A 127,621-nucleotide genomic window follows, 5' to 3' on the forward strand; every position below is an offset into this window, starting at 1 on the left:
TCACCTCGATATTGGACTTTTTCCAGAAAAATCCGTTTTGGTTGACGCTAGGAATAGCCACCAGAAAAATACTCAGCTCGTCAGAGAACACATGCTGTTCTGCTGCAAATGAGAATGTGTTGTCTCCTGACCTCCTCGGTCTGTCTCTTCTTTGCATTAGTCAGTGTCAGTAATTTCCTTGAGAAATAGGTGAGTCCCAAACCTGCTTCCTCAAAAATTCCATCTCTATACGGCTCATTGGAGTCCAGTGTCTCAGTATTAGGAGGCTGACATTGAACTCTTCAGGCCCTGAACTTAACAAATAAAGCAAAAATTATACAGTGATGAGCTCAGGAGAAGGTGCTGTGCGTGGTCAGGCCTTTTTCCCACAGCCTCAAAGGTCCTCAGCAGCACACGAGGCATTGACAGGGCAGCTTTCTCTGGTGAATGACTTTGGAACATGACGGCTTAGCAGCCACAGGACCTAACTTCTGTTTAAAGAATAAAACGTGCTCCTCAATGTATGTCTGTCATGCATGCTGATCCACTGTCCCTTCAAAGTCGAAGGCAGGGATGCTAGAGAGTGCTCAGAGGAGGTAGAGCACACAACTGCTCCTATACTGGCACCGAAGCAGCCATAGCCTAGGAGATCGGGGAGGAGGGCTGTCAGTGGCATGCTACGGTGGCGGCCCGCGGCTGCTTTGGGGAGCAGACTGGGATATGCCGTCACTTTCCCAGCGTCCGAACCGAGTTGTGTCGGGCTAAAGGTGGAGCTGCGCCAGGGCTCGGGCGGGGCTATGGTGGGCTGCGGGAAGAGTTGTGCCAGGGTCTGGGCTGTGCCTAGGTGTGGGAAGGACTTTGCCACAGGCTGGGCGGGGCTGTCTGCCCACAGGCTGCTGTCGCACCTGCCGCCTATAGGGGGTGCAGCCGCGCCGCCCGCGGCTCCGAGTTGTTCCCCTCCTCCGCCCCTGCTGGGATCGGGGACCGCGTCTCGGCCGTCATGGAGGTCAGCACGGACTCCGGTCAGTGTGCTGTCCCTCGCCAACCCTCTTCTTGGGACCCACCGGGATTCACGGGCGAGGGGTGCATGAGTGATGGTAGAAATCCCGAGAGGCACCGGCTGGCCGGCGCATGTGCGTGGTGGGGGCGGGCTGGCGGCGGCGACGATGGCTCAGCTCTTTCTAAATATAAAACGGCGGTGACGGGAGGGCGGGCGCCGCTGGGTTTTGCCGTCCCTCACGGCGGTTTGCGTTGGGGGAGAGCTGCAGAGAGGAGGAGGTGGAGGTGGCGGTGGCGGCGTCCGGCCTGGTGCCTCTGTCTGTGCAGAGCCGCTGGCGGCGGAGGGGGGGCGGGAGGCGGGGAGCGGGGAGCGGCTGGGGCCGGGCGGCTGCGGCGCGTCTCTCACCGCCTCCCCTCACTTCCTCAGCTGACAACATGGCTGCGGCCGCCGCGGCTGCTCAGGACGAGCTCAGTAAGTGGCTGCGGCGCTGGGGGCTCCCGATCGGGCGTTGTCCTAACCCGGGGTGGGCGGGCAGGCACGAGGGGGCGGCGGGTCTTGTTGGGGTCTATCCTTAGCGGCTTCTCCGCTGCAATGGGGTCCGGCTTCTGGCCCAGGAAGGCGGTAACGACGGCGAGACTGGGCCCAGCCCTGGGTAGTCATGTCGGGAAGCGGAAACTGAAGGCAAGGGCGGCCTCCTCGGCCCCGGCCCCACTGCGGGCAGGGCAGGCTGGCCGTGGCCTGCCCTGGGCCTGCGCCCTCTCCCGCCGCTAGCCGGCTGCGTGACCTTGCGGAGCCGCTCCGCGGGCAGTAGGCTGTAGCGGCGGCTCCTTGCTAAAGGGGAGCCCGTGGGGACGGCCACAGGCGCGGCCGAGGGCAGTGAGGTGTAGAGACAGCGAACCCCCTGCTGCCGCTGCAGGCATGCTGCCGTTAAAGGGCGAGCGGCGGCAGTTCTTGCCTTCCGGCGCTCGCTCTGCTTTGTCTCGTCACCGGGGTTTAACCTACAGAACCGGTGTGAAAATAAGACGTGCTGAAACAGCAGTGGGTTCGTGCAGGCTGCTCACGTACGGTAAAGCGCAGTGCTGAGCCTCGCAGTAGGTGTGCAGGCACGTCCCCAGCCTCTGCAGCTTTCGGCACATGATTATAGCAGCCGGAATCGCAGGTGCGGCGAGCTTATGCCGGGAAGCCCAGCGTTATGTTCCTGTCCACAGCAATTCCCTTTTGCAGTCTAGTGCCGTAAACGAGCAGCTTCTCTTTGGAGAAGCCTACGAAACTTTGAGGAACGGGTTTCTTTTCCTTGCTTTTCCAGTCTTGGAACTGAGGTAGTTCTGAGATGACTGTGAAGAGTTAATAGCAAGATTATGTATGACTCAGCCAAGTGAGAGGGCCTTTGGTTGCCCTGAAATAGTACTTGGCAACAACCAGAGAGGAAGGGCAGAAGAAATACTTTAAGCATATTTATGCTATTGGCTTTCAGTTCTAAGGCATTTCTATGCGATGTGTCACTTGGATTTTTTTGTTATTCTCCGTGTGCTGCTCTGTAGAGGACATTCTTGTTCTGCTCTTTGTCAAATATTACTGGAACTAGACTGAGTGGAGTAAGGCATATATGTGATAATGGTGGGAATATTTTTTATGTAGCCAAAGAGCCAGGATCTCGTGGCAAAGCAAGAAGAACTTCAGTTACCCTGATCCTTAAATTGAAAGACACAAATGCCAAGCTATTTATTTCATTGACAACTGGGATAAATTGTAATGATGACTCTGCAAGCCCTCACTGCTGCTGTCATCCAAAAAATTCTGTTGTCCATTTTACAATGCTAACATGATTCCCACACCAGTCAGTGTGAGAACTCTTGCTTGTAACTCCTTGTCATTTATCTTTGTGTAATCAAGCTTCCCAGCTCCTAAATCCTATCCAGCAAAAATTTGTTCTTCAGCCATGTGTTGGTTGCTACACAGTGTTAAGCTGCACTGAAGGGACAAATATCCTCAAACTGGGATTCGTGATTGTAATTACATGATGTTATTCAGTTTATTCAACCACTGCATCCTTCAGAATTGAGGGATTTTATTGCTTTGTTGATTTTTTTTTTTTTTTTAGACATGGAGGAAAGAGTAGGTGTTCTGGTTTGGTTTCTCATTTTAGTGATATGTCACATTGAATAGAAAGTACTGTAAACTTAAACAAAGATTAACAGTAATGGAGAAGGAGTAGTTTCATGCAGAGAAAGAAAGAGAAGCTAAACAGTTTCCATGTAGTCTTTTAATACATTGAAGTATTCTTTTAATACATTCAAGTAGTTAACTTTTCAGCATATTTGGAAAGAAATCTGTTCCTTTTTAGGATGATGAGTCTAGTTTTAGATAGGAAAACCTGTTCTGCTTGCTTTATATACACATGGCTGTAGGAAACTTTGATCTATGGCTCCAATAAAACACATAACTCTTATTGGTTGCTTAAACTCTGTGTATGAGTGCTTACCCTTTTAGAGTACAAATTGCTTGGCAGCCTAAGCATTGAGATCTGGAAGTTTAAAAAATAATGCAGAATCAGTAAATTGGCCCAAAAGCTTCGAAAGCTCAGATGCAAGAGAAAAGAAAAACTTGGGAAACAATAGTCAGCCACTTGAATGGAGAACCTAAACCTGGCTTATTGCAAATAATTGAATGTTAGTATGCTGTTCAAACTTTTATATGAGCTTTTCCATAAAGTGGAAGAAAAGAGTGAAGAAACATAATATATCCCCTCTCCCTCAGACCTTCCCAGCCACTTTCAGTCAGATCTATAAAATAACCTGGTAGCTGACCCACTCTTACAAATGCCCACTTAAATTATTTGGCTGTAGACATACAGTGGGTTACTGATAGAGTCAGGAATAGCAGCAGCAAATCCTGAGTCACTCTTTGCTACTGTAATCATGCTAGATATATTTTTTCTCAGAGTTTAATGCCATCTGAACAAGAATGTGACTCCTATTTTAGTAGTTGCACAACAGACAAGAACTTGAATCTTTCTTTTGTGTACAGAGTAGTGGAGAAGGAGCTGCTTAGGTCTGGAGGGACTGAAGGGTGCATTTGAGCTTTTGCTCAAACCCTTGCCATTCAAGCAGTGAAGTTGGGATACCTGTGCATCCAGTATTTTTTGTTTGGCATAGGGCTTTTTAGTGAAAATGGGCATACTAACGTAATCGTGCTGCAGAGGTCAGGTGATGGAGGGGGAGTTTGTTTTCTTTTTCGTTTGATTTGCTGAAACTGTTCTAGAAATGCCTTTATGTATCAGCCACGCTGACTTGTCCAACATACTCTTTTCAGGAAAGGTACATCTTTATGTGCAGAATTTTGCTGTCCCACTCTGCTCTGTTTTGCAGGGGACTTGGGTTGTCTTTGTGGTTCGTGGGATGCTTTTGTGGTGATTGGTTAAATTATGAAGTACAGTTAACGTGACATATCTTAGCCCCAGTAGCTTGGTCAGTCTGTTTTCATGAAAAGTAGGAGATGTGTTTTACTTGATGCTCACCTACATGAACACATATTGCTGAGAGATTTGGCCAGGATAGTTGATGTGCTTCTAATATCCATGTATGCCAGAGGGACCTAATTATTTTTTCTGGTGTAAGGGAAGGAGGAGAGCCTGGGCAGATGGAATGGAACTGCACTTACCTAGAACCAGGAGGAGATTTCTTTGCTTAAAAAAATAGGTAAACAGTAACCTTCAGTAAGGCCATTTGGAGTTCACTTCAATGACTTTAATAAAAAATATATATATAAAAAACCCACCTCTGTTAATAGAAGGACAACATCAGTCTATTTATTTCCTTACTTCATCTTTTCTGTTTTTCTCTCATACCTTTGGCAAACTACCCTACAGTAAAACAGGAATAAGGGGCATGCTGTTTCAGTGAGCAGGATGAGGGTTTGCTGTTGGCTTGGGAGACTGCAAGATCAGTTCTGAAGTAGCAAGACTCTGAGCTTTTTATGGCCAGCATTACAAAATTTGGAAGTTTTTAAAACACAGATTAGAACCTTGTTAATGTGACTTTCTTGTAATATTTGCATTAATTATTTGTGTTTTGAATTGTTTGCTTTTGTGCTTTTTATGAGGTGTGGTTGTAAGTGCTGAAACCTGTATTTCTCCTGTAGTCTTACACAGAGAGCAGAAAGAACCAGAAGTGAAATCTGCCTTTTCTCACAGATAGGTAACTGTATTGCTATGGTAACTTGGGGATTTCAAATTGCAAATACACCATGTCTGTTAACTCAAATTGGACACTGCCACTGGAAACAGGGATACAAAGATACCTTTTGCTTTCATGTTGCTTTGGTTCTTTTATCTCTCTTCATATGCAGTCTCTGTTGCTAAATTCTTCGTATTTATGTTCATCATCTTACAAACACATATTTTTTTTTTTTTTTAATTTCAAGAAAAGACCACAAACAATGAAATACTGTGTGAAAACACAGCAGAATGGGAAGAAGTTGTTGTTGTGCCAAATTACATGAATATCTGTTACAGATTTGCATGGACTTAGCTGTATGTATACACAAATAAAAAAATATCTGGTATTATTTTTTAATATGTATGCAGTTTTATTTTTGATTGTGTGTTTTTGGTTGTTTTGTTTTCTGATCTGTAGTAAAAATGTTGATTGTCATATCTGTGGCACATGTGCTGTTTCTTTGACTTTTTATTAAACAGGACATAATTTCTTAGGTGCTTTCGAAGGTAGAGAGCAAGTCTGACGGAGACTGTGGTTGGCACATAGCTCACAAGCAGGTTCTGGGTGCCATAGCAATCGTATTTTTCAAGAAGTTACTTCCCATTTCATGTTTATAAAGGGAAATTTACAAGAGTATCCCAAAAATACTGACTCCAGCGATGCACTGAAGGACTGCAGTGCCAAAACTGACATAACCCAATCTTATTTGGGTTATTCCTTCCACTGTTCCTTGGTGAAGCAAGAGGCTCTCACCAGTGGGATGAATCTGGAAGGCTCACAGTGATGTTTATGCACCCTATACTTTTCTATTGCTTTCAGCATGCAAGTTTGTTCTCGGAGCAGCTTTTAGGGGCCTGTGAATCTGAACCCTTTCCTCCTTTCTCCCTTTTACTTTGACTTTCTCACTGGTGTAAATAAGTAATGAAAATCTTTTGGATTGTTGGTGTTTGTTTTAATGGAATCTCTGGATCTGGATTTAACTGCATTATTCAACTTTCAAAAGGAAAAATCATAGGTGTGTCCTTGTGTGTACTGCATTTTCAGTTCAGTGTTGGCTGGCAAAAGTGCATAAAGCTTTCTAAAGAGAATTAATTTGTCTTACTGTCAAGTTGTAGTAAGATTGCTGTAGTAGTTATTTCAGTTGCTAAGGCTTATTCAAAACAGTTTGTGTAATCTTTTTTTTTATGGTATGTATCAAAGCAAAGTTTAACATCTTGCTTTACTTACTATCATGTAGTTTAGTGGTCTCTCCCTTAAATTACAACTGTGCAATTTTACAGCCCAACCGTATGGACTGTATAATCAGCTGGAGAAAGTTTTTACTTTGTTCTTAACAATCTGTGAGGTGCACCATTTGGGAATGTGAGATATGCTGGGAGCAAACCCTTCGTATTGTGCTGCATTCGATGATGCACAGTGGTCTGCTTGCTGGCACAAGCTGGACAGGGAGGCAAGGTGAAGGCTGTGAGGAAACATAAGGCAGAAAGAGAGTGGAGCTTGGTCACCCCATGCTGGCCAGCAGATCTGCAGCACACACAAAGGTAAGACACACTGGTCCCAGAAACTGTGTCCCTAGCTCCTCTTCTGGACTGTTGTGTGTGGTATTTTAAGTCTCCAGGGTTTATGCTTTCCTGTAATGAATGCTGTCAGCTTGAGAGATGATCTTAATTGTTAGTAGAATAAAAACTAGGGAGAAAATGGTTGATGTGCAGTCCTCAGGAGGGTTTATGGCTCTGTTTTCCTGCCCTGCTGCCATGGGTGCAGCCTGCATTGGCAGCACAGGAGACTTCTCTGACAAACGCCTGACCAGTTTCTTAACTAAAGCCGGCAGACTAGTCTCGTTTGCTGGGTTGTCGTGTCACACGGCTAGCCGAAGGATACCCGACAACAGTACTGGGGCTTAGCTGACTAGGCAGCAGAGATTAAGGGAGAAGCAATAAATGTTACAGGCAATGTAAACAACAGGGTAGCTTTTTTCCTTTTGATCTTTATCACTATAATTCTAGTTGCGGATTCTAACAACAGAATAATGGAGGAAGCTGCAAATGGAGTAGATGCATACACTAGCATTGCTGTGCATGAAGTGGTTTGGGGGCTTTTTGGCATGTATGTAGTTCAGTGGCTATAAAAAACAGCTTTAGAAATAACCAGTCATGTTCCCTTAGACTTGAATCTGATCTGTTGCCACATGAAGGACTGTGTTGGTGAGGTTTCTCAGTTGGCTTGCTTTGGCATGTGGTGCCTGCAGAGATCTCCTGGAGTGCGAGGTCTGAGGTCATAGATTTGATTGAGTTATTTTAGCTGCTTAGTGTGACACTTAGTACTGGGGGGAGTAAAACGCTATGGGAGTCTTGGAGCAGGAGATCCTTGCTGGAATGGGTTCAGTAAGACACAAAAAGAGAAAGTGAAGAGGAAAATTAATCATTATCAATTTTTTAATTGGAATATGAGATAATTGTCATGAAGTCATTGACTAGCTGACAGCCTGATTGTTCTGTGAAATTTGTCTGAAAAAGAATAGATTGACTCGAAAGTCAGTTTGCATTTTAGGTAGTGTAGAGTTTTGGCTTGTAATTTCCCTGACAGTAAAATCTCATAGTGCTTTGTCTTTTCAGATACCTGTCATATTCACTCAGCAGAAAATAAAACATTGGAAGTGATATGCAGAGGTGGAATAGTGCTGTGACAACTCTTAGTACAGGAATAGCAAAGATTTGAAAAATAGCACAATATAGGTTTCTGCAGCTATGTCATGATAGGTTTTCTGCCTGTAGCTATATTTGCATTTTAACATCATTTTTGTTTACTTAAATTCCAGCCTTAACCAATTCACCACAGCCTCCCCTTCTGTCCTCTACCAGTGCTTGCTTGCTTTTTTAGCCTCTGTGGTCCTTTACAGCCAGGTCATTGGTTCTCCTTGGTTTCTATCTTATGTCGGTTCACAGCAGGTCACTTAAGGTGAGTCTCGGGAGGAGTGATTTCTTCCCTGTAAGGTATCTGAAGAGCTGTATTTCCTTCAAAAGCTTTGGCTCTTATTGCCTGTGGATTTGGCCTGCAGTGTGGAAGAGAGATCCTAATGATAATGTGCACAAGGACTCTTGGTCAGGCCAGCAGGAATGCAGTTGTGCTGGTGAGGCTTTGCTTTGGCTTTGGTTTAGCTATCAGGGCAGCTGCATACTAGCATTTAAAATAGGGACTCTTCCACTGTTTTTACAAAGACAGATGGTTGTCAACTCTTGTGCTTGAGCTGCTGACAGAAGATAGAGGTGTCTTCTGTTTTTTTGAGATGATCTGCTGGCTTACTAAGAAGCAGATGTTAGTGCTTCTCTCCTTTTCCTCCATTCTTTTGTTTCCTTAGAGTTGCAGTTGTTTCCTTAGAGTTGCAATTTTCACTTTTGTGCAGATGTTAAAGAAAAACCCTTTGTGTTCTTTCCTGGGTATGGGAAAGCACGCTGGGTAAAGGAAGGTGAACTCGTTGCAGCACTCCACTCTTTTTGTAGAGTGCTAATAGGAACTTTATGTTTCAAGTTGAAGCAGTATATCTGGAACTTAACATTTGCTGTCTTGTTCCTGTTGATGGTAATGCTGTCTTTTGGGAAAAAAGATCCAAAAATTGTAACAAATGAGTAACTGGTTCAGTCAACATTTGTACAGCTTTGTAAAGGTATTTCTGAAAGACCTAAGTGGTTTAACAAAGTCATGGGCAGAGCAGGTCAAGATGTCCTATTACTACTCCAGTGAGTATCAAATGTATCCTGGAATAGTAGTTTCAAGCCGTCAAAGAACTTGATTTTTACTTTGTAGCTTGTTTCTTGTGCTCTCAGGTGTGTGGCCTGAATTTTATCTGTATGCTGCTACCATGGTGTGGCTTGCCCCAGGCTTTTAAGTTGTGCTTTGCCTATACTCTTTCATCTCTGCCATACTAACTGTCTTGGGATCTGTTGTGTGTGTGATTTTTGTTCTCTTGACACAACAGCTGCTGCAACAGGGTTCTTGTGTATGACTGGAACCCTAGGTTTAACAAGAACTGGCCAGATCTTTTTGCCCACCGATTCACTGGTGGAGGCACAGGACATTATGGTCTGCATATGGATTACAGCAGGCATATTTCCAAAAAATTAGCAACCTCGAAGCTGCACACCTTTGATGTTAAAGAGGAAAGGACAAAGAATGACTAGGAGATCTTAACCCTCCATTTCACCTTTGGAGATGTTCTAGCCTCTATTTGAAACACAGCATGAGGCGAAGGATATCTTTATTTTTTCTGTCTTTGTTAGGAGTGATCTCCCCATCATTGTGGAGACAACTACTGGAAGGTGTCAGGCTCATTTCTGCCTTCAGCAGTTTACTCAGTGTTAGAAATATAAGATGCATCTGTTCTGAGCACCTTATAAGTGAGGTAGAAGGTACTTCAAGAGTTGTGTGCAACATTTTTTACAAGTTCATTAGGGGATGCTTAGGAAAAGCTCTTTCTTGCTATGGTAATTTTGAATTACAATCAGTTTCTCCCTGTTCCTCTTTGGTTTTTTTTTCCCCCAACTGCAGATCAACTTGAACGCGTGTTCTTGCGTCTTGGCCATGCGGAAACAGATGAGCAGTTACAGAACATTATTTCCAAATTCCTACCCCCTGTTCTTCTCAAGCTGTCCAGCACACAGGAAGGAGTTCGTAAAAAGGTAAGGGTGCAATTTACCATGATGGTATGTTGTCCCCAGTGAGGGAGAAGGAAATGCTCCTGGTGTATCATGAGTTACTATACTTTGATGTCCCCTCCGTAGAAATTTACTCTTTGAGGAAAAGTTGTCATGGACGTGATGGGCTTATTACAGCTGTTAGGGCTTAACAAAAACAGTAGTTGTGTCAGCAAGGTCTTTGCGCATGTGTGGAGGCTGCATTTGTTTCCACTTGAGACTAGCTAGCTATGAGTTGGTCTGAGACCAAGACTTACTGCTGTAGAAGCAGTTGCCATGACTTCCATGTTAGGGCTGTTGTGCATCCACCTAATTTACAGCACATGTGGAGCAAGTTTACTGTGCTCAAGAGACTACGAAGGCATATTCATTGATGCCGTTTACTTGTCTCACAACATAAATAGGGACAAGGGCCTAGACAGTTTTGAAGATAGAGTTTGATGCTTACCTGAAGGAATTCAATTTCCTTGCACAGAAGGCAGCTTTATCATGGAATTGATTCAGGTACATATTAAATTCCACCTCCAAAACAGCTTGGTCCTGACCCAGTTACAGGTGTGGGAGCAAGTACCAAGCTGTACTGGAGGTGGAATTTAGTGTGTACTTGAGGAATTCAATATCCTGCATTAGATTGAAGGATAGAAGCTCATCCTGATGAGATGCAAAAGAGAACAGAGACACAATAGCAAGTGCAGGAATCTGTGTTACACCCTTCTTTAGTTACTTCCAGACCCATTGTAGGAGCTGTCAGGCGGTCAAAAGGCTGTCACCACAAGGGTAAAACAGAGGAATCGTGGCAAGCAGAAACACAAGAACTCAGAGGAAGGGGCAGTCTCAGAGCTGTCTCAGATGCATTGTCTTTTTTTTTGAGTATTGGGTGATGCAGGAAGGGGAGAGGACTACTCCTCTGAAAACTGAATTTTAAGAGACCTCTCAAAAATCACACAGCAGTCTTATAATGTATTGTATTTATGTTAGAATGAAGATTGAAATCAGTCTAATTTCTTCTTTCTTCTATGTGTTTAAATTATGGAGTTTTATCTATACAAGATAACGATAAGCAATTATTACACTTCCTATACTTAGCATTTGTCAAATCCACCGCAGTCAAGGAAATTGCTGTCAGTTTTTTGCTCTAAAGAACATGAGTGAAGGTTTACTGTGAGGTATATAACTTACAGTTAAATCTGTTCTATGTGCATATTGCCTTTTTGTTTTACACCAGAACTTAGGTTTTTAATCTTCTCCTTGCTCTTGTGGTGGAAAATGATCTGAACAAATCTGATGCACTTTTGAATGCTAATGACGTTTGAACACAAGCACTCTAGCATTCCAATGTTTTTTTTTCCTGATGGACAACAAATAAGATACCTGTTGGTCAACTACAGCCTCAAAACATGCTAAGACAATCTAATTAAAATAAAAGGACATTTTTTTCTTGTAACATGAGCACTCAGATGTTCAGAAAACTGATCTAATAAGGGCTGATAAAGTGAAACAGGATGAAAAGAGAAGACAGTCTTTGTTCACTCACTGACTGACCATAGGCAGTGATAAAACTACCATTCCATGTCATGTTTTCCTACCAAAACTATTGTATTAGTCAAAAAACCTCCACAACAGGAACAACAAAAAAAGCATGCCAACACAGTTAATCATGATTTGAAAACTGACACCATTTTAGTTTAATTGACTTTTGATAGTATAGGCATATGAGGAAGAAAAAAGAATATCTGTGTGTTGCTAGTTTGTTGCTGAAGTGTAGGTCAATACAATTGTTCAGCTTCCTTACACTGCAGTTCTAAAGCTGGGTGAAGCTCGTTCAGTACACCAGATCTGACTACACTCAAATTTTACTCTGACCTCCAAAACATTCTTCTCAGGGTTTTCTACTGTTAGATTGAAAAGGGGAAATTAAAATTCCATTTTTTTCCTACCGCCTTAACATTGCTTTGCTGGTCTTCTTCCTGACCTTAATTTTGTGACGTCAGGGCAATGTTATGCTGCATTCAATAATTTGAACTCCATATCCTCATGCATGTTCAAATGTAGAATGCAGTATAACTATGTGGATAAGCTTGTGATGTCTATACCTTCTTAATCCACTTACTCTTAAAAGGTAATCCCCGTCTAACCATGGTTTAACATGTTAAATTCAACTTGAGGATGTCTTCTGCCAAATCAAGTACCCTTAGCAGTGTCACACAAAGAACTAATTCAAGGCAAATTCACTCTGCTGGGTCAGAAGTGCTTAAACAAATGTTGTTGCATTGGCAGTGCTTGTGCCAGGCTGTGCACTGCATCACTTTATGCAGCTCACTTGAAGCCAGCAAAAAATAAGTAGTTGTACTTGGAAGTGTAGCCATATGCCTCATTAAAGTCAGGTGAGTACTGCTAGATGACAACTCAAGTACACTGATGTTATATTGATCATTAGAGAAGCAGGGTGTGCACTAAAGCCCTCACACATGGCCAAATCCTGCCATGTCTTCGACCACCGTGGGTAATTTGAACAGCCTCCTCCAGTGCTCTTGTAGTCCTGTGTTTCTCTATCTTCACAGAGGAAGTGTTCACACAGGTTGGTTTAATAGGAATTTTGGACTTCTTTTACAGTAATTATGCAGCAGCAAAACTTGATACCTGTCAGCATTGCTTATTTGTCATCTCATTGATATTCTCAGGCACATGGTTGTAGTCAGTTGTGCAGTTTCTCTGTATTGTAGCTGGATGTTACTTGATCTTTGCATCCACTCCATGGAGAGTGTGTGGATGGAGAGAATGTAAAGATGACATTATAGCTCATATATAACTCAGCAGTTATGTGGTTCTGCGGTTTCCATGATGGACTTCAGCAACTGCAGTTTTTCACCATACTGTGACCAAGGTAATGAGCCATCAAAAGCACAGGACAGTGTGTCTACCCTGGTCTTTCTGGCCTAGATTGCTTGAAGCCAACATGAAGCTAGGACTGTTTCTGACTTTACTGGAACTGACCTGACTCTACTTAATGTCATTTAGATTTCTTCACCATCTTGTTTGACAGTCTGATAGAGTTTGTTAGTAGTTGTTCAGATGTTTCAGAACCTCTAGTTTCAGTGTGGAGATTGTAGCTTTCCAAGTTCCTCCATTCAGTTATGGTGTCCCATTTACTGGATTTGGAAATTACACTTTGCGGATGCTATGCTAAGTATCTACTTCATGTGACTGTGGAATCATGGGATAATTCATCTTGGAAGGGACCTTGTAAGGTCCTCAGCCCAACCTCCTGCTTAAAACAGTCCAGTGGAAGTTCAGACCAGGTTGCTGAATGTTTTACTGGCATGGAGCTTTTAAACCCTCTGATCAGAGACTGTGCAAACTTTAGAAATCCTCACTTCACTACTTGAGGAGTCCTCATGAGAAGGTACCACTCTGCGCTTCTCTGATTTCAGTACACTGTGGCATATGCTCTGTTGGCTGTCCAGCAGAGCCCAAGACCATGCCCCTTGTGCAAGGACTCCACCTGTCCAGGGCAGGGCTGCATATTGGTCCTGCCTGACATTCATAGGACTCCTGCTACCTTCTTTTGTCTGAAGGGTATCAGTTCTATATTGTTCCACTCCAAACATAGATTTGATACTCTTACTTGAAAAGCTTATTAGAGGTGAGGATTTTTTGCATTGTGGGGTTTTTTTGTTTGTTTATTTGTTGTGTGTTATGAATTGGGAGTTAACTTGGCAGCCACATAGATTTGATACTCTTACTTGAAAAGCTTATTAGAGGTGAGGATTTTTTGCATTGTGGGGTTTTTTTGTTTGTTTATTTGTTGTGTGTTATGAATTGGGAGTTAACTTGGCAGCCACAAGATAGGGCAACAATGTAGACTTCCAAGCCAGGCTCATTTTTGAGGGACAGCAAACAACTGTGTGCAAACAGCTGGTCATCCTCAGTAATTGTTTCTTCCGGTTGAGATTTCTTCAGTTGATGTAGGTTATCAGTTGTGGCATGGTTGGGACTTTCTATGTAATTATCTTAACGTGGCTTAAGACATGTCAGAACAGTTTCAAGATACTATAAGAAATGATGGGCACTGTCTCCTTAGAAGTTAAATAATAAGGAAACTCAGGCCTGATTTGTTTGTAATAGGTCATCCTGGTGGACTGAGGTGCATGTGTGAAGTCCAAAGTAGTAAAATTAGCAGTTTTTCACGTTGTTATTTGTTTCCATCCTGTCAGGTCATGGAGCTGCTGGTTCATCTGAATAAACGCATCAAAAGTCGTCCAAAAATTCAGCTTCCGGTAGAGACGTTGCTTGTTCAGTATCAAGATCCTTCTGCAGTATCTTTTGTCACTGTAAGTGTCTGTTCTTCCAAGAATAGTTGCTGATTTACTTGTAACAAGCAAAATATTCTTTAAAGTTCCCATATTTAGCTTTGTCAGTTTGCCTAGTAAGTAGGTTATTGTCAAGATGTTGGTGTTATGAGATACTTCAAAACTAATAATTAGTCTGTTATGGGTGAAACTTAGTTTCATAGAGCAGCTACAGTGTTGATTCTGTTCAAATGACCAGTATTTATTCATTGTTACTGCTTGTATTGTAGAGGGTCTGTTCATTGTGGGAAGCTCCATTTTGCAAGCAACTGCCAATTTTTATCTAGAAATGTGCTGAATCGGACTCTTAAAGCATCTCTTATTTCTCTGTGATATATGAGAAGCTGTATTTTTATGTGGTTTTGGGGTCAGGATCTTAGTTAAGCAAGAAAAGGTGAAACAGCTTTGTTTGGTATATACAAACTAATAAATGTTTTAATTCACTGAGGTCTGAAAAGTGAAAATAGTTCAAAAATGTTCTTGTGAAACTATGAAGAAAATTTTCATTCACCTGTGGTAGATCTGTTGCCAATAGCCATGCTTTAAGAAAGTGATAAAGTCAAAGGGAAACTTTCTCTCCTTCTCATGTAATTATTCAGTCACGTGTGGCATATATACACCATTGTAGAAACTAATACAAATATTTAGATGTCAAATAGCAGTAATATAGAAATAACCTCAAATGGTCTTTAAGCAAGTGGGATTATCCGGAGTTCACCTTTTAGAAGCAGCCAGGAGCTTGTAGAGTTACATATGTTCTGCAAAGCAGTCATCTTGTTTGACATCAACTGTGCTTTTGGCTGAATACATCGAAACCTCGTGTATCTAAGTGATGCATGTTGTTTTGTGCTGTGAAACTTCATAAAATTTTAATGAATACCATCTGGAAAAGTGTAATGCTTCTCACTTCAACACTTCTTTCAACCAGGTCATTGAACACATAACTCGTACAGCTACAGTTCTTGGCTGGATTTGATACACAGCAGCAGTTAAGCCAGCATTTGGTGTTACTCTGGTGTTCTGTCCTGTCATTGGAGTCCTGATTTCATTTGCAGCTTTTAATCATGATGATTAAGAAACTTGTTTTCAGAAGAGACCTTACTTATGATGCTGACTTTGTATTTGTGTTGCTTTCTATTTTATTTCAGCAATAGGTAAGAGAGAACATGACATTTGCTTTCCTTGAGGCTACTGCTCAGGTAAAGCTGCTTTTGGTGAAATTGGCATCAAACGAGAGAATCTAGAGAGGGTTTTTTCCCCCTCTTTTTAGGATGCAGGCTCTGCAAAACCTACTCAGAAAGGATTTTAATAGTTCCCTTTTAGTAGCTGTCAGTCCAGGTAGCCTTAGAATTAAAACATCAGTCTTCTAAAACTTACGTTGTTTCTGGCACCCAATTACATATCACATCACTCTGGAAAAGTCTATAGAACAGGTCTTTCTTTTGCAGTGTGCAATACTGTGTGTTTTTTCTACTCCTTTAGAATTTTACCATAATTTATGTTAAGATGGGATACCCCCGTCTGCCTGTGGAAAAACAATGTGAACTGGCTCCAACTCTTCTCACTGCAATGGAAGGGAAACCTCAACCACAGCAGGACAGGTATAACTACTTACTCTTGGGGAGAATTCTGTTGGTATTGTTATAGTCAAATTATTTTTATTGGTTGCTCAAAGATCTTTGTTTTTCCTTGAGAAATCTTCATTGCTTAGGATGTTCTTGGCTTATACAATTTGGATTAGCAATTCAACTATATTGGGTGATACAAAGAATTTGTGTGGTCTGATGCTTAAATTATATGGAGGATCTGTAGCGGCAGACTCTCTGTATTATGAGAAGCCTGTGTTGTAATGGATATACCTATCCATATGCCCCATCCATCTTCATCAAATTCTGGTTTCCTGACCTTCAGCCAATATCCTCTGTCCAGCAGGAGCAGCAGAAGTAAATGAGAAGTAAATGTCTTAGATTTGTCACTGTAAATGGTGAAATCAAATTGTAGTAAATAAAAAAAAAAAAACCAAGAAACAAACTGAAGTTGGGAACTGCTGTTTACTAAGAATTTCTAGAAAGCTCTTAATAATGGACTTGCTTCTTATTTAAATTGAAATGGATTTCTACCATGCTGGCACTGGAAAATTGCTTTGAAATTATGTCTTTATTCACTTCACATCACTGTGACAGTTCAAAGCTATTTTAAAAATGCCCTTGAAAGTGTTGTAGCAAAGACTTGCTTCAGTTCATGAGGTCAGTGTGAAAATACTTGATTCTCTTCTCTGGGACCATGGTTTTGTCCTGTCCAAAAAGTACATGAAAAAAAGTGAGCTTTGGGAAGTCTGTCTTTACTGATACGGATTATATAAATTTGTTTGTGTACTCTTTTTGGCAAAGGTGAACAATGTTGATTGGCTTCTGCTGTAGGCATACTCAGATTTAAAACTTGAAATTTCTTACGGATAAGAGTCTGGGCAAAGGCAGTGACTTTATCTTTCTAGGTATGTGTGTGTACATGGACACTGGCATTTATTTATAAGTACAAATCCTAATTTAGCTTCTGTTTTTACAAGTGCCTCAGGGCAAACAGAGGTTCAATGGATTGTAATCCAGTTTAACTTTTGAATTTTTTTTTCTGTTAATAATCACATTTGTTAAAGGTTTTTTTTTGTCTTGAATGTTAAGGATAAACAAGTGTGTTGTTTTTTTTTTTAATGGTTGCAGTAAATATAATTGTTTTTCAGCCTAATGCATCTTCTAATACCAACCCTTTTTCACATGAAATACCCTGCTGAACCGCTGAAAGCAGCAGCTTCTCCATTTAATCTTGCTGAAAAACCAAAGACTGTACAGCTGCTCTTGGACTTTATGTTGGATGTTCTTCTAATGCCTTATGGGTAAGTAGGAGTTAATACCAGTTTTCTCTAGTACTTTACAAACTGTATTCTTGAAACTCCTTTAAAATAATCTGTTATTTCCTAGTTCGAGTGAATCCAATCACAGGTATAAAGCAAGGTTCTAGTTTTAAGAAGGATTACCATCTTCCTTGTTTTAAAAAAAAATCTTTTTCTTTTTTTCTGCTTAGTTAGATGTTATGTTATTCTGTCCTTAACCTCTTTCAGGATCAAAGTGAAGCTAGGAGACATGTGAGCTATTTGTTAAATAGCCAAACCTTGAAAATAGGAGCCAGACCAAAATGCAAGCTCATCTTCCTGCAGTTAGGTTTTAAGGTTTATTCCTCAAAGGTCATAAGCAAGCATAAGGCCTGAAAACTTATACTTTCCAGGACCAAATCACCAATAACAGGTTTTGTCTTTCATCTGTCTTCTGATGAAAAATGTTCTCACTGTGATGACATGTCTTGGTGTAAGCACTGTTTCTGAGACCAAGAATGATTTACCGATTACTGCTTGTTAGGAGTTTTCTAGCATTTAAAATCAATACTTTCTTAAAATCTGTTTTCCACTATCCTTCCCTTTTTTTAGTGGCCTTGTATTGCTAGGGGAGCTTTTGCTTTAAGAGAAAATAGAAGTAACTTTAACAGTAAAATACATTTCTTTTTTCTGACTGTTCATTGATTCTTGTGTTTTTTTTTCTGAGCATCTAACTCTTGCTCACTCAAGTGAATTATTAACCTAAAGGAATGACTTTTGAAATAGCCAGTGTGTAATGTTTCTCTTTGGAGCTTTGCTGGAGGCCATGCTCCCATCAGATGTTTTGAGCACCACTTCCTTACCATTCGAGTGTGCAGAGTCTTGCAGCTTATTGTTTGAAGTGCCTTGCCTGCTCCCCTATTCACAGCTCACACACTTTAGCTCACCCAGGTTTATGCTCTTAGCTTCACCCCCACACTGCTTTAGATGTAGCTTCAGCAAATTAATTCCTTGCACTTTGCAATGAGACTTCACTTTCTTCCATTCTTCTGTACTCTGGCCAAACATCACAGCTTTCAAATGCTCAGACAGCAAAGATAGGGGTGAAGCTTTAATTTTGTTAAAGGATACTTCTGAGAGAGGGTCTTGAGCTAGCCTGTGGGTCTGCGTGTCTGTTTCTTTAAGTTTTGATCCCTGAGGTGAGACCATTTGCAGTTCATAGCTAATTTATGCCTGGTAGAACTTGCACTGTAGTCACACAGTTGTGAATTAGCCTTGCCACTCTGCATGCAGTAAATCACCCAGAAAGCCTAACTGTAGGACTTAAAGCTTTTAATTGAGTTCAAATGTTTACAGTTTTAACTAATGAGACTTGAGATGAACATTTATCCTTCCTGTTGAGAGTGATTACTTCCTCTCTTGCTTGTGCACTCAGTGGAGAACAGATGTGGTTGTCTGGAGCAAAGATAATTATTGGTCTCAGCATTACAGTTTTTTAATGCCTTCATGTGCTGGTCTTTCTCCAGAAAGACTAAGATCTGTAAAGTTAATCTGGGTGATTTTTGCTTTCTTTCTGTGCCCAGCACTAAAACTGACATTTTCTGAGACATTATCTTACTAATTTGTCACATAATTCGTTGTTGCATGCACTTGATTATCTTCCTTGATAGGTTTGCATTTTTCATAGAAATAATACAAATGTTGTTAAAGCTTCTAGAAAGTACAAGTTTCTTGAATGTAGTGTTGTCTGAGTTTTCACTTCTGGTACGTAAGAGGCCGTTCTTTCTGGATCCTTCCTTCCCTTTCCTGAAGTTTGTTTTCAAACAGGTATAAGGAGATGGCTGTGGCTCTAGCAGAATATGCTGGGATAACTGGTACCTGAGTCTCAACTGAGTAAAATTTTGTTTTAAGTCACCCTGATGGGATTAATTAAAGAACAATATGGGAAGTTGGACAGGTTATTGCTGCATTCCAGCATCTGATTCAGCTGGCAAAGTGGATTGGTAAAGCCTCTAATGAAACTTCTTTCCCACCTGCTTAGGTTTGTATTGAATGAGTCTCAAAGTCGACAAAACATGCCAACAGCCCAGGGCTCTTCATCGAGTAATGTGGGAGGTCCTGGCATCCCTCAGCCACCTCCAGGGATGAGCTTTTATGCAGCCAAAAGAGTAATTGGAGATAGCCCATGGACACCAGAGCTACTAGAACAGGTACTTGAAGCTACAGGGCTGGGCCTCAGTGAACTGGGTGTCGTAACAGACACAACTAGGAACAGAGGAATAGAAGGCTGGAGAGAAAATATGTAACTAATTCTGACCAAGTCAGTGGTTGCTCTGAGTGAGTTTGCAATATTTAAGGAGCTTGGCAGTGGTGAGATGGTGTGGGAGGTGCCAGCAGTTCTCAGAGATGGTTAGGAAGCAGCCATGACTGCAGCTTATTCTTGCATTCCCTTCTGAAAATAGTAATGTTGCAAAACTTCTAAGTTGATGAGGCATCCCTCTTAAGTAGAGTATCCCGAAGTGTAGTGCTGGTAAATTGGTGCCAGTCACTGACCAAAAGCAAGAGGATGGTGCTGCTGAAGAGATGGAGAGTGTGTGAACTCCTTAGCATTCATTTCAGACAGCCCAACTGCTACAATTATTGTACCTTAGGATTTCTCATCATTAACACTTGTGTTACTTTCCCCACTGTTCAACAGTGTAAGCTGGGGATAGTGAAATTCATTGAAGCTGAGCAAGTGCCAGAATTTGAAGCTGTTATACACCTGGTTGTAGCCTCCAGTGATACAAGACACAGTGTTGCCACTGCAGCAGACCTTGAACTGAAGAGTAAACAAAGGTAAAATTTTGGGTGTTTGGAAACGGTGGTGCTAGTGTTCCTAACAATGCTAGCTGCAGTTAATGTGTTGTTCCAGATTGTGCTCTGAAAGGAGGTGAGTTGCAGCCCCCGTGGACCTGTGAAGCTGCTGTATATTCACATGGAGCTGGGGATTGTCTGGCTCACTGTCTCATAGCTGGGAACATCATTTGGCTCCAGAGCTGGCAGCTTTGCTGTCTGTTTTCAACCATCTTTAGTATTGCTTTTGAGATGTTTTCTTACTCCTTGGTTTTTCAATTGCCCTGTGTGGATTATTGGTGCTCAGTAAGATCCTAGTTAGTCAATTACAGCTGGTTAACTTACCTAAGTTGTCTTTCCCAGAAAAGTGTATTTTCATTTGACCCATTAATGTTCATAAATAAGTGAAGGGTGAATGTCAGGAGGATGGAGCCAGACTCTTTTCAGAGATGCCCAATGATAGGATAAGGGGCAGTGGGTGCAAGCTGGAGCAGAGGAGGTTCTTTGTGAGCATAAGGATTTTTCTTTTCCACTGTGAGGTTGACAGAATGCTGGAACAGACTGCTCAGAATGGTTGTGGTTCTCTAGAGATACTCAAAACCCACTTGGATACATTCCGGTGTGACATACTCTTGGTGATCTGCTCCGACAGGGCAGTTGGACTAGATCTTTTGAAGTCACTTCCAACCCCTAACCTGTGGTTCTGTGATTTAATTTATTTAGGGAGTAAAGACACAATAATTGTGGACCATAGTCTAAGAAGTATGGAAGCCACCATTTTTTGCATTATTAAAGCTTTTGCTCATCTGAAGTCCAGCTTTCATGATCTACAGACAATGCTTCTGTCCTTGTCCTGTTAACAGGCCAGAGTAATAGCTGTTGGGACTATTTGATGAGTCGTTGATCATGATAAATTTGCTAGTTCATGTAGGAGATTTGATGCAAGAGAGTCCTACCTCTGAACTGTGTTGGTGGCTTCTGTTTTACTAGAAATACATCTACCTTGGAGTCAAACATGTGATGTGAAACCTCCATTTGGGTCTCTTCATGTGCCTCAGTTGTGGCATGGGAGGTGATTCTAGCAAGTGATGACAGCCTGGTTAAGGAAAGCAGGCCCTCCTTGGCTGCTTTACTTTGTGTTGGTATTCTTTGCCGGGAGAGCAGAATTTTGTGTGAACAAAATGCATGTTGATATGTGTTATTGAATGTCTGCTATAAGAGAAGTATATATATATATATATATATATATATGTATGTATTTTACACCTCACTTGTTTGGAAAGCAGTTGCTTTACTGAAAGAAAGAGGTGTTTCAGTGTCTCACTTTTCTGAAGCATGAATGCTTAACTTCTTAGTTCTGTGTAGTGGTTTTTCAGCAGAGATGTTTTGGGTATGTGTTCCAAACAGTCCCATCAACAGCTAGCGTTGTTATTGTGGGCAGACAGGTTTGTCTGAGAGACCAAGATGAAATAGTCCTAGAATTAAAAATACCCTTTTCTTTAGTGAAATGCCACAGCACCAGGGTTGAATAATGTGGAGAAGTTTGCTAACGGATAACCGTTGTGTGTTCGGTTGGCAGACCACCATGGTTTGTATTGTCTTGTTTCCACGTAGGTTTCTCACAAATTATTTGCGATTTCATTGTCAGAATTTGTAGGTGAAATTTGTAATCACTTCATGTTCTCCATGGTTACACATTATGTGATTGTGGAAAGGAGTCAAACCAGATGTGTTAGTGCTCTGGGAAGAATGATGCAAAATGCTGTGAAACATATATTGAAAAAAAAAAATTAAAGGTTGGAATTGTAATGTGTTGGTTTTCACTGTGTTTTTTTCTTCAGTTTAATTGACTGGAACAATCCTGCTATTGTCAACAAAATGTATAAAGTGTATCTTGGGGATATACCTCTGAAAACCAAGGAGGTAAGATTCGTCATCAGAGTTGCATACCTGCTGAGTTTGTGGAACTGTAATTGTAGTTGCAGAATTTTATTATTGACATAAAATATTTTATTTTTAATTAAAAATAATTTAAAAAAAATTATTTTACTACTTTATTTTATTTGCAGAAGATACACATATCTATTTTTATTAAATATATCCCTGCATTCGCTGAACATTTTTGCTATTGAATAGTTTTTTTTTTTCCTCTGTCCCAGTGTGTTCTGCTTTGGAGTAGAAGGTAATTTAGCTAACTTTGAAGTACTGCTGTCCAAAGATGCATTGTATTATTTGAGCTCTGTTTCTGACAGGGATCTGTTCTGAAACCGGAAATGAAACGAGAGTCAGTCAGCACTCGTGTTAAACTAAAGATAGTTCCTCATCTTCTACGATCCAGGCAAGCTGCAGAAACCTTTCCAGCTAACATTCAGGTAATCACAGGATATTAGGGGTTGGAAAGGTCACTGAATCCAACCCCTCTGCCAGAGCAGGACCACACCGTCTAGCACAGATCACAGAGGAATGCATCCAGATGGGCCTTGAGAGTCTCCAGGGACGGGGATTCCACAGCCTCTCTAGGGAGCCTGTTCCAGTGTTCTGTGACCCTTACAGTAAAAAAGTTCCCCGTTTGTTGAGGTGGAACCTCCTGTGCTGCGTCTTATAGCCATTGCTCCTTGTCCTGTCGCAGGGAGCAACTGAGAAGAGCCTGACCCCCCATCTCTTGACCAGCTCTCAGACGTTTGTAAACATTTATTAAATCCCCTCTAAGTCTTCTCTAGACTAAAACATCCGAGGTCACTCAGCCTCTCATAAGGCGTGCCCTCCAATCCCTTAATCATCCTTGTAGCCATCCACAGTACCCTCTACAGCAGATCCCTGTCCCTCTTAAACTGGGGAGCCCAAAACTGAACACAGTATTCAAGATGAGGTCTCACCAGGGCAGAGTAGAGGGGAAGGAGAACCTGCCTTGACCTGCTGGACACGCTCTTCTTAATACACCCCAGCATCCCATTGACCTTCTTGGCCACAAGGGCACATTGCTGTGTCATGGTTAACTTGGTATCCATCAGGACTCCCAGGTCCCGCTCTTACAGGGCTGCTCTCCAGCAGATCACCTCCCAGCCTGTACTGGTGCAGTTTATTATTCCTCCCCAGAGGCAGGACTCTGCACTTGTCCTAGTTGAACCTAATCTGGTTCCTCTGTGCCCAGCTCTCCAGTCTGTCCAGGTCTCTCTGGATGCTGCATAGCCTTCAGCTGTATCAGCCAAGCCTCCCAGATGGTGTCATTGGCAAACTTGCAGAGCAGACTCTCTGTCCCCTCATCAGTGTCATTGATGAAGATGTTGAACAAGACTGGAGCCAGCACTGATCCCTGGGGGACTCCACTGGTTACAGCTCTCCACCTGGACCTAGCACCACTCTTTGAACTCTATCTTGTAACCAGTTCCTAATCCACCTCACTGTCTGCTCTTTCATCCCACACTTCCTGAGCTTGCTCACTAAGATGTCGTGGGAGATGGTGTCAAAGGCCTTGCTAAGGTCAAGGTAGACTACATCCACTGGTCTCCCTGGTAATGTTTGTGTTCCGAATCTGCCTTTCCTACTGAGCTTGATAACACCATTCCTTTAGGGAAAGGAGAGCACTGTTGCTGATGACAGTGTTTAAAGAAGAAAGGAAATTGAAAGACCTTTTAAGGATAAAGACACACACTCTCTGATCTGCTTTCTATTCCTTTTGGTCAGGTGGTTTATGATGGACTTTTTGGTGCCAACACAAATGCAAAACTGAGAAGTCTATCCCTGCAGTTTGTGCATCATATTTGTATCATGTAAGTAATTCATGGTGAGCACACTGGATTTTAGCTATTTGCCTAGAAGCCACTGAACAGAGGGCAAAGAGTAAAACTCATAGAAAGCAGCTTGGCTTTTCTTTAATCCTGGAATCTGTGTGCGTGTGTGCTTGCACACACGGAGCTGTACTTTCTCATCTTAATAAAAATTGGAAATACTACTGTGAGAAGGTACTTTTAAGGGATGCAGAAGATAATGTTTTGGTTTTTGGTGTCTCTTACTGCAGTTGTCCAGAAAATAAAATAAAGCCGTTAGGCCCCATGCTTTTAAATGGACTTACAAAGCTGATCAATGAATACAAAGAGGTAAGCTGAAAGTTTCTTTTTTATAGAGCTATAATTCTTCATGTGAATACATGCAAAAGGAAAATGCCTTTATGATAGTAAAGTGATACTAAAACTGGTAAATCTCTTTTTTGTAGTTGTCTGAGATGGCTATAAAGTGGTACTTTCAAATAAATTTTGTTGAAAGAAACGAATACTTAAAAGGCTACATAGGAAAATTGGTTTATTTGTTAAACAAAATGCAATTGGGTGAGACCAGAAAATGTAGATTTTGTCACCATTCCTTATTTTGTTTCTGGTAGAAGAGCATGTTCCCTCTGGTCCTACACAATATATTCTAGGATATGATTATGTTGCATGATTCTTTATCCATGAAAGCCTGTGTGAATGCTCTGGAGACAAGATTTAAAGTCAATGTTTACTGTAAAAGATGTGCCTTTGTGTATTTCTGTTTGCTGAATTTTATTTGTTTTTTTTATCATTCAAGGATTCGAAACTGCTGTCAATGGCATATTCAGCAGTTGGAAAACTCTCCAGGTAACTGAAGTGCTGTTTCAGCAGTGGGGCACTGACTAATTTTTCTAGTGTAATCTGTTAATTTATCAGCAGCAAGTATTATGCTGCCTGACAATTTTGCAATTGATTGTGCATTCTTGTGATCTTTCTGGAGGTGTAAAAAAGAAATATGTTTTTAGCTGATAGCTTGTTTAGCAGTGATTAATGTCTGCTCATGAATTATGCACAGAATTGGAGGTGCACTTTCTGGGTTGCCAGAAACATGAATTTAAGGAATGTATGGCAAAGACCAGAGGACACAAAGCTAGGCAAGTGATATGTTCAGTGGTATGTTGGTGATCTAAGTGATTTTCCAAAATGTGTGAGGAGTGGCCTGCTGCTCTGTGGCAGAAATGGATAAGGCAGAGCAAACTTTCTGTGCTGACTCTGTTTTGTTTGACAGTTAAAATGTGAGATGAGGGGAAAAGCAATGACATGTGAAGCATTTTGATTTAATACCACACCTTCCCCCAAAAAAACTTTGAGTTGAAATATTTCATTTTAGCCGAATGCCTCAGCTCTTTACCAAGGATATTGCATTGGTCCAGCAGTTTTTTGAAGCATTGTGCAAGGTGAGTGCTGATGGAGCCTTGGGAATTTGTATATTGGTTTTCCTTAATTCTTGTCAGTGCCCATTGTAAAGTGAAAACTCTTGGTTTTGTACTGTAGGAAGATGCTGATACTAGACTTGCCATTCAGGAGGCCTTGTCTATGATGGTTGGAGCATACAGTAACTTGGAAGGAGCTCAGCGTACCCTGATGGAAGCTCTTGTGGCTTCTTATTTAATAAAGGTATTTTCAGTGGAATAAGGAGAAAAAAAGTATTTTCTGTTTTCTGGCACTCCCTGTTCTATATTTTTGAAACAGGTTTCCCTTTTTTTACTGACTGAGCTGGTCTGTTTGGAAAAGAGGGGAGCATATGCTCAGACTAAATATTTTTAATACAATACAGTTGCTGCACAAAGAGTGATAAAACAATTTTCTGTTTGTGTTTTGTTTTGTGAAGAAGGAAATCTGTTGTAGCTGTGCTGCATTTTTCTCCTCGTTTCCTCCTAAGAAAACTCAAGAGGAGTAGGTGCTTCCATGACAATGTCTTGTGAAGAGCTTTCTGAAGGCAAGAGTTTTGTAGGAAGGATCACTCACTGCTAAGTGGGGATTTCAGTGTGCTGTATGATTTCTAAAATTACAAGTCATCTGAGAACTTCCTTAGGAACACATCCCCAAGACACAAATCCAGAGGAAACCACAGTTCACTCTCTACTGAATATCTTGTGTTCAGAATTCTCTAGAGGTCTAGATTTTCAGAATGAATGGCTTTTATTTACTCTGTATTTGCCATAGGTACTCAGAGTGGCTGTGGAGGTGTGTGGAGGTGGTTGCACTAGTAACTGAGTAGGAAACTATTTTTATGCTGATGAGACTTCTCAAGAGATCTAGGTCTCTAGGGAATAGCATTCTGAGACTATTTGAGCCCAGCAGAGAGAATGACCAGCTAATGTTTCTTTTCTACCTGTGGCTGTGCTTTTCCTAATCACAGCTCTGTTTTGTGTGTGGGTAGGTGCTGTGTGTTGTTCTTCATTTCACATATGTGTGGGCAGTTAAGATATTGCAGAATTAGTGATATCTCTGATTTATGATTCTCCAAAATGTACATTTCATTAATTAAACATTTAATTCTCTATTTGTGTATGCATGAGAAGCCAGCTTTTTCCCATGTCCCACCATGTGAAGAGCTAGCAAGAACTATGTCTCAAAATGTCTGAAACCCTTTAAGTCAGAAGATAAAACTGATGATTTACAGGTGGTGAGTGCAGGTCACTAGTGTGTTCATTTAAAACTCAGACGTATGTTTGTGTCTCTTCTCTTTTAGCCTGAAGTGCAAGTACGTCAAGTGGCTGTGAAATTTGCTAGCACAGTATTCCCTCCAGATCATATCCCTTCCAGATACTTACTCCTCTTAGCTGCAGGAGACCCGTAAGTTGTTTTCCTTTGAAAGTTATTTTTATATACACACACACGCATACGTGTTTGCATCCCATATATATTTGAGGAAATAAAAATACATCTCTGTGTGCATATGTATGTATGTACATACATAAAAACTGACTGAAAATCAAGTATGATAATTTGGAAGTTTACATAGGGGCATGCTTGACAGTTCTGTGGAGAGCTGTTAACTGTGTCTTACAGTCACTTTTGGCTTGGATTCTTTTTGTTTCAGATCAGCTAAAGCCCTTCATGTTAATGGTTCGGTTACAATTGCACAGTAAAAATACATTGACTGAAATTGCCTTTACGGTGGCTGGAAGTTATGTTTTCCTAGTAAATTACCTCAGTGTTTTTAATTTAGCTTGTGTTTATAAAGAGGAGCATGCACTTGTGAGATCTACAACTTTCTGCTGAGGGTTGGTTGACTCATTAAATCGTAGCAATCATGTCACTTGAGGTTTTCTCTTACCGCACTTTAAGTGGTGAGCTTTTTTACAGCTTTGAGTGCTTGATTCTTGGTGTAAGTAGACATTACAATAACCAAGAAAATCAAAACACATCAGTTGCAACAAAAAGCTATTGTTACTGCAGCTTCAGTACTGTTTTGGGCTTGATTTTCTGTTAAGTATATAGCAATAAATGTGGTAGGTGTCAGCTGAATCTTCAATATAGGAAGCGATGAGGAGGAGGAGCAGATGGGAAAACAAAAATGTGGGAAACCAGGAACTGGTGAAAACTATCAGGATGTGGGAGTAGAAGCGGGCTGATCCAGACAGTGTGGCAGAGGCCACTCATCGCTATCCCTTTTCTTCTCCTCTTTTAAAATAAATTATTAAAGTTTCCAATGTAAGCTTTTTCCCCCTTCCTTTCAAAAAGAACCCACTTCTCATTTAAAAACTATTCACTTCCCTCCAGCTTCCTGAGATGTGTTATTGCTCATTAAACGTTGTTTGTTCCGTGCAAGTGATGTCTGTTTCTCATCTTTCCTCTGAAAGGCGAGAGGAGGTACATGGAGAAGCCCAGCGGGTACTAAGAACATTTCCTGGTAAAAATGAAAAGGAGAGCTCTGGGAAGCAAATGCCTTCCTTCCCTGAAATGGTCCATTACATCCAAGACAAGGTACAGCACTTTTGTCCCAGTAAATGACAAATGCACCCCTGGTGCTCAGTCATGTAATAAGTGTGGTCTTCCTTCCCTGTGTCCCCTATCTTCTCCAAGATGTAAAACTAGGTAAAATCATAGTGTAGTCCACAGGTACTGTTGCATTGTCACGATGAGCACTGATCATCACCTTCTGCTGGAAGTGGAGATCAGACTGTTAAGTTACAAGGAGGCAGATGCTCTGGAAAGGGCTTGTTGTGCAGAAGGTGTGGGGATTGAAGAATCCAGTGTTCAAGGATGATATTCTATCAAGATTAAGAAACATGGTTCTCTCAGAAATGTCTTCTTGTAAGGACCAGAAGATCATTGTCTGGCTGGGCTGGTGAAAATCTTATGTGTAAAACAGACAAAAGATTGCAGGTTAAAAAGGAGATAGTGAACAAGGGAAGAGGTCTGAATTGTTGATTTGAGGGTTTGACTTTTTTCATCTTCCTTGCAATCTGTAATAAATAACTTGTCACAAGTTTTGGGCATATCACACCTTGACAGTACCACTGCATTCATCTTCACTGTTTGCACCAAGAGATCATCTAGTCAGTGTACACGTTTGTACTTATAATCTATGGAGATTATGGGAAGGCAATACTTTAGTTTTGTTTTCTTTTTTTTCTCTGTTAGTCTGCTTTAAAAGAGAAATGTCAGAAGTATATTATGCTGGAGCACATCTGGTTTTGCAGGACATCTGTGATAGCAGAACCCTTGCATCTGAGAGGTTCCTTGTGGAGTCTGTATTCTGCTGGGGCTGTGCTCTGCTGGGGTACAAAGCATTTGAAGCTTTATGAAAAAACTTACATTGTAAAAGCTGCTGATTGTTCATGTAGATGTAAAAAAATAAGAAACTTTGTGAGTTTTAGATACCACTGTTAAATGTGTTAGTACTACTTGTAGTAAATGTAAAAAAAAATCTCCTTCACTTCTGAGAAAAACTAGATTCCCTTACTCCTGGATGAGTTTGAGCACTTTTCAGGTCGTTCTTGCATGTCCTGAAGGACACGGAGGTACATTTCTGTAGTTAGTTATATCAAATTGTGAATTCTCACCTGTCATCAATAATCTGAGTGCTGGAGATCATATGCATTGCTTGGCACAGCAGGCTGAGATGCAGAATGGTTTTCTATCGCAAGTTAGTACAATCCTTCTCTCTCAGTAAGAAAGTATATGTGAAAGAGCAGGACCTAATCTGCTGGGTGTGGATGAGAACCCGTTGTTCAAGGGAGTCATCTGATGCACTAGTTCAGGTTTTCACTAGTAGTTCTGAACATTGAGTTACAGTAAGTGCAGCAAAATATCTAGGTCTGAGCATATTAATATATATGGTAATTTGTTGGCTTCTATGCAACTGCCTTGTGTGTTTAGGTACAAGGCTGCCTTGATGGGTCCAGATCTAGCACTGATGTGCTTGCCTCCTGTGGACATGCTTACTGTAGTCTTTGCAGAGGGCATTACCAGAAACTTCCTGTTGGGATGTTTTACTGCAGGAGTGTCCCTGCTTTACAGAACTAACATTTTCGTAGAAAGGTGTTGCTCACTTGCTGCAGCAGCCTGCTACCCACCAGTCTGCAGGGTCTGAGAGACATCTTGGTTTGGTTGGTGCAGCACAGACTGCCTACTTCCTGGTGCTAGGGAGGCTTAGCTACTCTGCAGCCTCTCCAGGCACAGCTGCCATCTCTAATCTTCCGGGCTGCCTGTCAGCTGGAGTGCCTGTGAGTTTAAAAGTTTATGAGGTATTTTGTGTTTAAGTTCTAAATCACCTCTCTGTTCCTGAGGGGGAAGAAAGGATGTTGTCCTCCTCCAGCCTCCCCTGCAGTTCCCTCCTGTGAATTCAGTTTTCACTTCGAGTTGATAGAGTCATAAAGTTGATGGATCTAAACAGTACTATTAACAAGTGCACAGTGCCCTTCTTGTTATAGAACTGTTGTACATTTTCAGTTGCTAAGTGGAGGATAAACATAGTTGCATCAGCAAAATTTCGTTGACCTTTCCAGCATCTCTGCTCTTCATGTATCTGAATGTTCCACTCTTAATATACTCTGTTGTTTAGGCCTCTCACAGAATGAAAACCCCAGCTAAATATATGACTGGAACTTCTGCGTTGCCTTTCAATCCTGCTACATTTGGAGAGGTAATTGTCTGGATTTAGTTCCCTGGATATGTATACCATTGCTTATTTAAAGGACACTATAAGAAGCTAATAGTTAAAATAAGTCACCCTAGATTCTAGAATACCTCTTCCAAATACATATTTGGATTAACTGTTCATCCTTTGTCTGTCCTTAAAGAGCAATCTGAACAGGATTTTCATGGTGGGAGGGCTTGGGAGGTATTTTCCTGAGAGGGCTGTTCCACTGCTTTCGGCAGCATACTTAAGGTGACTGTCAGTGGGAGAAACTAGCAATCTATGCAAGAGTTCACTGTGCTCCTTGAGGCTGTTCTTTTTGTAGCAGGTCCCCTGGCTTCAGTCATCTGTAGAAAAACTTGGATGTGATGCATGGTCTGCAGTAGCAATTCATTGAGTTACATTTGTATTTGTGTCAAATTAGTATAGGATACAGGCTAAACTGCCTGCAAGGAGGTTGCAATAGCTGATGGTAAACCAGAAGTTTGTGAAGAATTTGATCTTTTGAGTGAAGCAGGTACTGGAGGGTTTTCTGCTTACACAGACACTTTGCAGAAAGTGTTTGTTAAGGCTTGTTACACTTTCTGTTCGTTCCTGTCTTCATGCTGACTTCTTTGTCTAGATGTCATTAAAGAGGAAACTGCCTTGTTTTGTTTACATTAAGTGCAGTATATTCCTTGCTTTTTTGTCTCCTCCGTGGCTTTCCAAGTGCTCATGCACTCAGTATCCTACATTTTTTTCTCTCCTTAGATAGTTCTGTATCTGCGGATGTGTCTTGCTCACAGTGCAGGCGTGGTGCCAACCTCACAGAGCTTGGCAGATATGCAAGATCATGCTCCAGCCATTGGACGTTACATAAGAAATCTTATGTCTGGCAACCACATATCTTTCTCTTCCTCCTCCTCTTCAAAAAGTGCAGAAACCAACCCCGTACATGTATATATTGGCCTTCTTCAGCAGCTGTTAGCTGGTGTTGGAGGTAAGAAGCTTGAAGAAACCAAGTCTCCTCTTACTAGAGATGGGTTGCCTCTCACAGTGCTTTGAACTTGGTTCCATTAAAGAGAGTTGCAAGACGGACTATATACTCTTCAGTTCAGATTTGTTCTTTTCTGTGCTATGGTGTAGGTCGGAGAAAGTAGGACAGAAAAATTGAATCATCAGTTGACACTTACTGCTTTAAAATTTTGAGGCTATTGTCTTTATCACTTTGATCACCAATGAATGCTGTATCTTCCATACTCTAATAAATTGTGTAGCTGTGGTGTGTAGTGCTAAAGCACTCGAAGGTCTTTAGAACAAATAGCTACCAGAATGCTTGATTCTATTCTCTGATATTTCTGAGAAATACTGTGCCCTGTTGCTCTGTATTGTTTGTTATCCCTATGAATTGTAAATGAATGCTTTGAAATGCCTGATATTTACTAGCCTCTTCTTATCACTGATTGTTAGAATGTTGTAAATACTGCAGTTTTTAAATAACTTGATTCTTTAATTATTCCTTAGGTTTGCCAGTTATGTATTGTCTTCTGGAAGTTGTATCCGTATATCCAGAAAAACTGGCTACCAGATTTGTGGACAAAATGGATTGGATAAAGGTATGTTAAAACCCTTTCCTTTGGTTTATTTTTTATTTTTTGGCATTTGCAAAATCTGGCCTTTTCCTGTAGTGAAATGGTGTACTATTTCTGGGTATGCACTTGATTTAAAATCTAGTGTTTCTACCTAGAGTAAACATCTGATGAGATATATCTAGCAGAATTGGGAAAAACGTTTTTTTGATTCTTTGGTGTTAACTAATTTTTGGCAATTGACCTGCATGTCCTGGTTAACGTCTGTCATTGATCCTATTGGTATGGTCAATGAGAAGAGCTGTTAGACAGCAGAAGAAAATTGAGAACAAAAGTCTGTGTATTTTTAAGGACTTGTTTAACAATGGTGATATTCTGTCAGGAAGTGATGAGTGGCTTCTCGTGGAACAGAATTAATTTAGTTTCCTAATTGTTTTGTTTTAGAGTCCTTTTTTTTTTCCTCCCCTCTATAAGCCTTAAATGTAAAAACAAACCATTTAAAATGGAGCCTGCTTTGGAGTAAGCCAAAGAGAATTCTGTTCCTCAGGCAACTTTCTTCTTTTTCAATATTTGCTTCAAGCACCCAAGATTTTTTAAGCTCTTACAAGTTGCTTACCCTTTCACTAAGGAATCTGTCAAAATAAAACAACTTGGTGAAGTTACAGAAAAACTGTATTAATTTCTTCTGCTGATAATCTGTGGTGCATTGCACTGTATACAGTTCACTGCGTGTCATTTAAGTGCAGGTATGTACCTCAAAGGAGAGGGTTTCAAAACATTATTTTTTCCAGTACTGCTTATCTGCAGAAAAACCTTTGGCCTGATGTGCATTTGCAAAATTAAGCTTCTAGGCATGGTATAGGTGATCCTGCTCTGGCAGGAGGGTTGGGCTGGATGATCTTTCAAGCTCCCTTCCAACCCCTAACGTTCTGTGATTCTGTGTAACTGATACTACCTAGTTCCAGAAATACTGTTGTAATTTACCCTTTGTGTGATTTTTTGCTTTGCCAGGTGGAAGGAACAGGTCTAGGGGCTTGTTAGAAGTCAGCTATGTGATCTGATGAAAGTTCTAAGTTGAAGTTAGGGTTATGTTTCATGACGCTGACAGATTTCATTTCTTGTTTACTTGGCTCATTTTTGTTGCCTTTGCTGTTGACCAAGCCTTTGAAAGATGTGGCTATAGAATTTTAATGTGTTGCATTACATGTCAAATTAATGGCAGAGATAATATTATATCTTAACAGATGATCTGAGACTTCCCAAATTGAACTTCTAATGATTTAAATGATAGAATGTTTCTGATATGAAGTGGATAAATTTGCACTGAGAGTTGTGATTTCCTGGACACCTTTGTCCCAACTGGATTTAACTTCTTGAGATTTTTGTCTCTTTGATAAAAAAGAAATACAAGCCTCCAGTAGCTCAAGAAAAAAAGTGTCTTTAGGGTTTTTTTAACTTCAGAATGGATATGAAGTACAGCAGCACTTCTCTGAAGACAAAATTTGACCAAGTATTCAATGATCAGGTTTAATGGAGAACCAATCACTACCCTCCTTGTGAACGATGGTAATTCTACTTTGCTGAATTGAGTGCTTTGGTTCTTCATCAGTGATAATGGTGTTGAGGAGTGGTTTCTGAGTTAAGTACTACTTAGCTGCATGACAGTTGTGGTTGTGTATTGAAGCTCTGTGTGAACAGACTGCGGAGACTGTATGAGAAGCTGCTTCATATTTTATGTTTCTTTTTCAAACATCTCTCAGAGCCTGATGAACACAAACAAAGAAGAAATGCGTGAGCTCGCAGCCCTGTTTTATTCTGTAGTGCTGTCTACCATGTCTGGAGATGAGCTCAAGGCCTCCTTGGAGCAGCTGATCAAGATGACAAAAGACAACCATGTAACTATCCTCCTTTGCTGCTGCTTGGTTTTTTTTTTCTCATGTGTTACTTAACTGATAGTAAGTCCAGATCTTACAGTGTGCCCAGGATGTGTTATCCTTAATCTGAATGCAAAATTAGCTCACTCACTCCCAGTTGAATAGTCAAAAGGGACTTTTTCGTGTAGGTGAGTGAGACAGATCTCTAAATCAATCCCCAAAGCAGTTAAGGTCAGTAGGATGGTTTCCTGGAAGTACTTCCCAAGCAAAGCCAGCATGGTCATGCCAGCACAGGTTTTAGCCAGCTAGATTTTCCTTGTCCTGTTGAGTGAAAATGTGCTACACTACCTACCCTAAGTGTATTAATGAACAGCTGTGGATACCTGCAAAACTATGAAAATGTTCAGCTTATTACATAATAGAATCAGAGCATTAGTTCAGTTGGGAAAGACTTCTGAGACTGAGTCCAAACTGATCAACCTGACACTATCATGGCCATTAAACCATGTCCTGAAATGCCATACCTATATGTCTTTTGAACACCTTCAGGACTGGTGATTCCACTGCCTCCCTTGGCAGCCTATTCCTATTACTCTTTCAGTAAAGAAATTTTTCCTAATATCCAATCTGAGCCTACCTTGGCAAAATTTCAGTCCATTTCCTCTCATTCTTGATACTAGGGAGAAGAGGCCAACACACACCTCTCTACAACCTCCCTTCGCCACACTAAACAATCACAGTTTCCTCATTGGATTTGTTCTCCCAGTCCTTCACTGGCTTTGCCCTTCTCTGGACATTCTCCACCACCTTGATGTCCTCTTTGTAGTGAGTGACTCAAAAGTGAACACAGCATTCTGGGTGTGGCCTCACTAGTGCCAAATATGTGGGCACAGTCACTTCCTTGGTCCTGCCAGCCGTGCTATTGCTGATACAAGCCAGGATGCTGTTGGCCTTCTTGGCCACATGAACACACTCATGTTCAGTCACCTGGCAACCAGTACCTTCTGGACCATAGCACCTGGCTCTTCATCGTTGTCTGACCATTAGGGCTTTCTTCCATCTCACATCAGCAGCTCTCAGCTGTTGGGTCACTGTTGTGTTCCGTCCTGCCATTATCCTTACCTCTGTACTTGCCACTAATAGTGTGGAGGAGTCCCGAAATCAAATCGGATAGGTTTCTGGGCTGTTGAATCTTGCAAGGGAGGGAAAGTAGTATTTTTAGATTGTATTTCCCAATATGTTTTTTATATCAGTCTTTCTGAAGGACTGAGTAGGTCACCACACTACGTTGCAGGTAGCAGGCTCGTACTGATTCCTTCATGTTGAATTGAAAGATGTGATTTTTTTTGAATCTGTGAAGGCTGTGTCTGTGAGCTAAGGACTTGCTATTGCTCAGTTTTATGTAGGGTGCACCTTCTGCAGTCACAAAGCCATCATAGACAGGTTCCAGCTCTGCACTGCTGCTTTTGCTCCCAGTCACTGCTGAAGTTATGATGGACCTTTGGCAGAATCTGGCCGAGAATAAAGAGTGATATGAAACCATGATTAGCATTGGAGAAATCAGTGTCCCTGACATTTAATTATAGTGGCATCATAGAACTCACTGGGTTGGAAGGAAGCTTTAAAAGTTACCTAGTCCAACCCCCTTTAGGAGCAGGCACATTCTCAACTAGATCAGGCTGCTCAGAGCCCTATCACGCCTGAGCTTGAGTGTCTTCAGAGTTGGGGCCTCCGCCACCTCTTTGGGTGATGTGTACCAGTGTTTCACCACTGTCTGTGGCCTTCTAAATTGTGTAGAGGCATTGTTTACAGTGTTTATAGGCTAAGTGTGGTCCCTTTCTTAGCAGTGCAAATCTAGAGTAATTCCCCTTTACTGCTCTTTACCAGAAAGCACAATTTGTCCCCTTAATTTGAATACATCCAATTTTCAAGTAGAGACAGCATAGCATTGTCTTAGTTCACCTTCATAAATCTGTACTTACAAATCAGATGAGTTGGAGGGTGACTGTTTAGAAAGGCCTGTAGTTACAGGACAAGGATCAATGGCTTCTAACTAGAGAACAGCATATTTAGGCTGGATGTCAGGAACAAATTCTTTATCATGAGGGTGGTGGAACGCTGGAACAAGTTGCCTAGAGTGGGAATTGAAACCCCATCCCTGCAGATAGTTCAGGATGTGGCTCAACAGGGCTCTGGACAAGCTGCTCTAGTTGAGGATGTCTCTGCTTACTGCAGAGACAGTTGGACTAGATGACCTTAGGAGGTCCCTTCTGATTCAGACCGTTTTATGATTCTGTGATTTTTTAAAATAGAATTCTTTAGACTAGCAACTAAGAGGTAGACTTGAATGTGAGTGCTGGTGTTGAATTCTTAATCTGTCTTCCTAAGCCACTTCTCAGTTCTGTTAATTGATCTTAAAGGATTGTTCTCTATTGTGAGATTACGTGTTAGAACTCTGTGTATGTCAGAATGTCTTCTTATCTGGCCTGTCCATGTGTGTTTCTAAGTCAGTCCTTTGTGCATAGTGTTACTCTGAAAATGAGATTTTCTGCACTGTTGGTGTTGTCTGTAGAGCCCGGAGGTCCAACATGGATCCTTGTTGGCTTTGGGATTTACAGTAGGAAGGTACTTGGCCAAAAGGAAGATCAGAACAGTGGAGCTACATGGCATAGAGCAGGCAAACACTGCAGTCATGCCGGAACAGGAACAGCTCATAAAGTCAACAACGGAGACAATAGGTAATTTCCTGCCTAAGATTTTGATGCATGTTACGGTTTTTTTTTTTTTTCAACCACTTCAGGCTGGCTTTTCTAAGGTACTCAATGCATAGATACTGTAATCTTAACTTCACTTTAAGTAGAAATGCCATTTGATTGGATGTGTGGATGTAACCTTTTCAACAAGATTGAGGTGGACTTTTAGGTCCTAGACCAACAGAGCACTGCCACTGCCTAGACCTCTCTCAGGGTCTGCTTTGACTTTGATTCTGTTCCAGCCTAACTCTTCCTACTAGCTGCAGAGAAGATAAATGCTTTGTATGGGTATTGTATTAGCCTGCCTACTGCTAAATAATAACACAAAATCTGACTTTGCTTTTCCTGGTAGGTTCTTTTCTGGATAGCACCTCTCCCTTCCTCGTGGTGGCTGCTAGTACTGCTCTTGGTGAGATTGGCAGGAATGGCCCCTTGCCGATCCCCAGTGAAGGAACAGGATTTACAAAGCTGCAACTTGTTGAAAGCTTATTGGCCCGAATCCCTTCTAGCAAGGAAACAAATAAGGCAAGATTTTATGCTGTTACTATAATTCTTGTTCACTTTTTGAATGCTCCATCTGCAGGTTTATATATTGCCTGCCAAACTCCATGTGCTTTTTAAAAGGAATTAGGCTTGTTATTTGCTTTAATGAGGCAAAATAGGGCTAAAGATTTTCAGGATTAGGCTAGGAGTTTTTCCAGTGTTGTGTAGCAGTTGATCTCTTGTTCTTCTGTAGTCAGAAGTATAAGTGTAATGGATGAAAAATATAAACAATCATAACTCTTTTACCTGGAAATAATCCTCAAAGGCAACAGGACATTTATTTCAGCTGTCTTTTGGAAGAGGTGCACTGATTGGTTTAGTAAGTCACTTGCATGTTTGAATAGAATAGAATAGAATCAACCAGGTTGGAAGACACCTCCAAGATCATCCAGTCCAACCTATCACCCAGCCCTATCCAGTCAACTAGACCATGGCACTAAGTGCCTCATCCAGGGATGGTGCCTCCATCACCTCCATGGGTGGCCCATTCCAATGGGAAATCACTCTCTCTGTGTAGAACTTCCACCTAACATCCAGCTTATACTTCCCCTGGCACAGCTTGAGACTGTGTCCCCTTCTTCTATTGCTGGTTGCCTGGGAGAGGAGACCAACCCCCACCTGGCTACAATGTCCCTTCAGGTAGTTTGACTTCTGGTACTTTAACCGTAACTTCTAAGAGTGAGAAAGAGTGGTTTTGAAGTGTATCATCTGGATTTACAGGAAGGTTATGTGATGGTGTTGGTTTTCTGTTTATGTTTAAGATGAAGGAGCGAGCAATACAAACGCTAGGTTATTTCCCAGTGGGAGATGAAGATTTTCCCCACCAGAAGTTACTGCTGCAGGGTTTGATGGATTCTGTAGAGGTGAGACATTATCAATTTATTATTCTTTATACCGTAGTAGGTGTTTCTACGTGAATGCTTTTTATAAACTCCAGGGACAGGTTTAAAGAGGCAGATGTCTTCTTCTGATGGTGCTTCTGGGGTTTTTAAAACTCCCTGGAAACTGAGAGAAAGATGGGTTTGGGGCTTGTAAAATGTTTCATGCCACATTTAAAAAACTTGCCATTGGAGGTCTTTCCCCCAGTTCCTGAGATACCTAAAAGTAGATAATATAAATGCTTTTTTATTATCTACCCTAAACGTAGATAATGTAAATGCTTTTTTATTTTCTATCCTAAAAGTAGATAATATAAATGCTTTTTTATTATCTACCCTAAAAGCAGATAATATAAATGCTTTTTTTTTTTTTCATCCAAGCTCTACCAACTGATGCAACTCACTTGGAAGTAGAAGCTTTATAATAATACATGTGTCTGTCAGTCTAAATGCATCATTGTAGTGCATTAAATTGTTCAGGGTTGGTAAAGAGACTGATTTTTGTGGAGTAAGTGCCAAAACATTTGGTGTGTGTTTGATTAGTGCTGTTAATGGTGCTCTGATCTGTTTTCCAGGCCAAACAAATAGAACTGCAGTTCACTGTTGGTGAAGCTATTACCAGTGCTGCTGTAGGAACCAGCTCGGTGGCTGCGCGTGATGCATGGACAGTCACAGAGGAGGAATATATCCCTCCTTCAGGTAAGACTTTCTGATACAAGGACTGGGATGAGGAACATAAAGTCTCAGAGTTCTGGACTAACACTGTGCTCCACGACTTTACTTGTGTAATGTTTAATTTACAGTAGTAGAAGCAAGAGATATTTTGTGTTTGTTAATGCACTGCTCAGTGTTCTGCAGTGCTGATTGAATACAGGTCATTTCACATCTTCAAGGCTGTCTACTTATAGGGCAGAAGGCTTTGTTTCATGTGCTGTTTAAATAACTTGTTGGTGAAATCTAACTCGTTGCCACCTGGTGCTGTATTTGATTTATTTTTTCATGTTGGTTAGTTTCAGGTTTAACATGCACAAACCTTTGAAAATAGCTTTGGAAGGCTGCAATGAAATAAAAGGTCATAAAATTAAATTGTATGTCTTTTATCCAGCAATTTGGACTGGTATGATTAAGTGACGTTTACATGCAGTAAATGCACAAATTTTATTTAAGGACTGGGATTCTGTACTGACTGAAACACATGCATGGCAAAATGCTATCTTCAGAACAGGCGGCTGTAAATAGCAGCCTCAGAACTGCAGGCAGATGTTTTTGCAGTATGAGTGGTATCTCTTTTTGACCACAGATTCTGAAACATCTTTATGAAGTGTTAGGAGGACAATTAATAAACTTTTTCTATTAGGAGAAGTATTTTCCTGGGGAATCCAGTGAAGGCTTTTCCTAAATAAGCAGAGATTAAGGGTCACCTGAGTACTTATGAGCTGATGAGTTTTTTCATTGTTGCTGTACATTTATACTGAAATCAAAAATGGATGTGAATGATTCTCAGAGCTGCTTCCCTCCGCTTTTTTTCTTTTCTTTGTCTCATATAGATGTGAAAGTGAATGATGTGGTTCCTTGGGTCCTGGATATTATTTTGAATAAGCACATTATCAGCCCAAACCCACACATTAGGCAGGCAGCTTGCATCTGGCTTTTGTCAATGGTGAAGAAGCTGAACACACACAAAGCAATTAAGGTAAGTAATGTGCCCTTTCCTAATACTGGTTCCTTGTCCCTGTTTTTGCTTCTCACTTGATTTCTGTCCTTTTTTTTCACATTTCCATTTTCCTGAGTGCTGCTGCACTAGTCTTTTTGAGGCATGGCTTATCTTTTGTTACTGGAGGAACATATTAACTGAAGCTGTTTGGCACCTTTGTAAACATCTCGCTTACATTCAGGTTAGAGTGAGCTTAGTGTAAGTAGCTGTTTTAAGATGAAGCAGCAGTATGTCTTCCCTTGTGAAGAAGAGGCTGGTGTTTGTATAGTTTTTAGGATTGTTTTCTTTTAAATACCAGAAGGAGGAGGTCTATGAGGGCAACAAAAGGGAGAGCTGGATGGAATTCCTGGTACTCATTTATGTCACAGGGTTTATCACAGTGTTGATACCTAGAAAGACTTACATGCATTTTTGGTGCAGTTTGATGAAAACCTTGTATTTGGGGTGCTTGTCTGTAATCAGAGAATGTGAAAGGCCTTACAGGATGTCTTAGTAAAGCATTCCAAACCAAAGTGTCCTCTCTCTGCATAGCAGTACTACAGAATCTGATGGTACCGCATAACCATTTTGTGCTGTTCAGGTCATAATAAAGAGCTATGACTCAGTAGGTGCTTTGTAGATGTAAGCTGTTACATGTAAAACCTTGCCACATCTAAACAATGGCCTTTGTGAGAAGTGGCAAAATCCATGAGTTTGAGGATGAAGGGATGACATCTGTACACAGAACATACCCTATCTGGCGGCAAGGCAGGTTTATAATGCTTTACTGCAATGTACTAAACAAGGAAAATAAAACATACAGTTTACTAATGGCATGGTAGGTGTAAAAAGGTGCTAAATAACTTTTATCTTTCATGAGTGTCAGTCAGGCTGCTGCTTACTTGTCTGGGTAGACAGTTCTGGTTGTAGGTGTAGCTCAACTGGGCAATTCTATTGAGACAATATCCTCTGTTAATCAGTTCAGAGCTTGCTCTGAGACCAGACACGAGAAACAAAATGTGAAATAAAAGTAATGTTTGGTGTTTGTTTTTTTTTTTTATCATACAGTCTCATCTCAAGGATATTCAAAGTGCATTTGTTTCAATTCTGTCAGATAGTGATGGTAAGTACTATCCTATCTTAAGAGTTGTGTCTGTTTGTGGACTTTTAGCAGAATGGAGGGAACTTTAACAGTCACCTACACCCTCTTTGTCAGCCAGCATTAAAAGATGACTTGTAGAAAGGTCCCATTTCTGATGTAATAGGAGTGATTTCAGGTGTCACATGTAGAGAGAAGGAGCACAGCTTTTTTCTGTGCTTTCCTAACCCAGCTTGAATTTTTTCCTGCTTTTGCCCTTCTAGACTGTGAAAACAGAAACTGTACTCTGCTTTGGGCAACAGAATGCGTATGACAGAGTCGTGAGACCTCTACCAGATTATGGCTTATGGGTCTCCTCATGGCAGGTAGTGGAAAGGGTGGCATCCATCAGCCTGCCCAAAGATCGCTGAAGTTGAGGAGAGTATTGCCAATAACTTTGCTGGACTTCAGGGGCCAGCCATATGTTCAGAACACCCATGGCTCTTTCAAAACCTGTAGTGATAAGCATTAGCATGAAGAAGTCGCATAATTTGGTGGGAGTATGCCTTCAGAACAGATTGATGCTGCAGAATGCAGAGTTTATGTCTTGCCAGACTAAGTCTGCTCTGAAATGGAGAGCTGTGAACAGTAGCTTGGTTTTGAAATTTTTGTGATACTTAATTACATGCTTATTTTTAATTTTACTTTTTAAAATGTTTCACAGAGCTTAGTCAAGATGTTGCATCAAAAGGTCTTGGGCTGATATATGAACTGGGAAGTGAACAGGATCAACAAGAGCTCGTCACCACACTTGTGGATACCCTTATGACTGGGAAAAGGTACAGTGAGCTCTGAACACAGTGAAAGAGTAGTCTGAGCTTTGTTTCTGATGGAAACAAAAAAGTCCTTCTCTTGTGTGTGAAAAGAGGTTTATGTGGCCAAGGGCAGGCCAATATCCATATATTCCCAGTGGGTCAAACTAGGACATTTCTTAATTTGGCTTAGAGTTTGTTATGATTGAATTTATTCTGACTTTGTTCCATTCAACAAAGCTTCAGAATGATTCAGTCCTGAGTCAAGCAGTTCACATCTGTTAGGGTTTGGTTATAGACCAGCTTGCTACATTGTGTAATTGCAAAGGATAACAACCTCTTGCAGCAGCTGTGCACAATGTGGATGTTGCACAAGGGGACTTCCTTGTACCTGAAATAAACCTTTTGCTGAAGAAGTATTATTTGTGGTCCCTTGTAAGTGTGAAAGATTCTGATGTTACATGACTTCTGGCTAGTAATTATATGTCAGTCAGTGCTGGAAATACTCCTGTCTAACCTGCTGTGGATGTGGCCGTTGTAAAGGACAAAAACCTGAGTTGGGAGTGTGAGAGTCCAGTGGTACACAGGAAGAGATTAGATGAATGGAAATTGGATATTTTTTAGTTTTGAAGTGGATTTTACTGTCTATTATATGCCTTCTGTCTGGGAAGAAATATGTTTTTACTTTCTGCCCTGTGACTGCATAATAAGATGCTCACTTTCTGCGGCATCTCTTTAACATGACACATGATACGACTTCTTGCAATGTGTGTAGCTTTGTGCACCTGCGTCTGAGGTTGGAACTGAAGGAACAAGAAGTTACAGAGTTAGTAAAGCAGAACAAAATCACTTATTCTGTAATATGCAGTCCATTTAAGGGTAGTGTTTGTTAAAGCTAATACTGGACCTCTTTTCTACCAGAGCCAAACATGAGATGACTGGAGAAACTGTGGTGTTTCAGGGTGGCCTGAGCAAAACCCCAGATGGGTAAGTTTACTGACAGTATTGATGACAGATACAGTGCTGTAACAGTGTACTCTTGCTTGTAAATATACTTCCTGAGCTTTTCAGTCCTCCTTGTTCTCCTAAGTTACCATAACTATTTTCTTGTAGTAAAGATAGAAGGTATTCTCTTCTCTTGGCTTTGATATGATTACAACTTTAGCTATTATGACAGTTACACAGGTAAAAACAGTGATACTAATTTTCCTTCTGCTTTCCAAAGTCAAGGACTTTCTACCTACAAGGAGCTTTGCTCGCTGGCTAGTGATCTCAATCAACCAGACTTGGTGTACAAGTTCATGAATTTGGCCAACCATCATGCCATGTGGAATTCTCGGAAGGTAATTTGCTGCTTCCATTCCCAATGTAAACTCTGTAAGGAGTAATAGTGTTTCTTTAGCTCTGGTGATCTGATTTGTGGATAACAGTTATATGAAGGGCATTTGTTGACGCTTTGGTGTCCGGTCCAATGCCAATTTACCAGCTTGAGAAACTAATTCAGCATTACTTGAAATTCTTACAACATTGGTATCATAGGGTTCATAACATCCCACATGTCTCCCTGAATCAGCTGGTATCCTTTCCTTTTAAGGGTGCTTATAGGCCAGACCTGGGTGTGTTCAAACAATTCATTTTCAAAACTATATGAATTTTCAGATGCTAGAGAAAGTGAGCATTGTTGTGTAAAAAGGCAGAACAGCAAGCATTCATCAAGAAGCTGCTGAAAAGCTACTTGACAATACAGCAGTTCTGTCATTCCTGTCACACTTATTTAACTTGAGTCTTTAAAGCTACTGAGTCTTCTAGCAAAGCCAAAATATTGTTGCATCTATATCCTGCTGAGAAAAGTAGCATCACAGATTTGAAGATTGAAGTATAATTTTCAGAGCATTAATTTTGTGACTTTCACTGGCTTTACAAAACCAAGGAGGAACTTGTTTTGTCCCTGGAAGCAGGCGGAACACTTTTCATGTGCTTTCATGCAGAAGACACGGGCAGTAGCTGCACTGCACCTTTTGTGCACTTTCATGCTTGTTATTTTAGGTTTAGAGTTTCTCGCAGCACCACTTGGTGTGAAAAACAAGCCCCAGCAATACCTTTCACACAGAGTTGGACAAGTCAGCATGCCTCTCACTGATTCCCTCTTTCTGCACGAGGGCTTTAGAAGCCTGGGAACATAGTTAGGTTCCTGGCGCTGGTGGAATTTCACCAACCAGAATGAGTCAAGAAAATCTACTCATCTGCCATAGGTTGAGCTTTGGCATTTGAGGAGTTTGCAGAATTGTTTAAATTGGTGGCGACGTCTGGAAGTCTGTACCCCAGACATCTAGGCAAGAGTTAGGCGCAGCAAGATGTTAGGGGCCTTGCAGAAGATGCTTCCCTTTTGCTTTCTGTAATCTCTTTCACCTCACATCAGTGATCTTTATTGCTCTTCACTTTCTAGCATAACCCAGACAGCACATCCTGTCCTGTGAGGTAGCTAGCATGGAGTGTGGAGTGGCAGCTATTGACATTGCAAGTTAGGAAGCGTTAGAGACTGTCATTACACTGCCTTTTTTGAGCAACTTATTTTTAGGCTATGCTGCACATCCCATGGTACTTCATGAATGAGCATCAGTTCCACTGTGTTAGAACTGTCAGAGAGCCTGGGGGAATACTTGAGTTTGAAGTAAATATGGACAGATGCAAGATGATAAGCCCCAGAAATTCCAGGTTGTAGAGCTAATGCAGAGTTGTTCTAGTTTTTCAGTCGTAAGTTATTCTCATTCTTCTAAATGCAGCAGTTACAGGGAAGCAGTGGCCCAGACTTGACAGTTTTTCTAAGAAATAATCTCTTTCTGAAGAACATACTCAGATCTTCGTAGTGTTAATTCTCAGCTGCCACTTTTGTGAATGTCAGTTGGTACCTTGAAATGTCGGTTGGAGAGAAGGACGTGTTGAAACAATATGCTGTCTTCTGAGTGTCATTCTGCATTGTAGACCATTGTGGTACTGTTGAATGGGTGAGGGTCTAATTCTGGTATCATTCTAGTCCTTCATTGGTCTAAATCTAAACTGTATCAGTCGTGACTGTGGTGTGCCCAGGATGAATGGTTGAGTCAGCGAGCAGATTGTTTTGACAAGTACTTTTTTGTCATTTCAGGGAGCAGCTTTTGGTTTCAATGTGATAGCTGCCAAGGCTGGGGAGCAGCTGGCTCCATTTTTGCCCCAGCTTCTTCCCCGGCTGTACCGTTACCAGTTTGACCCCAACCTGGGCATTCGACAGGCGATGACCAGCATCTGGAATGCCTTAGTCACTGACAAGTCAATGGTGAGTGCACAGCGAAGTGCATAGTGGTGGGTTTGCTGCTAGCCAGCAGCATCTGAGAAATTCTCATGGGGTGATTGCATCTTGTAAAGGAGGGACTGTATTGTCCGCCAGAGAAAGAGGTGCTTGAGCTCGTGGATGAGCGGGAGGTTGCACAGAAGTTTTGCACTGCCTTTTGCATGTGAAAGGATATTGCATACCTTCTTTGTGTGGCCACTGTTATAGTTTATGATTTATTTTAGTTAAAATGGGGTATTTTCCATACTTTGGAATTGCTTTGAAATTGCTTATGAAAAGCTCTTCAGGAATTCTTGTGGCCTTAAAAGCCCTTCCTAGAGCGAGAGCATGTAGATGTGGTTCCTCAGGTTTTAAGAGGGAGGAAGCCCATGAGAGACCTTTCCTTCACTTTGAGGCCAACTCCTCCTGGACAAGTTTCAAGAATAAGTAATTTTCATGAGACACCCTTGTTCTGGCTCTGAAAGGTTTGGAACTGGGTTTGCAAATCTTCAATCCTAGCAAAACTGATCTTAGTATGAAGTCGTTCACTCTGATGCCTCATAAAAACACAGCTGCTTCCCCTGAAAATATGTTTGGTACTGCATCTAAACAACTGCATTGATGAAAGACTGAGGGGCTTTCTTCTTTTCTTGTAGTCCCTGTTACAGCCTTAAGCTCTGAAGCAGTGTCTAAAACAGAGTAATTTTGTGTGGGGTCAGCTCTGGCCAGGCTTACTTCACCTGCTGTGACTGAAAGCAGGTTGTATTGTCCAAAAGGACTTCTTTTTCTTCAAAGTACAGAGCAAGGATGCATGGTCCACGCTTGTTTCATGATTTTTCCTTTTTTTAATAATAGGTTGATAAGTACATGAAGGAAATTCTTGAGGATTTGATCAGTAACCTAACCAGCAGTCTGTGGAGGATCAGGGAATCCAGGTATTGCTAGGAAAATTAACAGCCTTTTCTTTGAACACTCTGCATTTCTTCACCATAAACTTGTTAACCTGAAGAAACTGAGGAGGTAAAGAGGACACATGAGGGTATGCCCAGTCTCCTAATCTGCACTTGAACAGTGGTGCAGTCTTGAAGCTGATTGCTTCATTGAAGCTGAAATTCTTTTATTGTGTGTAGATGGAACATGATGCTAAACAACACTCTTTGAAGGAGGATTTTTCTGAGCACAAACTTCTTGCCTGTGCTTGCATCCAAAACACTACTTAACATTAGAAAATCGTGGTAGTCCAGCTGTATACATACTTGTCAGCAGCATGCCACTCAGCATAGCATTTTTAATAAATTACTTTTTGGGTTATAATGGTTTGTGGGTATGCTGTATCGAAAACCTCCAGTTTAATTCCAAGCTTTAGACTATTTTGTTATGTTGTTATTTTTTACTTACAGAAAGGAAATCTGAAACAGTTTTGTAGCTGGAATGCTTGCAATAGCCATTTACACCAACACAGCCTTTCTCGTGTGCTGACACCTTTTTGAGTTTTTCACCTGACTGGGTGAACACTTTTTTTTTCTCTGCTGAAAGATATTCCTATTACAGATTAGATTTAGAGTTTGAGGAAAATAAGAAACAGAAAATAATTCTTATGGGTTTTAACCATTTACTTATAATAGTATCTGTATATATACCTATAACACCTAAGTATACCATGTGAAAGAAATAAATTTCCTTGTTTGCAGCTGTCTGGCACTGAATGACTTATTAAGAGGAAGACCTTTGGATGACATTATAGACAAGCTTCCAGAGATCTGGGAAATACTTTTCAGAGTGCAAGATGACATTAAGGTAATGTTACTGATAATTAAGTAGGAATCTTGAATAGAAAGTACAGTTATTGATCTCTGAGGTATTTAAAGAGAGATGCTCTGAGAAGTCAGGCTGAAGCCAGGAGTTTTGGGTACTAAGCAGATTAGAAATTTAGGCCTCTTGGAGTTAAAATTTACATGCTACCTTGGAAATTCTTTGTGTGTGTGCATCTCATGTTCTTAAGTGTTGGCTTTAATTCCTGCTCTGCTGCTTCTTGGTGTTTCAGCATTTTTCCTGGATATAAAAGGATTCCTAAATATTTGCTTAATTCTTAAGTATGGAGACATTTATTTTATGCTACTTATGTTCTTAAATGACTTGCATATATGAAGTTGGAGCCTTCAAGTTCTCCCAGGTTTGAGGTGGATTCTCTTTGGATCCAAGTTTCTCTGCTCAAGCCTAACCAAGACTGAACTGTTTTCCAAAGTGCATTGTGCACCAGAAAGTTGCTTCCTTACTAGAAGATGCCATGTGTTCAGAAATGTCCCTGGTCACTGAAACTGAGTGGTTTTGTGTCAGTGCAATGAGCTTTCTTAGTCTCCAGAACAGAGCAGCAGCCTGCAGCTTTCCTTTTTAGAAAATAATCTAATTCCTGAATTTTACCTGTAAATGGTTTGGAAAAGTCTATTTGTGTCAGGCCACACTTTTTCCATGAATATCCTAAGACCTTACAAGTCCCAGTTGTTGTTTCAGTGCACGGGAATGTTGTTAGATACCATTTAATTAGTCAATAAAAGGTAGAATCTAGGTGGTGGTGATATCTTGTGCCACTGGAGCTGCACTAATGGCAGCCTATGGCTTGGATGGACATATGCTTTGCTGCGTTTAAAACTGGCTGGTTGACCAGATCCAAAGAGTGGTTGTGACTGGAGTTAAATTCAATGTGTGACTGGTCGTGAGTGGTGTTCTCCAGGGCTCAGTGCTGGAGCCAGTTTTATTTAACATCTTTATCAGTGATCTGGATCTAAGAGATCAGGTGCACCCTCAGTAAATTTGCAGGTGAAATCAAGCTGGATGGGACTGTTGATCAGCCTGTGAGTAGGGAGGCTCTGCAGGGGAGTCTGGCCAGACTAGATAGATGGACCAAGATCAACTGTATGAGTACACAAGTGTATGTGAGTGTGTAAGGTCGAATGCCACATCCTGCACTTTGGCCACAATAACCGCTGGCAGAGCTAGAGGCTTGGGGAGAAGTGGCTGGATAGCTGCTCAACAGGGAGAGACTTGATGGTGCTGGTTGACAGCTGGCTGAACATGTGCTTAGGTGGCCAAGAAGGTCAGCAGCATCCTGGCCTGTGTTGGAAATAGTATGGCCAGCAGTATCAGGGCAGCGATCATGCCCATGTACTTGTCAGTGGTGAGGCCACACCTGGACTGCTGTGTTTAGTTTTGGGCCTCTCACTACAAGAACAAAATTGAGGTGCTGGAGAATATCCATAGAAGGGCAACAAAGCTGACAAAGAGACTAGAGAACAGGTCTTATGAGGAGTGGTTGAGAGAGCTGGAGTTGTTAAGTGATTTAGTTTGGGCAATTAGCAAGGCAGGAATTACAAAATATGTAGTTATTTTATTTCCAAAAAGCCCCACCCACAAACTACATACAAACTAGTTAAATTTGGGTTCTAATTCAGTCAGGAAAATCTTTACAAGGATGCTTATGGGCAATTCATTCATTTAGCAGAATCAGAAAATTGGGAAGGTTTAGCCACGAAATAGCTTTGCCCCACTTACAGATAGGTAGCCTGGAGCCCTAGGGAAAGTCTGCTACTCATGGTGGTGGAGTAGGAATTTCAAGATAGTCTCTGGCTCCTTTTTGGCAGTGTCAGAACTGCTCAGCATCTTGATAGCTGTTGAGAGGCTTCTAGATCTTCCAGGCTCTATCAGGGTGCTGGGAAAGAGGCAGAGGATCTCTGACCTAATCCTGGTTCCTTTTGCTTCACTGAGATTTGCAGATGTGCAGATAGGATCTCTTGCAGATATGCAGAGAGCAGGATGTCGGTGGCACTTCTCACCACATCGTGAGGCACTTAATACCTTCTCCTGATAAACTTAAGGCACTTAAATTTCCAGGTAATTCAAGCCTAAAACATCAGGGCTAAGGTGGTCTGAATCACAAGGCAGAGCAGAACACGTTGTCCAAGAGCAGTGAGGCAGAGCAGCAAACACTGAGGCAAAGCAGTGAGGCAGAGGAAGCACAACTGCTTGCAATTAGCTCAATTTATATCATTTGCCTGAGTGTAATGGCTTTTTTGGCCACAGGGATTCACCAGTCAGAATGGCATTTGCAAAACTGACAATATTATGTGAAACCAGGGCTTGCTCACCCTTATTTGGACAAGACACTAGCAAGTACCTGAACACCGATGGGTACATGTTTATCACTTTTGGAGGGGACGTAATGGCCTAAGCCTTTGTTTTCCTCCTGCCCTTGCTTCCCCCATTAGCAGAAGAGTGAGGCAAGCCAGGACATGTTTTCAGGCCTATTAGCCTTCCATGACGTTAAATCTAGAGAAAAGAGTGCTCATGGGCGATGTTATTGCTCACTACAGGTACCTGAAAGGATGTTGTAGAGAGGGTGGGGGCTGGTTTGTTTAACCAAGTAACAAGTGACAGCACAAAGAGGACATAGGCTTGAGTTTAGGGAAGTTTAAATTGGATATTAAAATATGGACAATTTCTTCACTGAAAGGGTTGTCAGGCATTGGAACAGCTTGCACAGGGCAGTGGTGATGTCCCCATGCCTGGAGGTATTTAAGAGTCATGTAGATGTAGTGCTTATGGGGATATGGTTTAGTCAAGATCTAGGCAATTCTGTGATTCTGTAATTTTAGTTTGTTTTTTGTCCATCTGTCTCTAAGACACTCAGTTGAGCAAAGAGCTCTCAACAGGCATTATATTGAGTAAAGCATTCTCAAAGCACTGCACACTTGATTTTGCAGTAGAATGTTCTGATGGATTTTTGGGATTTGCTTTCGGGTTTTATTGTGTTCAGCTTGTTTGGTTTCGTTCGTTTATCTTTAAAAAGAACAACCAATAATGCAACATCATAAAGACAAACATGGAGAGGCACAGGGAACCTGGTGGTGTCAGGCAGGATTACTATGGTATTTGTAGTAGTAGAGTAGACCAGATATTTAGAAGGACCAAAGCAAAAATTTCCACGAAAGATACTATATTAAGTATTAGCCATGAATATAGCAGCGTTGTACCTTTCAATCAATATGAATCAATCTGTAGAAGATATAAAATTAGTCACAATGGATTGTTGACTTTTGTTTTTTAGGAGACTGTGCGGAAGGCAGCAGAACTGGCCCTAAAAACTTTAAGCAAGGTAAAAGTCTGATTTCTTTATTTTCTAATGGAGACATGCTTGGGGTTTGATATCAGGTAATCCTTATATGCAGGAGTGAACATTGTTTTTTTACCACAGACTCTTGTCTTGAAAAGATACCTAGTGAAGGTGCAGCTGTGACAAATAGCATAGGCCCCTGGTGACCAATCACAGTAATCTTGACCATGTAATCTGTGCTTTTGTTGATGCTGGTGAGTTTCTGCTGCTTGGGGATAATCATAGAATCAACCAGTTTGGAAGAGACCTCTAAGATCATCCAGTCCAAACTAGCATCCAGCCCTTTCCAGTCAGCTAGACCATGGCACTATGTGCTTCATCCAGTCTTTTCTTGAACACCTCAGGGGACAGTGACTCCACCACCTCCCAGGGCAGCCCATTCCAGTGGCAGATCACTCTCTCTAATACAATAAATTTGTACAACCAAAGGAGGGAATATAATGAACTGGATTTTTACCACTGAATGTCCTATTGTTGCCCTACTTTAGGGGTGAGATCTAATGAAACTTTCTGTAACTTCAACAGCTGACCAAGCCTAGTGGAACCTTATTGATGTGAAACAAAATAATCCAGTCTGGACCTCACTTTTTGGTGCTGATACAGTCACAAGATTTTTTGGATGTAGTCATATATCACATAACCTTTTGTTTGGTGTTCCTCTGAAAAGATTCCATTGGTGGAAATGGATAAAAGAGCTATGCTTGAGACCACAATCTTCACAATGCATGCAGCACGACGCTTCAGTAGCATGAATGGTCTCAAAGTAGGCTTGTAATTGCAGAATCTGTTCTGATGAATACTTGAATCCGTATGGTTGAGATGGTATCCTTCTTAATCTGAGAGGTTGTTTGGTCCATCTCTTCTTGCAGATGCAGATTAAGGCCTGCTAGGCTCTGCATTTGCCTTTTTTTGGAAGCTGACTTTAGCGGAAACTCCTTTTAGGAATTTACCTCAGGGTTTAAGTACTCCTGGAGAGGAGAATGAAGAAATGAAGGTGTAACAGAGCCTGGGTTTGGCTGTGAGCAGTTGCTCAAGGTGTTGGCTGCCTCTGTCTGACTGAGAAGGTGCTGTAATGTAATCTGAGCGTAAGGTTTGGTAGCACCGCTGATTGTAACTCGTCCCCAGGTCTGTGTGAAAATGTGTGACCCCTCTAAAGGAGCAGCTGGTCAGAAGACGATAGCAGTGTTGCTCCCTTGCCTCCTAGACAAAGGAATAGTAAGCACCGTTGCTGAAGTCCGATCTCTCAGGTTAGTTTTGCATCATTGAAGCATCCTGGGGGTCAGCTCATGGTTCGTCCCTGAGAGAGCCAGTGTATTCACCCGTGTTGCAGAATTTGTCTTTGTGTTTGAAGTGACAAGCTTTCTCCTCAAAAGAGCTTTCCTGTGGAGTCCAACACCACCCTTGGGAGTGCTGCCTTTTTTCGGGGAGTAGCTGGCCTCCCTGCAAATGCCCAGATTCAGTGCCCAAGAGGAAGTTCTTTTCTCCCTATACATCCAGCAAAATGATCTGCAAGCAGTTCACTGTGTTTGAGACTGTCCTTGAGGACTGGCATATCTCTTCTGCTTGTAAACAGCCAAGTGTCATTTCATGACTGGTTGTGAGTAATGGCAGTTCACAATGCAGAAGTGACTGTGTTTCGTCACACTGTTCAAATACATTTTGTCTCATGTCACAGTTCTATGTCACTTCATATGTAGGGACTTTGTGTTTGTACTTTAAAACTTTGTTTATTCCTTCATTTGCTTGAAGAGCAGACAAGCTGGAAAATTCAGACCTGGACTGTAGATTGTCTTTGTGAAAACAGTTTTATCGAGCATGGGTTTCCAGGAGGGTTATAAAGTGCCTAACAAATTAGTGAACGTTTCTTGAATTCTTTTCATTGGTTTTGAAGATAAGAAAATCCCTTATAAAAATGCAGGCTGAGTGATGTGGTCAGTCTTACAATGGGATTTGAATGGATCATTGTAATTAGTTTTTTTCTCATGCAGAGTCAGTGGATGTCCCTGGGGTGACTTCTTTAAAACTTGAAGATAAGTTATTTCTTCCTACACCTGTGTAGTAGTATTGCCTCTTTTCCCACTCTTTCTGGTACCCTGACCAAAGAGAGTAGTTTCTGAGTGGAGCATAGCTTCAATTGGGAGCTCAGAGATAGGGTGAGAAGCAGAAAAATACAAATTTTTGCTTCCAGGTAGACTATTATTCCTATTTCAGAGGTTTGGAATGGCCTTTTTATTGGTACTGCATTAAAGAAGACCAGAGTTTTTCCAGGCAAGTCTTGTGTGTTTCTGTGTTGACTTCCCCTTTGATCTTTTTCCAGCATTAACACTTTGGTGAAGATCAGTAAAAGCGCTGGGTCTATGCTGAAACCTCATGCACCAAAACTTATCCCAGCCCTGCTGGAATCTTTGAGTGTGCTGGAGCCTCAAGTCCTCAATTATCTGAGTCTCTCTGCAACCGATCAGGAGAAAGTAAGTGTGATTATGATGGGAAAATATCAGTAGAACAGAATTTGCTGCTGTTTTTCTCAAGGGATTAACTGCAGGATTTGCTCTAACGTAAATTGGAAGGTGTGCCATAGCGCTGCAAATTGGAAGTGGATGGTTTTTTTAGAACTTCAGAGGTTGGAAGGGACCTCCAGAGATCATTGAGTCCAACCTCTCTGCCAAGGGAGGTTCCCCTAGGGTAGTTCACACAGGAATGCATCCAGGTGGGTTTTGGAAGTCTCCAGAGAAGGAGACTCCACAGCCTCTCTGGGCAGCCTGTTCCAGTGCTGTCACCCTCACTGTAGAGAAGTTTCTCCTCCTGTTGAGGTGAAACCTGCTATGTTCCCGTTTTTAGCCACTGCTCCTTGTCTTACTGCTGCTGACCAGTGAAAAGAAATTGGCCCCATCACTTGACACCCACCCCTCAGATATTTGTACATATTGATAAGACTTCCTCTTAGTCTTCTCTTCTCCAGACTAAACAGCCCTAGGGCTCTCAGTCTCTCCACAGGGGAGATGCTCAAGTCCCCCAGTCATTCTCATGGCTCTCCACTGGACTCTTCCCAGCAGATACCTATCTCTCTTGAACTGGGGAGTCCAAACCTGGATACAGTGTTCCCGGTGTGGTTTCACCAAGGCAGAGTAGTGGGGGAGAAGAAGCTCCCTAGACCTGCTGGGCACACTTTTCCTGGTGCAGCCCGGGATGGCATTGACTTTCTTGGCCACAAGGGCATATTGCTGGGCCATGCAGAAATTGCTGTCCACCAGGACTCCAAGGTCTTTCTCCAGCTGCTTTCCATCAGTGCAGCACTCAACCTGTACTGATACCTGTTGTTTCCACTGTGTCCTATGTCCTTTGATCTCTCTCATAAAACCATATTAATCAGTAGCAGCGTTCTGGGAAAGTGACTGAAATCTGCTGTGCAGAGGCAAATTTAGCTCATTTCATTGTGGGGGGGGAAAGGAGTCAAACTCTGCCCTTAAACTCCTGTACTCCAGATAGAATATCCATTTGCCTCTGAAAGGAAGACATTCATAGTCTGTGGACAGAACTACTTTCTGTGTACATCTGAAATGGATTTTGGTTTGAGTTTGTCATAGTTTGAGTAGTGAGTTAAAGCTGATACTGCTCTTTCCAATGTTTCCTTGTTGAGTTTACACTTGATTTGGGTCTTTTCTTCTTTTTCAGGCTGCAATGGATAATGCCAGACTTAGTGCTGTCAAGTCATCTCCCATGATGGAAACAATTAACATGGTGAGTAATTGATTCAGAATGATTCCGGTGTCAGGCATGTTGCAGAAGAATAGGGATTGAAGTGAGAACTTTACAGAATACCTCTTCAAGATTCATTTTATTGTCACACGTCCATGTGGATGTCCACAGATTGCTCTTCAGATCAGTTGTGAAAAACCTTGGCTCCATTTGGTGTTGGGCAGATAGTTTCTTCACCTGAAGGCTGCCTGATTTGATGAGGCAGTTTTATTTTGAAGTGATTTTCTTTGGATAGGGGCTCAACTGGCTCTGGAATATATTTCTCATCATCTCTGACGCACAATTCCACAATCAATGTCTTATCTGGGTAGTGAACTGGTGGTAGTCACTTTTAAGGCACCATGCTGTCTAACCTGTGCTGCCTTAGGCATATCTACATGGGCCTTGAGCAGTGTTTTGATGGCAGAGTATTTTAGAGGAAATGGTAAAAACAGTGAAAACAGAGTCAGCAGCTGGAGTCTAGTACCATAATTTCCTCCTCCTGGAGGTCAAGTTGGTGATGTCCAGACACGGTGCTGTAGGGCTTGTCTTAGTAGAGCTTGCTGCCCTCCTATCCCTTTCTCAAAGAGCAGACCCTTTGTTTCTGCATAGGCACTGCAGACAGCCAGGGGCATATGAGAAGGCAAGGATGGTAAGCACTGAGTGAATTTTAGGAGAAGCATAGACATTAGAGCTGTTCTTTGATTCCTACTCTTATGGAAGAGTAGCAACAGCAAGCCATCCTGCACCTAACAGGACTGGAAGCTGTGTTTTGGTGTCAGGTGAAACACGTTCTATAAATAGTGTGTAAGGCAGCTGGGGATGAAAGGCTCTGTGTAAAAGTGTACTCAGTGCACCTCAGAGGCTGCAGCAGCTGCTGCTGCCCTTTCTGCAGGCCATGCCTCCTTTGATGACAGTCACACTGCCTGATCAGATCTTGAGATTTCCCAGGGGAGGGGAGAAATAGTATGGCTTCCTTGGAGTAGCATGAAAATATCCTGGCTCGTGAGCAGCCTTCTCTCTATTCCTCTGTATTCTGGGGCTGGCTGGAATATTTTATGTTAAAATGGATTGTTCCCTTCCACCATAGTGGTGCAGAAGAGGGACGTGAGAGCAGATCTGACTCATGAAGCTCAGAGAGGACTACCTTCAGTTGGTGTATGATCCTTGAATTTACTGGAAGATGGATCTCACCTATGCAGACAGTGTGCTGATAACATGAAGCTTTCTGGTTAGCCTAGTGGCATTTTAGGTATATGAGATGAGAAGTGATACCAGTAGCACTGCTCTTGTACCTTTCTGTCATTTATACCAGTTGTTTGTCTTTACCCCTTTACAGACCATCTTGACTAGTTTCACGTTGTTGCCTGAAGAGAAGGATGCTCAAATCCTTTCACAGAGGATACCTGGCTTTATTCAGTGCTGGGTTCTAGTGGGTACCAAGGAAATTTTAACCCATGTATACTTTCATTTTTCTGTAGTGACAAAACACTTACACACTTGCATGAGGCCTGTATTGGTTAACAGGTGCTTTTTTGGGATGGCATCCCCTTTCCCACATAATCCTCCTATGGTATTGAGTCAGCTCAGGCCACCTGGCTCTGCCAATTGCCTTGGTAAAAGTAAGGATGCTCTTTAAACAGTCATTAGGTTTTCCTTAGATCTGACATTGGTGCCCACTCTTGATACACACAGATGGTCCTTGAACTGATTAATTACTTGCCTTGTTTTTCTTCATCCTGATGTACAGCACACACTTCAAGGCTATAGCACTCCCAACTAACTTCCTAAATTGTTAAAACATTCCCAAGGTTTTGATTAATAAACAAAAAGAAAATTCCTAACTAATTCTTGGCACTAGTTAATGTTAAAACATTATCAAGATTTCAGTTAACAAAGAAGATTCCTATCTAAGTTTCTGGATAGATGTTAAGGCATTCTCAGGGTTTCAGTTAACAAAGTAAGGGATTATGTAATTGCTCAGAAGTTTGTTCAAATCCACTAAGGCCTTGCAATCTGAAGTGCAGCCTCGTGGTTAACAAGTGTCAGTCTCTGGTTTGGAGATGTTACTGCTTCAGGGTTTCAGAAAGCTTGAGGCTGTGCTGTTTTATCTTAAGATAGGCGCCCCTTTGCATCTCTTTCCCTTCCTGGAAGAAGTTCTTGCTAGCATGTTACTTTTGTTTTCTGAACTTCTGGAGTGCAGGAGTACATCAGGTCCAGCAAGTTACAATTTCAGCAGAGTTAGCTCATCACAGAAATGGGCCAAGAGAATCTGCATGTGGTCAAAGCCAATTTGTGGTGCTTTCTTCCCATCAATCTGCAAACTCTTACGATTCAGCTGAAGACCAGCCTGCAGAACTGAAGCAGGCCTCAGGGGAAAGTAGATTAGCTTAAGTCTAATGCCATTACAGTCCTTTCTTTTTTTTTTTTCTGCCCCTCACCTTTCTCTAGAGCTTGCAATATTTGGATGTGTCCGTCCTAGGTGAGCTGATTCCTCGACTCTGTGAACTCATCAGAAGTGGAGTAGGCCTTGGCACAAAGGTATGTCCATGGTTTTAATAGTTCATTTGGAAACAGAGAAGGGAGCACAGAGCAATGTCAATGCAAATACAATTCTTTTGATTGTCTTTAGTTCTAAAGTCACAGCTTGTGCTCATTCATATTGGAGTCATTTTACATCTGCATCTCAATCCACCTATATTCCTTGTAATTTTCTGAATGCGTGCTGCCTTAACCTTCCCTGAGCTGCTGTGCACTGTGACACCTGAGTGCACAAGCATGTCCTCCAGAGCTGTAAATCTTCCAGGACCATCTACCCTGAGTGTGGTTCCTGGTAAGTTTTTCAGTTCTTAATTCAATTGTTGTTAATTCATCTGTTACAGCTTTCCTGCTTCTGCCTTTGGCTCCTGGCTTACCAGGGCAGAGGTTGGGTGGGCCTAGGATGTGTCAGACAAGTGCACTCCCAAGTATTAGCAGTAACAACCAGAGGCTAATATCTTACCTTTGTTTTCTGTTGCAATCTTCCCAGGGAGGCTGTGCCAGTGTAATTGTGTCATTAACCACACAGTGTCCTCAGGACTTAACACCTTATTCAGGTGAGATTTGTTTCTAGTGTTAGGCTTTAAAGGTGTTTCTTGTTTCTGTTCTTCAGGTAGTATTTCCTCCTTACTGGCCCTTGATTTTTTTTTTTTTTCACGTGAATGATCTTTGCAGTGTAGTTTCCTCAGAGAGCTTTTTGAAAAGTTGCATTGTGTATGAGTGGCATGCTGGGAGTAGGTCCTGGGAATGTTAAATACCCAACCAAACTGGAAGAGGCGGAGGAAGGAGTTGATGAAATTCACTGGCACCCTGCAGGAACAGGCAGAAATACCTCTAGATATCCTTGAAGCAGATTTAGCACTTGTTTGTTCAACTGAAGCTATGGGAAAACCATAAACAGAGACTTTGCTGCCTTGGGTTTTAGTCTTCCCTTTACAATTTATTGTAGTGCTAGTAGAAATAAAGTCACCTTTCTGCTGCAAAACAGAGAGGAAGCTGAAAGTGTGATCGGCTGGGGAGCTCACGTACAGGAACAAGGTGGGCAGGCTGAGGCTGGCAGAGCAGCTTCTGCTAGGCCTTCCCGAGTTATGCTGTGCACTTGATTAAATACAAGGACCTAAGAAATACTTGATGGGGAAAGATGCATAAATTTAGACAATTTCATGGAATGTAGGTATTGTAATTCTGCCTGCAGCAGTTAAAACATAATGCTTATAATAAAGCAATGTCTCTTCCAACAGGCAAAATCATGAGTGCTTTGCTTAGTGGCCTGACTGATCGCAACAGCGTGGTACAGAAGTCTTTTGCCTTTGCTATGGGGCATCTAGTCCGGGTGAGCTGGGGTTTGACATAGATGAAGGTTTTATTCTGCTTGCCTGTTGGTGGGTTTTTTGAAGTGTTAGAGTGATTCAAGTCTCTTCACTTTTACAGACTTCCCGGGACAGTAGCACTGAGAAGCTGCTCCACAAACTTAACAGCTGGTACATGGAGAAGGAAGGTATGTTGCTTTTGGAGGCTTCAGTTACAGAATACAGAGCAGAAAATGTTCCTGTTACAGCCAAAGCTGGTAAAGAGACATGTCTATATTGTGATACTTGATTTCCTAGTAATAACATATGGTTGCTTTGCTTTTTCAGAGCCAGTTTACAGAATAGGCTGTGCTTTAACTGTGCATGCTATGGGACGCTACAGTCCAGATGTAGTGAAGAACCATGCCAAACATGTGCTGCCACTGGCTTTTCTTGGCATGCATGAAGTTCCTGATGAAGAGAAAGGAGAGAAAGAGAACTCTCCTCTGTGGACTGAAGTTTGGCAGGAAAATGTGCCTGGTAAGTTGCTTTAAGAGTGGAAAAAGCTTACTGGGAAGCATGGGGCAAGAATAATCATTCTTTCTGGAAATTAATTTTGGAAATACGGAATTCTCATGATGAGAGATGTGGGAAGTGTTTTTGCATTTTCTTCTCTGCTGAAGATGTTCTGTATGAGTTTCAGCAGCTTAGCTTCTCTGTGGCTATTTAAAATACAGAGGATTGCTGAGGATACACAGGAGAGCTAAGAGAAGTATTTTTAAGATTGTGAGGCACTGAATGCCACTGTTATATGGCCCTGATCCTGAGGCAGGTAGTTGGACATCTTTGGAAGTTTTGATGACAGCCTTTAAGGGCTGCTCCATGTTCTGAAGCTTCCAGGGGCCTTTGGCCTGTGTCTCAGGTTGGTGATGCCTGTGGTTTCAACTTCACTGAATGAATTTATGCTATGGAAGAGCTATTCTGCCATGCTTTCAGCCTATAGAGGAAGACCTGGATGCATGGTGAAATTACTTTGCTGGCTTTTTCTCTAACCTGAGTTTGGATCTGGCCTCTCAGTTAACGGTTTACTTTTCTTTTGGAGTTTGGGAAAGGTGCTGCTAAAAAGTTTTCCAAGGACCTGTTCAATTTAAAAGTATGTATATATATTCCATGGAAACAGATTAACACCCTGTCCTGTGTCTGCCATAGAGAAGGACTGAGGTGAGCTATTTGTCAAGATATGTGATAAAGATTTTATTTGGAAGCACCTAGAAAAGAACCCATCTTAAGTCAGACTGGTAGAGACTTCACGTCTTTACCTGCAGTAGAGTTTGCTGATAGGTTTCATGGCCAAAAATAAAAAAGAAGTTATTACTCCCTTTTTAACTTGTTTGGTTTGGGTTTATTTGGCTTGGGGGAGTGTTTGGGAGTGTTGTTTGTTTGTTCGTATGTTTTCTTTTTGATAAAATAAGATGCTTATTTTTATTGTTTTGTGGCAAAATTACAGTTGTCCTCTGTTTGACACACAGGTACTCAGGGTGGCATCAGACTGTATATGCAGGAGTTGATAACCATCACCCAGAAGGCTCTGCAGTCCCAGTCCTGGAAGATGAAAGCCCAAGGTGCTGCTGCCATGGCATCGATTGCCAAACAGGCGGGCTCCCTTGTACCACCACACCTGGGAATAGTGCTCTCTGCACTGCTGCAAGGCCTGCCAGGGAGAACATGGACTGGGAAGGTAACAAAGGAGCTGGCACCTTGTGAGCACAGCATGAAGCCCTTGAGCCCGGAAATGCCACGTTCTGTGCTTCACAGCAGCATGTCAGAGCCCTCGTTTAGGGAGTCTGCCTGTTGCCTTGCATTTAGCAGGTATAAAAATGTCAGGATGAGTAGGTGGATTTCAGATTGCTTTAGGAGCTGGGTTCTCACTTAGACTACTTCCACAGCATCTTTATGGGTGCTAGCTCAGACTCATAGGTGCTGTAAGGCCCCTTTCTCCTGCCTGTGCAGAAGGAAAGTCAACTCCTCTTCAGCTTCTACATCAGGAGTGTCAGGAGCTGGGTGCCACTCTGTAAGCTGGTGTCACAGCTGTGTTTCCCTACTACCTCTCACAGAGAGTACAGAGGTCTCCTCTGAGCAGCAGGATGGTGCCATTTGGCTGTGCAGCGTTTCTCAGCAGTGTCTGTTCTACTCTTTACAGGAGGAGCTGTTGAAGGCCATTGCCAGTGTCGTCTCCGCATGCAAGTAAGTGTCTTGAAAGAGGTGGTACTGTCAGGATCTGTGATATCAAAGAGGAGGCTGTTGCACGGTGTGTTGTCTCTCTAGAGCTAAGGAGACCATATACAAGTTGTGAATGCTATCCTCATCTTCTATTAGCACGTGAGGTGTCTCTCACCACTCCTCTTGACAGTGTGTGTGTTACTGACAAGAGCTGGGAGGGACAAGTTGTGCTGCAGAGGTACCTGCACAGGTAAATGGTTGATTTAGGATGAGGGAAAAATATATTCAGTGGCCATAATTGCTAAGAAAGAAGAAGAGATTAAGGAGGGATTGAGACCTTAAAGGGAAAGAGAAGAAGAGGTAGAAGAAGAGGAGGAGGAAAGGTAAGTTGGAAGTGTATGAGGAAAGATAGGAGGGAAAAATAGGGAGAATGGGATAAGAGAGATGAGCAGCACCAGTTTACCTCTAGTTGCAACTGCTGGTAGACAGCCTTATGCTTGGGGACATAGGAGTTAATTCCTGTCTATGGGAATTGGAGTGTTTGGGAAGGAATTATCATGGGCCTGTAGCTTCTGTGTGCTTTGTGTTTCAGTGCAGAGCTGCAGAAGTCAGTAGCTGGCCAGCCCACTGTCAGCGATATTGTCCAGGCTGTCCTGAAAGAATGCCGGAAAGAGAACCTGAAATATAAGATGGTGGCACTGCGCTGTGCAGCTGGGGTGCTGCAGGCCACAAAGGAGGACCGCTTCCAGGAACTGGCAGATATCATCTTTCCCATGATAAAGAAGGTGACAGCTCAGCTTCTTGAGTTTTCCCCCTTTCAAAGGAAAATAACCTGAGTGGTGACAGTCTAGCAGACTGTCCCCTTGGTGGGGCCAAATGCTAGACCATAGGTGAGCCCTGGGGAGGTTGTACCTGTGCTGCTCAAGTTCTGAATTAGTCCACAGGCAGAGTTCTCCTTGTGGTGTCCAGCATTGCCCTGATACAGCATTAAAAGTTTGTTCCTGGCTGCTCTGCAGAGACTCCTAGGAAGCTGTGTAGAGTGCTTCTGTTTAGCATCTGCTAAACAGCATCTGCTACTTCGCAGCTCTACAGGTGGGACTCACAGCACAGGTAGACATTTGGGTGCAAGGCCACAGAGCCTCTGTGCACTTCTGCAGGCTGCCAATAATGCCAGAGCTGCTGATAGCGATGGGGCCCTCTGCTCTATGTCTGTATGGAGGCACCAAGTGGGTACAAGGACTGGTGTGCATGAGCTGCAAGGAAGGACTGAAGTGCTCTGAAGTGTGTGGCTAGCCTCTCTTCATCCTTGTGTCAATCATTCCTTTCTCCCATGACCTCTGCAGAACACTCTTGAGAGCATGGGCACGAGTGTACCAAAGCATGACGAAGAGGATGAGGACATGGGTGAGAAAGAGGTGCAGATGGAGTCTCTGATCTGTGCCTTCGAGACCCTGGGCAAAGCCTGGCCAAGGAGCCCAGACACACAGCGTAAGTCAGTTAATGATGTACAGAGCAAACTTCTTTCACTTTCTGTGTTTCTTCTCAAAGCAAAAACAGGGAGGAGGAGATCATGTGGTGAGTGGGGAGGCTTTTGAGCAGGTGCTCTATCTGGCAGTTCCCCTGTGCCGAAAGATGAGCCGGCAGGGAAGGCGACCAGCCTGGATGAGTAAACAGCTCCTGAAGGAATTGGGGCAAAAAAAGAGGGTGTATCACCTCTGGAAGGAGGGGAAGGCTTCTCCTGATGTGTTTAAGGAGATAGCCAGATTATGCAGGAGAAAAATTAGAGAGGCTAAGGCCCAGCTAGAACTTAGGCTGCCACTTCCGTGAAAGTTAACAAAAAGCACTTTTATAAATTTATCAACGCTAAAAAGAAGGGCCAGAAGAGCCTCCACTGCTTACTGGACCAGGAGGGGAACACTGTAACTGATGACGAAGAAAAGGCTGAGGTCCTGAATGCCTTCTTCACCTCAGTTTTCAACAGCAAGGAGGGGAGAGGAGGCAAGTGGCCTCTTGAACTGGGGGATGGGGTCGGGGAGCAGTGTGTTCCCCTGGAAATTCATGAAGAATTAGTTCAGGACCTGCTGAGCCATTTGGACACCCACAAGTCCATGGGACCAGATGGGATCCATCCCAGGGTGCTGAGAGAGCTGGCAGCTGAGCTGGCCAAGCTGCTCTCCATCATTTTCCAGCAGTCCTGGCTCACCGGAGAGGTCCCAGGAGACTGGAAAATGGCCAACGTGGTCCCCATCCACAAGAAGCATTGGATGGAGGAACCTAGGAACTACAGACCTGTCAGCCTGACCTCAGTGCCAGAGAAACTGATGGAGCAGGTTATCTTGGGGGTGATAAGAGCGCACTTGAGGGACGGCAAAAAGCTCAGGTCCAGCCAGCATGGGTTTAGGAAGGGCAGATCCTGCCTTTCTAACCTGATCTCCTTCTATGATCAGGTGACCCACTTGGTGGATGTGGGGAGGCCTGTGGATGTGGTCTATCTGGACTTCAGCAAGGCCTTTGACACTGTCCCCCACAGCAAACTGCTAGCTAAGCTGTCAGCCCACGGCTTGGATGGCAACACTCTGTGCTGGGTTAGGAACTGGCTGGAGGGCCGGACCCAGAGAGTGGTGGTGAATGGTGCCACATCCAGCTGGCGGCCAGTCACTAGTGGTGTCCCTCAGGGATCAGTGCTGGGCCCCATCCTCTTTAACATCTTCATAGATGATCTGGATGAGGGCATCGAGTCAGTCATCAGCAAGTTTGCAGATGACACCAAGCTGGGGGCAGATGTGGCTGCGTTGGAGGGCAGAAGGGCTCTGCATCGGGACCTTGACTGCCTGGACAGATGGGCAGAGTCCAATGGGATGGGGTTCAATAGCTCGAAGTGCAGGGTGCTGCACTTTGGCCACAACAACCCCATGGAGAGATACAGGCTGGGGTGGGAGTGGCTGGAGAGCAGCCAGACAGAGAGGGATCTGGGGGTACTGATTGATACCAGCCTGAACATGAGCCAGCAGTGTGCCCAGGTGGCCAAGAGAGCCAGTGGCATCCTGGCCTGCATCAGGAATGGTGTGGTCAGCAGGAGCAGGGAGGTCATTCTGCCCCTGTACTCTGCACTGGTTAGACCACACATTGAGTACTGTGTTCAGTTCTGGGCCCCGCAGTTTAGGAGGGACATTGAGATGCTTGAAAGTGTCCAGAGAACGGCAACGAGGCTGGTGAGAGGCCTTGAGCACAGCCCTAGGAGGAGAGGCTGAGGGAGCTGGGATTGTTTAGCCTGGAGAAGAGGAGGCTCAGGGGTGACCTTATTGCTGTCTACAACTACCTGAGGGGTGGTTGTGGCCAGGAGGAGGTTGCTCTCTTCTCTCAGGTGGCCAGCGCCAGAACGAGAGGACACAGCCTCAGGCTGCGCCAGGGGAGATTTAGGCTCAAGGTGAGGAGAAAGTTCTTCACTGAGAGAGTCATTGGACACTGGAATGGGCTGCCTGGGGAGGTGGTGGAGTCGCCGTCCCTGGGGCTGTTCAAGGCAAGGTTGGATGTGGCACTTGGTGCCATGGTCTAGCCTTGAGCTCTGTGGTGAAGGGTTGGACTTGATGATCTCTGAGGTCTCTTCCAACCCTGATAATACTGTGATACTGTGTGATCTCACCACCTGCATCTTGCAAGTTCTTCAGTGAGAGAGCTGCCCCAACAGCTTTCCACAGATTAGGCCATCCCTGGGAAGTTCCTTTACTGTTGCCTTCAGTTCTGAGTTGTGAATTTGCTCTCTGGGGCAGATTTACAATAAGTTATTGGGGGAGGGATCCACTCCAACCTGTAACAACTTCACTAACTGTTCTAAGACATGCAGGGTGCCTGAGGTGGCTTGTCTGATCAAAAGCAGCCTAGTTCTGCTGCGTGCATTTATATTTATATCAGAGCTGGTGCAAGGTGGAGGACCTGAGTATATCTAAAAAAACAAAAGTTTGCCTTTGGCTAAAGGTGTGATGCAGATGCTTATGTTCCAGGCTAAAGGTGTGATGCAGATGCTAATGAGGATGTTGATAGGGATGAAGATTTTTGAGGCCACTTGTTAACTAGCTTGATGTCATTTGGAGAGGAACAAAAGGAGACAAAGCAGGAGGTGTTTCCTTCTGGCTTTCCCTGCAGTAACACAATCACATCCTGATTCTTGTGTAGGTTGCTACCGCCAAGAGTTTTGCAAGTTAATGTGCGACCGCCTGAAACTCAGCACATGGAAGGTGCAGCTTGGAGTGCTACAAGCCATGAATGCCTACTTTCAAGGGTAATTCTCCTTTCTGAAACTCAGCTTGATAATGTTTTTCTTTGTTACTTCAAACTGTTTAATTAAATCGAGGATGACATTGGATTCTCAAAGGAAGTTAATCAGACTTCAGTCCCAGTGATGCAGGGTGTGTGACAGTGCTTTTGTGTTTGACAGGCTAATGCTGTTTGATGCGGAATACTCAGACCCTGGGGCTTTGACAGAAATACTGTTGGAAACCTGTTCGTCTATCACTCATTCTTTAGGTAAATAGACTTTTCCTGGTCTGTGGTTGATGATGGGTTGCTTGCTAGAGCATTCCTCCTCTGGAGATTGGCAGGTAAAGGGAGTGCAGAGCAGGCATCAGCTGTCAGATGTTAACATTTTCCCATTCCTTGCACTGTGCTGTGATAATTCTGACACTGGTTCAAGACATTACTAGAGAATTAAATTCCTCTGGTGCAGAAGACCTTAGAAGGAGGAGAGGCAGGCAGACAGCAGTCTGTGTAAGCACTCAGGAGTGCAAATTGAAAACAGTAATTTTCCTCATGCTGAGAATGGGCCTCATCTAATTAAGCTACTACTGACTTGAACACAAGTTTTTCTCCTCCACAGTACAGACCTTAAACACTTAAATTTGTATGGTTTGTAACCATTGAAGCTCACCAAAAAGATCAGTCATGTTATACACAACGGTTCCCTTCCCACACATGTAAGGAGCAGCTCTGGTAATAGCAGAGGGAGGCAATGCACAAGGTTTAGTCAGCCTCTAGTTGGTCACCTGGCATTGCAGTATGCCCAGTTGGGGAGCAGTGCAGGCTGGTAGCGTGAGCTCAGTGAGCTGTGCTAACTGAAGTGGCCTGGAAACCACAGTTGCTGTGTGTACAGTCAGTGTGCCTTTGGTTCTCAGTGTGTTTGTGAGGTTTTTTTGTTTGTTTTTAAATCCTTTAGAAAACAAAAGCTACACATCCATAAGAACAGAAGCTTTGTCTGTGATACAGCTGCTGCTCACCAAGCTGCAAGGTGAGACTTCTTGCTTGCTGCCTGGCAGATTACTGTTGGGTACATAAGGCACTTGCCTGGGTGGAACCTTGGGAAGATGGTGTTACTTTCTGCTTGGAGCACTGTCTGATTTTGGAGTGGTTAGGACTTGAGAGTTCTGTGCTTGGTGGCCTGGGAAACATGAAGAGGCTTGAAGTAACTTTGGATAAAGTCAAGGTCTAAGCTACTGTTGGATACATCTTGGGAGCTAAAAATGTCTGTTGGGGAGGTTCAGGGAGAGAATACAGGACCGAATGTGGAGTCACATTCTGTGTTAATGCAAGCTCGTGCAAACACGGAATGGTAGGGGCTGGAAAGAGGGACCTCAGGAGGTCATCTAGTCCGACCTCCTTGCTAAACCAGGTCCACCTAGAGTAGGTTGCACTGGAACATAACCAGGTGGGTTTTGCAACCCACAGCCTCTCTGGGCAGCTTGTTCCAGTGCTCCATCACCCTCAGTGTAGGGAATTTTTCTCATGTTTAGGTGGATTTTCTTGTGTTTTACTTGGTGCCCATTGCCCCTTGTCTTAAGCCTCTTAGAGAGGAGAGGTCCTGTTGTGCAGAAGACTAATTGTTTCCCTTTCATTGCCAAGCTTATTTCCTCATGGATAATTTAAGATCTAAGCTTTGCAGGACTTGCCTCAGAGAATGACCCTGCTTATGTCTTAAGATCACATGTGTCTGCAGTTGTTCTGAGACAGATCTTTCCTTTGGGTTTGTTTCTGTTACCTACTCCCTGCTACCATAGTGTAGCAAAAATCTTCATTTGTTATGTGAGCCAGTTGTGAAGTGTGAAACATATGGTTCTTTAGGCCCTTGCTTTCCCATTACAGGCTCAGACAACAAAGCCTCATCCAAAGAGGCCTGTCTCCCTGTGCAGGAGGCAGCACATGCCCCTCAGTGTCCACCTGTACTTGCCCTCTCCTGGAAGACTGAAATGTCGAGGCAGTCACCCTTTCAGCCTGTCTGGGGATGGAGATGGCCTTCTGGGGTGGTTTTGGCATTCCATTACTCACATCCTGTGCCTCTCTGTCTTCACACAGAATGTCAGCAGTGGGAAAGCCTGACACCTGAGAGCAGAGAGCACCTCATCCGTTCGTTGTCTACGATGGCATCAGACAGCAGAGCTGAGCTACAGGAGAAGGCATTTATATTGAAGAAAACACTTGAAAATCTTGACTAAGCTGTAAAACACAAACTATGAAGTGCCATGTAAAACAAAAACAAAAGAGTGCAGTGGTCTGAAAACTGAGTGGGAAAAGATTACTCTGTAGCATGCATCATTCCTGGCCAAAATAAAATTGCCTTAAATTCTTTTCCCCATTAATGTTATTTTTAGTCTTTTGAGCTGATGGTTAGTTGTTTTATCAGTAAATACCTCTAACAGTCTGCCCTAGAATGTTTGTAACTGTGCAGCATAAAAAACGTTGAGGGCAAGATGCTTATTTAATTTGTTTTTAATCGGCAAAAGAATGTTACTCAGATCCTGTGTGTCCCTCAAAGGAATTGTTGAAAAGCCACCAGCACAGGAAGTGAAAAGCATCTTTGATTTTCACTTGTGTCATGTCTGGGCATTGTTAACCTGGTGTCGGAGCAGTAAACCTTTGGGACTCTGCAGTAGCACTAGTGTTTGTTACCTATAGAGTGAGATGCTTCCTCTGGTGAAGCCTGTGTTAAACTCCTGTGGCTTCCCAGGGGCAGGGTTTCACCTGACACCCACCTCTGTTTCTCCTGCTTGCTCCTCCCTTGTAGCCTGTTTTCTGTGAGTTATGAAAGGCAGAGCACTGTTAACTTGCGCTCCTTCCTTCTCTGACCTCAGCATGGATTGACCGAGACTATGCCTTCCCCAGCTAGCAACCTCGGCCTCCCAAACTTTAGATGAGAACTTTTGTCCTCAAAGGATGCACAAGAGAGCACTTTACCGAGCTGTGTGGGACAAAGTTGGGCTTAGTTAATGCCCAGGTGGAACACTGCTCTTCTCAAAATTGTTTTGCATGGACACTCCTCAGCTGCAGGAAGACAAAAACAAACAAACAAAAACCACAAAGGAAAACAATCTTTTCTAGATATGTTTTTGAAGAGTGTTCAAAGTTTGCAATGAAATGTTTTTTTTTTTAATAGTGGTAATGTTTTATTCCCTTCCTGTTGGTATCCCTGTTCTTGCTTTGGAGACCTGTAACGATTTAGACTTGTCAATATTTGTAAGGAACTGAACCATCTGTCATTTCTTAGCAGCCCAAGTCATGCTGGTTTCTAGCAGATACTTTTTAATTTGCACTTAAGAGGAAAGATTATACCTACATTAATGTGGAGTAAAATTGCTGTATGATGATGTGGCCATGCTGCCTGTCTCCTTCTTTTGCCCTCCTCGGATACAAGTCAAACCTGACCACTCTAGCAACAGACTTTTAACAGTGTAAAGTTAGCACTGCACCATAATCTGACCAGTACGTGTACAGCTTTTTGGGGATAAATGCTTTGCTGATGGTGAAATGAAATCATTAGTGTGGGTGATACCATGTCCATGGCTTTCAGCTTAGGAAGGCTTGTTTGTTTTCTTACAGCCTGTAGGTCCTTTCAGATTTCACCTGTTAGGGAGAAGGTTGCATGGATAACGTATTTCCCCATGCCCATCTGTTTGGAATCAGGTATGCAGTACCTACTTTTCCCTCAGGTGCCACTTCCCATTCAGTGTTCTCTGGTACTGTAACAGTCTTCTTGTTGGGCTCGCTCTCCACAGGAAGGGAGGGATGTGACTTGTACACACCTGGTAAGAAACTGTCAGTGGGGAATGGGCAGAGCTGTCCCACTGTGGCTCTTGTGTAGCAGAAACCTCAGCGAGCACTACTGCATTGTACACTAGGTCTGGTCAGTGGGCAACCTCTTGGTGCTGGGAGCTGGTGCTATAACATTTTGATTTACACCTTGTTGCAGGGAGCTGCTCTTTGCTTACTTGTAGTTTGAACTATTGAGCACAGTGTACATTTGAAAATTTTATGGGGCAAATCACTGCAGTATCCTTGGAAACTTGCTTACCATGACGTGCAGTGTCATGGGTGCTCATTGTTTGGGTTTTGGTTTTTGGTTTTTTTTGTTATTGGGTGAGTATTACCAGTGATGCTTTGCTGTAGCAGTTTCATTGTCTGACTTGGGTTGGGTTTTTTTTTTGTGGTTTTGTTTTTTTTTTCATAATGGTGAGTGACAGCAACATTAAAGCAAAAGCCTCTGTGACTCTGGTGGTGTGAGTTCTCACTGTGGACTGGAGCTTTCAGAGGCAATGCCTAATATGGTCAACTGACTGTACTTAGAGTAACTGTAACCATTGTCAATAGCAACCAGAACTTCTCTATTGGGGATTTACACTAGAGGGAAGAGCGTATTCTAGGAACTCTACAAAGAGCTGGCTGAAACAACTGGCCAAGAACATTAGGAAGGTTAGAGATGGTATAACACGTTCTGAATTCACAAAGCAATATGTCTTTCTTGTGATTACAGAACAGATTCAGAGCTCCTCTCTAAAGCATGTGCCTATACACAAAACCTACCTGTACAAAAGTTAATTCAGTCAGAGGTTTGATTTCTACCCCCCTCGCATTTGTAAACTTGACAGGATTGATAAATAAACAGATAAATAACTAGATGTGGCCTTCCTAGAGTTTTTCCTCTAAAGGTGATTGCACTATGTAAAACACACTGTACTTTGCCCAGCGTGGGCATTCCTTGTGCTGCTGCGATGCTTTGTATACCTGGAGTGCAGTGCGCAGACATGGCTCTAGCACTTGCCGTCTGACCCTACAAGCTGTTGCTTAAATGGATGTATATTGAGGAAAGTTTTCTAATGTTGCAAGATCTCCATCCAATTCACTGCGATCTGTACTGTCCAACTATGTGAATGGTCTGACTGAAAGAAAACCATCCTGCTTACCAAAAAAAAAAACAAAGAGAAAAGGTAAATAAAAGCTGCATGTCCTGTTCTTTGAAGTGGCTGGTAGTGTTTTGTTCTCTCACTGCAAGTATTTCAGTTCTTGCAGTCACAACTCCAGGTGCACCTTTGTGCTTTGCTCTGCAGTGACCACTCTGGCCAGCAGCTGGGCAGACGGATGACAGTGTCCAGTGAGGAGGAGCAGTGTGAATTTAATATTTAAGCCAGCAGCTTGGTTTCCTGCAGCCGGGCAGCAGATACATAGACAAAAAAGAGTATATATACACTTTATATATATATTCCAGGTATATATTAAATATATATGGAAATTGAGGCTATGAGATTGAGAAATTAGTATTATTTAAATCTTCAAACTATTCCAGATATGGACACATGCTCTCCAACCAAGTCTCAATTAAACTTTTTCTAAATCTGAAAAAGAAAGGGGGAACTTCTTCCTAACATCTAGTTTAAATCTCCCCTCTTCCAGTTTAAACCCATTACACTTCATCCTGTCATTGCAAGACCTCCTTGTAAATAGTCCTGCCTCAGCCCCGCTGTGACCCCCTTCAGATACTGGAGATTTTAAGTTTTTAAGGCAAGGCTGGATGAGGCTTTGAGGAACTTGATCTGGTGTGAGGCATCCCTGCCCATGGCAGGGGGGATGGAGCCAGATGATCCTTGGGGTCCCTTCCAGCCCTGGCAATTCTATGATTCCATGATTCTGTCTTTGCATACCGATGTATAATCGACACTATGCAGGTTAAAATAGATCTTGTTGGACTGAAGAAACACTCTTAGCATCTAACTTAGAGATACCAGTCATTTGGGACAACATTGACAAGCAAATGTCCAAACTCAAGTCTTCACCTTTGGTTTGTGTGGTTTTGTTTGGGTTTTGGTTGTTTTGGTTTTTTTCTTAATTTGGGAGGAATTTTAACCGGAAAGATGAATTTCCCTTCGTTCTCAGAGACCAAACTAACACGCTGGCCAAATATTAAGATGAAACCAAGAAAGCAGAAGAAAAAGGCACAAACCAGAAACTTGCTTTAGAAATGTGATTTCATTATTGAAATATTTCTGTGCAAGTTCCTAGAAAATATTAATGACAAATTTGTAACAATAGAAACTAAGTTCTCAAGTAATTCCTTTCTTTTGAAATCTAGAAGCCTGGATCTACTTCTGTACTTTGTGCTGCTACCAACCCTGCAGAAGTACTGCCTCAACTGCTAAAACTTCAGGACTTTTAAAATTACCTTAGCTTGGTTTGAGATTTTTTTGTTTTGGTTTTCTTAAAAAGTCACTCTGTTGAACATGGTAAAGATATATATAGGCTCACCAGCTAGTGATGGTGATCTGGCAGTGTTCAAATCACAGAATTATTGAGGCTGGAATAGACCTCTAAGATCATTAAGTCCAGCCTACGCCCTAACATCACCACATTGACCAGACCATGTCACTGAGTACCACATCCAATCTTTCCTCAAATACCTCCATGAACAGTGACTTCACCACCTCCCTGAGCAGTCCATTCCAGTGTCTATTTACCCTTTCTGTGAGGAAGTGCTTCCTAACATCTAACCTAAACCTCCCCTGGCACAGCCTCAGGCCATGGCCTCTCATCACAACTTGCCTAAGAGAACAGCCTGACCCCCACCTTACTACCACTTCCCTTCAGTAGTAGAATGTGATAAGGTCCCCCCATGAGTCTCCTCCAGGCCAAGTAACTCCAACTCTCTCAGCCTCTCCTCATAAAGACTTTACCACCAGCCCTCTCACTAGCATTCATTGCTCTCTGGACCCACTCTAGCATCTGAATATCCTTATTGCAATGAGGGGCCTGGAACTGCACAGAGTGCTCAAGGTGAGGCCTCACCAATGCCAAGCACAGGGGCAGAATTACATCCCTAGTCCTGCTGGCCATACTATTCCTGATAGAGGCCAAGATGCTTTTGGCCTTCTATGCCACCTGGGCACACTGCTGGTTCATGATCAGCTGTCAACTAGCACTCCCAGGTCCCTCTCTGCCAGAGGACTTTGTTTCTTGTCAGAATTATCAAAGGTAATAGAAACAGTTGCTTTAGTAATTCCAGTTCATCCGTTTTAATAAGCCAGGTCTTGCAAGTTGGAAGCTTGCACCTAAATTCTGCACCAAGTAACTGTTGTTGTTGAAAGAAATGCATAGCACAGCTTCAGTGTGCTGCTGGAGGTTTTGCATAGATTGATTTACAAAATGCAGATGCTGCTGTAGGTTTAAGAGTTTATGTGAGACACTGGCACATGGAAGCTGTGAGGTGCTGCTGTTGCAAAACCACAGGCAGTGTGACTCGAGCTTTTTGTGAGCCAGCTAATTGTTTCTGCTTGAGGTATCTGACAAAAACCTGAGGTTTAGAAAATAAAAAGAGAAAATACTAATTTTTTTTTTTAAAGAAACAAAACCAACACCATCATGCAGCCTAGTTCAGTCACAAGCATTTACTATTAATAATGCAGTTCAGGAAGTGATGGATTTATGTCTATGTCTAATATTCTAGCAATGGATTTATCTACATGTCTAATATTCTAAGCTGTATCCTTCTGAGCTACTGTGGTATACTCAGGAAACTGTAGTTCAATGACAGCAAAAATGACAGACCCTAGTTTATGTAGTGCAAAACCAAATAAAACAAACTTTTTTTATAAAAGCAGCATTTCAGGTCTCTCCTGTTGGGATACTTCCCAAGACCATAATGTGAAACACTGCAAACAGAGGAAATACTTGGAGCAAATGCTCTCCTCCTCCTTATCTGTGACAGAGTGGTAATTCTAAGTATGAAACAGATGGAGTCCAAGATACTGGACTTGCCACTAGCATTTAAGCCAGTAATAGCATAGAAAAATGGGTCAAAGTCACAAACTTCCATCCTCTGACCATAGGACTTAAATCCTTCAGGCACAACTAACTTGAGGCACATCTTTGATGTATTCCTGAGAGACCAGGCACAGTATGGAGCACTGTGCATGAGGCATGTTCAAGGAGCACTGAGAAGGAGCCCTATGTACTTCATCAGGAGAAAAAAAGAAGTAATTCTGTATGCCAAACAAGCACTGGACACAGAAGAGCACAAAGAGCATACATGCTTTGTACAATAAACCCTTAATGCACTTGCACATGGAAAATTCCAAGCAGACTCCAGACCCAGCAGGCATCCCAACAACAACCTGCACTTCATCCTCCAGCAATGCCACTTTCACAGCCTGCCTCGCTGTGAGTCATCGAGTCAGTCATCAGCAAGTTTGCAGATGACACTAAGCTGGGGGCAGATGTGACTGAGCTGGAGGGCAGAAGGGCTCTGCAGCGGGACCTTGACCGCCTGGACAGATGGGCAGAGGCCAATGGGATGGGGTTCAATAGCTCAAAGTGCAGGGTGCTGCACTTTGGCCACAACAACCCCATGCAGAGATACAGGCTGGGGTCGGAGTGGCTGGAGAGCAGCCAGACAGAGAGGGATCTGGGGGTGCTGATTGATACCCGCCTGAACATGAGCCAGCAGTGTGCCCAGGTGGCCAAGAGAGCCAGTGGCATCCTGGCCTGCATCAGGAATGGTGTGGTCAGCAGGAGCAGGGAGGTCATTCTGCCCCTGTACTCTGCACTGGTCAGACCACACCTTGAGTACTGCGTTCAGTTCTGGGCCCCCCAGTTTAGGAAGGACACTGAGATGCTTGAGCGTGTCCAGAGAAGGGCGACGAGGCTGGTGAGAGGCCTCGAGCACAGCCCTACGAGGAGAGGCTTAGGGAGCTGGGGTTGTTTAGCCTGGAGAAGAGGAGGCTCAGGGGTGACCTTATTGCTGTCTACAACTACCTGAAGGGTGGTTGTGGCCAGGAGGAGGTTGCTCTCTTCTCTCAGGTGGCCAGCTCCAGAACAAGAGGACACAGCCTCAGGCTGCGCCAGGGGAAATTTCGGCTCGAGGTGAGGAGAAAGTTCTTCACTGAGAGAGTCATTGGACACTGGAATGGGCTGCCTGGGGAGGTGGTGGAGTCGTCGTCCCTGGGGCAGTTCAAGGCAAGGTTGGATGTGGCACTTGGTGCCATGGTCTAGCCTTGGGCACTGTGGTAAAGGGTTGGACTTGATGATCTGTGAGGTCTCTTCCAACCTTGGTGATACTGTGATACTGTATGAAGACTGTGGCACAACCCTGGTTGCTTCTTAGTCCACCTGTGAGCGAGGGAAGAGGGAAGGAGGAAAGCGGAAAGGAGACAAGCAAGCACTGAAGAGGAAAGGCCCCTTCAGTTTTGAGGGGCACAGAGGGATGGAGGCTAAGGTGGTGTGGGAGTGACAGGGTGGGTTTGCTAGGGGAAAAGAAGGGAGCTGCAGTCCTCGTCCCTGAGAGCAGAACATGGCGGGGACTTGCTGCCGGGAGCTGTAGCTGTGCAGGAGCGGTGGGAGTGGGTGCAGGCACTTGGGCTTTACTGTGGGGCTGTGTACCACCCTTAAACGACGTTAAAATTAAGAAAGTGTAGTTCTGTACTTCAGCCCCTCCCTACAGCTGTCAGTGCCTGTTCAGCAGTCTGTAGTCACTCAGAGAGGTGTTTATATTCGAGCAGAATAAAAACAACTTCAGATCTGTGAGCGCCTGTGGCTGGAAGAGCAGCAGCAGTCCAGGGCTGCACTGCTCAGCGTGGAGAAGCTGCGTCTGCTGGCAGCATTTACTCTTCTTGGCAGTGCTGTAAGCCAGGCCATAAAAGCAGGGAGGAGGATGCTGTGCCTTGCAGCAGGGTTGCAGTGTTGTGCAGTGACCGGGACACGGTGCTAGACTGTGGTCTGGGGAGCTGCTCTAACACTCGCTGTGCTGAACTGCCCATCTCATCGGCTACGGTTATTGCTATAACTTGAAATAATTAGACGGCAGGGGAAATTCTGAGTGTCTGCTCACCTCGGGGATGACGCTGAATGCAGCTCGATCTGCTTAAGGCATTGCTGGGACAAGCACTTGACCATGTCCTCTCAGCTGTTCATTTGGTAACATCTGGACACTACTGAGGAAATCAATGTTGAGGGATGGGGAGAATCAGGCTGGCCCCGCACGACTGTACAGCTGTCATTAAATACACTTTCTACCTGGCAAATGGAGCATCTTTCCAAATGATCATTTAAAATAATCTTTGATAGGAAAAAAAACACAAAAACCAAAACAACCCAAACCCAAAAAGTCCGATCGGTGGCGAAGAGGCTTGCGAGTGTCCTGCCTGAAGGCGAGATCCTGGTGAGACTCCCTGAGAGGCGGCTGCTTGGACTGCGCTGCAGGTGGCGCCTGGGTAGCTCTCCAAAGGACCAAAACGCTCAGCGTGCAGCAGATGGAGCTGGTGGCTGACTAGCCAGGACTCTACCAGGTCCAGCTGCAGCTTTCCTGTCCAGGCCAGCTACATCCTGAATAAGAAAATGGACATAAAGAAGAAGCACTTCTAATGCGAGAGGCTTTTCTCTATAAAGACAACAGTGTATGTTCTCTGCTTGCATGTGATCTGTGTGAGAGTGATAATGTCACCCTTCCGTAAGTGATTGTGTAAAAGCTTTGACTTCATAGACCTCTTCAGGCTATTGTATGATAGAATGGCCAGATGATCTTTATGGGCCTCAATATGGGTCTTTTGAAGGATGGGTTTGTCAAGCTCTGAATATATATATGTAAATAGTAAGGAACTGTTTAGTGAAGAGTGATTATGCTGCCTGCTAGAAAGAGCATGTTTGGCCCAAGGATGTTATAAAGGTATTAAAAATTAAAACTGAACAGCAGGATGAAGATCAGGACGGGAGGAGCACTAAGGGAAATAAGTGGGATCCTTTAAATTATCTTCCTCCTGCATCCCCCCCTCTACCACCTCTCCTGCTGATGGCATCTCCCTTGGTGCTGCCCATTGGACCCCCTTCTAATCCGGATCCAGGAGTGAAACCAAGATGCAAAAAGGGAGAGTGGAAGAAAAGTTAGGTTGTTAAAACTAGAACAGGAGGCAGATGATAGTTCAGAGAGTGAGGGGAAATCACAGGAGGCTCCTGCGGGAATCACCCAACTATATCCTCTAAGGGAGGTGCTGCTGGGAGGAAATCAAGGGGGAATAGGCTTATATGAATGTTCCTTTGAACTCCAGAGAGGTACAGGCACTGAAGAAAGAGATGAGAAAACTTCTAGAAGATCTTCTAGGAGTATCAGAGAGGTCCAACTAGTTTCAGGGACCAAATATTTACACAGGGGAAGAAACGCAGTCCACCATGGGGATTCTCTTCACCTCAGAAGAGAGACAAATGATCAAAACAGCCAGAATGAGAATCTGGGAGAGGGAGAATCAGCAGGGACCCCTGGGGGATCAAAAAATGCCAGTTGTTAATCTAATTGGAATCACAACCAAGCGGCCAACCGGCAACAAATGGCAGCTTATAAAACATTGATGGTAAGAGGAATAAAAGAAGCAGTCCCTCAGGGACAGAATACTGCTAAAGCATTTAACACTAATCAAGAAAAGGATGGATCTCCCATACACTGGCTAGAGAGTCTTGAAAAGGATATGCAACAGTACTCAAGGTTAGACCCAAACTCCCCAGCAGGCGAGGCAGTGTTCAAGGTAAATTTTGTCAGTCACTCCAACTGGGACATCAGACAAAAGTTACAGAAATTGGAAGGGTGCAGGAAAGAAGTTTACAGGAATTATTAAGAGAAGCACAGAAGGTGTATGTTAAGAGGGATGAAGAAAAAGCAAAGAATAAAGCCAAGATCTTTGTGGTGGCAGTCATGGAGACCCAGTAGCCAGGGCTGCCAGGGAAAGCACAGCTGTATCCAAAGAATGGTAGGAGTGGCTCACGAATGAGTACTGCAAATGTGCAAGCTGGGGAATGCTTTTACTGTGGAAGGAGAGGACACCTAAAGAGGGACTATCTTAAATGACAAGATATGAAGATGTTCCAAGAGGCAGAACAAGATTAGGGGGGTCAGGGGCTCTTCCTCCTGGGAGTAAATGACAAGGCTGAGCCCTTGATAAAAGTAAAAATTGGACTCCATGAGGAGGAACATGAGCTTTTAGTAGATACTGGAGCAGAAAGATCAAGCACTACACAGATACCACAGGGGTGTGAAGAAGGAAAGGAGACTGTAAGGGTAGTCAGGGCTAGCAGGGAAAGACTTTGAAGTACCAGTTACTAAAAAGGTAAGGATCAGGACTGGGGAGGCGACTGTTGTGCAAGATCTGCTCTTTGTACCTGAGGCAGGATGGAACTTATTAAGCAGAGATCTCCAGGTCCAGCTGCAAATTGGAGTGGTTCCCACAGAAAACGAAATGGTAGTGAAAGTAGTGAAGTTAACAACTGAAGATGAGAAATGAATAAACCCAGGGGTGTGGGCCACAGATGGTAATTTTGGAAAACTACATATCATAGAACCAACTAAAATAAGGATCACAGATCCAGACCGCCCGATAAGGGTAAAGCAGTATCCCATCTCATCTGAAGGGAGGAGGGGGCTAAAGCCCATAACAGAGAAATGAGTCAAGGAAGAGACCCTAGAACCTTGCATGCCAGTACCTAATAGCCCCATATTCACGGTAAGGAAAGGGGATGGCACCTACAGACTGGCACAAGACTTAGGTGCTGTAAAGCAGAGAGCAGTCACCCGGCTCTCGGTGGCGTCAAATCCCTACACTCTCTTGAGTCATCATATCCCCAAAATATACCTGGTATAGTGTGATAGACCTGAAGGATGCATTTTGGGCTTGTCCATTGGACAAAGAAAGCAGGAATATTTTTGCATTTGAGTGGGAGGATCCAGACACTCAGAGGAAACAACAATTATGGTGGGCCCCAGGAGAGGCAGAGGGCAAAGCCAGGTTGGCGCACTCACTTGGCTAAGACCCACCACCAAATGCAGCAAAAAGCAGAAGGTATGGACTTACCTAGACTACTTACATAGACTACCTTCTTGATCTGGCCCAGGCTGAGGGTGCACTGACTGCCTTCTGCTGCTTCAAATTGCCCTGCCAGCTGTTGCTCATGTGTGGTGTTGGTTGGATCACAGCAGCTCTGCAGCCTCCTCAGCACCTGATGCTGTGTCCTACCAAGAGAGTTCAAGTGCCTGAGTTTTCTTGGTGCTGGCAACAGGAAAGCAAAGAAAATCCCAGAAAGCAGTGAGAGGGAGGAGGAAAGGGCCTGCCAAAGGGTCTCCTTGAAGGCTGAGACATGGCAGCAGAAGCAGCCCTGTGGGACAGCCATGCTTAAGTGAATATTTTGCCCATCTGCCTGTCTCCCTTGGCTCCACACAGGGATGCTGCCCCCACTCCATGAACTCCCTTCAGCTCTGCTCTCCACAGACAACCAGCACAACTCAAGTTTGCACAGGGTATCTGAAGGAGGCTATTGGAGAAGATGGAGAAACGGTCTGGGTGTGTTCAGTGGTGCCCACAGCCACAGCACAGCAACTGTATGGCCCTGCAGCACTCCCACCAGGCAAACCACTGTGCAAATGCAGCACTCCCCATCGACGTCCACATTTACTGGAGCTTGCATGCTCTGCATGTGTGCACTCAGAGGAGCCCTCGAACAGGGCAGTGTTCCACAGTGACTTCCAGAGGTGTCTGGGACTGCTGTTCACAGAGTCATCTCTCACACTGCTGCGTGATGTTTTGCTGTTCCTGAGATGTATCTTCCTAAAAGTGACACAACGGCGGCTAATGGGCTCAGCTGTATCCTGCAGTTCACTGTTTGTGGAACGGGTAGGAACCATCCGTGTGTCCTGTTCTCACACATGGCATCCCTGCCACCCACCTCTGCCAAATCCTGGACACCGGCACACAAACCAGCAGAAAAGTGCCAGAAGTTTCGCACAACAGCCCGAATTAATAGTGTTCAGTACGGCAAGACAGAAGTTAAAGTGCCAGCCTCCAAAATCACAGCCGTCCCTGCAGCTTTCTCACCATCTCTGCCAGGAGCAAACACAGCCATGCTTTTGCTGTGGAAAATCGGCAGCCACCACAAGATGGTAGCACAGACAGCATTCAGCAGCACCAAGCATGAAATCTCATCTCACTATCTGCAGACGCTCTGTAAAGCACTGGTGGAGTCATGTCCAAACCGTCCAACATCTGCTTTAGAGGAGTCTGTTGGGTTCCCAGCACTGCCTTTTCCATTCAGTCTTTGGACCTAGAACAACAGCAGAACATGGCTTTCATGAGACACCCCAAGCCAAAAGAGAAATGTTCTGTTGCCAAACAGTGTTCACGTTTAGAGTCAGAAGAAGGGAAAACAAACAAACAAACAAACATCTGATTGCTGTATTCAGGTTACGGCAGAGCTCACTTTGCGTTGCTGCGAGTCCTGCTGAGTTTCTTACAGACAGGGCAATTGCTCCTCTGTCTGAGGAGAACAACCCTCATAAAAAAAAACACTTTCTGGCTTTTGGGTTGGGCTCCATTTTTGCTGTTTGTTTTAAACAAAAGGTTAAAATACTCTGTGGATGTATGTCACATACTACAGGGCTGCAGGGTGGCTTTATGGAATTACAACTTGCTAACAGTCCTCTGAGAAACTTCTGAGGAAGTGATGTACTAGTGATAGTCTCTCAGCTTTGACTGAACACTGCTGTACACGGTCAAAGGTCTGACACATTTACAGGCGTCTTTAGCACACACAAATCACTTCAGGAGGTTTTGTTCTCAGGGGAAAAACATTGTTCAGAGAAATTCACCCTTTTAAGAAGTATTGCATGCAAAGTGTGCTACATATTTTATTTTGAGACATGACAGCAAGAGGACCTGTTGACAAGTCTCTTTGGCAGTCTTAGGAACAATGGTTTCCTTTCAGGACACTTTACAAAAGAAATAGTTGGGGGGGAGGCAGTGGCAGATGAATACCATTAGTGGCCAAGGGAGGGGCAGCAGATGCCATTTCTCCGGACTTCTCCAACACCTTCAACACGGTCCTCTATAATATCCTTCTCGCTAAATGGGAGAGGTATGGGCATGATGGGTGAATGGTTTGGAGAGTAATGAATTAGCTGGATGGTCACATCCCGAGGATAGTGGTGTCCCCACTCAGTGGGCAAGGAGCTGAGGTCATTCAGCCTGAAGAAAAGGCTCCAGGGACATCTTACAGCAGCCTTTCATCACCTGACAGGGGCCTACATGAATGCTGCAAAGGGACTGTTTTCAAAGGCCTGTAGTGACAGGATGAGGGACAATGGTTTGAAATTAGAGAAGATTTAGATTGGATGTTAGGAACAAGTTCTTTACCATGAGGTTGATGGAACACTGGAACAGGTTGCTTAGGGAAGTAGTTGAGATATTCAAGGTGATACTCCACAAGGCCCTGAGCAACCTGATTTAGTGGAGGATGTCCTTGCTCGCTGCAAGGTTGGACTAGATGACCTTTGGAGGTCCCTTCCAACCAAAACCATTCTATGATTCTGTGTGAATCTTCGTAATGCCGAGATGGTAACCACAGTTACATCTTGAGGGTTTTGAGACAAAACAGGCCATGCCCCTTGTCAGTCACAGACATGCTGTCAATGGCAAGATGTCCAGATGATGTCCCTCAGGGGACAGGAACCAGTATGTTTGATGTCTTCATCAATGATATAGGGGGATTATGTGCACCCTCAACATGTTTGCAGATCACGCCAAGCTGAGTGATGTGCTTGACACACCTGAGGGATGATATGCTATTTTTTTCTGCCAAGATTACAAGTTTTCTGGCAGGACCTGTGACCCAGGGTGGGACCCACAGTGGTGCAGTTTACTGTTGGAAGGATTGCACTCTGTAGAAAAGACCCATGTTAGAGCAGAGGAACTGTGCAAGAAGGAAGGAGGAACAGAGACAAGAGCATTATGGCATGACCATAACCCCCTTCCTCATCCCCTTGCCCTTTTTGAGGAGGAGGCGTTAGAACAATCAGTGAAGGCACAATGTTGAGCCTAAGAAGGGATGGATGGGAAGGTGGATTTACTTTTGTCTTTGTTTCTCGTTATCCATTTTTAATCGGCAATAAATTAACTTCCTCTCAGTATATTTGGCCCATGACAGTAACTGTGATCACCCTCTCCTCATCTCAATCCACAAGCTTTCCCATCTTACTTTCTCCCACATCACCTAGAGGAGGGTGACAGACCATCTGATGGGTAGCTGGTAGGCAACTAGCCAAGGTCACACCTACAACTCATGGAGGTAGTAACACAGGAGAGACAGAAGGCAACTTCCTGGTTCAGCCCCCAAAGCTGTGCATACAGAGGAGGAACAAACCTGAAAAACAAGACCCTGTCCGAGCCTTGTGTGCTGCAAATACATGCAGGACATCTAGGGTGAGCTAAGTTGGGTTACTATTGTCTAAAGCAAGGATGTCAGGAGGAGCTGCTCTATTGTCAAGGCTACAGACAAGACAGATGTCTTCAAGTATGTAGTGGTAATGCATACAGAAGGTAGAGCTCCTCAAGACCTGCACAGCTACAGAACATCAGGTAGAAGACACAGACTGCACAAAGGAAAGACAAAGAGGAGATGTGGGGGGAAAAAAAGTCTCCCAACCATTAGAAGTAGCAGCACAGGAGACCATCCAGCTTTGTGCATATGGCTGGGACTGGATGACCTGCAAAGGCCCCTTCCATCCTGGAGTACTCCTATCAGCACCAGTATTGAGGGTAGCAATGAATAAATGATAGCTGAAAGGCCACAGATCTTGTAGAACAGTGGATGAGTGACTGCAGGAAGACCACAAGTCTAGAGAACCAGGAGATATAAAAAGCCTCAAAAGAGGTCTATCCATCTCGCTAAACCTGCCATATAAATCTTACAAAGTGGTTATACATTAACTACAGATGAACTCTGTGCAAATTATGCTCATTATAATGTGATGAACATCTCAGCAACACCTCCTCACTTAAGATAGCCACCTTCTCAAAGACTTCTGTGCTAGAGCACGTGTCCCAATTTCTTTGAACACCATATCCTTGAACTGAAGCAAGGAATGGACTGACCAATAAAATAATATTAATATATATTAAATGGGAAGGATTTACTGATCCAAGATGTATAAATGACGACAGATTGCTGTGCTCTGGTGCTCAGAATCACAGAATCATTGGGGCCAGAAAAGACCTCTGAGATCATCAATTCCAGCCCATAACCCAACACCATGACATCAGCTAAAGCATGCCACCAAGTGGCACATCCAATCTTTTCTTAAAGCTCTCCTGCGATGATGACTCCACCACTTCCCTGGGCAGTCCATTCCAGTGCCTAACCTCTTTCTTGAGGAAGTGCTTTCTAATATCCAACCTAAGCCTCTCCTGGTGCAGCTTCATGTCATGCTCTCTTGTTGGTACTAGTTGTCTGGGAGAAGAGCCCAACCCCAACCTGACTACAACTTCCCTTTAAGTAGTTGTAGAGAGTGATAAAGTCCCCCGTAAGTCTCCTCTTCTCCAGGCTGAACAACCCCAGCTGCTTCAGCCTTTTCTCCCCCCTTGCTTGCCCATATTTGCAATGAAGTGTAATAAATCCACTATACCTTGGCCCTGTGTGCACACTGGTGTTAAGCACACTGGGCAAATGACCCCACCTGAAGGACACCACCAACAGCCCATAGTCTATACTGGGAAGACATCCAAATCCTAAAGATAAATGTTCTGTTGGCAAAATATACATTCCACTCCTTCAATCCGAAAAAAGGAAAAGCATGACTTACTTCTGTATTCATGTTACAGTAGAGCTCACTTTATGTTGCTGGGAGTCCTGCTGAATTGCTTATGAACCAAGCAGTTGTTCCTCTAAGAAGAGCAACCCTCATAAAACGCATTTTTCTGGCTTTGTATCTGGGCACTCTTTCTGCCATTTGCTTTAAACAAAAGTTTGAAATATATGGGAAGTTTGATATATATGGATATATATATCACACACTGCAACCCTGTAGAATGGCTTTATGGAATTACAACTTGCTAAGAATCTTCTGAGAAAGTGGTGTACCAGCAATAGTCTGTCTGCTTTGACTGAACAGTGCCGTACACATTCAAAGATCTGACACATTTCCAGACATCTTTAACATACACAAATCACATGGGGTGGTTTTATTGTCAAGAGCAAAAACACTGGTAAATTCACAATTTTAATAAATTCTCTTTGGAAAATGTGCTACATTTTTTCTTCTGGGAAATCAAACCAAGAGGATCTGCTGACAAGTCTTTTTGGCAGTCGCAGGATCAGTGGTTGTCTCTCTGGACATTCTACTAATGAACCTGTGGGTGAGGGCAGTGGACTGGAAGGTGTTGCTGGTGCTTCTTGAGCACAGCTGGTCACAGTTTCTGAGTGAGGGGTGCTACTGCTGGTATTGGCTGTGATGGGACTCTGATCAGTTGCTGTGTCTTGACGCTGGACATCAGCACTTTTGTGGTCACCATCTGAATCTGCTCTTGTTGGAATGCTGGTTTTGGCTGCTTCTCCAGTTTCCTCACCAACTCTGTAAACATCTTCACACTCTGTCCTTGTTTGACAAAAAGATGGGGACTCATTTTCCTTCTCATTTACCTCAGTTGTGCCTGTCCAGGCAACACTACTGTCACATTCCATACTTTCTGGCTCCTTGCTGCTATCACTATCAATTGTAATCACCACTGGAGAAGAATGTGCCGAGTTACTTGTATGGTGTTTCCGGTGCTTCTTCTTATGCTTCTTCTTCTTCTTTTTCAGATGCCTTGTTGTATCTGTGGATTTTCCTTCATAGACTATTTCCACACTCGGGCTCCTCACTCTTTTCTTCTTTTTCTTACGCTTCATCTCGCTGCTTGCTCGATTGTCTGAAAGGATATCTTCATTTCTGTAGCAGTCACCGGACTTGGAGAAACTTTTCTTGGGATCATTTTGTCTTTCTAAACTTGTGGTCTCTGTTAGTGTATTCTCTAAGTGTCGCGTTTTGTACTTCCTTTTTCCACCAGGCTTTTCATATTTTGTTCTGTCAGTTCCTGCAGAAGGGGTCCTTGATCTGTTGCTCGACCGACTCCTTGACCTGCATCTTTCATAACAGTAGTAGTGTCTCTCGTGGAGTCCCCTCTGGCTATGTGGATCTGTCCTTTCAATAAATGATCGTATCCTGTATTCTGGGCTAGCAGATTGCCTTGAGTAGAGAGCATCAGAGTGAGTCCTTCTCCTGGAGGGCTCATAGCTCTCTCTGTACACCTTTCTACTGCAGAAAGCATATCCCCACTGGTATCTACTTTGATAATGGTCTCTTACGTAATAGCGATCACTGTCTCTGCTTCTTGATCTCCTTTTGCAATGGCCTTTGCTACGTGATCGTGATCTGCTTACTTCTCTGGATGGAGTGCTCTCAAGACTCAGAGAGCCTCTCTGGCTTTTTAGGAAGGCTCTGGTGTCATGAGGCCTTGACTTCTTGCTGCTTCTTTTGCTTCTATGTTTGCTACTATCTCTGCTTCTCGACCGTCTCCTTTTAGATTGGCTTTTGCAGCGATGCTCCCTCCTATCCCGATGGCCATGACTGTCTCGACTGTTCCGTGAACAGGATTGTGGGCTCTTGGGCTTTCCCTTTCTAGACAATCTGTGTGTCCAAGGGGAACATGCTGCGTCACTACCTGGGGAGGGGCTCCAGCTCAAATCCTGTGGAGACAGGTCTTTCACCTTACACTTGTTATTTTCATCATCTTTTGTCTCTGCCTTTTGAACTGCAAGAGATGAGCAGCTCCTACAACTACCTGCATCCTCTTTATACGTGGGGGAATGCGGTGATAAACTCCTGCTTGGTTCACTATCACTCCAGCTGCGACACTGGATTGGCTCCTGTGTCTTCGTATCATCTCTTTTCTCTTCTCCGGTGGACTCCTCAGAATCAGAGGACAGCTCAACCACTTCTGGTGTCCTTTCTGCTAAGGGCTTAACATAGCCAACAATAACACAATTGTCTGAGGAAGACTCACTGTCATTTGAGTCAGCATCAGCCTGTAACTGAGTTTGCAGTTTGGCTCTTCGACTGTTTGCAGCAGAGTCCTCATCAGAACTTTCTGATGTCTCCAGAGGAGAAGCTACAGTTGTACGAACCTCTTCTGAAATGAAATAGGAAGGCCCTGGAGTTTCATCATCCCAAGGGGCTTGACTAAGACCAGTCATAGACAAACTGTTATCTGGCCCTTGAGAATATGCCACATCTGGAGATATTGTAATAATTGATGAGTCTGAGTGGCTTCCTTCATCGTATGATGGAGCAGGACAGTCATAATTGGCATGTTGATCATACGCTTCTAAGTTAAAAGGACAACGGGCAAAACTGATGAACTCATGTAAGAAATGCTCAGTGCGATTCAGCAAAAATGGCTTTAAATCATCGGCAAAGGCCTTACTTTCCAGGTCATACCGAGTCACGTTACTCATAATAAGGTGCTGTACAATATTGACCAAAGATCCGTGGGCACCAAACAAGACTGTAAGTTCTCGCTTTAGCCAAGGAACCAATCGGTGGAGGCAGGCAGGGTTGCGTCGGAAAAACTCTGCTGAGATGTCTCGATAGCGGCCACCATCCTGAATGCTACGGATACGCGTGCCAGTCCGGTACAGCGCTCTGCGGAAGTTGATCATGTCCTCCTCCTGGATCTGCCGCATGGCTCTGCCCTCTGCACTGGCCCTCCTCCTGGAGGCCAGCCTCCTGATCATCCGCTGAATCTCTCCCTCTCGCTGCCGCACCGGTTCGTTCGACAGCCCTTCAAACAGTATCCCATTATCTGGGGGGGACAGCGTCCTTCGGGAGGGGGAACGGGCCATGCGGCGTTCCCTTGTCAGGGTGGTCCGGTAGCGAAACCTCTGGCCATCAGGGCTGGCAAAGGATCTGTGCTCTGAGGGGCTGAGTATGTACTCCTTAAAGTCATCTTCAGCACGAATTGTATGGAAAATGGAAAAAAAAGGTTGCTTGCAGAGAGGGCATTCTGCTTTGTTTTTGGACCACTCCTGGACACAGCGGAAACAGAACCTATGCAAGCAACGATCCAGATATGCAACATTATCAAATCTATCCAAGCAGATGGGGCATTTAGAGTCTGGAGATGCATCTGTTGGCAGCTTGCTGGTGCTGGCTTTTGGTGAAAAGTTGCCACCTTCTGAAAACTCCTTATCTCCTGAAGCCATGTTCTGCAGAACCGAGAGAAAAAAGACCATTGCTATCTCGGAGAGCCAAAAATGTTAAACTCAAAACACAGAAACCTGTACTAGTCACCTTTAAGATTGCAAATCCCAGTACTAACGCCAAGAGAACACTGAATCAAGAGGCAGCACAACCTAATGACTTTCCTTGGTCTCTTCACAGTAAGACCTGGCACTTTGTTTTAAACAGCAATGAATCATGCTGGCCTTTACTGAAGTAACAGGCAAGACTATCTGCTCAGCTCGTAGATACAGTGGCTTTGACATAGTCGGTATTATAGTTACTGTGGTATCCTCTGAATACACACTCCAAAAAAGACCAGAATTCGCATATGAGAACAGTTATTTCTGTCCCTTAAGAACAAAAGTCAGAACAAGTAACCACACTCAAACTAAACTACCAGTTTCCAAGTGCTGCTGGACCTGTCTTGCTTCAGCACCCTCTGCCGGTATTTTGCTGGGCACTCATGCTAGACCACATACAGCATCTTAGACCAGACAACCTCCGGGGACGCATTCCAGCCTAAATTAATCTTCATTTTTATGACTGAAGCAGAAATAGCTAGGTGTCATGCCTACACCTGTCCTCAGCCACATGCTGCCTTTGTATCTAACCGTGGTTTGTGATAAATCTATCTATTTTCAAGTTATTTTAGGTATCAGCATTCACCTTAGGCTACCGTACTGCTTCAAACCTTCCAAGCCACCTTTTGCAGCAAGCCAAAGAGCCAGTCGCGATGCCTGGTGCCCGGGCAAGACGAGAACTCTGCAGACTACCGACTCACACGCGCGCCCCGACGCCCAAGTGCAGTGCCGCCGCCGAGGGGACGCGCACTTCAGCGGTGCACGTCAGAATCGCAGCCTCGGCGCGTCACTAACAACCGGGGGGCGGGGCAGGGGTTCACGTCCCACTTGGCTCGACACCGCCCCCTGACAGGCGCCCCCCCGCCCCGTCTCGGCTCGGGACACCGGCCAGGCACCCGCCGTCATCCATGAGAGAAGCCTGGCCCCACCCTCGGCCCCAGAGCCCACACTCACCGCTGCCGAGCTCTCGCTTCCCGTGCGGGCTGAGGCCGCGGCCTCCTTCAGCCTGTGGCGCGTCCAGCAGCGTCCAGAGCCGCCAGTCTCCCGCCGCTCCTCCTCGGGCGGCCGGCGGCGGCGGCGGCGGCGGGCGCCCTCCGCCAGGCGCCGTAACGGCTCTGCCATGGGCGGCGGTGACAGCGGCGCCGGCGTTGCTACGGGAACGGCAGCCCCTCGACTCCAGCCGCCAGCGCCGGGTAGCCGCGCTGCCCGCCGGGAGCAGAACACGGGCGCCGTTGGCGCCGTCACTTCCGCCCCATGCGGCGGTCTCTTCCCGGCGGGCGGAAGCGGCGGGGGTGGCGCTGGGATGGATCCGCCGAGGAGGCGAAGTCCGCGACCGCTCTGCAGCCTGGTGCGTGGGCCCGGGCGGGGCTGGCGGAGCCGAGCTCGGGTGTGCTGCCGGGGGCGGGGCGGGCGCGGAGCGGCGCCTGGGCATGCCGCTGAGGGTGGAGCTAGGTTCGAGGCGGCTTGACCTGGAGGGCAGGTTTGCCGCCCGGGGTCAGGGGTGAATTGGGCTTGGCGTAGTTCCTGGGGCACACAGTGGGCACCGAGACCCAGGGGGTAACGGCGGTTTTGGTGCTGCTGCTGCCGCCAATGCACTGTGTTTTGCCCCGCAGGTAGTGGCAGTCGTGGTGGTGCTTTCCTGGGCGTTCGTCCTCTACGGGGCACGAGTGACTGCCCAGAGGCAGCTCAGGAGCGGTCTCTTCGCTCAAGGGCTGCCTTAGGCAATGCAGAGCCTGTGGGTTACCACCTGGCGCTTGGCGTTGCCTCCGAGAGTACGGAGGGATCCAGTAGAAGACTGGAAGCCCTCTGATCAGCTGGGCAAATAAAGTATAAAAGCATTTTGTAACGAGAAGGTAAATAAAGGAGAAACTGTTAGGAGGAACGAAAAAGGGATCTTCAGTTTGTACTAGTGCGAGAGACACAATAACCATGTATGTGAAAAAAGGGCACTGACACAGCCATGTGTGCAGCCCCAGGGCCTGTGTGTGGCACTGCTGGGACTCGCGTGAAACGAGCACAGCCAGCCGTGTCCCTTTGCTGCTGGTGAGGCTTGTAGGTCCACACATGGGTTTACAGGTACCCTGAGAGGAGAAGGGCACAGCCCTTCCATCTGGTAACCCTGCCCCATATTCTGAGCCTTCTTTACTCCCTTCTCTGTCAGCTGGGCCAGCTTTCCATGGACTTGCAAAAGGCACACACACATGCATTGGCCCTCAACAAGCACTCTGCACCCATGGATCCCAGCATCAGCTAATGCCAGGCAGGCTTGAACTCAGGGTCTCCTACTTGGCAGCTAGTATTGGAATGGGCTGCCCAGGGAGGTGGTGGAGTCACCATCCCTGGAGGTCTTCAAGAAGAAACTTGACGAGGCACTTGGTGCCATGGTCTAGTTGACTGGATGGGGCTGGGGGACAGGTTGGACTGGATGATTTTGGAGGTCTCTTCCAACCTGGTTGATTCTATGATTCCACGATTCTAATACATCCTGAAGCTTAAGAGGTTACATCCTGTTCAGAAAATCATGTCAGGTTCACAAAGGAGATGAATCCTATAAAAGAAATCATCTTCATTTGAATAAAGGTAGCATCCACAAGCCATATCGCTGTAGTGTCTCTCAAAATGTTGCTGGAGGATGCAGCCTTTTTTTATACTAATTTCCTGACCACATGACCCTTTTTTCCTCCAACTGTCTGAGGTGCTAGGAAGGTACAGACTTTCTGATCTGCCTACTACATATTCCCCCTTAACATGTCCACCCCCTAGAATCATGCATCATATGTCTCATTAAGAGAAGTGCATATGTCTCATTAAGAGATGTTCATATGTCTTAGTAAGCCTGTGCACTTTTTGGAGGTTTAGACTGTACTTGGTTTTGCCAGAGATTTTCACAGTTTGGTTGAGTTCTCCATTTTTCTGGAACCTCACTGGTGTCTCAGGTTCTCTAGCCACATGGCTCTGTTTGCAAAAGCCATATGCATCTACGTTGCAGCAAACCTTCATAAAGACCTGGACTTCTATACTGCTATCAATCCCTGCCCCCAGCACTTTCCCCTGGTGTTTTGGGGATGTGCAATCACTTCTGCTCCCCTGCAGGCAGCACCAGGCATGTGGCCTGTCACTGACAGTCCTGCAGAAGCTGCACCTTAGGCTGGAGTTGAGGCCCTTGCTGTCACCTCTGCCTTTTGCTGCCCTTTGGCACTCTTGATTGCTTGCATGATATGAAAGATCAGTGATTGCTTGCATGATGTGAAAGATCAGTGTTCATATTTGTCCTGCTCTGTTGACTTCCTAAATTCTGTGTACGTGTCAGGCAGGGAGAGATACGTTTGAGTCCATCTCTGGAACTCCTGAGTTACAAAAATGGGAGGTAGAAGATGGAAGGTGCCCCAGGCTCTTCACATGGGGACTTTTGTTTATGAGTTGGAAAGAAGCAATTCAGAAGTGTCATGGAGGCACCAACATAACAAACAGCAATAGCCACCTGAAGATGATAGACTACTGCAATTCCTCAGCACTCCTTCCGACACAAACTCCAGGTTAGGACGTAAGTGTGCTGCTGTACAATGAGTTAAGCTGTTCAAGCAGGTGAACCAAAATGTGCACTCATAAAGGGAAGATCTCACTGTGGGTACCCAAAATAGAAACACCAAAGGTAGGGCGAGGACTCCTTAGATGAGGTCCCAGTCTAAGGGGAGAGGATCTGAATGCCAGGGTGCTTGCTGCATGGAGACAACTGTCTCCATAGCACAACTCAATTTATACCATGTTGCCAGTATGCTGTGGTCGATTTCTTAATTAGTTGGAGGGCTGAGTCCTCCAAGAACACAAGGCAAGCTCAGAGTTTCTGAGCCCAGAGGGCCAGTTAATGTCTTCAAGGTGTCAAACAGACACTAGCTCCTAGCAAGCCTTTGCTTGGTGTCTGTTGGGCTTTTGTGTTTGTTAGGGCACTGGATCCATTTGACTTCCTGCCACGGGAAGTTAAATGGATCTGTTTTGCAGTGCTGGTTTTCTACACATCTGGGAAGAACAGAAGCCTTCTGTCTCCATTCCCATAGCCTGCACAGACTGGCAGCACCTCAACCCACCCTGAGAAGCCAAGAAAAAGCCTTCCCCTGGTGAGGCCTGAAGAGATCTCTGGTGTCCCTTAATCAGCAGTGGTGGTTTTCTACACCTGCAGCTTTGTGGGAATGAGAACATGGAGGGTCCTTGGTCTCATGTCTTCTTGAGCAGCAGTCACAGCACCTGCAGTGCCCAAGCCATTGACAGTGGGACCCACCAGTCCCCAGAGGAGGACAACCCTTAGCCCTTTCTCTGGCTCACCCTGGCACCAGCAATGATGCCTTCGGCAGGGCTGCAACACCTCCTCTGAGAAAGGTCATCAGGAATCTCAGGCTGTGGCCTCTCGCCGTCAGATTCTCTGCCCTCTTTTCAAGGGCCACCACTGGCATGCACCCGGAGCTGTAGGTGGGCAGGGTCACTGCAGGGTTTTGAGTTTCTCTGCTCTGTTGCAAACCTTCTAAGTGCCACCATTCAGAGACCACCACTGGCATGCGCCCGGAGCTGTAGGTGGGTAGGGTCACTGCAGGGTTTTGCGTTTCTCTGCTCTGTTGCAAACCTTCTAAGTGCCACCATTCAGAGACCACCACTGCCATGCACCCGGAGCTGTAGGTGGGTAGGGTCACTGCAGGGTTTTGCGTTTCTCTGCTCTGCTGCAAGCCGCCGAAGTGCCGTTTTGCAGCCACGGCGACCGCAAGCATCCGCTCTGGCTTTGTTCTTTCTGGGCAGGCAGCGCTGGAGATGAGGCAGAGCTGGTTCGGCTGCGAGCTGCCAGCAGATGGCAGCACTCCCCAGCAGCGCTGCCGAGTCACCGCGGGCCGGAGTCCGGCAGAGGAGCTGCAGCAGCAGCAGCCCCAACCTCCCTTCCCTCGGAGCGGAATTCCAGAATGGTGGGGTTGAAAGGGACCTCTGGAGATCCTCGAGGCAGAGTCACCTAGAGAAAGGCACACCGGAACATGTCCAGACGGTTTGGAATGTCTCCTGCGATGGAGACTCCACCACCTCTCTGGGCAGCGTGCTCCAGTGCTCTGTCACCCTTAAATTACAGAACTTCCTCCTCATGTTTATATGATACTTCTTATGTTCAAGTTTGTGCCTGTTACCTCTTCTCCCATCACTGGGCATCACTGAGGAAAAGTGTGGTCCCACCTTCCTGACACCCACCATTAAGTGCTTGTCACCATTGATGATATCCCCCCAGTATGCTCTTTCCGAGATGACTAAGACCACATTTTCTCAGACTTTGCTCATAGGAGAGAAGTTTTGGTCTCCTCAGCATCTTTGTAGCCTCCACTGGTCACTCTCCTGTCTCTCTTGAACTGGAGAGCCCAGAACAGGACCCTATACTCTAGATGTGGCCTCAGTAAGGTAGAGAGGGAGGAGAACCTCCTCAACCTGCTGCCAACACTCTTCTTGATGCACCCCAGGAGACCATCGTTGTTCTTGGCCACAAGAGCACACTGCTGATTACCTGGCATAAACCAAAATTCACATATTTATGGACTTCCTCCCAGCCTCCGTGTTCAGAAAGGTGAAGGTGCAAATATTTGCAACTGTAAAGTTGCCCTAAAATAAAGATTTCTTCAAAAAATCCTTTTTCTGTTTAATCACAACATGGGTTTAAGAGACTCTAATTTTCCTTCCCTTTTCAGTCTTCCAAATACAGACAGAATTGCACATGCTTACTGCTTCATTTCTGGACAACTTGCAAAACTAGACCCCTAAATCCATTCCTGGTGGAATTATTGTAGGTGCTGCTTGGTGTGTGCAGGTCTGGACCTCCAACAGCATCTGGAGGATCAAGACCTGCCTGTGGTCTCAGGCTTCCTGAAGTCCAAGGCAGAAACTGCTCACAACACTGATGAAATGTACAGAAATGTCCCTGACTAGGACCATGCACAGCACCAGCAAAGAGATGAAAGAGATCTTGATTTTTTTATATCATGGTCCACGGCTAATGAGAAAACTGCGTGATGTTTCTGCATATATGAAGAGAAAGGAAAGTCTCAGGCAGTTTGTCTTCTCTGCTCTGCCTTGACTTTCTTCTGTCTTGTGCTGCTATCACAACACCATGCCAGAGATGATGTGAAGGGTGTGTCCCTTCTTCTTGCCTCTACTACTTGCCCAGTAACACTACCTCTTTTAGGAAAGCCACAATTTAGTGCATCTCAAGGATTTGAAAATCCCACCTCTGTAAGAAAAAGTCTCTGTTTTGTGCACCTAAAATCATCCTAAAACTGGAGATGTAACCAGGCATATTGCTGAGTTTTAGTTTTCATCTCCATTTCCTGCACTGGAGTAAGTCTTCACTCAGAATTCATCTGTCTGGAAGTTATGGATTGACTTAAGACAAAGCTATGAGGGTCACTGTCCAGGACCAAGCTCCTGAGACATGGACAGAAAGGAATTTTACAGCTCTAGTATGTACCTAGTCATTAGAAATAAGAGAATATAAGCTCAATGAATTGTCAATAGCAGCATTAAAATTTTACTTCACATGCAGTTTTGATGCCAGTTGTCTCATTTCTTCATGTGCTGAGCTACCTCTCTCTGAAAATGCTGTCTCTGAAGCTGCTCATTTGCGGTGTTAACCACCTACCTTTTCCAACCTCCCTTCATAGAATCATAGAATCAACCAGGTTGGAAGAGACCTCCAAGATCATCCAGTCCAACCTAGCACCCAGCCCTAGCTAATCAACCAGACCATGGCACTAAGTGCCTCATCCAGTCTTTTCTTGAAGACCCCCAGGGATGGTGCCTCCACCACCTCCCTGGGCAGCCCATTCCAATGGCAAATCACTCTCTCTGGGAAGAACTTCCTCCCAACATCCAGCCTATACCTAGCACGGCACAACTTGAGACTGTGTCCTCTTGTTCTATTGCTGGTTGCCCGGGAGAAGAGACCAACATGCACCTGGCTACAATGTCCCTTCAGGTAGTTGTAGACAGCAATGAGGTCAGCCCTGAGCCTCCTCTTCTCCAGGCTAAACAACCCCAGCTTCCTTCCCTTTCGAACTCTCTTCTGCTTGCTCACAGAAGTCAAGAAGCACATGCTTGCCCCCTCAGCTGTTTTCTGGGATGTCACAAGAAGGGCTTGGACCCAGGGCTCCATCATCTTCTTCGTGCTTGCAAAGACAGAGTGCAGAGCAGAATACTTGTGTTCCCTGTCACAATCAAAATGGTGTAACAAATAACTATGTTTAGACAGCATTACCATTCAGATGAGGTCACTGGAGATGGCTGTTTTCCCAGTGCTATTGTCCCTAAAGGAACATATTCATAATGCTGATGAAATTCCCCTCAGATCTTCTTTTTATTCCTTTTTAATAAAGCCTAGCTTATGTATCAGAGCAAGGCTGGTTTATTAGTCTTGAAGTGTTTTGTTTGCTTGTTTAGGTTTCAGGGGGTTGCTTGGGAAAAAAAAAAGATGTGATCAGCATACATTTGATTAGCATAGCTCAGAGGACTTTTGTTTAATGAGATGATTAATTGATTCAGCCAGGTATGCAGCCACACTAACAGCTGCTTCAACAGATACAAAAGATTTCCCTTCAAATAAGTCCCTGCCTCACTAACGTGAGGCAGTACCCATGGATACATGTTAATAATAAGGTTGATAGGAATACGTTAGGATAGCTAATGTTGTAGCTGAGTTATTTAATGCAGGTTACTGAAAACAATCAAGAACAGAAACAAAATAATTAGCCAGGCAACTGTGGGCTAAATTCAGCTTTAAATCACTTCAACATACAGATAATAATAAATTTCTCCCAAATTACCCCAGTAAGGAAACTGGAAAGTAATTGCTCCATTCCTGCATTACACAGTATTTGAAAAGGGAGGAATTAAACAACTACAAAACAGAGTTTAATAGGGCCCTTGGCCTGTTTAGTAACAATTATATGGTTTCATTAGCCTCACCATTATTTAGACAATGCTACCTGTAAGCTAAACGCTGTATAAATGCAGATTTTGCTAAATACACAGAAGTTCTTGGTAAATAGAAACCTTTTACACTCCTAAAATCCCAGCAGTGACCAGATCAGAAATTCATATAAGCCTAAAGAGAGTACTGCAGACTACAAATAGCTCCCAGCTCCTCTCAGATCAAGAAGCAGAAGTTGCAAATGCTGTGTGGAAAGAAGAAGCAAAAAGATGTATACATTGTATGAGACACGAAAGGACAAGGGTGAGAGATGCAAGAAAACAAAGACAACACTGAGCCCAAAGGAGGGTAACATCTCAGAGGATCCTGGTCGAGGACATTGCCAGTGCTTTCTGATTAGAAACACACACCAGACTTAGCAGCAGTTTGTCTGAGTTGTGGTGCTGCCAAAAATCCTGCAAGAGTTTCAATCTCCTATCTGCAGCCACAGGCTGGGAGTTGCCTTCCTGCATTGCCACTTTCGGTCTCCTCCGATGTGCCTTGCAGCCACCTGCCGTTACTCATCCTGTGCTGTGGCCAGTTCAAATGTTTCTGTAGAAACGAACAGCTGTATCTGAACAAAAGTCAATGCTGCAGGACCTGGAGACACCATTGGAGGTTTGGCAAAGCTGTGTAACACATGAAGGCGAGCAGCTGAGGTGACGCAAAAGCAGAGAAGCCTTGCAGAAGCTAGACGGCAGTGTTGGCACACGCTCTGAGGCACAAGCAGGCTAACAGCTTTTGTTTGGCACAGTGGGTTCTAACTGCGGGTCCACTGTTTACAGGAATCAGTTTTGGACCTCCTTGTATTCACCTGAGGAAAAAATGGTTCAGTACCTTTGAAACCGCAGCTTCGAGACCAGCAGCTACAAAAGAGGTACTCGTTGTTCACGGGGGGAAAGCAACAGACAGGAGGACTCAAGCAGAGTTCCCAAAGCAGAAGGAACACAGCCTTTTATTTCAGCGTGAAAAAAGGCATTTTTTTGACCCACACGAATTCGCATTTATGCACATGAGAAGGTTATTTGATTGAGCAGTGACACGGCACCAAATACGCCTGTCACTTAAAGGAAGTTGGAGTTCTTGAAATGGCTGTTTACGTTCAAACGAGATAAAAAGAGAGCCGGAGAGCTCTGCCACAGACACTGAAAGAGACAAATGGTTAAAGAGATAAAGACCTTCAAAGACCATATGTTGCCCCAAGCAGCCTTTAATGAATTTCGTCGTGGTTCAGTGAGTCTGGTTTCCTTTTAACGGTTCATTTGGTGAGTTGTTGCTGCGGTGGTTTCTAACAGTAATGTCACAATAATCTTTTAACTGCGTGCAGCTTTATGACTATGCAGGATGGCTCTGAAAGTGATTGCTGGATTTGCTGTCACACCGAATCACGGTATGTCAGGGGTTGGAGGGGATCTCCAGAGATCCTCTAGTCCAACACTCCTGCCAAAGCAGGATCTCCTAGGGCTGGTGAGATAGAAAAAATAAATACAGCTTAAAGTTCCTTTAGTTCCTTCCTCTGTGGCATGCATCGTGCTGAAAGAACAGGAGCACAACAGTGACTCTGAGGAAAAGTAGAAGGAATTCTCTTTCACCCAGATGAGGCTTATTTTGAAGCTGAGCAGACAGTATTGCTTTGCTAGCAGACAGGGTCAATGTTTACTTCCTGAACACTTTGAGTGTTACTGACTACAGTCAATATCACAATATATGTTTTACCCAACATACTAGAGTTTTCTTGCTGGAGTTATTTCCCTGTTTCTCTATTCTCAGTGACATTTTTCACAGAATCACAGAACATATCCGGGTGGAAGAGACCTCAAACATCATCCAGTCCAACCCTACACCCAGCACTGAAGGGTCAGCACTAAACCATGTCACCAAGTGCCAGGTCCACACACTGCTTAAATGCCTTCAGGGATGGTGACTCCAGCACTGCCCTGGGCAGATCATTCCAATGTTTGAGAACCCTTTCAGTGAAGAAATATTTCCTAGCATCCAGCCCGAACCTCTCCTGATGGAGCTTGTAATCATTTCCTCTAGTCCTGTCACTTGCCACCAAGGAGAAGAGGCTGCCCCCTCATCACTCCAACCTCCCTTCAGGTAGATGTGAGAGTGATAAGGTCTCTCCTCAGTCTCCTCCAGACTGAACTCGGCCAGATCCCTCAGAGGCTCCTCATAGGCCATGTGCACCATGCCCTTCACCAGCCTTACTGTCCTTCTCTGGACATGCTCCCACACCTCAATGTCTGTCCTATAGTGAGGGGCCAGAGCTGAACACAATACTTGAGGTGTGCCCTCTCCAGTGCTGAGTACAGAGCACATATTCAGTTGACAGTCAAACAATACCCCAGGCCCTTCTCCAAGTCGCAGCTTTCCAACCACTCTATCCTTGTGTTGCTTCAAATAGCAAAGTACTCAAAATTACTAAAACAATGAAATAATGAACGGCAATTAATACTACATATATATTGTTTTTCATCACTTATCAAAAGCTCAGTGCCAGCAATACAGCCTGAGAAGCAAAATGATTTAAACTCAGACTACTGAAATAATTTGCTAGCTATGCTGCTGGATAACCATATCTTACCTTTTTTCATCAGCTGCAATCATCATGCTGTCACTCCACATTTCTGCAGAGGCTCTCAAGCACAGGATAACACACTCTGCCTCCTTTATTGTAATTTTTCAGATGTAACTGTGGGTGGACAGTACTTTTCACATCAGGGAGAAATGCCTAATGCAAGAAGGAGAAATTTGTAGTGCAGGAACAGGGGAAGAAATTAAAAAGCAGTCTTTTCCTAGTAGATAAAATCCCAGATCACACAAACACGACTTGGGGCAAATAATCCTACCAAAGTTACTGAACTAAAAAAAAATCATACTTTATGTAAACATTTGCACTAAGCTTCTGATTAGTGACAGACATGAAGGTGCTATGACCTTGGTAGTTGTTCCCAGTAATTTAAAGGGGACTATTCACCTAGAAAAGTGCATACTGAACTTCCAGAACTGGGACATAGAGCTGATTAATCCAGCCTAGCTACTAAAAAGCTCCAGACTAAAGCTCTTGCAAGGCTGCTATCTGTTAATAGTTCATGGCACCTTCTGGTCTGGGTATCTTAAATGCACACACAATACCCTGCTTGTTGGATCAGACTGTGGGGATGCTTTTTATGCAAATGCTGTTATATCTCCAAGAAGGGCGAACACTCTAACACACAGCTTTGCACATAGGAGCCCTGAGGTCAGATGAAGAAGTCAGCTGGTGTCTGCTTGCAGAGGACCTTCTTCAAACTGGCCCCAATCTTATGGACCACATAGTGTGTGAAATCTGCAGCTGAAAGCATTTGTCCATTTTATCATCTCATATTGACTGGAAGAAGGAGAGTCCATGACTTCAAACCAACAGCCTCTGCCTCGTTAATACTGAGAAGAGAAACTGTTTGAGTATCTTGCCTTGACAGAACTGAACTAAGCAATGTCATATTTTAGCCCTTGCTTCCATTTATATGCTGTTAAATGGCACCTGTTAGGAGTTAGGTGACAATTCAAAAGGTAGTCAATTAAAGCTTTATGCTTTACTTCAGATATGTAGCATCCAGCCACGGCTTACAGATTTTATTAACTGTAGCCTGGAGTTTTTTACTTCCAAAATGATTCAAGGGATGTGACCTAGTGATAAAACTGTCATCTTAACAATAAACCCCTCCACAACTAACTGCAGTTCATTAAGAAGCACGGTGCAAGGAGGTCTGTTAGCACTGTTTTGATGTAGGCACATGTAATCATAACACTGAGACAGCCAATTTTGGTGGAGTTTAAAAGGCAGCTTACATTGCATGGAGTTTACAGACTTAGGTAGAACTGCTACAGAAAGAGTGAGTGAAAGGAAATGCACTTGCTTCTGTTTCCCTGAGTAGAAGCAGAGGGGAGAGGAGCTGGTAAGAAAGCGGTGCTCACAAGCAAGCTGAGACCTGGCAACTGACTGCAGTCCTCCTGAAGGCCCTGCACCAGACCATCTTCCCAGGCCAAACAGGGTTTTAGGAAGCCTTTGAAAAATAGCTAACACATACTTCATATGAATGCCTTCTGAAATGCTACTAAACCAGCCACAGCTGTGGTGGGAATAGCAAGCTACAAATGGATGACAGTGGAGGAATGTGGAAATTAACAGGAAAAAAAATGCTGTAGTGTCACAGTCAGCTGCCCCATATGGAAAAGTGATGAGTCTGATGTTTAAAAACCTGAGGCAATTGCTGTTTGATGGCTGGCTACTACTGCAGTAAACCAGAAGAGCACAGAAATACATTTGTTCCCTTGAAATCTGCTGCCATCTCCCTCTTTCTGCAGAAGACCTGTTTGCATTGCGTGCATGCATCCAGGAGACAAATGCTCATGATCATGTCATCCAGCTCTCAGAGCAGTGGGCTCAGCAGAAATGGTTACACAGGTTTTGCTCCTGAACCAGCAGACTGTAGCAGCAGAATCGTCCCACTGTCCTAAGGCCAGTCTAACCATTTCCTCAAACTCACTGGCAAATTTTTCCTCTTCCCCAAGAAGAGCTTCTGTAGATTATTTATTTATTTAAGTGCCATCTCACCAGCACTTCACCAAGAAAGGAATGAATGTAACCTCTTGACAATGCTGGTTCTGCGTTCCTTCTAAGTAATCTGTGAATCCTAGGTGGTTATTACAGCCACTGACATTTCTGTCAGTCCTTGGCTTCTCCAGGTGTGCTCTCTATCCTTAGGGAGTCTTTTTCTCTTAATGTTTTCATTGCCTTTGATTTTGAGCTTGGAGTATTCTGGAAAGCAAGATGGACAGAAGTCCTAGGGGTGGGATAGGAGGGAAGACAACTTCACCTGGCAAGCAGTGGCAAGCTGCCTTCCTCAGGATGAAGCAGGTCAGCCAAGAGGTGTGACCTTCCATCCTCTGTGGGCAGCACAAGTGACTGCACAGGGACATCAGCCACTCACAGATGATTGATTTGCATCACTCCTTGCAGAGAGAGTTTCTTTCTGAATGGTCCATTAATTCTTCCTTCCAGGGGAAAAAAAAATCAAAACCAAACCAACCAACCAAACACAACAATGAAAAAAAGGGAATCAAAGACAACAATTACAAAACTCAACCCTCCCCCCCAAAACACACAAACAAAATTAACAAACTGCACAAGGAATTTTGTTTCTGGGTGAAAAAAAAAAAAAATAGGTTTTACAATTGTTACTACACAGCCAAAAACTCAGAAACATTTAATTGTTTAATAGATATTTAACAGTAATATTTCATTATTTTTCCTAGGTTATATAGTGTATTAGCATGAAGTTTATGTACAAATAAGTAATTTAATATACTCTATAAAGTGATTGTACCTTGGTTGAATGTGTAATAAATACCCTTTTCAATTTTCTCAAAAGAGTAAAATCAGAATTTCTCAACACAGATCTCAAGAGACTTTGGTATAAACTCCTAGTTGTGGGTTTTTTTTGCCCCAAATTCACTCGTATTTAATTTGGGAAGAAGTATACTTATGGCTTTGCAAATTTTTTAAATATATAAATTTAGATTAGGAAGTCTTCATGAAAGAGCAAGAGAGATGCATAACTACATCTTCAAGCCACTTTGTGCATACTGTGTCATCTATCACAGTATCACACAGTATCACCAAGGTTGGAAGAGACCTCACAGATCATCAAGTCCAACCCTTTACCACAGGGCTCAAGGCTAGACCATGGCACCAAGTGCCACATCCAACCTTGCCTTGAACTGCCCCAGGGACGGTGACTCCACCACCTCCCCGGGCAGCCCATTCCAGTGCCCAATGACTCTCTCAGTGAAGAACTTTCTCCTCACCTCCAGCCTAAACCTCCCCTGGCGCAGCCTGAGGCTGTGTCCTCTCGTTCTGGTGCTGGCCACCTGAGAGAAGAGAGCAACCTCCTCCTGGCCACAACCACCCCTCAGGTAGTTGTAGACAGCAATAATGTCCCCCCTGAGCCTCCTCTTCTCCAGGCTAAACAATCCCAGCTCCCTCAGCCTCTCCTCGTAGGGCTGTGCTCAAGGCCTCTCCCCAGCCTCGTTGCCCTTCTCTGGACATGCTCAAGCATCTCAATGTCCCTCCTAAACTGGGGGGCCCAGAACTGAACACAGTACTCAAGGTGTGGTCTAACCAGTGCAGAGTACAGGGGCAGAATGACCTCCCTGCTCCTGCTGACCACACCATTCCTGATGCAGGCCAGGATGCCACTGGCTCTCTTGGCAACTTGGGCACACTGCTGGCTCATGTTCAGGCAGGTATCAATCAGCACCCCCAGATCCCTTTCTGTTTGGCTGCTCTCTCTATCATTGGTGTCTCTTGGTCACACTGATGTAGATAACAAATGCCAACTGGTTTCTTCTGGGAAAAGAGTGCCCAGTACCCTTTTGAAGCTTGTATCCTTCTAGTTTAGAATCACCTTAGTAGGATTCCTCCTCTGTTCTTGCTTCATAAGCAGATATTCTTTTATTGATTCTTTTTATTTAAACATGTCTTGCCTGTGTTGTTTTTTTGCTGTCAAAGTCAGATAATGAAACTGTAAGTGATGTTTTAGGAGCCTGTATAAAACTTCAGTGCTGAATTAAATGGGGCAATTTTGAGTACTGAATAAAAGTGAGTGACAATTAGTTTTAGAGGACCCGAAGCTATGCCTGCAGGAATATTTGCATTTTCACAATCACATTTTTTACTCAAAGGCACTCCTGCCCTGCTACTGCTGCGGGAAAGGCTCAAATGAGGAATGATGGTTCGCATATGAATGGAGAGAACTGTCAGCATTAAATGGGGCACATCTCCTCCTCCCAGCCAGGGGACAAAGTGCACCAGTAGAGACTTCTGAAACCACTTGAGAAAATGAGGCCACCTCCACCAACTAAAGTCTGTCTCTCTTTCCTGACACGATCCACTCAGCACACACAAAGTTAAGCCTTTGGAAAGAGAATAAAAATCGCTCCTTACTTAGCTGCATTTGTAGTAAGTTTAAATATATCTTGCCTCAAGTTCAAATTAAAAAAAAAAAAAAAAAAAAAAAAAGCCAAACTGGAGTCAGGTTTCTGCTAAGCTGACAAAATGTTCCTTTCAAAATAGTAAAGTAAAAGTTTTGAAGTGCGAGTTAAGAAGGACAGAGACCACAAGTCGTCTACAGTGTGGCAGTCATTGTATTCAGGCTCACTTAGGAGAGGTGATGATGTTTTCTGCTGCTATTAAATGCTTCGAATAAAGCCTTTGAGCAGCAGACAGCACTAACGTGGCAATTAAAAGCCGTGAGATAGCACCTATTTTACACTCCACCCTTACAAGTCCCGCTTAAAGACCCCACTCTGTTCTCAGCACCTGCATGGATTTAGTTGAATCGCTGTGGTATGGGACTGATTAGACTAACATAGGTGAAGCAAGACAGTCATCAAGTCTCACAGCGTAAGCCATTCAACAGTAAGGTATCTAGCTGAAATTAGCCACCTAGGTTTCCCACCACATCACAGGCTGGTCTTGGTTTTCAGCATGGGCAGGAAGCTCAATGAATTACTGTTTTTATTCTCTAATTTCTTGGGAGTGCTTTAAAAATGTAAATCAGATATAAATATAAATCCTCAGTGAATTTACGTCTGTGTAAGAATACAGACATTCAAGGGCAAAAGCTGCAAGAGGCTCCTGGTACAGCAGAGCAATGAGAACTCCAAAATCTGTCAGTGATTTCAGTTTAAGCAGTGTGTTAAACACTGTCTGAGTTTGGGACATCAGCTGTAATTTTTCTCTCTGAACTGCCCATCACTGCACATACAAAAGCTGCAAAGCAGGAGGATTCGATTGTGGCAGGCAAAGATGGGTGACTTCTCCTTGCACAGGCTTACGTGCAGAGGTTTTATGACTTGTGAAATAAAAGCTTTCACCAGAAGAGTGCTCTGAAGAAATTCATTTTTCAGAAGGAGCATAAAGCAGAGAGATGCCCCTAGAATGAGACAAGCTCAAAGCCAGAAACAGGAACTGAGGTTCCCCTGCCTCATCTATCTGCTGCTCTGCTTCTTTCACAGAGTTCCAAATCTAACTGACATTAAACCATAGCCTTTGTTAAATAGAATACATGAAGAGGAGGAGACCAACATAGTATTTAACCTCTGCATGGTAAGAGAGAACAGATAATTTTCCTGTGCATGTCTGCCTTTTGTTTTTAAGAACCCTTGACACATGAACTATAATCAGCAGCTTAGTTTACCACTTTGGCTTCCTGACTTGCTTTTGCTGCCTCACACAAAGAGTAATGCATCAGTCAAGGCATTTCATATCCTACTGACCTCAAGAATAGGTGACTAGTAGTATAGCTGCCTAAATGCTACAAAACTGCATGCTGAGCTCCATTGTTCAATTACTGTATGATGAGAACAAAGGTAGTCAAAGACTCAGGAAGATATTTTTTTAGCATTAATCAAGCCAAATGTATTCCAATATGCTTAAAGGTCTACACAGGAATACAAAATAGCTTCAGTTTCCTAAACAGAGTCTGAACTGACAGCACAAAAAATCCACACACTTGCTGTGCTAGTTTGAAGCAGGCTAGAATGTTTTGGTGAGGAGAAGTAGATTACAGGCTGTGGAAAGAAAACAATGGTGATGTCTACTTTGCTCACAGGCTTGCTGAGATGAATAGGAACAGGAAATAAAAACATTAGGTAACCACTCTCACTTGGGCTGCTTCTTACTCTCTAACCTCACCCTCCACTTTTTTTTCCTTTGGCTGATCCACTTTGCTTCCTAACCCCCCTGGCCAAACCTCCATTCTTCCTTGGGATTGGGGTAAGGTTGAGAGGGGCAGGGGGAAGGTGCAGGGGTGGTTGAGAGCCCCTCCTGGGGACTCAGGTTTCTGGGAGGGCTGTTCTGTTTCTGTATTACCTTTTACCTTGTATATTTCTGTCTATAACTGTATATACTGTAAATATCTGCTTGTATATTGTGCTAGCTGTAAATAGAAGCTTCATTCATATTTCCAGAGCCAGCTGAGTCTAGTCTGGGTGATTTCTAAAGTGTGGGGGGGCAGGGAACACCCAAACCATCACGCTTGCTTTTAAAAATCTTTTAATCAGAGGTCTGCTGATGCTATAGTAGGACTGTAAGTTGAATGAAAAAGCATCTTTGTAGCTTTCTGGTCTCATCTCACATCTGTCTTTTCCAACACTGACCACATAACCCTCCACTCCCAAATCCACCTCTGCACACAAGTGGTGCCATGTTTGGCTTTTCCCGTGTGAAGACAGTGTTAGTGCAAGAGGGAGATATCAGGAGCACTTATCTGGGGTGAATTGCATTTGCCACTAACCATTTGCAAGGGACAGCTGGCATGTGAATTGTGTATCTCTAAATAAAACTTGTGAGGACACAGGAGTGAGGAGATGGGCAAACTCCATGTGCAGTGGGTTTTTCTGCTCTGGAGTGAGGAGATGGGCAAACTCCATGTGCAGTGGGTTTTTCTGCTCTGATTTTCTACCCAGAAGAGACCAACACTGATTTTGTTTGTCTCTGAGACTGGGCAGCATTCCCATACACCCTCATGAGTTAGAGAAAGAATGAATAAGGTTAGTATTTAAGCAGCAGGTAGAACCACATCTCTGCCTAAGAAAAATGGCTTTACAATGGTTTAACCTTGCTTGCTGAGCTTCCAGGCTGTGTCTTCTGCCAGACCAAGCAATGTGACTTTTAACAATGAGACCCAGTCATGAAATGAAGAGATTAATTCACATCAGTTACAATACTTTCTGGAAGAACTCATTAAATCAGCCAGGTTGTGCCATCCAGCACACCTGATGGGCTTAACCTAAGTGTCTCATCCCGGCCCTGAGGTTATCAGTTGTATACTATACCATAAGTATAAATGATTGGAAAGACAACTCCCAGAGGAGTTTGTTTCCTGCAATTCAGGCATCGTTGATTATTTCCACTGTGTAGCTCATTCCAATCTTTCATTTCCAGTCTTCTTACCTCCTAGAGGTGCTATGCAGCTTTTTAGCAACTTGAAATTAAGGTATGAAGTCTGATTACAGACAAGCTCTGAAGGCCACATGTGTGCATTTACAATAGCACTCTAATTTTCTACAAGTCTGGTAGTTCTTCTGCAAATGTAGAAGCTGATTCATCTAAGAGGTAAAATTCTGCTTCCTGCTTCCTGCAAGACCTTGAAGTGTGGTCACATTTGGAAGATGTAAGGAAGTTTCCAGAATGTCAGAGTAACAGCATATATTTTTGCAGAAATGTACAGACTTACCTTTTCAAAGAAAACTGAGCCACCAGGTACATATCTCTCAGCCAACACAGAGCTCCCAAAACAATGTAAGATTAACATTTGGCTAGTTGGGTCATCCCTGCTGAGAAGCACCTTGGAAGATGAGTCACATTCTGACCTGCAAAGGATGGGACAAGTTTGCTCACTGAGACAAAGAGGCTTTCCAGGCAGAGAGCACCACATGTGCATCTCCCATCTCTGTTCTTAGCACTCAGCCAAGGGTGCGCAGAGGGTTCCAACCTGCAGGAGAAATTAGAGGACCTTATTTTTTCCCCCTTTCCTTTGATTTTCCTTCAGCCTCAAGGACTTGTCTTAAACCACAATCTCATTTTGTTGTAACTTCAGGCAGATGTCAGATGGCAACACTGCTCACTAATATGTGAATGCCAATTGAGTTCAGCAGCTTTGAAAATAAAGGCTTTGCTTCCACAGTTGCTCCTTGAAGCTGCCCAGTCCCTAGAAGTTAGTGAGCTATTTTACATTTAAAAAGAATCATATTCTGGGGGAGAAGGATAAAAATTAAACAGATTTTAAAATGGAATAATTATTTAACAATTATTAGTCACTAAGCAAAGCCACACAGATTCAGTCCACCAGACAAGATGTGACAAATATGGTCTATACCAGCATCATCAGCAAATGGACAAGGTGTGTATAGCATGCAGTTACTTGAAGAAGGAAGGGATGGGATGTTTGCAAAATCACATGTGGCCTTGAGGAGTTCTCTGGGTAAGAACTGGAAGGAGGATACAGCATCTACAGATTTTTCTTTCTGGACTTGGAGTAGCATTTCATATTCCTTGCCACAGGCTCTCCTGTGCAAAGCCTTCAGGCTCTCTGAAATCAGCCACCTTCTACCAGCAAGCTGCACATCGTCTTGTCATCGCTCATGCTGCTGTAGGGATGCACAGGTACTGGCTGAACAGTGCCTGCATTAGCAACCTGCTGCCTTAAGCACATTCAGCACCTGCTCTTTGGTTGGCTGATTGCAGAGAAGCAAAAGAAACTGGAAAGGTCAAGTGGAAATCATGGAACAGAGCGAGCCATATAGCAGATATCAAGTAAAGCAGGCAATGAGTTCTCAAGCCCTGGAAAAATTGGGTCAAAAGGGTCTAAAACAGAAGCTGTTAAGCAAAGCGAGAAACCAAAGCTGTTATTTCAAAGCTGTTCCATGAAGCAATGTTGCACTGTGGTCATGATGTGCTTTACTTCTGGTTGTGCTCTGCCCAAGACCAAGGGCAGTTCTGAGTTACAAGACAGCAGGAATTGTGTAAAGTAGGCACAAGCTGCATTGAAAGCAGCAGCCATATGTAAAAGCAGGAAGGAGAGGAGGGAAAAAATGAGAGCAACTATCCTGATTAGGGAAAGAAATTGAATCACGTGGTTGCAGAGATAGGCAAGGACAGTACTGAAAACTTCCCACATTCACTAATGGGTAAAACCACGCATGTAGAACTTTTCACCTTCAAGAATTTCATGCAGATTGTCTTTTTTAGGTCACAACATCTCATCTTCCAGCCTACCCACACAATGACTGTGCCCGATGCCTCAAAGGAGAGGAATAAAACTGGTGATGACTCTATCCTCTTCACACAGGAAGGTAGGATGGTACTTACAAGGCTCCTTGAAGTATCCTTTGGGAGGGCTTTTCATAGAATCATAGAATCAACCAGGTCAGAAGAGACCTCCAAGATCACCCAGTCCAAACTAGCACCCAGCCCTATCCAGTCAACTAGACCATGGCACTAAGTGCCTCATCCAGGCTTTTCTTGAAGACCTCCAGGGACAGTGCCTCCACCACCTCCCTGGGCAGCCCATTCCAATGCCAATCACTCTCTCTGCCAACAACTTCCTCCTAACATCCAGCCTATACATCCCCCAGCACAACTTGAGACTGTGTCCTCTTGTTCTGTTGCTGGTTGTCTGGGAGAAGAGGCCACCCCCCACCTGGCTACAACCTCCCTTCAGGTAGTTGTAGACAGCAATGAGGTCACTCCTGAGCCTCCTCTTCTCCAGGCTAAACAACCCCAGCTCCCTCAGCCTCTCCTCACAGGGTTTGTGTTCCAGGCCTCTCACCAGCCTTGTTGCCCTTCTCTGGACATGTTCCAGCACCTCAACATCTCTCTTGAATTGAGGAGCCCAGAACTGGACACAGCACTCAAGGTGTGGCCTGACCAGTGCTGAGTACAGGGGAAGAATAACCTCCCTTGTCCTACTGGCCACACTGTTCCTGATGCAGGCCAGGATGCCATTGGCTCTCTTGGCCACCTGGGCACACTGCTGGTTCATCTTCAGCTACTATCCATCAGTAGACCCAGGTCCCTTTCTTCCTGGCTGCTCTCCAGCCACTCTGTCCCCAGCCTGTAGTGCTGCTTGGAGTTGTTGTGGCCAAAGTGCAGAACCCTGCACTTGGCCTTGTTCAATCTCATCCCATTGGCCTCTGCCCACCCATCCAGCCTGTCCAGGTCCCTCTGCAGGGCTCTCCTACCTTCCAACGGATCCACACCTGCTCCTAGCTTGGTGTCATCTGCAAACTTACTGATGCTGAACTCAACCCCCTCGTCCAGATCATCAATAAAGATGTTGAACAGGACTGGGCCCAGCACTGATCCTTGGGGCACACCACTAGTGACAGCTGCCAACTGGATGTGGCACCATTCACCACCACTCTCTGGGCTCAGCCACCCAGCCACTTCTTGACCCAGCAGAGAGTGAATCTGTCCAAGCCATGAGCTGCCAGCTTGGCAAGGCATCTCTTTGATCCTGGGTGGTGTCATGTGCTTGAATGCAACGTGTTCAGGGTGCACAGCCCCAAGGTCTTGGAATAGAGCTGCATGGCAGCTGTGAACACTCCTGAGACACCCATACTTGCCCCAGTGGGGTAAAGTCAGCAAAAGCATCCCATCCCTGTAAGATCCTGAGGCAAGAGAAGAACACTGCATTGAAGAGCTTACCTGGAAATTTTGTACAGAAACACAAAGGGCACACTGATTTTACTAGAAGCCTTAGCTAGAGTCATTCTGAAACTAGCTATTTGTATGTCTTGATTGTCTCACAGTGAAAAAACCCCAAGCAGCAATGGTGAATTAACACCCTGTGAACGGGGACTGAAGTGACACTGCAGTAAGAGTAGCTCCTTGTAAAGAAAATATTCCAGGTCCAGCAGAGACCACCAGAACAGCAAGGGTCGGTGGTCATCTGCGCTCTTGCTTCTGAAACAATTGAGCCTTGTGTACATCAAGGCTTTCAGGCTCCTTCCCTGCTCCTTGTACACCCTGGAAATGCAGGTTTTGGTGCATGTCACCTCATTAAGTTGCAGCTGGAAAAAAGGTTTCTTTTTATTACCTATCTGTGAGCAACTAGGCCATGACAGAAACAAATCACAGTAATTCCACTCCAACTGCAGCTCTCTATCAGCACAGAGTATTTCCTGGTAAGCAGCAGAGATCAACCACTTGTCCAATTAATTGTTTTTGTCCTGTGTTGTTGATTTTCTTTGGCGGTTTTGTTTGTTTTATTTTGTTTTGTTTTCCTTCTTTTAGAAAGAAATACACTTCAGACCTGTAAGCAGCCCAGTTTTAGGAGCCAGCTGCAGCCATGGTGAGTTCTCAGAGTCGAGCTGATGCTGCAAGGCATGAATTGTGTGGATTATATATACTTAAGTCACGTAAGTGGTTTTTTATCACTAGAGAATATATTAAATGCCCCAATCTGGTTCTATGCCTTATGTTCCTCTGCTTCATGAGTTCGAACACCCAAATGAAACAGTGCTGCAAAGATGAGTTCATAGGTCATGCCAGTACAATTCACATCCAGTCACTAGTGGTGTCCCTCAGGGATCAGTGCTGGGCCCCATCCTCTTTAACATCTTCATAGATGATCTGGATTAAGGCATGGAGTCAGTCATCAGCAAGTTTGCAGATGACACTAAGCTGGGGGCAGATGTGGCTGGGTTGGAGGGCAGAAGGGCTCTGCAGCGGGACCTTGACCGCCTGGACAGATGGGCAGAGGCCAATGGGATGGGGTTCAATAGCTCCAAGTGCAGGGTGCTGCACTTTGGCCACAACAACCCCATTCAGAGATACAGGCTGGGGTCAGAGTGGCTGGAGAGCAGACAGACAGAGAGGGATCTGGGGGTGCTGATTGATACCTGCCTGAACATGAGCCAGCAGTGTGCCCAGGTGGCCAAGAGAGCCAGTGGCATCTGGCCTGCATCAGGAATGGTGTGGTCAGCAGGAGCAGGGAGGTCATTCTGCCCCTGTACTCTGCACTGGTTAGACCACACCTTGAGTACTGTGTTCAGTTCTGGGCCCCCAGTTTAGGAGGGACATTGAGATGCTTGAGCGTGTCCAGAGAAGGGCAACGAGGCTGGTGAGAGGCCTTGAGCACAGCCCTACGAGGAGAGGCTGAGGGAGCTGGGATTGTTTAGCCTGGAGAAGAGGAGGCTCAGGGGTGACCTTATTGCTGTCTACAACTACCTGAGGGGTGGTTGTGGCCAGGAAGAGGTTGCTCCCTTCTCTCAGGTGGCCAGCACCAGAACGAGAGGACACAGCCTCAGGCTGCGCCAGGGGAAATTTAGGCTGGAGGTGAGGAGAAAGTTCTTCACTGAGAGAGTCATTGGACACTGGAATGGGCTGCCTGGGGAGGTGGTGGAGTCGTCATCCCTGGGGCTGTTCAAGGCAGGATTGGACGTGGCACTTGGTGCCATGGTCTAGCCTTGAGCTCTGTGGTAAAGGGTTGGACTTGATGATCTCTGAGGTCTCTTCCAGCCTTGGTGATTGATGCTGTGATACTTTAAGCTTTAGATATTTCAGAAGTTACAAAAAGCCTTCCAAAGTGAAACTTGGGAACTTATGAGTGGTTCAAAATTTGATTCTTGTCCTTAAAATTTAATTTCAATTTTAGTTTTTTTGTTTTGTTTTGTTTTTTGTTTTTTGTTTAGAAAGCCAGCTGCCCAGCTAGGTCCCAGAGTGTCAGAGTTTTCCTTTTTATTATCAGGCAAAATAACTTACTTTGATATTTGCAAACAATCCCATTTGCAGATAACTTTGAAGCCTCATGTGCTTCCCAGTGGAGGTGCTGGACCTTCAGTGCCTGCAACAGATACGTGATTAGACTGATCACCAGCAGAATGACTGGTGAATGTTGTGAAGGTTTGCCTGTAAGGCAATACAAACTACACACTCCTCCCTCCTCCCCAAGTTTATATGCCAAACTATACATGGCTACCATTAAGCAGAAAAGAAACCACATGGAATAAATACAATAAATACAATAAATACTTGCTTATCCAGCCATTAAATAAGGAAAATACAACTGGTGTAGAAGGTGTGGAGAGATTTTCTTCTTTTTTCCTTGTGATACAAACTATTATCAGACTCTTGCTTAAGAAATCCATGTGAGGAAGACAAAACTTACAATGCACTGGGAGGGGAGCACAAACACACTCAAGTTGTGCCACATCAGTTTCATAGTGTCATAAGGCAAGTGATCTCACTTCTTGCAGCACTTGTGAAAGCATAAGGAGAAAAAATAGATGAGCATGCAGGGAGAATGTGAAACCCAGAACCAGAACAAAACCCCATACTCTTCTTTACAACCCCCCAGCATCCTCACTTGCATACACATAACTGAAAATGCAACTTTCCTCCTGCCCTCTTTAGATGTGACTTTCTTATAACTTTGTGATGTGGCCACAGTCTGAACAGACACAACCTAGAGTCCAATTCCACACTGAAGCACCAGGAGGGTGAGATTTATCAGCACACAGCTGCAGGTTAAATCTCCTCAGTTTGGGTAGAGAGGGTAAAAATAGCAAGTGGCATGTTTTTAAGAAAGCATCACCCCTCTGTATTGCTGCAGGTTAGTGATAGTCTGCTACAGCTATAGGGACCTCTGTTATGCAGATGCTAGGGAGAAAGAAGAGGACAGGGGATGAAAAGAACTGAAACAACACAACAGGAAGTCTGGGAAAGAGGATGAGGCAAGCTGCATCTCTTCTGGACTCTTCTGGCTGTTGCATAGAGGCAGTAGTTCATCTACTAATAATCATCCTGTCTAATATCCCCATATCCTCGGGCTAGGAAAAAAAAGACTGGTTTCAATGTGTGCTCCCCACAGGGATTCCCTGTCTTGGCACAAGGTGAAGAGAAAATTAAGCTCTGTCTGAGCAGCCTGGAACCCAAAACTAAGCTCTCAGCAGTTCCTCTGAGCACCAGCCACCTTCTGGGGCCTGAGAGCTGCTATGCCCTGGCATCAATCCCAAGCATTGGGGTACTGCAGCATCAGCTCCTTATGCTGCTCCTCTTTTGCAGAGGAAGACCTCGTCTGCTGTGCCTGCTGGGGTGGGTGCTGGTGTGGGGAGGACTGCAGAGCCTTGCAGCCCTCCTTTAATGAGATGCACACCCATATGGAGGTATTAGATAAGATCAGCACCTCGTCTCAGGTGAGGTACTCTCTCTAAAAAGATTTGAGTTTATGTGCAAAACTTTGTTTTCATTTATGCAGTCATCTAACAGCAATGTGGAGAGGACAGCCTGTGTGCTGGTTCTGACTGGGACAGAGCTGGTTTTCTCCTTAGCAGTTAATATGGGGCTGTATTTTGGATCAGTACTGAGAACAGTGTCGATAATTCAGGAATGTTTTAGTTATTGTTGAGCAGATCTTACACAGAGTCAAGGCCTTTTCTGATCCTCACACTACTCCACCAGCAAGTAGGCACAAGAGGCTGGGGGTGGTACACAGCTGGGACAGCTCAGTCCAACTGACCAAAAGGATTTCCCATGCCGTATGACATCAAGTTCAGCATATAAACCTGGGGAAGAAGAAGTGTGATGTTCAGACTCGTGGTGTTTGTCTTCCCAAGTAATTGTTTGTGTGAAGGAGTCCTGCTTTCCTGGAGGTGCTCCCTGCTGATGGGAAGTGGTGGTTTTACTTTGCCTGTGCAAAGTTTTGACTATAAAGCTGTCTGTAACTCAGCCCACAAGTTTTCTTGCTTTTACCCTTCTGATTCTCCTCTTCATCCTTCCAGGGATCTGTGACTGAGCAGCCACGTGAGGCTTGGTTGCTGATTGGGGTTAAACCATAATGGCCTGTTACAGAGGGGGACTGCTGAAGTATGACAGTGTTTCCCCCATAAAGACAGACTTCCATGAGGTTCTGAGAGTCTGCATGGAGAAAAACCATGTTGAGAAGCAGTGAGGCCCATAATCTCTACAAAGGAGAGAGAGCAGGGGGCAGTGGCAGGGCAGGTGCAAGCAGGAATCTTGCTAGCAGGCCTTGGGATGGAGGGCAGCAAGTGTGGGTTGGGGTAGGAGTCAGAGGCAGAAGCCAGGGTCAGAACTGGGATCAAGGAGGTAGGAGACTGGGCAGAGTGATGCAACGTGGTAGGGGGACAGCAACAGAGCTCAACTTCAAACCTTCTGCCTGGGGAAAGGAGGAGGAGATTCTTGCCTACAACTTCAAAACCACTGTCATCAGCAAAAGAGCTGACCAGGACCTGACCATGGGTGCACCCAGCCTAACTTCAATCTGGACAACTTGCCTCTTGGCAAGGCAATGCACTCCTGGCCTTCAGAAGTGCTAGTCTCACATCTCGTGGGTGCCAAGCCAAAGCTCTCTACGAGCAAAGAAACCACATCTCTAGCACCAAAAAAACAGAACAAACTGGACTTTGGAACATCCTGCTACCTGAACACCATGCAGGACAAATAGTTGAAGAAAGAGATGTTATTATTCTACTTTTATGCACAAGGAGCTCTGGAGAGAGTCAGTTTGCCTAATTACACATGTGACAATGAAACCTGTTTTCCTAATGGCTTTAGTTAGCTCTCTACTCCTGGGTAAGCTGCTGAACACAATCATGCCCTGAAAGCCGACAGGCTTGAAGGCAGCAAAGTGTTGGAGCTGACAGGCTTTTAGCAGGAAGAAGGTGTGCTGAATGTGTCCACCTCCAGATCAAGCTCAGATGAAACGTGAGCTAGCTGACGCCAGCAGCACACATGGCAGCACAGGCAGGAAAGGCAGGCTCTCAGGTGGCTGGACACATGCCACCTCTGTGACTGCAGCCCATGCCCAGTGCTTCGTGGTGTGGCTACAGGACGTTGGTGTCACTCTCAGAAGGGATATCTGGTAGGGTGACACCAGTCATGCAGGAAGGAAGCTGCAAATGGGCACTGAGTGGGACCCGGATGGACATCAGAAACAGACTGATGCAGGATGCCCTGCACTGAACCATCTCCCTCTCAGAGCTGCTCCACCTGCTGAAGCCAGCCTGACCTAGAAGCTGCCTGTTGAAATCCTATCCTTCAAGCAATGCAAGATGAAACGAGCCTCTTGCAGGCTGAAAGATAAATGCATCCACAGGTGCAGAGGAGACAGAAGCACAGATTATCCTTGCCTCATTCATCTCCACTACAACTTGTTCCTGCTGTATCTTGCAGGTCTGGGTGTAGATACTGGGGGGTTGACACACAACTGGAAATCCTACAGCATGTAGAATAGAACCTTGAAGGCCAAACAGCAAAGCACATGGTAGAGAATTTGCCCATTCTTATCCTTCTCATACCCAACTTTATTTTTCTGAGACCCTGTCTCATTGCAGCTCTCCTGCCATAAGGATAAGGTACTGTCCCAGGAGAGATCCCACCACACAGCTGATGTATCTTGGGGCTTGCCTTTAGGCAGCATGCTGTTTTTCAGCTGTGCAGACTACAAAGGCAAGAGGCTCTGTCTTTCATCCCTGATGGAATAAAACAAAAAAAAAAAACAAAAAAAAAAAAAAAAAAACAAATCCCCAGACAACCCAGCAGTAAGAATTCTCTGAAAACGAAAAAGCAGAACAGGCAGTACTGAAGCTGTGGGCTTCTCATTGCCACTAACTCTCTGGGTTTTTTAAACCTTCTTGCAGTACAGATGGACAACAGGTAACACATCGGTGGCAGAGGTCTGCTGAGCAGCCCGGATGTAACTAATTACTTCAGTAGCAGGTGCTCTGTCAGCTATTCAGAACAACATGTGCCGTGGAGTAAAGCCTCCCAGTGTGCACCCAGCACCGCTGCCAACATGCCACTCTTCTACTCTGAGACCTTCCCCGTCTACGGTGGTTCCAGATCCCGAATCAAATTTAATCAGCAGGACTTTCACCTCTTCCCATCTTTCTCTTCTGAATAAGAAAGCTAGTGGAAAAGGACCAGGAAGATCACGCTAAAAATAAGCATATCCAGTGTGCTCCTTGTTAGAGGACCGGGAGCAAAGAGGTAATTCAGGCACAGCACAACCAAGTGATGTAAGGCAATCGGTTCCCACACCCCTGAGATGTATTCGTCACTGGGGGGGAAGTACAACAGCTGTTTAGCCATGTACAGTAGCAGCATGTCACAATTTCATGCTAAGCATGTCTGAAGTAATTGGGCCTTTGGGGGAACTGAGGAAGACAGAGTGTAATTACTGCAGCTGGAATTTATCCAGCATGGGTAAAAAAGAAAAAAAAAAAAAAAAAGGTTTATTCCTGGGAAAAAAACCACCATTTCCATAATTAAATCCATTGTCACAAAGTACCCAGAATGATGGGCTGGCATTTCCTATTAGAAGCAGTCCAGTGCTGCAAATATAAACGTCAGATTCACTTTCCAAAGACAATTTCAAGGGGTTAATCTCATGCAGGTAGGTCTGGTCAGATGCAAACCAGCTGACTTTATCAGAAAGAGCAAAGATGCTTATACTGCTTCACTGGCTAAGGTATTTTCATTAGTTTGCTTACAACATGAGATGGTTATTTAAAATAAAATAAATGAGTGTTATTTTTTCCCCATTTCTTTGGCCACCCTGAAGGCAGCTGTCATCTTGTGGATGCTCAGAGACTTGTTGAGATGTGATGTAAAGCTAATGTCAGACAGTGAGCTCCTGAACAGGCCTACAGCACTCAGCAAATTTTGCACCAGATGTGGCTGACTTCTTATTTAAAATGAGTCAGTTAAAGGTAAGTCAGTGAAAGGTATTACTAAGGTAATGATTTAAGTTACACCACTATTAAGATGGAAGAAGAACACTCTAGAAAAATTTAACTGGTATGCACCAGGTAAGTGAGGCAAGCTGAGTTGATCATGCTTTTGTGTTCAAAGTGAAATATGCCCAAACTCAGTTGTGAGACTTTTAAATATTAGGGTCTCTGCAGAAGACTCATCTGAAGCAGAGGGTGTTTCAGTCATCTATCTGTCTGTGCAAGCCTGTGTAAATCATGAACTGTCTGAGCTCCACATACTGTCCAGCAGCCCATCAGCCACCCTGCACATTCATACAAGACAGGCTGATGCTGATCCTTATAGCAGAAGCTACCTGAGATCTGATGCATCCTGTGTGATGCTGATCTACCAACTCTGAGGTGTCATCATCTTGTTTGGAAATGAATGCAATTGCAAGCAGCAATTTAGGACATGCCCTCATTGGAGGAGGCTCTGATGATAGGGAACAAGAGGCCATCTTCCAGGACACAGTGTCCCACATCTAAGATGAGTGAGACATTTTTAGTACTAGAAAGCTTCAGTATATCTTTGCAAGCTTCCACTAGGCCTTGCTCTGTCAAACTGAAACCCTGGCATTACTCATACTGGCCTTTTTGTGATGTGCTTTTCACAATCACAGACCTGACAATTATGAGCTTTATTAAAACAAGAGGGCAAAATTTGCAAAAAGAATGCTGGTTTTGTTCTTCTTATTCACACAAATTCCTAGTAAGGGCCAGAAGGTAACTATAAACCTGTCAGTCTGACCCTGGTGCCAGGGAAGGTCAAGGAGCAGGGCATCTTGAGTGCCATTATACAGCATGTGCAGGACAACCAGGTAGGCAGGTCCTGTTTGATGAACATGATCTCCTTCTATGATAAGGTGACCCACTTAGTAGATGAGGGAAAAGCTGTGGATGTTGCTTAGCTGGCCTTTGCCAAGGCACTTGACACTGTCTCACACAGCATTCTCCTGGAGAAATTGACTGCTTGTTGCTTTGGTGGGTGGATGCTTCTCTGGGTTAAAAACCACTAGCTGGTTGGGCCCAAAGAGTGGTAGTGAACAGAATTAAATCCAGCTGGTGGCTGGTCACAAGTGGTGTTCCCCAGGTATTTGGACCAGGTCTCTCTTCAGTATCTTCATCAGTGATCTGGAAGAGGGCACTGAGTGCACCCTCGCTAAGTTTATGTATGACACCAAATTGGATGAGAGTGTCGATCTGCTCTGCAAAGGGGTCTGCACAAACTGAATCAATGGGCCAAGGGCAATTGTATGAGGTTTAACAAGGCCAAGCACCAGGTTCTGCTCAGCTGGCCAAGAAGGCTAACAGCATCCTGGCCTGCATCAGAAATAGTGTGGCCATCAGGACCAAGGAAGTGACAGTGTCTCTGTATTCGGCACTAGTGAGGCTTCACTTTGAATATCATGTACAGTTTTGGAGCCCTCATTACATGAAGGACACGGAGATGCTGAAGCACGTCCAGAGAAGAGCAACAAAGCAGGTGAAGGGCTTGGAGAAAAAGTCTAACGAGGTCTAATGAGGAGCTGTGGGCGAGGGAACTGTGATTGTTAAGTCCAAAGAAGAGGAGCCTGAGGGAAGACCTTTTTGCTCACTACAGCTACCTGAAATGAGGTTGTAGTGAGGTGGGTTAGGACAAGAAGAAATGAACCTGAGTTGTGCCAAGTGAGATTTAGATTGGATATTAGGAGAAAATTATTCACTGATAGAGTGGTCAGGTATTGGAATAGGCTGCTCAGGTAGCTGATGGATTCGCTGTCCCATGGAGGCATTCAAAAGAACATATAGGCATGGCACTTCAGGACATGCTTCAGTGGCCATGGTGGTGTTAGGGTGATAGCTGGACTAGATGATCTTAGAGGTCTTTTCCAATTTAAACAGTTCTACAGTTCTGTATACAGACTGAGGGGAGCACGGGACAGTATTTCAGAGAGCATGCACCTACAAGTAGCTGAAATTCATGGAAACTTTCAGCTTACATCAGTTTTATTTGCTTAATGAAAGCTGAGTGTCCCATTTGTCACTTCAATTCTTGGATATATATTTAAGAATTTGATCCAGTAAATTCTCCCTGGGACATATGGATTGACAAAGCTGATGACACTCTCCCAAAATTGGCTCTGTAGTGACAGTAACAGTGGGCAGCTGTTACACAACTCAACACGGAAAACTGATCTCGTTTCATCTGCAGGCAGCCAGGGAATTGCCTGCCCTCCAAACGTTTCAGCAGAAAGAAAGAGGGATCCCAGCCAAAGGAAATGAGAAGGTGATAGGCATAGAAAGAGGAATCAGCTCAAATGCCACAGAGGGTGATGGAATGTGTCTAAACAGTCATAGCTTTGCTGCCATAAGAGGATTAGTGCTTTCTTCCCAAAGCTAACTTTCACACAAGGCACCATCTCGGCTCGCTCTAAAGAAGAAATGAAGTATTTAAAGGCATTTCAGGAATACCAGAACAAACTCAGTGCTAACACAAAGAGGGAAAGAGCTACCACGAGCAAAACATTTGGTCTGTTAGCACAGTCATACTGCTGAATTTCATTCCTTTTCCCTAAGTATATTTGAGACATATTCCAGAAATACAAATCTCAAGAGATGACAGAAATTATCCCAATGCCCTTTCCTCTACCAACTCTGCTAGGAAAGAAGAAAAAGGAATAGAAGTCCAAAGACTTGTTCTGCTGCACCAGTGGCTGCATGGGCTACAAACACATGGCTGCAGGGACAACCTTAACTCATCTCTGTCTAGTAGAAGCCATCTTCCAGACTTAAGGCTAAATATATGATGATGAGAGAAACTGCCACAGCATGCTCCTCTGCCACGTGCTACACCAGCTACTCTCTCAGTGGTGACCACAGGCATCACCCACAGAGGAAGCATGACACATGCCTTTGACCCCCACCCAAAGAGCAGAGGAAGGGATTTAATTTCTCCCAAAGCTATAATGGACTTGTCCACTGATCAGGGAGAGTCAGATCCTGGTCTTGTGAGGTCATGGGCAAGACGTTCATCAAAGTCAACAGGATCAGGGCAGGGCCTTTGATCACAGTGGGTGAACCTGTCAAACAGATATCGCTGACAACTTTTTCCATGCAGCCTTTGTCCTGCTGTCTGGTTACATGTGCTGCAGCTGCCACCTGGGCAGGAACTGTTGAAAAGGCCCTGACAGGGACACAGGGTCTAAAGGAATGCTAAAATACCATTAGAAACTGCCCTTTCTGAAAACTCTGCAACAAGCCATGGGACAACATGGCACCTGCTGGCTCCCCTTAGGCAGAATAGCATGGGATTTAGGACAAGCAGTTTACTATAGGAACCTGCACCCTTACTAGAGAAACAGGACCATACTCTCCATTTTAAGCCCAAGAACTATGTTCCTGGAGGCCTGATCCCAGTTTTCAGCAAGAGACTCTACTCTCCCTAAAAAAACCTTGCCCCTGAAAGGAGCCAGGAGTATGGAACAAATTGAATGCAACTGTCTAGGAGCTGGAGGTAAGATAGCACCTAGTGATCAAAGACAGACATTTGGGGATAATCTGAAAAGGACATAATTAGGTGTAATGTACTGTTTAATGTTTCTGATGGAGCTAAAAAAGCCTGCACAGAGATATATGTAGCACAGTGGGTTGTGATCACTTGGAAGTTAGACCTAGCTCACCCTCATGACCTTGCCGGTACTCATGGTCTAATGAAAATTTTTCTGCTCTGGAAAATCACCATCAGACATCAGGTCAGCTTGAGAGGGCTCACAGACTCTCAGGCACCACAACCTGCCTAAGTACTCCATCTGTAACACACTAAAGCACAAAGGACATGTGAGTTTACAACCCAGTGGGGTCCTAAACATACAGCATCCTTAGAAACCGTCCAGTATTCTGGGAAATAGTTACTTAAAGTTGAAAAAGGAAACCCAAGTATCTGATAGCTTTGAAAGTAGTGACAACTGCAGCTCTGCTAGCTGCACCTAGTAGTTGACATCAGTGCCCCTGACAGACAAACTTACCATTCTAGCAGACTGAGCTCAGCTGAGGGAGGAGCGCGCCAGGTAGGGGTTAGCATAGCAGCACCAGTAGCCTCAGGAGGCCACGATGAAATACCCAAAGGATATACTGGAAAAGGACAATGGTACAAATTGCATCAACGTGGCACAGCCTGCTTATATAAACCTACCTCTCAGAAGAAAAGGTCTGGATGACCCCGGCTTAACAGTGTCCTCTGAGGCTTTTGGCAGAGAGTGCAGGGACAGCTCCTTGGCTGGAAGAAATCAAGGCTGGCAGCGCTGAACCAGTTTACACCTGAAAGGAGTCTGGCCTTGTGATTCAAGAGCACATTTTGTCACAGTCATGGCAGAAGCATCTGCTGGGGAGAAGTGCTCAGTGTGCATTTCAGAAGCAATCGTGTTCAAGCCTTGCTGCCTCCTGGCTGTCAGCACTCAGCTTTCACAGAGCTGCTGGGTGCTGCAGCTACCCTGCGCTCGACGATGCCTTTAGACTTGGGAAGTGGGTCACCAGCATCTCAGCGTCCAGCCACAGAGGAAATCATTAACAACCGTAAGGAGCAAGAGGGGGAGGGCAGATAGCTATGGCAAACAAAGTCGCGTTTGATGTTTCCTGTAGCTACTCACAATCCAAAAAGAGCCTGAGGGGGCCGGGGAGGAAAAACCTACACACTGCCAGCGAGCAACAGGAGCAAAACATCGTAACAGATGTGGCTTTGTGGCGTCTCCACAGTACAGATCTGCTGCCATGAAACAGAGGAAACCTTCCATTTCTCCTCACATACTATTGGTGAGGCAGTGAGGTAAAGTATACACACAGTTATGTGATGATAAATACAAACTGATAATCCCACTGATGTTTTGAAGATTAATTTTCTATGAGTTATCCCAGACAAGAACCTAGGGATGCTACTTTGGGGCAGTGTTTTAGGAAGAAAAGGATGAAAAAGCAAACAAGGATGCTCTGCAGCCCTCGCAGGAAGTGGCCCTGAGCAGATGATTTGTAGTGAAGCATGCCTAACTTTAGCCAATGAAATTATCTGTGGGCAAAATTTCAACCAGACATGAAGAAAAATTAATCTGTGAAGTTTTAACCTAAGTTTCTACCAGAGTTTGAAAACAAGGAACTGGCTCATATCCCCATGGAGGAAATCCAAAAGATATTAGATGCTCAAACACTCATTTCACAGAGACCTTCACAAGTAATCCCAGTGCTGATGGAAATACCTGATCTCAGTCGCCTGAAGAACCACACCCTGCTGAATACCAGACAGAGGCTCTAGTTGCTGCTGTGGTGCCACCTTATTCCCACAGCACGACTTTGCAGCTCACATTTTTTTGTTCTCTGCTCCTGCCTGAAGCCCCAGTTTCCTTCCCAAGCTGAGTGACCCCGTGTTACACCAGCTCCAGTCTGGTGTCTTTGCTGTCATCCACTCACTCTTGATTTCGGGTCAAACTTAAATATTTCACTCTCACAGCTATACTTTTGTAAATGTGAGGCAGAGCAGAGGCAGTAAGATAAGGCAAAATGCTCCTATGTATGTTCTTCTGTATGGGCAGGTCCTGGAGTAGACATGACAAGGTTGTTTCTGGGTTCACTGTCAACCCATGCACCTACTCTGATCCTGACTACATCAAAGATTTCTGCATCATCTTACAGGGAAAAAAGTGCTTGAGCAGGTTAGGCAGGGTCAAGCTTAACATTTGAAAGCTAACGGGGCAAGGAAGGACACTGCTGCCTGCCATTTAAGTGACACAGGGCCCTTTTATGATTCTCATATGCTTCATGGATCATCCTGAAAGCCTCATGAAGCTGAGCATGCATCAGTGCTTCCTATGGTCACAGTTGCAGGGATCATAGGGGTAGCATGATGCTTGGCTTCTCAGCCCCCTGAGAAGCTGAAACAGATGACACCGGTGGCAGAGTGCACACAGCACTCTCTTGTGCTTGGTCTGCAAGCATCTCAAAGGACTCTTGACCAGCTCATGGACAAGCGGGTGGGGACATGAATATCTTCCTAAGAATCACCACTTGCAAGGTCACCTTCAAAGATTCTGGAGTTGGGTTAAGGTAATGCCTGAGAACAAAAGACATGACACAAAAAAAAAAATAGGAGGAAGCAAGTGTTTTTCCCTGATAAATTTAGAGCACTCTCAGCAAAACCGTCTGGGCTTTTGGTGGCTGGGAATTCAAAACGTCTATTCAAGCTCCTGCTTTTTGCCCCATAAATTAATCTAATGAGTTGCCTGTGAAATAAATCATTAGAAAAACCTTTGTTAATTTGTACCAAAGTAAATGGTTATTTAAAATAGACACTGCAGGGAGGTTCTTAATTAGTCTGTTGTCAGCTGGGACCAGAAATGCTTGTGGCAGCAGGAGGCTAATTAATTACTCATCTTGCCACATTGTAGCTTCCTGTCAAAGCACAAGGTACTTCTGAGCATACATCAATGGCTGGTTGCTCCTTTTCAGAGACCGTGAGAGCAGCAGATGAGGGTCCTTGACTGACCTGCACTCACTCTTAGGGAAGTGAACGGAAAGGGTGTCCAAGTGAAGTGCCTGTGCCTGAGATGAGCCATCTCTGGACAAGGAGTCTTTGCTATCCACATTGCATGACTTCAACTGAAGGTTGCTTTCTCAGTGGAAAATGAAAATGAATCTTGAGAAGTAGGCATTTGGGATCAGGTAGAATGTGATTACCTAAGGGTCCTTACTCTGGGTCAGAATGACACTGCATGAGCTGTGCCTGTCTGCTTGTCTGCTTGTGACAGTCAGGAAAGTGGGGAGCACATTGGCTACTCCTTTAGCAGCATCTTCACCTGCAGGTCTTGCAGCTGGACCTCTGGTAGGGGTCCTGCTGTAACACACCTTCTGGGAATGGAGATTTGAAAGCCCAGCCCAAGAGACAGTGCCCACATATGTAGCACACTGGGCACTCAAAATGCTGCCAAAGTCTGTGGGAAAGCCTGTGCAGGAAGAAGTAAAAAAAACCAAACCTGTTACAAAGCTTCTGTTACTGTCCCTTCCCTAGCACCCTGACAGTGAAAGCTGTATTCTTCTGCAGAAGTGATTTAATACATTTCACACATGTGCATTGCACAGTACCTGTCAAGGTGATCCTGCCACGTGGTCTAAAGCATCTCTTTTGTAGGATGGAGATCCCTTGATGGAGGAGATAGGGCACCTCACACCTGCTGCTGGATGTAGAGATGGGGCCTCAGCAATGAGTAGGTGACTTGTGATGGGCTGGGAAGAAACAGCAATAGTAAACAGACTGAATAAATATCCACTGGTACCCTCTAAACCTGGCAGGAAGGTTAAGCCTGTTGGAGAGAGAGAGCAAACAACACCCTTGTCCGAAGGGTGCTGCCCTGGGGGGTCTGAGCTGCCTCCAGGCAGAGTGCAGGAGAGGTGAGGGTGGACAGGGGTTTACATGTGGCGGTTTTGAACCTGTGCTCAAAGGCTTGGTTTGCACCAACCCCTCACTCCTGGAGGGCTGGCTGGAGACCTTCCTGTGCTCTGCTCCTCCTCCACAACATATGTAGATGTTTTTGCAGCATCCTACCCTGTTTCTTCAGAGACATAGGTCTGTTCTACAGAAAGGGAGTGAATTAGCCGAGTATTTACACCCACACTTGCAATCAGGAGCCATTTAATATCCCCTAGTATTAACATCCAAGGTTTTTACCAGCTCTAAGTGCTGCAAACAGTTCAAGTGTACAGAAATAAAAACTTTAGCCCCACTCCCCCAACTCCTCCAACCTTGCACTGAATGCCTTTGAAATGCAAGAAAAGCCTATTTCATTGAAAGGTGTGTAGCACTGGCACAGCCCTCTCCTGTCACCATCCTTCACCCCTTGTGGTTACACATCACTTCATCTAGTAAACACTATAATGTAGTTTATGCCTCCAGCATTCAAGCAGCTGCACTCCCAGCACAATGAACACATAACCCTATGTTTAAATACTGCTCCCTGACACAGGGCAGTGCTGTGACTGGCTCATGGTCATCATCATCTCACCATTTGTGACAGCTTAGTGAGCTAATGGATACTGGGGGTGTAGCTTTAGGAGAGGCAGTGAGTTCACAGAAACAAAATATTAAAATGTGTGAAGCTGCTCCCATAATTGCCCAATTACTCAGTAGGGTACTAAGGTCAATCAAGTTCACACTTAGCCACTATGGAGACAGAGGGGACTCTTAGGAGTGGTGCCTGTACAAGACATCTCCTGCTATTTAGACCGTCAGTGGCATACAAGAGCCACGGTGATGCACAGGCATTTTCCTCTGCACAACAGAACATCTCCTGATTTTCCCCCACTCCATCACAGAGAACTTAGAGCTGCTATTCCTTCTCACCCCATTGATGCATTGTCCATGGAGGAAAACAACAACATCTTCCTAACAACCATTTCCTCCTCTCACGAAACTACTTGTGGCTGGTACCTGTGGGTACAAACGCAGTGTTTCCTCTGCAGGCAGTCTTAATCAGCTGACAGTGTGAGAGGAAAGCCTGGGCATACTTCTGTCACTCTCTGATCTTGGTCTCTGATGCACCCAAAGGCCAAACACGAGAAGGGGAATTGCACCACGTACACACACTGTTGGTTTGAATCTTGGGTGCCCTAATGGATAGCTCAAGATAATCACTCACTGTGATAGTGCAGATGATGGATGCCTGTCTTGATGGACATCTGTCTCATAGCACACCAGTGTCCCCTGTGACTTCAGAGACCTGAAAGCTCTTGACAGTGGCCACCACCAGAGGCTAGCTGAACTGAGGTGAGTCGCATCTTTTAAGGAGCTTCTGCCTTTTTTAAGGAGCTGCTGGTGGAGGGCATTGCTGGGGGAAATCCCTCTGAGATATTGGAGCTGGCGTGGGTGAAGCAGCAGGTATCTGCCAAAAGCAGTGGGAAGGGAAACTGCTGTGGAAGCGTCCAAGGGCTGGGGAGCCACCACGAGACTGCATCAAGCATCTCCAGTGCCTCCAGTCCTGTGGCAGCAGACAGTCCTGATGGAGCAGACGGGAGGTAAGCCATCGGCATTTGATAGGGATCAGACAGGCTGCCACCTGAAAACAACAGCCTTCATGTTATTCGATATCCATATTGCCCCGTGCCTTGTGTGACATTGCACTCCTGCCACCACAAAACTCCTGGTGCAAGTTCCATCACCTTCAAAGAGAGCTGCTTACATCCCTTTTCCCAGCAAAACATGCCTTGCCCTTTTCCTCCATCTGCTGCCCAGCCACGAGGAAACACTCACCCCATGCCTGTACCGACCTTCATCTTTCATAGTCTCTACCATTACAGAATGACACTGGTGCATGTTGGAAAGGGCCTCTGGAGGCCATCTGGTCCAACGCCCTTGATCAAGCAAGGTCACCTACAGCAGGTTGCTCAGGTCAGCTTCTGAATATTTCCAAGGGTGGAGACTCCACAACCCCTCAGGGCATCCTGTGCCAGTGCTTGGTCACTCTGACAGTGAAGAAGTATATACTTATGTTTATAGGAAACCTCCTGTGTCTCAGTTTGTGCTCACTGCCTCTGGTCCTGTCACTGGGAACCACTGGAAGGAGCTTTGCTCTGTCATTTTTGCACACTGCAAGTAGTTTTATGAACATTGATGATACCTCCTGGTTCTTCTCTCCTGCCAGCTTCAGTCCCAGTTCTCTCAGCCTTTTCTTACAGGCAAAGGAGCTCCAGTTCCTGAGCAGTCCTTTCAATGGACTCTCTCCTGCAGGTCCATGTCTCTACTATACTGAGGAGACCAGAACTGGACACAGCACTCCACGTGCAGCCTCACCAGCTCTAAGTAGTGGGAAAGGATCGTCTTCTTGAAGTGGCTGGCAACACTACTCCTAATGCAGCCCAGGATGCCATTCAGCTTCTTTGCCACAAGGGCACACTGCTGGCTCATGTTCAGCTTGGTGTCCACCAGAACCCCCAGGTCCTGTTTCACCAAGCTAATTTCCATCTGGATAGCCTCTGGCATGTATTACATATTGGTGTCTGGGGTTGTTCTGCCTCTTGTTGAATTTAATTTGGTTTCTGTCAGCCCATTTCTCCACCCTGTGAAGGTCCCTCTGGATGGCAGCCTAACCCTCTGTGATCACCTGCTCCTCCCAGTTTTGTGTCATCTGCAAAATTCCTGAAGATGTGCTCTGCCAGGTCATCCAGATCGTTAATGGAGATGCTGAAGGACCCTGTAGTGACCCCTGGGGTGCACTGCTAGTCACTGGCATCAAATTAGATGTTGTGCCACAGACCACCACTCTTTGGGTCTGTCCATTCAGCCAGCTTTCAATCATTGTCTACTCATCTAATCCACGCATCAAGACCTTGTCTATGGAAATCTTAGGGGAGACAGAGTCAAAGGCACCTACTGAAGTCCAGATGGACAGTATCCAGTGCTCTACCCTCATCTGCCAAGCCTGTCATTTCGTTGTAGAAGTTTATCAGATTGGTCAAGCACAACCACAACTAGTCCTTCATGAATCCATACTGCTTCTGGTTATTTCCCTGTCATTCATATGCCTGGGCATGTTTTCCAGGATTGGCTGCTACACCTTGGCAAGAGTGAGGATGTGGCACTCAGTAATCAGAGGGCAGGCAATCAGAACCCTTATGAGGAAGTTTTCACTGTTTCTTCCAAATCCACAGCATGGGATGGCATTTGCAAAGGATGCATTTGCATTCTTTAAATGAGCTACAGGCTAGGGATTTGATTACATCCATCCCAGTTTTCACTTGCTTCAAACTTAGGCAGCTTGGGAAATTCCAGTCTTCCAGAACCTGCAAGTAATGTGTCTTGCTAGTGCACTTTTGGCCATTTCCCTTAGCTTTTTACTAACTTTTCCTAACCAAGCAGGCAGGATGTCATCAAGCCTTCCAGAGAGAATTAGTCATTTTAAGTGCACCAATATGTGGTCATTTCTACATAGTTATGCTTAAAAATGTTTTTAAAGGTGTTTCAGTATGTCTGAAATCACTAACTTCCAACTGCAGAGCTAGGTCAAGGCAACCCGACATGGGTTATTTTCCCTCCCTCTCTCTCCACAGAGAAGAGACTCCAATTAGAGACCCCTTTTAAGATATGTAGGCTCCAGTTTGCTGTGCTCTTTGGGAAAAAGCAAGATGCCTATTATTCACCATTATGCATAACACAGTACTTGTGGGTAACTCCCCTGATATTACTGCATCTTTTGTCTGAGTGCATCAAGACTGAAGAATTAAAGTATACTTTATCAGAAGTAACCTGAAGGGAACAAGCACACCAGGATGAGTGATGCAGATAGACAGAGTTCCTATTGAATTATATGGGCAGGGTTTCGCTCCTATGGTGCAAATTTACTGTCTGATGCTGTGACTCATACAACAGCTTGTACTTCTTTCACAGCAACCCAGCTGAAGTCCCTGAGGTCACCTTAAGACGGATGCATGACTCATTACCAGGATTTCTGAATCCCACTCCCGGTGAGATGGCTTGGTGGCAAAGCACAACCCCTTCAGGCATCTGCTACCTCCCTATTGCCACTTGTTTCTTGATCAGACTCTCTTTATCAGCAGAGTCCTTCCATGTCTGACCCACAATGAAACAGCCAGCAAGCAGCAGTCAAGCACAAACGATGGCCTTCAAAGATCAAGACTTGGAGGCAATAGCGAACAGCTAGAGACCAAAAAAATCCTCCCTCAGTTGCAATTTGTGTTCTTGAGGATTTGAAGAGACTGGGAACTGCCTGGAGCTTTGAGACTGGTTAAGAGCGATGCAAGAGCTGTAGGGTATGGCTAGACAGACCCTCTAAGAAATCTAAATAAGACAGTTCTAGTTATGTGAAGCTGTGTGAGCAACAAAGTTCTTCAAATGGGAAAAAAATAGTCTGTAAGTGGAGGCATGTGAGAAACAGAGCACACATTTGTGCTGCACAAAGGAATTAGCAAATACTTCCTTTTTTAGATGTGGCCAAGAAAACACAACACTAAAGAAGGCTTGGAGGTGCATGTAGCAATCAGCACCCACCTTGGCCAAGAAGTACTAGCTATAGATAGCAAACTCTAGGAAGGACTGTGTGAAGCAGCTCTTGAGAAGGTCTGAAGTGCCAGTGACCTTTGCAGAATGACATTGTCTGCTCAAGCTAGTGGACTGTCTCAAAAGTGTACACAGGAGCTTTGCTGTTAAAGCTTGAAACTTGAGCATCCCAATCCACACAGAACTTGTCAGCAAAACAAGTCTTGTGTTTCATATCCAAACTTTAGATAGGACTTACACTCAAAGGCAGTATCCAGTTGTGTTAAGTTTTAGCACCATTACAGAGCTTAGAAGGTGGAAAGTAGAGTCTAATTTTACCTGTGATGTTCCTACAGACTTGTGGAGTCTTCGTGTGGTATAGCTGAGGTGTAACAGAGAGGCCAGATGTCAGTTATAATGTATTAATTTGAAACTCCACTTCCCAAATCTGCTTCCCCTTAGGATGCCAAGGAACACACTAAACACAAGTTTCAGTGAGTCCTACAGTAATGCATGGTCAGAGAAAAGTGTTGCTTTCACACAAAGCCACTAACTGAAGTGAACAATCAGTTCTGCAAAACAAAACGTTCAGATAAGGGCTTAAGAGAGAAGTGCCAGAAAAATTTATCTAAGTGTCACTCAGCTGATGCCCTTTTCACCACATCCATCTTGGTCCATTCCTTTCTGATTTGTGCCATCAAACCTATGTGAAAAGGGGAATGATGGAGCATGTCTAAGGTTATTTATCTAGACAACTGTTTTGTTTGCCCCATGGTAATCAAGAAAGACCTTTCTTTGATGAATATGACTGGCAAACTGGTAACAACAAACAAGGAGAAGGCTGATTTTTGATATTTTAGCATCAGTATAACTAGTCAGCAAATGCAGGTAGATGACAGCTGCATCGTTGAGGCAGCAAGTGCTAATAGCAGTGGAGGCATCTCACCTATCTGTAAGGACAAGTTATTCCTCTATAGATGCACTGAGCTCAAACCAGTGCAGAAGACCAGGGCTGCTGAAGACTCTAAGATCTTTGAATAATCACAGTTTTCACCTTCTTAGCTAATGCTCAACAATGTTTTATTAATTTGGGGCCATTCAAGCTTATATATTTTACATCTGATGGATCAAGATGATAACAAAGAGGACTGAGCACTTTTGGGCACGCACAATACTAACTGTATTATCACTACAATACCATAGAATCATAGGTTCTGTCATCCTCACAGTTAAAAAAAAATCTTACTCATGTTTCCATGGAACTTCCTATGCCTCAACTTCCACTCATTGCCCCTTGTCCTGTCATTGGGCATCACCAAGAAGAGCCTGGCTCCATCCTCTTGGCACTCACCTTTACGTATTTATCACCATTGATGAGGTTACCTCTCAGTCTCCTCCAAGCTAAAGAGCCCCAGCTCCCTCAGTCTCTCCTTGTACGGAAGATGTTGCACTTCCTTAATCATTTCTGTGGCTCTGCACTGGACTCTCTCGAGCAGTTCCCTCTCCTTCTTGAATGGAGGGGCCCAGAACTGGACACAATATTCCAGATGTGGCCTCACTAGGCAGAGTAGAGAAGGAGGAGAACCTCTCTCAATCTACTAACCACAGCCCTACTAATATATGCCACAATAGTGTCATCCTTCTTTGGCCACAAGAGCACATTGCTGGCTCATGGTCATCTACCCATCCACTAGGACCCTCAGGTCCTTTCCTCCTTCATTGCTATCCAACAGGTTAGTCCCCAACACATAATGACACTTGTGTTTGTTCTTTCCCATGTGCAAGATTCTACACTTGCGCTTGTTGAACTTCAATTTCTCCCTGCCCAGCTCTCCAGCCTGTCTTGCTGAATGACAGCACAACCCTCTGCTCTGTCAGCCACTCCACTCAGTTTGGTGTTACCAGCAAACTTGCTGACAGTGCACTCTGTGCCCTCATCCAGGTCACTGAGGAATATATTTAATCGTATGAGTAATAACAATAAAAGATCATTATTCACCATCAGTTCAATTAATACTCTGGATTTTCAGCCATTGCTCTAGCTAATCCAAACCCTTGTGTAAGGCACTACAACACAAACATGCCTGATCCCAAAGGAGCAATTTCCACACACACCCCCACCCCTAGTTATGAAAAGGACAAAAACTCAGCCACTTCCATTGTTGCTCAGCTGTGCTGATCTCTTGATTTCTACCTCGGAAAGACAATTCCAAGCATTTAAGAGGCATGCTTTCCTGGATCAGAGTGGTTGTTTTCCTTTTTATAGCCTCCTCAGGAAGCATACAATGTTCATACTGTTAGTTTTGGAAACCACTCACAAAGGGACAAATTGGCAGCATTTAGTTCCACCTTTGTCCTGACATTTTGTATAAGAATTTCTCTGCCTGCTAACAGCTTTCTGTTCCAAAGTAGATGCTCTCTCTTCCATCTCAGTAACCCTGTCATTTCAGTAACCCTGTCATTTAGATTTGAAGGGCCATTTTTATTTATTTCAGATCTTCTGACATGTACTGTAGTTCTTACAGTATTTTTCTCCCTCACTGATGTAACTAAAGATACTTAACATGTGT

General features: G+C 44.2%; 2 protein-coding genes and 1 long non-coding RNA gene across 7 annotated transcripts; 1 reads left to right on the plus strand and 2 right to left on the minus strand.

Moving 5' to 3' along the window:
• The first annotated feature begins 932 nt into the window (after nt 1-932).
• ECPAS (Ecm29 proteasome adaptor and scaffold) lies at nt 933-68,569 on the plus strand. Of its 3 annotated transcripts, none has more exons than XM_064176418.1 (49): nt 933-1,001; nt 9,742-9,872; nt 14,102-14,218; nt 15,719-15,837; nt 16,974-17,126; nt 19,144-19,312; nt 19,801-19,940; nt 21,779-21,860; nt 22,190-22,309; nt 23,622-23,707; nt 23,956-24,034; nt 24,501-24,550; nt 25,074-25,140; nt 25,238-25,360; nt 26,439-26,542; nt 27,553-27,676; nt 29,760-29,840; nt 30,585-30,813; nt 31,338-31,429; nt 33,163-33,297; nt 35,849-36,014; nt 36,382-36,554; nt 37,334-37,435; nt 38,026-38,149; nt 38,998-39,143; nt 40,212-40,266; nt 40,946-41,060; nt 41,955-42,020; nt 42,259-42,376; nt 44,179-44,346; nt 45,196-45,275; nt 46,032-46,137; nt 49,442-49,489; nt 50,633-50,754; nt 51,825-51,975; nt 53,180-53,245; nt 55,694-55,783; nt 56,271-56,337; nt 57,022-57,113; nt 57,212-57,278; nt 57,418-57,609; nt 58,599-58,807; nt 59,270-59,313; nt 59,882-60,074; nt 60,633-60,777; nt 63,463-63,568; nt 63,725-63,813; nt 64,499-64,570; nt 65,632-68,569. In XM_064176418.1, exons 1-49 carry the CDS (start codon nt 980-982, stop codon nt 65,769-65,771), a joined length of 5,535 nt encoding a protein of 1,844 aa, XP_064032488.1. In that variant the 5' UTR covers nt 933-979; the 3' UTR covers nt 65,772-68,569. The 3 variants fall into 3 exon arrangements, with proteins under 3 accessions (XP_064032488.1, XP_064032487.1, XP_064032489.1); XM_064176417.1 differs by lacking the exon at nt 933-1,001 and adding an exon at nt 1,368-1,450; XM_064176419.1 differs by lacking the exons at nt 933-1,001; nt 9,742-9,872 and having other exon boundaries at nt 14,130-14,218; nt 17,039-17,126.
• A 12,982-nt stretch (nt 68,570-81,551) lies between these two features.
• On the minus strand, nt 81,552-85,993 carry TOPORS (TOP1 binding arginine/serine rich protein, E3 ubiquitin ligase). Of its 2 annotated transcripts, none has more exons than XM_064140191.1 (2): nt 85,693-85,993; nt 81,552-84,642 (listed from the first exon to the last, which is right to left on the minus strand). In XM_064140191.1, exons 1-2 carry the CDS (start codon nt 85,858-85,860, stop codon nt 81,646-81,648), a joined length of 3,165 nt encoding a protein of 1,054 aa, XP_063996261.1. In that variant the 5' UTR covers nt 85,861-85,993; the 3' UTR covers nt 81,552-81,645. The 2 variants fall into 2 exon arrangements, with proteins under 2 accessions (XP_063996261.1, XP_063996262.1); XM_064140192.1 differs by lacking the exon at nt 85,693-85,993 and adding an exon at nt 85,325-85,520.
• A 6,255-nt stretch (nt 85,994-92,248) lies between these two features.
• Nucleotides 92,249-103,044, minus strand: LOC135193158 (uncharacterized). 2 transcript variants are annotated; one of them, XR_010309111.1, is made up of 3 exons: nt 103,006-103,044; nt 95,307-95,453; nt 92,249-93,864 (listed from the first exon to the last, which is right to left on the minus strand). It is a non-coding gene; the product is annotated as an uncharacterized LOC135193158 (long non-coding RNA). The 2 variants fall into 2 exon arrangements; XR_010309110.1 differs by lacking the exon at nt 103,006-103,044 and adding an exon at nt 97,582-97,750.
• Between the last annotated feature and the right edge of the window lie 24,577 nt (nt 103,045-127,621).

This window comes from Pogoniulus pusillus, chromosome Z (genome assembly GCF_015220805.1).
Source record: "Pogoniulus pusillus isolate bPogPus1 chromosome Z, bPogPus1.pri, whole genome shotgun sequence".
Classification (NCBI taxonomy): Eukaryota; Metazoa; Chordata; class Aves; order Piciformes; family Lybiidae; genus Pogoniulus; species Pogoniulus pusillus.

What these genes read in the sequence shown, in the direction of transcription:
- ECPAS (XM_064176417.1), top strand. Translation starts at nt 1,414, where the DNA reads ATGGCTGCGGCCGCCGCGGCTGCTCAGGACGAGCTCA. An exon ending in TGGAGGATCAGGGAATCCAG is followed by an intron (nt 45,276 to 46,031) that starts GTATTGCTAGGA and finishes CCTTGTTTGCAG; the next exon opens with CTGTCTGGCACTGAATGACT. An exon ending in TCTTTCCCATGATAAAGAAG is followed by an intron (nt 60,075 to 60,632) that starts GTGACAGCTCAG and finishes TGACCTCTGCAG; the next exon opens with AACACTCTTGAGAGCATGGG.
- TOPORS (XM_064140191.1), bottom strand. Translation starts at nt 85,860, where the DNA reads ATGGCAGAGCCGTTACGGCGCCTGGCGGAGGGCGCCCGCCGCCGCCGC. An exon ending in GAAGCGAGAGCTCGGCAGCG is followed by an intron (nt 84,643 to 85,692) that starts GTGAGTGTGGGC and finishes TCGGTTCTGCAG; the next exon opens with AACATGGCTTCAGGAGATAA.